The sequence below is a fragment of the Anolis carolinensis genome, chromosome 2, assembly GCF_035594765.1.
Source record: "Anolis carolinensis isolate JA03-04 chromosome 2, rAnoCar3.1.pri, whole genome shotgun sequence".
In the NCBI taxonomy this organism is placed as follows: Eukaryota; Metazoa; Chordata; class Lepidosauria; order Squamata; family Dactyloidae; genus Anolis; species Anolis carolinensis.
In genome coordinates this window covers 151,316,630-151,460,808 of record NC_085842.1, presented here as the reverse complement: position 1 = coordinate 151,460,808, position 144,179 = coordinate 151,316,630, and the positions used below count along the sequence as shown (strand labels likewise).

The window sequence follows — 144,179 nt, the reverse complement described above, 5'->3', positions numbered from 1 at the left end:
GGCAACAGGTGAACAGTGACTATTGCTGCAAGATTCAGTCTCCCACTCACAGGGCAATGAGAAAATTACCCAGAAAGATGAGTTTCAAAATGGTAAAATAATATTTTAATGGGCTAACTAAAATTGGTGAAATTGGATTCAAGCTCTTGAACCTCAAGCACTTTAGATCATTGTGAGTTGTTTACAATCGAATGACAAAACATTTGCTTGCTTTAAACATTGATTATTTAGAAGCAGAAGAGGGAGAAACCAGAAAAACTGACAAATATAGAATTATCAATGTGATATTTCAAAGAAACCACAGATGAGGTCACTATGAAAATTAGGACATTGAAATGACCTCATATGTGGGTTGTGATTATTCTGTTTTATCTTATATGTACCCTGGTTTTGAATGAGGCGATGATGAATTTAATTTATTTATTGTGGAATTAATATATAATTAAGGCACAGACAAAGGCTACAACAGTGTCACATTCCAGCCAATAATGCTTTTTTAATGGAAACACAGAGCAAATTATGGTTTGTGTGATTGATATTGTTTTTATGTGGTGATGTTGTATTTTTGCCAATTGTGGCAATAATAGATTGTATATTCCATGATTGTTTTTTATACCACCTGTTATATTGAAGAAGAAAAAAGATAGCTATAGAGCGCCACACATAATAGTGCAATTTTACAAGGTGTTTTCCTCCCTTTCTGGCAAATATTAGTAGAAATAGAAGCTTTTTTTTTTTGCAAGTGTAGATGTTTCCCAAGACTCTTCTGGAAATGACACCCTCCTTCTGCCACTTAAGACAAACCTTGGAGGAACTCTCGTAACAAGTTACACATAATTAATGTTTTCTCCCCATTAAGGGCACATCTACACTGACCACTTTAGTCAGTTTCAAACCAATATTAAAGAAAGGGTTTCACTGTGAAAATGTACACAGGAAATACTGGAACCAGTTTGAGGCCAAATGATGGTCACACAAACCACAAAGTATTGATGCACATTAAGGACTTCCTTTCAGGGTTTTTTTTGTGGGCATTTATTGTCTAGCCACCATAGCTTGAAACTAGCTGCAAACCACATTAAATGGTCGGTGTAGATGGGGCCTTAGTCATGACTACATGACCAGATCTATACTGACTGCTTAATGCAGAACTAATCCAAAGCATTATGCTGTAGACTAGTCCTAGATCAAACATGATGGTGGCCAGAAACACTGGGCAAAACCCTCTGCAGTGCCACCAGTCCTGCCAGGCCAAGACCAAACTGGACTTTTCCCTTGTACTCCATGACACCACTGCTGATTCTCACTGGTCACAGAGCTCCCTCTTAATGCTTAGTTATTGTAGTCATAGCTGGTCAGAATGGGGTTTCCTTGTGATCAGAAAGAAGGATGGGGTTGCGCTACCTCTCTCCTTACTGTTTGCATGAATCTCCCATTATGACCTCAACAGACTCGACAGCAGCAGCCAAGAGCTTCTAAGGAAATACTGGTGGTGTTGGTGGTGTCCATGTGGATCAGGCCAAAATGGATTAAAGCAGCTGTCAAGATGGCCATGAAGCCCAAGGGTACGGCAAAGTTTCTTACAAACTCTGGAGCATCCATCAGCTTTGGTCACTGCATCGAAAAAGTCATGTTAAGGGCTCAAAACTTGAGACAGTTATCAGAAGTCACTATGTGTTGTGAAGAGTACAACTGCCAAATTTGGGGTTATTATTTTTTATAAGTACAGGCAGTCCTCGAGTTCCAAACATCCGACTTACAAACAATTCATAGTTGAGCATCAAGAGTGAGAGAAATCTACCTCTAGGAAGAGAAATTCACTCCTGAAAGAATTATTATGGGTAAAAGGTGTATCAACTGAAGCTTCATTGCCGATCCTTGTTTGCACAACGAACCATTTTTTTTCAAAATCCAATTGTCATAGGGACAGAAAGTGAGGTGAAATCTTCTGAACAGGGATACAGACAGAAAAACAAACACCACCGGGATATGAACCCTATGCTATCCAAAGCATGTCCACACATACGCGCACACACATACACACATATGCCTAGAGTTACACTTAAAAACGGTACCTGTTCTGACTTACATACAAATTCAGCTTAAGAACAAACCTACAGAACATGTTTTGTTCATAACTTGGGGACTGCCTGTATGAATAAGATTTATGTTATACCTTAGGGAAAGACAATTTCATGAGGGGCTAGAATATAACTGCAACTTGTAAAGTTACTTTTATGGTTATTGAGAGTGTAGTTTTAACTCACCTTAACACATTGGAAATGGGATTTACCATGTATCATGGTGAATCCATGGAGGTCCTGTGAGGGGCATTGCTCAGCTTCCCCCTTATCTCATCCCACCAGGGGAAACTATGTGCAAATTACTTAATATTACTTTATATTTTATATTTTCTTGTGCAAATTATTTTATACCTTCTAAATTTTTAGACTATTTCAGGATGTTCCCAATTAGCAATATATAAATATTTGAAATCAGCAGCTTAAAATTGCAGTATAGAAAAGTTTGAAAATAAATAACATAAACATTTTCATGAGCATTCCTTAAAAATGTAAAGTTACCTGTAGTATCTGTGGCCCCTGCAATCACACAGATATGTTCTAGAATTTTTATTGGCAGCATGACCAAAGAGTGACATCTGTATCCATTGGTAGTCTTCCATCCAAGTACTAACTCAAGTCAAACCGTGCCTAGTTCCCAAGATCAGATAGGATCTGATGCCTTTATGGTATTAAGAGCCTTCCTAAATAGTTTCTGTTTTAGCATAGCATTTCGATGATACAGGGGCAGTTGGAAGCAGACATATAACAACAACAACAACAACAACAACAACAACAACTTTATTTTTGTATCCCATTCCCATTTTCCCAAGGGGACTTGGGGCGGCTCAGATGGGGACCAAGCCCAACAAAATACAACAAAATACAAACAATATAAAATGCATTCTAATCATAACAATAAATTAATACATCAGGAAGTATAAAACGCCACATCACAAGATAAAAACATAGTCAATGGTGACATAACTGGCACTTCCTACTTCAGTCAGGTTATAGCTGTGCAATATATAAGGAATACTGTTAGCATGGGTCAGTGATAAAGTACAGAAAGCTAGGATAGATAAAGGTGGGGATTCAATGAACTGTTCATCTAGTCAAAGGTGGCTTGAAAAAAACAGGTTTTTCAATTTTTTCAGAATGAAGTTAATGTGGGGGCTAATCTGATTTCTCTCGGAAGAGAGTTCCAGAGCAGGGAACCACAGCTGTGAAGGCTCTCTCTCTCTCGTCCCCACCAATCACGTTTGAGACGAGGGTGGATGTCCTGTTTTGTCTTTCAAGAACAGCCTTACAACAATGTGATAAGTACATGAAAACTGCTTTACTTCAGCAAAACATCAAGAACAACACACTTAGTGGAATAATGCAAAAGGAAGCAAGGAAGTCTTAGGGCAAACACAGTTCTTAAGTCTCTGATCAATTCCCAAATCAAGTAGCAGTCTTACTTCATATAAGGCAATAAATCCTTAGGAGCAGTTTCCCAGCAGGCACAAGGGGAGCGAAGGCTTAGGCTTTAGAGTCAGTTTGTTACTAGCAAAAGCTGACTGCACCTACTTCTGCTTTATAGCCCTGAGTTCCCTCACAGCTGCTAGGGTGGTTCCCAATTACTCAACTGCATTTCTGCCAGCTATTCAAGCTAAATGACATCTCTGCTCTGTTTCCTTTTGCCTCTCCTGAAATGTGGGTACTTGCAAAATCTCCTCTTCAGATTCCAACTCCCTCTCTGATTCATGAACACTTTCCTGTCCCCTTCCTCTTCTGAAAAATGAGAGAAGGGCCTCCCCGGTAGATCGTAAGGTTCATGCAGGTTCATAGAAGGAGACGCAATCACAAAGATAGGCTGAACCTGAGCTGTTTAGGACTTTATAGGTGATAACCAGCACTTTGAATTGGGCTCGGACATTAATCGGCAGCCAGTGGAGCTGGCTCAATATGGGGGTAGTCCTCTCCCTATAATTTGCTCTGGTTAACAACCTGGCCACTAGTTGAAGTTTCTGAACTGTCATATATAGGCAGTCCCACATAGAGTGTGTTACAGTAATCCAATCTGGACGTAACTAAGGCGTGGACCACTGTAGCCAAGTCAGGCTTCTTGAGGTATGGTCGCGGTTGGCGCACAAGCTTTAACTGTGCAAAGGCCCTCCCAGCCATCACCAACACCTGAGCTTCAAGCATCAGCGCCAAGTCCAGGAGGACCCCCAAACTGCGGACCAGCAACATCAGGGGGAGTGTGACCCCATCCAGTACAGATTGCCACCCAATACCCCATCTGCCTGACCAGGAGGGCCTCTCTCTTGTCTGGATTTAGCTTCAGTTTGTTCACCCTCATCCAGTCCACCACTGCGGGCAAGCACTGGTCCAGTACACAAAGGGCTTCCTTAGAGTTTGGTGGAAAGGAGTAGTAAAGTGGCTGCCATCTGCGTAGAGATGGCATCCAACTCCAAAACCCTGGATGACCTCACCCATAAGTTTCATGTAGTTGTTAAAAAGCATGGGAGAAAGAATAGATCCTTTTAGGACCCCACAGGTCAATAGCCAGGGATCCGAGCAGGAGTCTCCCAGCTTCACCATCTGAGTGCGGCCCTCTAGGAAGGAGCGGAGCCACTGCAAAGCAGCACCCCCAATACTCATTCCAGAGAGCCAGAGGTTGATGGTACGAAAGCCACTGAGATGTCCAAGAGAACCAACAGGAACACCCCCTGTCTAGTTCCCTGCGGAGATCATCCACCAAAGCGACCAAAGCCATCTCAGTACTGTGGCCAGGCCTGAACCCCGACTGTGAAGAATCCAGATAATCCATCTCAACCAGGAACCCCTGGAGCTGCGAGGCAACCACCCACTCCAGAACCTTGCCCAAAAACGGAAGATTGGAAATCAGGCAGTAATTGTTCAGCACTGAAGGATCAAGGGACGCCTTTTTCAAGAAAGGTCTTACTATACTCTGTTTAAGGTTAGAGGGAAAATGCTCCTGGTCCAACAAAGCATTCACAATCATAATTAGCCACGATGCCAATCCCCCACTGGCAAGTTTTACCAGCCATGAGAGGCAAGGGTCCAGAGTGCAAGTAGTCACCCTCACAGCACCAAGGATCCCCTCAACTTCATCAGGGCAAACAGTCTAAAATGAATCCAGTAAGATCGGACAATCAGATGCCTTGGTTACCTCGTCTGGAACTGCTCTAAAGCTGGTGTCTAAGTCGGCATGTATCTGAGCAACTTTATCTCCAAAGTGATGGGCGAACTCGCTGCATTGGGCTGCCAGGTGGTCGGTAGCCTCCCCACCCTTATGAGGGCGGAGAAGCTCTCCGACCACCCAAAACAGCTCAGCTGATTTATTGGTTGTGGACGCAATGCGAACAGTCGAAAAGGCTTTTCTGGCTGCCCTCAAAGCTGCGGAGTAGGCCTTAAGTGAGGCTCTAGCCCGCGTTCAGTCGGACACCCTCTGAGTCTTCCACCAGAGGCACTCTAGTCTCTGTCTCACCCGCTTCATCTCCACCAACTCCTCAGTGTACCAAGGCCCTGGGTTGACTCTACATGATGAGAGGGGATGTTCAGGGGTAATCGTGTCTATGGCCCTGGCCACCTTGGTGTTATAGAGGTCACCCAGGGCCTCGACAGGATCATGTGATTGTATGCCAGTTTGATCCCCTAGAGACATCAGGAGTCTGTCTGGATCCATAAGTCTCCTGGGGCGGACCATCTTAATTTGTCCTTCCCCCCTACAGACCCTGGAAAATAACCCAGATTAAACCGGAGTATAATCCAGTTTAAAAACAAACTTTGTAAAACAACAAAGAAGGCACTCCAATTCCCAGCAGGACGTCAACAGGCAGGAATTGATGACCAGCAGGGGCCCGAAGACGTCTGTTGAAGTCACCCAAACACAATGTCGATGTTGTTGAGTCCAATCCGGGTCAGCAATACGAAATCCAATCCAGGTCATACACAGAGCCAAAGTGTAGAATGCAGCACGGCAACTAATGTATAAGATAAACACAAAGCAGTCCAGAGAAAACCCTCACAGTTCCAACCCCCACAGCCATGGATAATCCAGATTAAACTTACGTTCACAGAAGTCTTCCCAAGGCACGTCTTCCCAAACAGCTCACATGAACACACGAACACCCAACAACACTTTGCCAACTGCAAAGGTGATCCATTTCCCAAACCCACTCTTATTCACAACTCATCTTCAGAACTAGAATCAGCCAACACCCTGCTAGCAGCTGCAGCCTGTTGCCTCCATTCCTCCTCAGAGCTAGAATCAGACAACGCCCCACCAGACCTCCTTTCAGCTGAAGCCCCTTGCCGATCCCTCCACCCAGTCCATCTTTTATCCAAACCCATAATTCCCCAAGACCCAGCTGGATCCTCACTGTGCCAATCCTTGAACGTGTCGCTACTTGTGGGTTCTCTAAAGATGTCCTGGATCTCCCGCATCTTAGTCCAGTCCATTACCTCATCCTCTGAACTTGTCATCCCATCCTCCTGATTCTCAACCCCATCATCCCCCTCAAAGCCCTCAAATGTGTCATCATCAGTAGGCTCCATAAGTATTTCCCGGATCCACTTCCTTTGTTGCTCCTCATCGGAGTCTTGCTCACGAGTAGTCTTTCTTCCTCTTCTAGTGCACCTAGTAGTATCATTACTCAAAGACTCCATCAGAACATAGTGGTTAGTCTAAAACTGATCAGGTAATGATCGGACCATGAAAATGGAAGCATTTTTTAATCTTCCGCTCCAATATTTACCCCTTCCACAATAAAAACTAGGTCCAGAGTGTGTCCAGCATTATGGGTGTGTCCAGAGATCACTTGGGACAGACCCATGGCTGTCATGGCAACCATGAAGTCCAGAGGTGCTCCTGTTAAGGAGGACTCCATGTCAATATTAAAGTCTCCCAGAACTACTAGTCACTGGGACTCCAATATCAGGCTGGAGACCATCTCAGCATCTCGTGCTTTGAATGCGATTTCCTGCTTCTTGGCAGGGGGTTGGACTGGATGGCCCATGAGGTCTCTTCCAACTCTACTATTCTATGATTCTATGATTCAGCAAGCTCTGGCAGAGAGACTGCTGTGTCGCAGGGTGGTTGGTAAACCAGCAGAATCCCCAATCTGTCCCAGTCACCCACCTTCAGAAGGACACCTTCAAACCGAGAGGACTGTGGAATAGGGCACCCTATCAGGAGGATGTTATCCCGATAGACCACCACCGCTCCACCTCCCCGCCCCCTAGGCCTGGCCTGCTGGTGCACTCCAAAACCTGGCGGACACAGCTGGGTAAGATTTACTCCACCCAGCTCATCCAGCCAGGTCTCGGTAATGCAAGCCAGATCTGCTTGCTCATCTCAGATCAAGTCCTGGATTTATGTGGTTTTACCCTTCATGGATCTGGCATTTAACAGCAGGACCTTAAGCCGGAGGGGACTGGCATGGTGGCTATCCTGCCTATCTTTCCTCAGGGTCGCAAGAACTCTGCTGCTCTTCTCCCTGGGTTGACGTGGTGGACCGCATCCTCTCCCAAGGGAAATAAGCCTTCCAATTAGCAAATTGCTTGTGCTTTTCTCTATAAGAATGGGACATGGATCATGTCTGTGCAATTCAGTTTCCTTTGTTTGGTTCTACCCTATAGTATATAATCCCAAGGATTCACCTCCAAAGTGCCTCACAAAGTGTGGGAATGGCAAGAGGCAACCCATTACCCAGCCACAGAAATGTTCAGTGTTCTCCTAGGATTCGTTTGGGTATAATTTGTTGTTTATTGGACTTATTCTACCTCCAGTTGTGAAATGATGCCAAAACTCATCAGCTAAAAGCCTGTGCTGTTTCCCTCTATTGCTGCATTGATTTATCATCAATAAAATATATCCTATAATAATGATGTATGTGAATTTTGGATATTAAAAACATTTTAATGTGGACCTGTAGCCAATTCTACTTAGAAGTGTTTTTGTTTTCAGTTATGAAGCATTGATTCTCCAAATTTAATGGGGATAAAGCAGGCATGGGCAAACATTTTGCCCTGGAGCCTCATTGTGGGCCTGGCTGGGAGGACCAGGCCAAAAGGGAGGGGAGTTCCCTACTGCTGGGTAGGGAGGGCCAAGAGAGGGTGGGGCCAGGAGGGGTCAAGGCAGGGCCCGGGACATCTTCAGGTTATCCTCCCAACATGTGGCCGCTTGCCCTAGGAGGAAGGCATGACATGCAGCGACTGCCCCGAATCTCCTCCCAATACTTAGGCTGTCCTCTTGGCATTATGCTGGGAGGAGGGTGAGACAGGAGGTGGTTGAGAGTGCTTTGGAGGGCTCTCAGCAGCCATGTGCCTTTCTTGAGCTGTCCATATGCCAGGAGGAGGGTGAGATACATGGTGGCTGAGAGCACTCCAGAGTGCTCGCAGTTGCTATGTGCCTTCCTCCCCCATCTTTTTGGCCCACCGTGTTCTTCTACCAAGAGGAGAGGGAAAATGAAGAGGGCCTGAGGTAAGTACCCAGAGGACCGCATCTGGCCCCTGGGCCTTAGTTTGCCCATGCCTGGGATAAAGTATGGAGGCTGAGGTGACTTCAACACACTTTTGGTTATCTGTAAATGACTGAGGCCCCATTTACACTCCATATAAAAAGTTTGAAACTGCATTATATAGTCAGTGTAGACTCATATAATGCAGTTAACTGCATTGACCTGTATTATATGAATCAACACTGACCATATAATGCAGTTTCAATTTTGGATTAATCCTTCTTTAGCCCATTAGTAACAAACAAAACACATGATTGGCATGTAGAAGATATGAAGTTGCAGCCAATCCAGCCAGAGCTGAGCATAGCCCCTGTTTCAAACCTGAAAAAGGGCCAGCCAAGGTAGAAAATACTAAGGGTGCATCTATACTGTAGAATTAATGGAGTTTGGCAACACTCAAAATGCCATAGCAGCAGCAGTTTTCAGCAGAGAAGGCTAAAGTTGTAAAATTACAACTCACAGCATTGAGACATGGCAGTAAAAGTGGTGTCAAACTGCTTTATTTCTGGCATCCTGAGAGATATAAGATTGTAGGTCATATTGTAATGTTTGTTTGGCATTTGGTGGTTTTACTCAAATAACTTAGCCTGGGTCTGCTGTTTGAGCACTGAAATCATGGAAAGCATCAAAGAACTCTATCTTAAAATTAAAAAAAAGACAAGAGGAGATGGAGAACATAAAGCTTCTGTATAGATTCAATTATTCACTCAAGTTAGAGGTAATTGTAGGACCAATAAGGAAGCCGTTTGGCTTTTGCCTGGGTTATGAAGTGATCCTTGGAGTACTTCACCATAAATTGAAATTGCAGGTGAGTGCATGGATTGAGCCAAGTGACTATGGTCTCTACGCCCACCTCACCCCTCACAACTCCCCCCTTTCTTTTCCCTTTCAGCTCCATATGCATTTGTTCATTATTTGACATCATCATTGCAGCAATAGTCAAGTACGGCATAAGGCAGAACTGCACGGAGGCAATCAACCCGATTTGTGATGCTCTAAAAAAGGGACCATGGGAATGAATGATCACTGGCAGCAGTAGCTCTCACTTACTACTGCTTTTCATTTTCCCTTTCTAAAACCTTATGGGCCTCACAATGCCATTAAACAGAAGTCATCTCAGGCCTTCCCCAGCCATTAGGTGATTAGGAGTGTGTGTGTGTGTGTGTGTGTGTGTGTGTGTGTGTGTGTGTGTGTGTGTGTGTGTGTGAATTTTTACCCAGAGCTTGTGGATGATTCATGTCCACTGTCAAAGTTAGTCAGAAGGGTCAAAGGAGAGCAGTGATAAAATGTTAACATCTTCCAACTTAAATTGCTTTGATCATGTTCAGTTGTTTAAAAAAGAAGGCTCTCCCTCCCTTTCCTCCTTTAACATTCAATACCTATATCCTGCATCTTCCTTACATTTTCTTTTTCCCATCCTAGAACTGGCTGTGAACATTGGTGTGAAATAAAAAGGCATCTGTGCTCACAGATGTAATCAATTGAATTGGCAAGTTGCCTGCGGACACCTATGAGCTGCATATCCAATTACAGTGTGGACGTTTGCAATGTGTGTTATTTTGGCCCTCTACTTTCTCCTCTGTCTTTATTTTCCTTTTTTTTTTTTTGCCTTTTTTTGTTCTTCCAGCTTGGTTTTAATCTGCTTGTTCTCTTCTGCTTTGCATTAAATAGCAATCAGCTTCCCGATGCGCACACACTTTGATCAAGCGCTGTTCATATCCAGGGTATATCAGAAAGGACTGCAAGGCTAATGTGCTTTGGATAACACAGTTAATTTTGGCATGGACAGTCAATTAACCCTTTGCATGATGGCAGCCAGAATGCAGAAGAGCATTGCAGTCATTCGCTGGGCACAAAGCCCTCCCCACATGTTGCTCTAGCTTGCCTGCATCACACTCTTCACAGGTCAATGCTAAGTTAAACTTCATTTAATGAACAAGTGATCTGCAGTTTTTTCTCTGTGCAAAGAATTGACCAGACAATCAGGCTGCAGTTTTTTTTGCAGTTTGAGCAGAAGTCCTTTGTGCAGGGGCAAATATTTTAGAGATGGCAAATGAAATCCAGTCGTATCACATATTGGGAGGGTGGATCACTGAAGATAAACCAAAAAAAAGCTGTCCCAAATGCATCTTTACATAGGACATTCTACCATTTTTTTTTTCAAAACAAAGGTGGGTAGCTTCTGGCATATATTTGCTTGGCACAAATGATATTTACTCCATTGTCTGTCTGTCTGTCTCTCAAGTTTATTTTTTAGGGGTGTTTGTGTTTGTGTGTGTTTTTTTATTCTGCATAACCATACATTATTTTGTGATTAATAATAATAATAAATAATAAAACTTTATTTATATACCGCCCTATCTCCCGGATGGGACTCAGGGCGGTTTATAGTCATAAAAGCAACACAAACATTACATAAAAACATAATAACACATTATTAAACAAAGTAAAATAATACAATTATAACAATAAATAACACTTACATGACCAGATCAAGGGGACGGGAACCATAAATCCAATATATTAAAATGCATCATTTTAGGCTAGGGAAATCTTGTGCAATATATTCAGGCCCAGAAATCGGCGGTAGTCTAATGTAATTACTCAAAAACCTGCTGACACCACCAGGTCTTCAGTTCCTTACTGAAATTGGATAATGTAGGGGATTGCCTGATCTCTTTTGGCAGTGCATTCCAGAGCCGGGGGGCCACTGCCGAGAAGGCTCGTTCCCTCGTCCCCACCAGCCGCACTTGAGATGTGTCACGACCCAGGCTGCAGAGCACCAATAACCATACACAGAGGCCAGAATCTATCTAATATCTTTATTAAGGAAATATATAAAGTTAATAAAAACAAGTATAGGAAATAGTCCAGAAGTAGACCTTTCAGGAAAGGTCAAAATTAGTCCAAAAAAGCAATGTCCAATATGAAATATTAAGGTCCAAAGTTGTAATCCAATAACCGAAACACTCACTTGCCAAGCAAGTGAGGGGAGATGACAAGGTCCTTTAGTCCATGAACTTGAGCAAGGCTAGGAAATAACTTGATTCTTGGCACACAAAGCTTGATTTCAAGGCAACAAGGAAACGAGGAGCAAGAACAAGATCCGTGGTAATTACTTGGCGAGGTCCGGAAAACAAGGCAAGATCCGGGGAGAAAACAAGGCTGAGAACGAAGGCTTGGAACAGGAACAAAGGCTTGAAAACAGGAGTAGCTGTCCACACACGCTGCTCCGGTAGCTGACGAATTGACTCCGCAAGATTCCTTCGGGAGCAAGGAACCTAAATAGGCCTCGTTTTCCCACCAGAGAACACTTCTCTGGGGAATCAGAAACGAAAGTCAATCTCTGTGTCCAGATGTATGACTCCCTAAAATTTCTCATGGCAGCAGGCTTAATCATCTGAATGCTTTGCTGCAATTCTCAAACTCCTGCGATTAGCTTGTTGCACTCCTTTTTGCTGGAGATAATAATTACGGTGCGAAAAAGGGGGAGAACTCGACTCAGGGCTTGTTTGGCAGATTTCTGGAAGACAAGCCTCCTGCAGGTGCAAAGGCTCAATTTCTGGCTGGGATAGTTCCTTTTCTGGCTGAAATGGTGGAAAACCCAAGTTTTCCTCTTCATCATTCACAACAGCACTAGGAACGGGACTACATGGCCCATGAGTCATCACACTATCCCCCTCCTCAAGCCCCCTCTCAAACTGGGACCCTCTCCCCGAGTCGCGAGGCCGCGGCTTGGCGGGATAGGTCAGATGGAAGCGGCGGGTTAAATCGGGGGCATGGACTGTGGAAGCGTCTTCCCAAGAACGTTCCTCGGGGCCAAAACCCACCCAGTCAATGAGATATTGTAGGCGGCGGCGGTGAAAGCGAGAATCCAAAATGTCCTGAACCTCGAATTCCTCCTCCCCATCCACCAAAACAGGAGTGGGGGCCGGCCGGTCTGCATCAGGGCGCACACCTTCCGCCGGAAGGAGCAGAGAGCGATGAAACACTGGATGAATGCGCATAGAGCGCGGAAGTTGGAGTTTGAAAGTCACGGGGTTAAGTTGCGCCACCACTGGGTAGGGCCCAATGAAACGGGCATCTAATTTCCGGCAAGGGCGATGGGAGGGCAAAAAGCGAGTGGACAGAAGAACCCGGTCTCCTACCTTGATTTCGGGGCCCGGCTGGCGATGTTTGTCAGCGTGGCGTTTATAGTCCTCCTTGGCTTGGTCCAGTTGCTGGAGCAAAAGTTGTTGCACCGCTGTGAGTTCCTGCAGCCAGTCCTCTGCTGCGGGAACTTCTGAGGTTTCAATGACAGGAGGAAAGAAACGTGGATGGAAGCCGTAGTTTGCAAAGAACGGGGTTTCTTTAGTTGAAGCCTGGACCCCATTGTTGTAGGCAAACTCTGACAGCGGTAACAGGGAAGCCCAATTGTCCTGCTGGTAGTTCACATAACAGCGAAGGTATTGTTCCAAAGTGGCATTGGTGCGCTCAGTTTGCCCATCCGTTTGGGGATGGTGAGCCGAAGATAAACGAGAGTCTATGCCCAATAGTTTTTGTAGTGCTTTCCAGAACCGAGAGGTGAATTGGGACCCACGGTCTGTGACCAAACTCTTGGGCAATCCATGTAATCTGAAAACATGTTGAAGGAATAGATCTGCAGTCTCTTTGGCCGTGGGAAGGCCATCACAGGGAATGAAATGGGCTAACTTGGTAAAAAGGTCCACCACCACTAGGATCGTGGTGAATCCGCAGGAAGGTGGTAGATCAGTGATAAAATCCGCAGAGATTATTTCCCATGGGTGGGATGGGGTAGGGAGGGGATGCAGAAGCCCTGAGGGTCTTTCCCTTCTTGTCTTGGAGCGCTGGCATACTGGGCAGGTGTTGACATATTTCTCCACATCCTTGCGGATCTTGGGCCACCAGAAGTCTCTTAGGATCAAATGCATGGTTTTGAATAGTCCGAAATGCCCTGCTGGCTTGCAGTCATGACACAGACGAAGTGCTTTTTCCCTGCCCGGTCCTGGGGGGATGTAAACATGATTTCTATAGCAAAGTAGCCCATCCTTGAGCGAAAAGGGAAAACGTAGCCCTTGGCGAAGTTGGTCTTGTGCCCAAGCATCTGCTTGCTGACTAGCCCTGATTTCCTGAGCACAAAGGGGGCCTGGAGTAGAGGGAGTTGATTCAATGGGAGTGGATTTGGTGTTTCCCACTGTGAGCGTGGCAAAGTTCTCGGGTTGTAGCAGCTGGGACTCAAAAGTCTCCTTGCGCCCTGCAGCGTATTCCGGTTTCCGTGACAGGGCATCTGCTTGCTTGGTCTGGGCTGGGGTTACATAATGAATTTGGAAGTTAAAACGTTCAAAGAATAAAGCCCAGCGTTGTTGCCTCTGATTTAGCTTGCGGGCAGTTCTTAGATGCTCTAGATTCCGATGATCAATATGGACTTCAATGGGATATTTGGCCCCTTCTAACCAATGTCTCCAAGTTTCAAAGGCTGCCTTTATGGCCAAAAGTTCTTTTTCCCAAATAGTGTAATTTCTCTCTGGTGCAGTCAATTGACGGGAATAAAAGGCACAAGGATGGAGATGATCTCCCACTGGTTGTAGGAGTACAGCCCCAATCGCCACATCGGAGGCGTCCGCCTGCACGACAAAAGGGGTTTCAGGATCTGGATGCTGAAGGATTGGCTGGGACGTGAATAATTTCTTTAGTTGCTGGAAACCTTTCTCTGCTTGATCTGTCCAGCGGAAAGGCTGTTTCCCACGGATGCAGCTGGTGATTGGGTCAGACCAGCGGGCAAAGTCTGGAATGAACTTGCGGTAGTAGTTCGCGAACCCCAAGAAGCGTTGCACCTCTTTCTTGTTGGTTGGCGCCCGCCATTCCAATACTGCTGTGACCTTTGCCGGGTCCATGGTGAGCCCTAGTGGCGAGACACGATATCCCAGGAAATCTACCTCTTGTAGATCAAAAGCGCATTTTTCCAACTTGGCATAAAGTCCGTGGTCCCGCAATCGTTGTAACACCATTCTGACGTGATTCTCATGTTCTGATTGTGATCTAGAAAACACCAAAAAATCGTCCAGGTAGATAATCAGGAACCGATCTAGATAATCCTGAAAGATATCGTTGACAAAATGCTGGAACGTTGCGGGAGCTCCACATAAACCGAAATTCATAACCAGGGTTTCGAATAAACCGAATTTTGTCTGGAAGGCAGTCTTCCACTCGTCCCCTTCCCTGATGCGAACTAGATTATAAGCTCCTCGAAGATCCAGTTTGGTGTAAACTTTAGCCCCTCGAAGCCGGTCTAAGAGGTCTGAGATCAAAGGCAGGGGATACCGGTTTCGTTTAGTGATATTGTTCAATGCTCTATAGTCCACCACCAAGCGTAGGTCCCCTGACTTCTTTTTCACAAACATCACTGGGGAAGCGGCTGGGGATTGAGAGGGTCTGATAAACCCCTTGCGGAGGTTTGTCTCTAAGAACTCCCTGAGAGCTTCTTGCTCTGGTTCAGTCAGGGAGTAGAGGTGTCCTCGCGGAATCGGGGCCCCCTCCACCAAGTCAATGGCACAGTCATAAGGTCTATGTGGGGGTAGTCTCTCGGCTTCTTTTTCATTGAATACATCCCAATATTCTGAGTACTTCTTGGGCAAGGTGATGATGGGTTCAGCGTCTGTGGCATGGCATACCTTGGCTACAAGGCAATGGTTTTGGCAATATTTTGAAGCAAACTGCAGTTCTCTGTTGGACCAGGAGATGCTTGGGTCGTGGAGTGTCAGCCATGGAATTCCCAAAATCACAGGGAAGTGGGGAACCTCGGTAACAAAGAAGGAAATCTCTTCCATGTGTTCCCTTATCCACATTCTGGTGGGTTCCGACCACTGGCTTACTGGACCTGTCTTGAGGGGGCGGCCATCGATGGCTTGCACCACACGGGCGTTCTTGAAGTCGTGATATTGTAATCCCAGAGAGTCGGCATACTCTCTGTCAATGAAGTTGTTTGTGGCTCCTGAGTCTATCATGGCATGGACCATGACGGGTCCTTTTTTTGCTGACCACAAGGTGACCACTAGCAGAAATAGGACCGGGTTTTTTGACCGGGTTGGCGAGCCTCTCTACGCCCGGTCGCTGGCTTCCCCCGCCGGCTGTGCGCCAGCCGCCTCAGACGTCTTCGTCTCCGTGGAGGACGCCGCCGCCAGATGAGCGGTGGGCTTCCCTTTGGCTGGACACTCTCTGGCAAAGTGGCCCCCGTTTCCGCAGTACCAACAGAGATTTAGGCATTGGCGGCGGGCCTTCTCGGCGGCATCTAATCTGGGACGCACATTGCCCAACTGCATCGGCACCTCCTCGCTTCCTCTGGGGTATGGGGCTGGTGGCGGGGGTCTCCACACTGGGCGCGGCTGGACGCCGGTGGGAGCGGGAGGTCTCGCTCCGGTCCTACCGCTCTGGCCTCGGATCCATTGTCTTCTGTTGGCAATCATGACTTCAGCTCGTAAACATTGATCAATGAGTGCTTCAAGAGAGTGTGGAGGGTCCACCTTGGAGATTTCCTCCAGCATCTCGATGTTGAGACCCTCCCGAAATTGTCCTCTGAGGGCTATATCGTTCCATCCGGTGTTATGGGCCAGCACTCGGAACTCGGCTATGTACTGGGACATGGGTCTGTCCCCTTGGGAGAGGCGCCGGAGTTTGTGGCCGGCTGCCTCCAAATTGTCATCAATCCCCCAAGTCGCCTTAATGTGATGCAAGAATTGTTGCGCTGATCTTAGATGTGGGGAGTCTTGGTCGAACAGTGCCGTCGCCCAGTTGGCCGCTGGCCCGTCTAGGAGACTGTAGATCCACGCCACCTTGATGTCTTCTTGGGGAAACTCGGCATTACGGGCCTCTAGATAAGCCTGGCATTGGCGACGGAAAACATGAACCTTAGAAGCTTCTCCAGTAAACTTGGTTGGCAGCGCCAGGGCCGGGAGACGGATTCCACGTTCCTTTAATCCCCTTATTTCTCCCTCCTGCGCATTGAGCTTATCACGGATGCGGTCCACTTCATCCTTGTCGATGGTGTAACTGAGTGGTTGGGCCCCCGGTCCGGCTCCGGTAGACATTCTGGCCTAGGTTAATTGGTGCTTAGGGTGGCGGAGTCAAACTGTCACGACCCAGGCTGCAGAGCACCAATAACCATACACAGAGGCCAGAATCTATCTAATATCTTTATTAAGGAAATATATAAAGTTAATAAAAACAAGTATAGGAAATAGTCCAGAAGTAGACCTTTCAGGAAAGGTCAAAATTAGTCCAAAAAAGCAATGTCCAATATGAAATATTAAGGTCCAAAGTTGTAATCCAATAACCGAAACACTCACTTGCCAAGCAAGTGAGGGGAGATGACAAGGTCCTTTAGTCCATGAACTTGAGCAAGGCTAGGAAATAACTTGATTCTTGGCACACAAAGCTTGATTTCAAGGCAACAAGGAAACGAGGAGCAAGAACAAGATCCGTGGTAATTACTTGGCGAGGTCCGGAAAACAAGGCAAGATCCGGGGAGAAAACAAGGCTGAGAACGAAGGCTTGGAACAGGAACAAAGGCTTGAAAACAGGAGTAGCTGTCCACACACGCTGCTCCGGTAGCTGACGAATTGACTCCGCAAGATTCCTTCGGGAGCAAGGAACCTAAATAGGCCTCGTTTTCCCACCAGAGAACACTTCTCTGGGGAATCAGAAACGAAAGTCAATCTCTGTGTCCAGATGTATGACTCCCTAAAATTTCTCATGGCAGCAGGCTTAATCATCTGAATGCTTTGCTGCAATTCTCAAACTCCTGCGATTAGCTTGTTGCACTCCTTTTTGCTGGAGATAATAATTACGGCGCGAAAAAGGGGGAGAACTCGACTCAGGGCTTGTTTGGCAGATTTCTGGAAGACAAGCCTCCTGCAGGTGCAAAGGCTCAATTTCTGGCTGGGATAGTTCCTTTTCTGGCTGAAATGGTGGAAAACCCAAGTTTTCCTCTTCATCATTCACAACAGCACTAGGAACGGGACTACATGGCCCATGAGTCATCACAAGATGGTTGTTGGATTGTTAACTACCATCAGATGTACTTTGACTTTAGGTTGTTAACTACCATCAGATGTACTTTGACTTATAGTGACCCTAAGAACAAGACTTATTGAATAGTAGGTGTTGTGGACAAATTGAGGAAGTCTGTCAATTTCCTGCAGGACTGGTCTCACTAGACTGGTCTCAATTTCCTGATCTTGGTCTCACTAGACATTATTTTTGTGTTCACAATGGAAGACTGTACGATGAAGTGGTTTCCTTTCTTTCTGATTTGTTTGATTGATGAATAATACAACTGTAAAGATAGCAATGCTGTTGTTACAAACCTCTTATTGGAATTCATAGACCAGCCTTCCAATAGGCAGAATGAGGAAACAAATCCAGGGAGCAATTGGTGGGGGAAATAGTAGCAACTCCCTGGGCCATTTACCCTTGTGACTCCATGTACATTAACCATTTAATGGACCAGATGGAAGCTGAGAGCTGATACATTATTGTCACTAACAATATCCAAACTTAAAATTTACTACAGACAAGACACTTGTTTTACTTACCCCTGTCCTTGTTCAAACCTTTCCTTAGGAAATTACTAATTTTAACCTTTTTACTCTGTATTTGTCTAGGAGCGGGTTATTAGGCCGCAGGTCGGGATGTTTTGTATCTTTACATAAATGCTTAAATAAATGTCATTGATTTTCAGGTAGCCACCACTAAGCATGAATTATTACAGTTTGCCTCTCAGCATTGAGTGAGGATGCTAACAAAATATTGTGGTTTTCTTTTGCCAGTGAGACTGAATACCAGATAAATTAAAAGAAGATCAGGGAAGAGATTCGGAAGGGCTGGGGAGAGAGAGATACCTTAGAAAAGGGAAAAGAAAAGGCAACAAGCCATAGTGAAATAAATGAAAAGCCAGCTTCACTGAGGAATTCACAGACTTTTCAAAAGACTATTTGACATGAACTCAAAGAGGATTTTCTGATTTACTGCCCAATCATCTGCTGTGGTCAAATCTGTGCCATCTAGCACAACAAACACCACTGCAAGTGATGAAGATCTATGGTTTCACACAGCCTAAAAGGAAGGGATGCAATAGCTTTGTGGCTGGTCATAGTTATAGGGTGAATACCATAGTTTCTGCATCACACCTGCAAAGGGGAATTTGTTTACCTTTTCAGATAAAAGAATTATGTTAGTATCTTATGGAAATTTTTTTTGAAAGAATTGCCTTATATATAGATCTGCCCAAAGCAACTGTCCTACTTCCACCTAGTGCCTTTCAATTGTTTTAGACTACAGCTCCTACTTTTCCTAGTCATTGTCCATGTTGGCTCATACTGATGGGGACGGAAGGTCTGAAATCCTGTATCCCAAGCTATTTGATGTGAGGGAACGTTATTCTATATTTATGCCCATTGGATACAACTGTTTCTTTCTTTCCTTGGTTCATGGGAAATGATGGCTTGAGGGTCAATATAATTCCATGGACCATTACACTAGAGTAGCACTAATGTGGAGGACACCAAGTAAGTAGACAGGTGAAATTAAAAAAAAATGATTAAGTGGACCATTGGGAATAGGGAGCACAATTTGGTGCTATAGTATGAAAGGTTTATAAAATTACTAGCTGTGCCCAGCCACGCGTTGCTGTGGCGAAGTATAGTGGTATGGGAAATAAAGTATTGAGGAATTGGTGGTAGTTAAGGTAAAGGGTAAACGTTTTCCCCTGACATTAAGTCCAGTTGTGTCTGACTCTGGGGGTTGGTGCTCATCTCCATTTCTAAGCCAAAGAGCTGGTGTTGTCCATAGACTCCTCCAAGGTCATGTGGGATGACTACATGGAGTGTCATTACCTTCCCACCGGAGCGGTACCTATTGATGCACTCACATTTGCATGTTTTCGAACTTCTGGGTTGGCAGAAGCTGGGGCTAACAGTGGGGGCTTTCTCTGCTTCCCAAATTCAAACCTGCGGCCTTTCGGTCCAGAAGTTCAGCAGCTCAGCGCTTTAACACGCTGCGCCATCAGGGGATATTATTTCCTAACGGTTGTGAATATACAATATTTCTGATTGGTTTTTTTTTCTGTTGGAGGCAAGTATGAATGCTGCAATTAGGGGAAATGATTAGCATGTAATGGCCTTGCAGCTTTAAAGCCTGGCTGTTTCCTCCCTGAGTGAATTTTTTGTTGGGAGGTATTAGCTGGCCCTGATTGTTTCCTGTCTGGAATTCCCTTGTTTTCAGAGTGGTGTTCTTTCCGATATTTTATGTGCTTCTACTGTCTGTGGCCCTGAGAAAACAGAGGATTTGCCAGACTTTGATGATGGGAATACTTTGTTGTTAGCTGGCCCTGATTGTTTCCTGTGTGGAATTCCCCTGTTTTCAGAGTGTTGTTCTTTATTTAGTGTTCTGATTTTAGAGATTGTATTGTTCTGTTTTATTATACCACATTAATTTTTATATATTCTGATTTTAGTGTTTTTGAATACTTGGAGCCAGATTGTATTCATTTTCATGGTTCACAGCAACACAATAATAATAATAATAAGAACAATAGTAATGATAGTAATAATAATGACTTTGGTAATACACAGTACTTCACTCCCTTCTCAGCTTCCTTTCTGGAAGAATCCTTTCTTGGGAGGTGTTAGCTGGCCCTGATTGTTTCCTTTCTGGAATTTCCGTTTTCCCTGCTTTCAGAGTGTTGCTCTTTATTTACTGTCCTGGTTTTAGAGATTATATTGTTCTGTATTATTCTATCACAGTCATTATTTCATATTAAAGTAGAATCTCATTATCCAACATTCGCTTATCCAATGTTCTAGATTATCCAACGCAGTCTGCCTTTTAGTAATCAATGTTTTTGTAGTCAGTGTTTTAAATTCATTGTAATATTTTGGTGGTAAATTTGTAAATACAGTAATTACTACATAGCATTGCTACGCATGGAACTAATTTTTCTGTCAAATTTGTTGTATAACATGATGTTTTGGTGCTTATTTTGTATAATGATTACCTAATTTGATGTTTAATCGGCTTTTCCTGAATCCCTTCTTATTATCCAACATATTCACTTATCCAACGTTCTGCTGGCCTGTTTATGTTGGATAAGTGAGACTCTACTGTATATTGATAATCTTATATTATCTGCTTAGAACTGGATTATATGAGGCCCCTTCTTCACAGCTGTATAAAATGCACACTGAAGTGGATTATATGGCAGTGTGGAGTCAAGATATTCCAGTGCAAAGCAAATAATATAAAATTATAAATGGGTTATATAGCTGTGTTGAAGGGCCTTGAGTCTACACTGCCATATAATCCAGTTCAAATCTGATAATCTGTATTTTATAGGCAATGTGGAAGAGGCCTATGTGAGGCCTAACTCCGCCTGTCCCCTGGGCTGAGTGGGTTGCTAGGAGACCAAGTGGGTGGAGCTTAGCCTTCTAACTGGCAGCAATTGGATAAAAACAATTATTCCTCTCCCTCTAATTAGGACTTTATTTTTATTTTCTTTTTGTTGTATCAACCTAGAGGCGTGGATGATGGGTTGTGTTTCAAATTTCGTGGTTGGGGGGCCTGTAGTATGTGTGTGTGTGTGTGTGTGTGTGTGTGTGTGTGTGTGTGTGTATGTATGTATGTGTATATATATATATATATATATATATATATATATATATATATAATAAAAAATAAAAAATAGATAGATAGATAGATAGATAGATAGAAGAAAGATATAGATAGATGTATGGTGTAGAAAAAGTGGATATAGACAGGGTTTTCTTCCTCTCTCTCATAATATTGAAACACAAGAGAATCATCCATTGAAAATGATTGGAGGAGAGTCAGGAAAGACAGCAGGAAATACTATTTTACACAGCATGTATAATTACAAAATTTGCTGCCAGATGATGAAGTGAATGGCCATTAGCTTAATGACTTTAAAAGAGAGTTTAGACAAACTCACAGAGGATCAGTGGCAACGATTTGTGCTAGCTATTTATCTTAGTGGTTGAGCACATGCTTTTCAGGTTTAATCCCTGGCGTGTCTGGGGAAAATGCTGTCTGAAATCAGTGTTGACAATATTGAATAAAATGAGCCAATGGTGTGATTTTGTATTCTACCCTTTCCTTGTTATTATGACTCTTTTAATGAATCCTTACTTTGACTAATATAGTGAGCCCTCCATATTTGTGGGGATTAGAGGCAGAGAAGCCCCATGAAAACGGGGGGAAAACTGAGAATAATTATGGAGACAGAGCAAGGCTTCCTTGTATAGTTAGCAGGTGTGTGTGGACAGGGCATGTTATTGTGCCTTTCCTAAAGCCACAGAGAACACAGTAGCAGCCATTTCAGTCACCAGCCCCCTCCACACACATACAAAATTGTATGAACAAACAGACTTTTGTGGGGGTGGCTGGTGTCTTAAATCACTGCTACTCCACTCCCTGTTGTTTCACGAAGCAGATTACAAACAATTTCAACCATCAATTGCCTCCTACAGAAGTCTGCTGGTTTGTAGACTTTGGCAGGGGAGGAAGGCAACTGAAATCACTGCAATTCCCTGCAACTTCAGGGAGTAGAGTAGTTACAATTTCAGTCACCATCCAGCCCCTAACAAACTCTATGAACCAGCAGATTTTGGTAGGGCCTGGTTGGCAACTAAAATTGTTGCTACTCTGCTCCCTGAAGATATGGCATCCAGTGGTGAAGGTTAACAGCAGACAAAACTATTACCCCGTCATCCTACTTCCACAGTCATTTGGTACCACTGTGAGAAACAGGATACTATACCAGCCATTGGTATTACATTTTAAAGTAGACCACCCATTGGCTATGCCAAGAGAAATGCTAACTTTTTTCTTCAAATAGCTGTCAAGAACTGAGGTCATTTTTATTTATTTGTTTGTTTGTTTGTTTATTTACAGTATTTATATTCTGCCCTTCTCACCCCGAAGGGGACTCAGGGCGGATCATATTATGTACATATTATGTACGCATTGGTGAACGAACCCAAAGGGTGCTCACCAATGCGTCGTCTTCATCATGGAAAGAAGTGACAAGTGGAGTGCCGCAGGGCTCCGTCCTGGGCCCGGTTCTGTTCAACATCTTTATTAACGACTTAGACGAAGGGTTAGAAGGCACGATCATCAAGTTTGCAGACAACACAAAACTGGGAGGGATAGCTAACACTCCAGAAGAAAGGAGCAGAATTCAAAACGAACTTGACAAACTAGAGAGATGGGCCGAAACTAACAAAATAAAGTTCAACAGGGACAAATGCAAGATACTTCACTTCAGCAGAAAAAATGGAAATCAAAGATACAGAATGGGGGACGCCTGGCTTGACAGCAGTGTGTGCGAAAAAGACCTTGGAGTCCTCGTGGACAACAAGTTAAACATGAGCCAACAATGTGATGCGGCAGCTAAAAAAGCCAACGGGATTCTGGCCTGCATCAATAGGGGTATAGCATCTAGATCCAGGGAAGTCATGCTCCCCCTCTATTCTGCCTTGGTCAGACCACACCTGGAATACTGTGTCCAATTTTGGGCACCACAGTTGAAGGGAGATGTTGACAAGCTGGAAAGCGTCCAGAGGAGGGCAACTAAAATGATTAAGGGTCTGGAGAACAAGCCCTATGAGGAGCGGCTTAAAGAGCTGGGTGTGTTTAGCCTGCAGAAGAGAAGGCTGAGAGGAGACATGATAGCCATGTACAAATACGTGAAGGGAAGTCATAGGGAGGAGGGAGCAAGCTTGTTTCCTGCTGCCCTGGAGACTAGGACACGGAACAGTGGCTTCAAACGACAGGAAAGGAGATTCCACCTGAACATCAGGAAGAACTTCCTCACAGTGAGGGCTGTTCGACAGTGGAACTCTCTCCCCGGGGCCGTGGTGGAGGCTCCTTCTTTGGAGGCTTTTAAGCAGAGGCTGGATGGCCATCTGTCGGGGGTGCTTTGAATGCGATTTCCTGCTTCTTAGCAGGGGGTTGGACTGGATGGCCCATGAGGTCTCTTCCAACTCTACTATTCTATGATTCTATGATTCTATATAGGGCAAACATTCAATGCCCATAAACACATCGAACCGAGACAGAGACAACAGACAGACAGACAGACGCAGAGGCAATTTAACCTTCTCCTGAGGGGATGTTCGATTCTGGCCACAGGGGGGAGCAGCTGCTTCATCATCCACTCTGATGGCACTTCCTCACTTCCTCATTCCAACGTTGTAAATTAGTTAAACTTGCCTCCCCACTTTTATAAGTGGTACCTTATTTCCTATTTGATAGATGTAACTATCTTTTGGGTTGCTAGGTCAGCAACGAGCAGGGGCTATATTTTATTTTTAATTGACGGGTGCTCACCCCACCACGGGCTGGCCTCAAACTCATGACCTCATGGTCAGAGTGATTGATTGCAGCAGCTGTTTAACAGCCTGCGCCACAGCCCGGCCCCAATTTTTGTATTGTCCTATGACACACAAGCCATGGAAAAAACAATCCACGTAATCAGCACTCAAGTTATCATGGCATATTATTTCCCTCACTTAAATATCTTTGATTTAGAGTATTTAGTGCTATGTTTGGTCATTAGAAAGTAAGCATGAATACATTCATAAATAAAGTCTGATTATTGAGGCACATTCTGCTAAGAAAATCCTACTTTGGGCAGGAAAACAGGTTAACTGTAAGGCATATCAATTTTCTTTAATTCCATTTCACCTCAAGTGCAACAATCTTTATGATTAAGATGTTAAAAGGCAATAATGTCCCAGCATTCTTCTAGAAAATGCTCTATGAATAGCTGTTCATTCATTTCTAGTAAAGAATTGATATTTCTGTCAAGTCTTCTTTCAATCATTCATTGTTTGCATTAATATAGACTTCATCAAGTTCTTTCTTATAAAATACAAACATAGATAAGAAGAAACAGTTGGTCCTGATAAGTGAGACCATGCCAGGTTTGCATTAGCCATCCACCTGGGCCCAAAACAATGACAGCTGTGTGTATAAACCACCTGCCACACACCATCAGGAAAATTGGAGTTTTTCACTGTTGTATCCCAAAGTTTCCAACGCAGCAGCATAACTGTCCACAGAACATTAGTTTCACATTACAAAGTTATGTACCATAAAACAATGTATTCCCTTGACAGAAGTATATTAGAAATGACATAGAAATGCCAAGGATGGTGGGGGTAGAAATGAGGGAGTAGTAGGGAGGAGAGGAGATATATTTATTCTGAATGTTGGGGAGGCACTCTGACAGGAAAGACAAAAGCTAAATCAGTCTCCCATGCTTTCAAAGGAACCTGAGTATCCAGACTGGGTAACACTATGGTCTCAGATCATTCTTTTGATATATGCCTCATTGTGAACAGCTGTATTGTATCTTCACTTCTTTTAGTCCTGTCCTGGGGTGCCAGGCTTGAAGAGGTAGAATGGCAATACCTTTGATGTTTTGCATGTGTCTCTGACATCCAACATGGCTATTAATGGAATCCCTTCAAACAGGCAGTAACTAAAATAGGCTCATGTGTCTTTGACTGGAAGAAGAATCCATCAGAAAATGATATAATCCAGGATGAGGTCAGGCTACGAGAGGGTCATTTGACTTGAAGAGTGGGAGGGTAAAATGTCTTCTGTAAATCTGGTAGGATGATATACAACTTCAATATATTCTACCTTGGATGGCTGAAAAAGCTGCTGGTATGGATCACAGAAATAGCTTGGTAGGTTGGAAAATGACAGGATGTTGAGGGGTGAACTAGAAGGTGAAATATCTTAGCCAGAGGAAGAGTTGTGGGCTAGATTAAGAGTGTTCAGTTATTTTGCCCTTCCTTTGGTCTTTCAGTATGATATGGATTGCTTTGTTAACCAGACTTTTGGTCTTAGAATGCAACATGTTAATAGTGCAAGCGCTCTCACTATGATCTGACTCTCAGGGCCCTTCCAGATAGGCCTCAAAATGTGGGACCTGTCGGACTTTTACTGGAAGCATCCAAACGATGCCTCATGTAAAAGTGAATCAATTCTGGGGTGAGTCCCCATTTGCCATCTCACTTCTTCTGGCTTCCAAAAGCCTGGAGGAGAGAGATGACCCCCCCCCTCCAAAAAGCCCCAAAAGCTGCCATTAAGGTACTGCTGGAGTCCTCCTGGTGTGTAAAAATAATCCACCAGGAGATTAGGGGGGAGCAATTTTGTTCCTCCCCCTCCCCCGGGTCTTCTGGCATGTCATTTCTATGCATCAGGAGGACTCCAGCAGTACCTTAATGGCGGCCCAGTAAGTTATTTCTTCCTTTAAGGGCTTTGGGGGTGGGTGGTAGGTGGCCTCATGCCATCACAATAGTTACTGGAATGGCATGGAGACACTTCCCCGGGAAAGCCTGGGTTTTGTGGGTGGGGGTGGGGACTCAAATGTGTGGTGCGGGGTGTACGGATTTAACTACAGTCTGGAAGCACCCTCAGACTGAGGAGAGTGAACAGGGTTCACATGGATCTGTCTCATTTTGATCCTGTGTGCACACAATGTAACACGCATATTTGTGTGACGCCCCTGGCTGCGAGAGCACTGGAAACCAATACACCGAAGCCAATAAACAATCTAATATCTTTATTAAGGAATTAAGAAATTAAAGCGAAAACAAGCAGAAGTTATAGTTCATCAATAGACCTTTCAGGAAAGGTCAAATATAGTCCAGTAATATATTGTCCAATGTATAATATTAGAGTTCAAAGTTTGTAATCCAAAACCGAAACACACTCAAACTTCCAAGCAGTTTGAATGGGGAAACGTCCAAGTCTTTTACTAGAGTTCAAAGCAAGTCCAAGGCAAGGAATTGAAGACAAGGCTGGATACACGGCACGACAAGGCAAGGCTGGAATCACGGCAAGACAAGACAAGGAACACGGCTAGACAAGGCACGGCAAGGCTGAAAGGTAGTGGACTTAAACGCAGTCCACACTTGGCTGGAAGCGAAGTTAATCCTCCAAACTGACACGTTGTCTCCGCGCTGGCTAGCCAGCGCACAGAACTTTTAAGAACTTCGAATCTTTCCTCAGAACAGGTTCTCAACTGCTCTTTTCCCAAGGGAAAAGAGCTAGAACAACATCTTGACCAGATGCAATCCTCCCTGAGAATTCTCAGGGGGAAATAGGTTAATCAGCAGATTCCCTTGCTGCTAATCACGCGCTTCTTCTCCTGCCAGCTTTCTCCTGTCTTTCAGTTTCCACAAACATCCTTCTATCAAAGGGAGGAGAACTGGGAAGAGAAGACTCCGTTTCAAGGCCCTTTTTAATGAGCACTGAACTAGAATTGTCAATAGGGAACATCTGGAGCAGGGCAGAGTCTTGCTGAATTGGCAAAAAAACCTGTTTCCTCATCACTGTTGTCCACAATGGAGTCAGGTTCACGGCTCAAGGGTCCATGGAACATCACAATTTGCTGGAGATACTATATCACTTGTAAGGCATCGCCATCATCAGGTGCTTAGACTATAAATTTTAACTATTTGGTCTTTGTCCAGAGAGACAAAGTAGAGATTTTGTTCGGCACACTGACAAACATGCTAAGCAGATGTCACTCCACTTTAACTGGCTTAGTTGGTTTCTGCTGTGTCTTTAAGGGCAACCTCAAGACAGTGAAAGTTTGTAGTCTCCTACATCCCTGAGTAATCATTCAGCAGATTGTAAGTGGTTGTGAATGAGCAATTAAAAACTGTCTTACTTATGAGGCAGTATATTGAAATGATAGAGGCCTTCTGTGACAAATCTGTAAAGAACGTTTAGGATAAAGTTACTCATAGTTACTTCAAACTTAAAGATTTAAAGACTTAAAATAACATTGTTCCCTGTCCAGGCTTAAAATCTACAGAGGAGATTCTTCTCAAAGTATTTTCTATTGGTTAAGTGACAAGCACTTTCTTTTGAGAGCAACATTACCATAAAAGGTATGGTTGGCTCCAGGTCAGAACTTCTTAATTTGGACATTGGTTAAGTCTGACTTTTTTTTTTTCACTGCTGTACTGTTATTTTACAATGATATATTGTCTTTATTACATTTAATTTAATTTTAGTTATGTTTTTGGACAGTCTTATAAACATGTTAGCATTTTTAATATATATAAATATAAATATTTATAAATTATAAATTATAAATAAAAAATAAATAAAAACCTTTTTTATATTCCGACCTATCTCCCTGAGGGGACTTATAAGCCCAGGGTCAGAAAAACTTCAAACTGAAGATGGTTGCTACTTAAAAGCAACTATTGTTCATGTGATGCCATTCAATTCAATTCAAACACCTTTTTGCTGTCATGGGGAAGATGCAGATGAGGCAAGGACATTCCTTTGTAGACTGGGACTGTGCGCTAGAGCCCTTCTTGTCTATGCTGTAGAGAAATTGCAGTGTTAGAAGGAGCTCAGTAGCTTGGACTGACACATTTAAAGCCATTTATTTAATTATTTTATACCCTACCCAAAGCAGTGTATACACCTGACAAATGCAATAAAAATTTAAAACTCATGATACAAATGTTGAAAAATAGTTAAACTCACTTCAATTGAAAACACAAGTTAAAAACGCAAGTTTACATAGCTTTTAACATGGTAATTTTCAACTGGGCTAGCTGTGTAAGTCATTCCAGAACTTCGTTTCACCCTTAAACTAAGATATTTAATGTCTGGCAACATTTCATGTACATATAGTTCACTTCATTAGATGCCGGAAGACCAATTTCGGTGCTTGTACTTCTGTTTGCAGATGGGATTTAGTCAGCAATGTGAAAATTAATTGAAATGCAAGAATTATTAGCACTACTACCCCAAGAGTGACTACATATACAGCCTATATAGCAGAATTAAATAATGTCCACCTTCAAGATCCCAAGTTCAATGAAACATGATGATGACGATGATGATGATGATGGCAACAGCAGCAGCAACTGCTAAAGCAATAGACCCATCTTATGTCATGATATATATATATGTGTTAGTATTTATTTATTTATTTATTTATTTATTTATTAGCGACATTTATATCCCACCCTTCTCACCCCGAAGGGGACTCAGGGCAACTTACAAGCTATATATACATACAATATATTATATTATTAGTATAGCACAATATAAGCACTATATAAGCATTATATATTATTATATAGTATTTCCACATCATGCTTCTGCAATGAGAAATCACATTGTCCAGCCCCAAACATCTGAGGGACAACCATCAAGGCATCAGTGCAAGTGTTATGGACCAATCCAAGGCCCAAAACTGAACTTGCCAATTGGTGAACCAACAGCAGAGACAAGATAAAATTGTCTGTGTCTCTTTCTCTTGCATGTGAAGTGTTGAAACTGTAAAATCCCTACAGAGCATTCAAGTCATTTCCATCCCCAATATGACAAAATTCATGAATGTTGATGAATTATTCAAAAATGAATATCTGAAATGAGATTCTCCCACATTCACACCAGTCAAATTCAAGAGGTACAGCAATTCCCAAAGTGGGGAGGGCCATGATGTACCTGCTGTATTAATGATGAGAAGCCCATCATAAAAAGAGGTAGTAACTTTAATTCACAGCTAATGTGGTTGTTCAAGATCCAAAACCAAACTTTTAAGAGTTAAATACTTGATGCCCTGGGCTTGGATTGATTAATAGCTCCATTTCCCCCATGTTCCAATGTTTAAAATCTTATATTCTATTCATCTCAAATATGAATGTATTTGCTTATTTCCAGAAATTCTTATGAAAAATGAATTTCAATAAAACTTTCAGTCCATCCGTAATTCACACAATCCATTCCTAGCTAAGGACCTCTTCACGCGGGGAAAAAATGCCCTGCTTTGCTGCTTTGTTTCACAGCTTGGATGGGGCCATCACACGGACGCATGGCAAGCCCCTCCCACTTTCCTCCCAAAATCTCAGTCAGAGCTACCCACACTTCCCTTCCCAAATCCCCGTGTGGTGGGGAAAAAGGGTGGTGAGGCAACGCATGTTGCTGCACGTTGCCACCCTTTCTGTCATCTGATGAGGAGAGGGAAAGGGTGCTAAAGCCCCATGTTTCCCTCCCAAAAGGGAGGGCGGCCAAAAGGGCCGTGTGAAGGGATCCTAAGGAAAGAACTGCACCTGATGTATTTTACTGATGCAAATGAGGAAGAATTTTATTTCAGATGTTTCTCTGGAAGAATTCTTTGCACTATCATCAACTATTTAATGGTATGAGAGTTGCTATGGACCTGTAACCAAATGGCCACCATGTTGCAAGAAGGGAACCAATTAACTATAAAATTATGAACATAGTGTGAAATGTATACTCCAATAGCAGTTCAGTTTATGTGAGGCATATCTGGAGTTTGCCTTCAACTTTGGGAATGAAGTTCATCAAGCTCTCTGTCCCAGTTGTGAACAGGCCCTCAGTCATCTGCATACTGTCTAGCAACCTTATGGCAACAGTTAAATCGCTAATGAACCCTTCATGCTCCCAGTGTGCAGGAATCAATACAAAGGATAAACAGAACAGCTGCTTTGCCTCTCTTTTACCCACCCCAGTGTGATTTATAGCCATTTACCCCTCAGAAGAGCATCATGGCGCATCTACTTACAAATGCCTCACAGCTGCTGCTACCATGACAGGAACCGAGAGGGAAGGTCTGTATGGGGAGGTGTATTTTTAGCTTTCTCATTAACCGAATGCTTTCAAATTAGCCTTCTATTAACCTCAACGTAGACTGGAAGCAGTTGAAAGTGAGTGTTTCTTCTTTTTAATTTTTTTCCCGTCTCTACTTCCAGGCTCAGATGCCTATAGAATAACAAAGTTCTTGTGATTAACATTATGTATCTGCCTTGGAGCTCTAATGAAGTGGAATGTTGTAATGTTTAACTCCAATGGCATAATTGGTTCAGATGAAAAGAGTAACCGTGAAAGTTGCCTCCAATCTGACATGTTTGCCTGATCAGTTCTCCTCCTACGTATGTAGCTCTCAGTCTACATTGATCTGTTTGCGTTTTTAAAAAGCTGTGTTAATCTGAGGTTCAAGGAACTCTTGTGCAGTTGGCACTGTCTGCCATGGAAATATCTTAGAATCACAAGTTACAGGTGATTGCCTTGTGCTGAAACCTATACTGAGCGAGATTTGCCTATTTTTAGTTTATCACTAAAAATGTACATGGGAACTAAAACTGAGAATGTGAACCATGGATGCTTGCCAGATTCACCTGTAGGCCTAGTGGAGCCTTCTCCTGTCAACATTTTCCAGAGGACTGTTGGCAAGATGTTTAAATGCAGGTTCATCACTGGTTCTCAATGTCCCAGTTTTCTTTTTCCCATCTGAAAATCTCAAGCTCCATCAAGGTTTTTTGGGTGGAGTGGGGGAGATGAAGCGGAGTGATTGCAGAATCATAGAGTTGGAAGAGACCATAAAGGCCATCCAATCCAATGTCATTCTGCCATGTGAGAATCAGTGCACTCCCAAAATTGGCCATCAGTCTCTGTTTAAGAACCTCAATTGAGAAGAGTCTGTTACAATCTGAGGTAGTCTATTCCACTGTTAAACAGCTCTTATCATCAGGACGTTCCTCCCAATGTTTAGTGGAAGGGAAGTTCTTCCTAATGTTTAGACTGACTACTCATCATTGGTATTTTGAAACTGGTACATGTAACTCAGCAATGAAATCATGTGCTTTTGTAGGTATTTCTTGTGTTTTACTTGATTGGCAATCTATTCATGCATTGATGCTATCACCATTTAGTGTTAGCATTTGACAATCTAAGGGCGTGTCTTCACTGACCATTTTAAGGCACAAGGTGTAAAATCAGCTGATTTGGCATAACACAGGCCAAGACAACTTAATGTGGGTTTGAATCACATTAATAGAAGCCGCTGGATACTCCAGAACTTTCTCCAAAACCCAGAGTAACTGTTGTAGCCCAGCCTGCACCTGAGCTGTCAGGGGAGCCTGAGGTTGGGTCTGTTCAGCCTGTGATTGTTCATGCTCCTGACTCTGTGATTGTTCCTGCACCTGACTTGTTAAAGGACTTAGGGTTTGGGCCTGAGGTTCCTATGCAGATAGAAATGGAGAAAACTGTTGTCCCGGGCCAGCCAGAGTTTGGTTTGGAGGATTCTGGGAACAGGAACAGAATGGTTTCAAACCGACAGCTTGAACCACGTTCCTTGAAGGAGTCAAGGCCAGGTCTTCCTTTGCCAGATGGGCATTATATTGAGGATTCTAGTTGCGATAAGGCTAATGAGCTTGACAAAAAGAAAGTGATTTATCAGCAAAGAAGAGAAACGGGGGGGGGGGGGGGTCTCAGGTGCTGTAAAAGATTGTTATTGAGAAAGAAAGAATAATGAATAGACTTCCCATGGGAAGAGGCCTTGAGCTTACCCTTAAGAAGAGCTGCTTCTGTGAAAGACTCAGAAGTGGTAACTTTGCTCATTGAGAGAGAGAGATCCCTGTTTCAAGAATCCTGTTCTATGTTCCTGTGGATTTTCATATCAGCCTATGCAGCCTTGTGCCTTGAGTCTTGTTCCAGTCTTGATTCCTGCTCTTGTGGATTTTTGGATTATCCAGTTATTGTTCCTGTGAGTTTGCGGTTTGGATTTCCTACTGCAGTTGTGTTCCAGCATTGCTCCTGTTCCTTGGACTAATCTTGGTGCTTTGATTCCAGTTTGATCCTGTTCCTTGGACTAATTTTGATACCTTGTTTGGACTAATTTTGACATCCTGTTAGGACTCTGATTTTTTGTGTGACTTTCATAGACTCTTGCTTCGAGATTCTCAAGTATTGTGGTACCTTGTGGACTTAAGCCTTATTTCACTGACTTCATATGCAAGCAATAGCAAATCAGAGTTCAATCTTCAATAAACGGTTTGCTTTGCTCATATTCTGGGACTCCAGTGTGGGTTTGAAGTGCCTCTGCAGCCTAGGGGTGCAACAGTACTAACAAGTTTTTGCATGTGTAATCAATTGTCCCACTTCCTATTTGGGCAGCGGTACAGTTGATGACACACCACCAGGCAGCCAAGAGTCAGGGGATGATACTTACCTTGCCCACACAATCTTCCCTTTTCAGTGTCCACCAAGTACAAAAATTATGATGGACATGGCTTGGCACCTAGATTGACGATATCTAGAGTGCCAAGGAAGTCCCACTGGAATCTTGGTGCTCTGGATGCTGTCACTCCAGGTGCTGAGCAGTGCCCATTTCCATTTTTGTTCTTGACAATGTAGCCTCCAGCCATGCTGAACTGGAATGCTTCATTCTAGATCCACATTGCATATCCATTTGTCAAAATCCTGTCAAGATATTTAACCTGTACAGATTTGTACTTGTAAAATAATGGCACAATTACATGTGCTCTCTTTTGCAGCACATATACTAAATAATACTACATTACATTTATTATGGGAGCCATTGTTAGTCACAGAAACCTGAAATCCACCCATAAGGTGGTAGCTTCACAACATGAGTGACAACATTGTTTCTTTCCTTATTGCTACTGCAAGCTTCTACAGTCAATACCTTACTGATGGGCTATGCCAGAGTCATAGAGAATATCTATACATGCAATGAATGCAAAGGAGCCTCTGGTGGCCTAGGGGACAAAAGCCTTGTGACTTGAAGTTTAGGTTGCTGACCTGAAGGCTGCCAGGTTCGAATCCCACCCGGGGAGAGCGCGGATGAGCTCCCTCTATCAGCTCCAGCTCCATGCGGGGACATGAGAGAAGCCTCCCACAAGGATGGTAAAACATCAAAACATCCGGGCGTCCCCTGGGCAACGTCCTTGAAGACGGCCAATTCTCTCACTCCAGAAGCAACTCCGGTTGCTCCTGACACACACACACACACACACACACACACAAAATGAATGCAAAAACGCTTTTTAAAAAGCTTGGATTTAGGTCATAGTAATCTCTGTTCAGCCATGAAAACCCATTAGATAACCTTGAGCTAGTCACACACTCTTAACCTCAGAATAAACAGTGATAGGTTTGCCTTGAAGTTTTTATAAGTCAGAAATGACTTGATGGCCCACAACAACAACAACAACGACAACAACAAAAGCAAAGTAAAAAGAAAAATGAAGGATCTGAAAAAATAATCTTGAACCGAGTCCCTCTCCTCCCACTTACCATCACACAAGTTCATTTTTAGTTACTTGATGTAGACGTCCTTATACCCTCACAGCACAATTCAGACCAAATCTATCCACATAAAGAAGCTTTGGTTATTATGCTACAGTTGCTCAAAGTCCCTCAAGTGTGATCTATGAATTTTCAAAATAATTTCCCCAAAGCAACACTGGGAAGACAGGAAATGGCATTGCATCTTCAATGATTGGTTTGGATGTGAAGATTCAACACTGTTCATGAACTTGTGCAGATTTACAGCATGCACTCAACACAAGGAAAAGAAGAAAAAAACCAGACAAACTCTGATGCACACCTTTAAACAGTGTGTTCTTTGAGAGCTCTCATGTGAGAATTTGAAATACTGCAAGTTGATGAAAAACCAGAGTACTGTTTCAGAACTGGAGTGCAAAAAGGCAAAAACAACAATTTAAACCAAGAGCAGTCATTTCCACTGGGTTCCAATAAGCCGTTGCTGAAAAACCCGACTATATATATATTGAGCAATTTTGATAAATTGTAAGGATTGTGTATTAATTTTTTATTGTTTGTTTTGTTTTTATTTGCTCTTGACTTGCTTTTATGTACAACAGGGTAGGCAACTGTTGGCCTCTGAGCAGACCTTGAAGATCCACACAATCCTGCTGCACACAATCCCCTCCCAATTCGACCAAACCTCCCAAAATGCCCTGTATGAGGCATGGGCATTTTCATCATGTTGGATGGGAAGCAGGCTGTTTTAAGTCTAGAAGACACATTTTCTTACACTAGGCACATGGAATTCACTTTAATTTTTGTTCCTCTTTTTAAGATGGGGCCTCTCCTGAACCTAAAATAGCTCAGGGGAGGAGGGCAGAGAGGTAGCAAATAAACAAACACACACCTACTATGGTTGAGCATGGATCTGTTTTTCAAAATGGGCTCCAGCTGTTTCGGCCCTTTTGGCCAGCCGTAACAGCACAGGCTCTGCCGCCATTATTTTTCCAGCCGCAACAGACCACGTGGCTGCTGAAAATGACTGCTTTCTGTCTCTTTCAGCTACACATGGAGCACAGAGAGACAGCCATGCACCTGCATGGGAATTCCCTATGAGCCCTGCCTGTTGAGCCACTTAAGAAACTGCCACTGATGGTGCCCTTCACACGAGGCAAGCTTCAAATGTGTGGTAGAGGATGTATCATTTCAAGAACCACCATAAAATGAAGTTATTTATATCTTTTTTAAAGAATGGCTAATGTTCCTTCAGGTGATGTGGCTCACACTGAAATAAGTGTTTAAAAAGGGTGTCTCCCTTAACTCAGCTTCATTGAAAGGGTGTTGAAGGCAAAAGATCCCAGAACGGGTGGTTTCTTAAGTATGATGCCTTTAACCCAGGTCTTATTGAAAGATATAAGGAGAAAAGATCCCAGAAAGGATGGGAGGCTTCCCATCTTTCCATAAGGAAAGATGTGTTATTTATTTATTTTGATTTATGTACTGCTCTGCTCTTTCAGGGGAGACCCAGAGCAGTCTTACACAATGGCAAAATTAGATGCCACATATAATACAAAATGTAGTAAAACCAAATAGTCGTAAAACACAATGAAAAGCTGATATCCAAATCCAATTAAAACAGTAAAAACCATGTGACTGTTACAGCAGGGGCAGTAGGCTTGAGCCAAAAGTTAGAGCCAGTCCGTGTTCAACTTTATATTAATCCAAAGAATCCAACAGGTCATACCAACTCATATCCTAGGATGGGGCAAAGGCTTGGTCCCACATCCAGGTCTTCAGCAGTTTCCTAGAAGACATGAGTGGTTTCTCTAATCTCCCTTGGCAAGGAGTTCCACAACCACGGAGCCACCACTGAGAAAGCCCTGTCTCTCATTGCCACCAACCGCACCAGGACCAAGAGCAGGGTGTCACTCGAAGATATCAATCTGCGGGACTGTTCATAGGGGGAGATATGTTCGAAGATGTAAGTTGGAACAGAGCCATTTAAGGTTTTGTAGGCTAAAGCCAGCACTTTAAATTGTGCCCGGAAGCTAACAGACAGCCAGTGGAGTTGCATGCTCCCTGAATGGTTCTCCGGTTAGTAACCTGACTGCAGAACATTGGACTAGTTCCATCTTCCAAACAGTCTTTGAAGGCAAACCCACGTAGAGTGCGTTGCAATAGTCAAACGAGATGTAACAAGAGTGTGGACCACCATGGCCAAGTCAGGCTTCCCAAGGTACTGTTGAGTCAGCTTAAAGAGGCTTCCACCCAGAGGCGGTCCAACCATAAGGCAAACTAGGCACTTGCCTGTGGCGCCATCGTCCCAGGGGCGCCATCGTCCTGGGAGGAGGGCACCACTCTCCATCACCTTCTCTTTTGGGCCCTCCGGCAGCCATGCTGGGCTTTCCGGCTGGCGTAGACCCACCTTCGCACCACGGGAGCCCACCTTTGAGGCCTTCAGAGATTGTGAGGTCTGTGGGAACTTGGAAGCTAGGTATGTGGGGTTTATATATCTGTAGAAGGTCCAGGGTGGGAGAAAGAACTCTTCTTTGAAGCAGGTGTGAATGTTGTAATTAATCACCTTGATTAGCATTTAATGGCTTTGTGGCTTCAAGGCTTGGCTTCTTCTTGCCTGGGAGAATCTTTTTTTGGGAGGTGTGAGCTGTCTCTGATTGTTTACTGTCTGGATTTCTTCTGTTTTCAGAGTGTTGTTCTTTATTTATTTTCCTGATTTTAGAGTTTTTTTTTAATACTGAGGGCTATCTGGGTTATCTAAGTCCACACTGCCCTATATTCCTGTTCAATGTTTAGTGCTAAATTCGCAAATATAGTAATTCCTACATAACATTACCATGTATTGAACTGCTTTTTCTATTGATTTGTTGTAAAACATGATGTTTTGGTGCTTAATTTGTAAAATCATAATGTAATTTGATCTTTAATAGGCTTTTCCTTTATCTTTCCTTATCATTTTCCCTTATCCAATGCTTTTATTTTTCAGTGATTGGTGGGGGGGGGGGGGGGGGGGCGCCAAAATTCTGTTCGCCTACACTTGAAAAATACCTAGGGCCGGCTCTGCTTCCACCCATGTGGTGAGGCAGAAGCCAAGATGGTGCAGGTCACCACTGGCAACATAAAATCCAGCCTTGAGGAAAGAAGGGAGAGTGGAGAGGGAAATAGCCCAAACTCCCTTAAAACCTAAACCCAGTCAGCTTGAGGTTTGAAGGGAGAAATAGCCAGGTCTCTCCTTTAATACCTGAACCCAGCTGGCTTGAGGCTTGAAAGAGCTCAAGGAAAGAAGGGTGAGTGAAGGAGAAATACCCAAGTCTCCTTTTTTAAAGCCTGAACCCCAGTGTGAAGAGGTCCAAGGAAAAAGAACCCCAGAAAGGATGGTTTCTTAAGTCTGATGCTTTTAATCCAGGTTTTATTGAAGGGTGTAAGGAGAAAATATTCCACAAAGGGTGGTTTCTCAAGACAGATACCCTAAAATGACAGAACGGGGAGCCTTGTAACTTCCCCATTGCTGCCAATAGGCCGGATCTTCCTGAATCTTTCAGTTGCCGGATTGAAAAAATGACCCAAATTGCAGACTCTGCAAGGAAACCGATGAAACCATTGATCATATCCTCAGCTGCTGTAAGAAAATCGCACAGACAGACTACAAACAGAGGCACAACTATGTGGCCCAAATGATTCATTGGAACTTATGCCTCAAGTATCACCTTCCCAGCAGCAAAGAACTGGTGGGATCACAAACCTTTTGGAAACAATAGACATTGACAAAATTACAATCTGTCAACTGCAAAAGGCCACCCTACTGGGATCTGCATGCATCATCTGAAAATACATCACACAGTCCTAGACACTTGGGAAGTGTTCGACTTGTGATTTTGTAATCTGAAATCCAGCATATCTATCTTGTTTGCTGTGTCATACAATAAAATAATAATAATACACTCCCATTGCCACACATCAGTTTAGTTCCCCAAAGTAATAATTATTATTATCCCATTGCCAAACACAAGAGTTGTAATGGGAAAACGGCCCTTTGTAAGTCCCTGTTTAGTCCCCCAAAGTAATTATTATTATTAAAGCCATTAGGGATGGTTTCTTGGGTCTCGCGCTCCACTTTTTGTATTTTTTCAACCTCAGCTCCCTTCCCTTCTTTTTTTAACATGAGCATTAACAAAATCCACAGATAATAACAAAGCCCAACCAAAAATTTTTTTTCTTGATGTCTTCATTTTTAGGCCTGTTCCTGGGGTTAATTGGTGTGCTGATTCAGAAAATTACATTGGACAGACCACATCAGTTCTAGATTATCAAATATGGTTTTCTGTGGGCAAGCAGATGGTGACTACTGGATGATGTATGTTCTATATCAGAAACTAGAGCTGATGTGGTCTATCCAATGCAGTTTTCTGAATCAGCACCCCAAATTATTAAACCAAATGTAAAGTTGACCAAATACAGTAGAGTCTCACTTATCCAACATAAACGGGCCGGCAGAATGTTGGATAAGCGAATATGTTGGATAATAAGGAGACATTAAGGAAAAGCCTATTAATCATCAAATTAGGTTATGATTTTACAAATTAAGCACCAAAACATCATTTTATACAACAAATTTGACAGAAAAAGTAGTTCAATAAGCAGTAATGTTATGTAGTAATTACTGTATTTACGAATTTAGCACCAAAATATCATGATGTATTGAAAACATTAACTACAAAAATGCGTTGGATAATCCAGAACGTTGGATAAGCGAGTGTTGGATAAGTGAGACTCTACTGTATTGATTCGTAACCCTTTGGGTATTAATGTTGGAAAGTAGTCCCTGGTCAAGTGGTCCCTGAACAAGTGATCCCTGGTCAAAAAAAGGCTGGGAACCACTGCTATAAATGCATCTGAGCTAATTAGATCACTCTAACACTAAACAAGGCTGTTTCCAATGCTTTAATGGATATCAGTTATAAACCTGACAAAAAGCTTGACAGCCCCCCCCCCCCCAAGAAAATGTAGTTTTTGCAAGCTAAAGCAACCACATTCTGTAAGTTCTCAATGTTTGTAAGTGAACAAAAATAAAAAGAACTAAAATCAAATCACACACTCTGTAAAAAACAGTTCAGACTTTGGAGGAGACAAAATAATAAACATGGTAAATCAGATTTGGGGCCTGCTGACCCACACTGTCTCTCTGACGATGGTCGGTGATATACCAAACTTCTAAAATTGCATTTGGGTTAAGCTAGATGAACGAGTTTCCCTGCCAGCTCAGTCTTTCTCCCTGGATGCTACCAGTGAAAAATGTCCCATCATAATCTGGTTGAGAGCATTTTTCACAAAAACGCTTGAGGAAATTGCTTGCTGCCAGTAAGGTGTTTATTTAATGAACGTGTTGCTAAACAGATAAAGATGATTTTCTGCCCCTGATGGACTATAGTGTTGCAGTAAATTATAGAGAGGCTGAGCTAGGGCTGCCATTTGCCAAGCATGCTATGCTACTGAGAAGCTCAGCTAGAGGATCTGTCAAATCCCAACTTGGCAAAGTATGGAAGTGGCACTCATGATAAACTGGTGGAGATCAACTATTCTGAACCATGATTTTCAAAACTGGTGTTGCTGGAGCTAACAATAGCAACAGGCTGTAGCCAGGTAGTGTTTGCCCTATTTCTCATGGATGTAGAAAAATAACTTAATATAAAGGCAAATTATGATCAGGACTCTGAAGTAGATCTGGCTAACAAACCATGTGAATACATAAAAGAGAAGCTGCAATAAAGTTTCTTTGAACTCAGATGGATTTACTTCCTACAGTATTGATGTGTAGGACTCCACTCTAAGGATGCACTGCTTCAGTTGTTGAGTACTGTTGATGTGGACAAGCTGCTGATACTACTAAGGAGGACAACCTGCTTTCTTGATCCTTGTTCATCTTCACTGGTCCTCTAGGGAGGAGATGCAATTTGATCTCAAACACAACAGATCATTAATGTGTCTCTCAGGAAGAGGGACATTCCATTCTGTTTAAAAGAAGCAGTAGTTAGACCGCTGCTGAAAAAGCCCTCCCTATATTGCCTAAACCATAATAATAATTACAAACCAGTGTCTAACATTCCTTTTTGGGCAAGGTGCCCTCCAACTCCAGACCGTCTTGAATGACACACACTTCCTTGACCCATTTCAAACCAGCTTCAGAGCAGGATAGGGAGTTGAGACTGCTATGGCCGCCTTAGTGGATGATCTCCGTCTCAGTACTGACAAGTGGTTTGTGTCCCTGTTGGTGCTTCCAGACCACTCAGCAGGCTTTTGAAACCATTGACCATGGTATCCTTCTAGAACACTCAGAGGGACTGGAAATCTGAGGCACTGTGCTGCAGCGGTTCCAGTCATACCTTTCAGGCAGGTTCCAAGTGGTGGCACTTGATGATAGCTGTTCCTCAAAAAGGGAGCTGTTATGTGACATCCCACAAGGTGCCAATCTATCCCCAGTGCTCTTCAATATTTACATGAAGCCACTGGGAGCGATCATCCATAGGCATGGGATGGGGTGTTATCAGTATGCTGATGACACCCAAATATATTTCTCCATGGCTTCAAAAACAGCCTCCACTAAGTATAGTGTGTCTCCTCTAAATGAATGCCTGAAGGAGATAATGGACGATGAGGAAAGACAAACTGAAACTGAATCCAGACAAAATAGAGGTGTTTACCATCAAGGGTCCTAATTTGAGGATGGAGGTTCTGGATGCGGTTACACTGCGCCAAAATACTGGTTACGCAACTTTGGAGTGCTCCTGGGTCTGTCTTTCCAAATGTCAGCCCTGGTAGATGCAATGGTCAGGAATGCTTACTATCAACTTCGGCTGTGCTTCTTCTGGGATTTGGAGGACCTAAAGGTGGTAGTACATGCATTGGTAATCTTAAGGTTGGAGTTTTGTAGTGCGTTTAGGTTGGACTTTTGTAGTGCGTTTTAAAATTGGCTACTTTTGTATCAAGCTTGGAAACTGCAGCTGATTCAAAATACAGCAGCAAGATTAGTTATGGGAACATCCAGGAGGAGCATATTACACCTATCCTAAAGTCACTCCACTGGCTGCCAATTACTTTCTGGGCAAAGTACAAGGCGTTTGTTTTGACCTTTAAAACCTTACAAGGTTTGTGTCCAGGTTACCTACATGATCGCCTTCTCCCATACAACCCATCTCAAATACTGAGGTCCTGGGGGGAGGGCTATTCCAGCCTACCAGAACCCGACTGGCAATCATCACCCAGAGAACTTCTTCATTGGCAGCCCCAAGACTGTGGAATGACCTGCCGGTAGAGCTCCAACAGCTAAGCTGTCAGAACTTAAAATCCATGTAAAGACCTATCTCTTCCAGCAGGCCTAACCAGCCAGTTTTAAGCATGAACTTTAAACTCGTATCCTGTATTTTAATCTCTCTCCTGTGTATTTAATATGTATTTTATAGAAATGTGTTTTAATATGTATTTTATATAACTACATTTTAATATGTGTATTTATATAATTTTTGCAATATTTGTGTGTTTTGACTGTGCTGCAACCCACCTTGCGCCAAGAAGAGAGGCAGGTAAGAAATAAAATTATTGTTATTATTAAATCACCCCATGTAACAAGAATGAAATTTACAAAGGTTTGCATTCCAGGTGTTGCGTGACTTCAGGTGCATCACACTGTAGAATCCTGGCTCAATGCTATATCTATATGTATATCTATATGGTGTGTGTGCATATATATCACACTGATATAATATATATATATATATATATATATATATATATATATATATATATATATATATATATATAGTTAAAGTGGTGCCAAACTGTGTTAATTCTACAATGTAGATGCACTGAAAGAGGAGTCTGTTTTCCTTTAACTTCATTTCCCTCAGGAAAGTCATTGTGCCACGTCCCTTCATTCAGCCTTTTGAGGTGCTGTTTTATTGGAGAGTTTATTATTTGGTTTTGTGGTAATCCCTTCACACACACACATACACACACAAATTATTTTAATAAAGAATTCATGGATGGCCACAACACAGCTTTAACGCAGAGGAGGAAAAGGCCAAGTCTATTTCTCTGTCTTCTTCAATTCCCCTGGAGAAGAGAAAGATATGATAAGGAGCCCGTCTGAGGAAGCCTTCAATTCATAAATATTTCGATGAGCTACAAATATTTTCACCTGTGCTGTCCCCTGGAAGTCACCCAGCTGAAGCCTTGTCTTTCATAACCAAAATTAAAACTTATAAAAACGTACTTAAGATCAACTTTGAGCCAAGAGCTCTTGAGTGGACTAGCAACCTTGGCCATTGAAAATGACTTGTTGGATGAAATGGAAACAGACTTACTAGTACACGAGTTTTCAAAATTGAAAGCCAGGAAAAATCTCTTTTTAATTTTAAAAATGTGTTAAGGCAAACTGGATGTTAAAATATCCACTCAAGTGAAGGGGCCAGAATCTGGCTATGTTGCCACACCCATTGCAATGGTCCAGGCTGGCGTGGCACTTCTGAAGGACAAGAGTTTGTTTCCTGAAAAAGGAAGTGTCTATTCTCCTGGGGCAGCATTCTCCAAAACAAAACTTATTAACAGACTCAACAAACATGTGATTGAGTTATCTGTTATTAGCAAGCCCAAAGTCTGAAAAATCCTCTGAAAAGACAGTATGACCAGGAAACCTTTGTATAGTACTTGTAGACAAAAAATAACAGCAAAAATGTAAAATTGTTGCCAAGTTTAATAAAATATTTACATTCAATGTAATGTAACTATATGAACATAATGATGTAAATAAAATTCTGGTTTGTAAGGTAACTCTTTTATCTATTCTATTCACCTCTACTTTCTACCTTTTATTTTTCAGTGATTGGTTTGGGAGGTGGCAAAATACTGTTTGCTTACACTAGGTAATTCCTAGGGCTAGCCCTGTTCACAGTTCAGGAATTATGTTCCAAAACCAAAGAAATATGTACAGGGATTTTTTTTAATAGAAAAGGGAATTCTCTATACAAAAAGGATTATTTTTCATGCATGAAGTTTTCTATACAAAAATCATATTTTCTGCATGGGATACTGCAATGTCCTCAAAGGTAGAATAATTGAAGAGTCTGCAAAACCTTCAGATTTGAAAAAAAATCTAATGTAAGGGGAAAAGCAAGACTAACAGAATCATTTCTACGTATATGTCACCTGTAAAAGTAATTCTAAACAGATAACAGATTTCTGGCATCTTTCAATAGCCTGGTCTTCCTTGAACAGAGTGGGCTAAACGCTTTAAACAGTAGTGACCACAGATGAATTTAAGTAGATGAATCCTTCTCTCACATACTTTCTCAGTTGACCTCTTTCATGCATTTGCTGAAGCCAGTAGCATAATGATTAGAGCCTTCAGATCTCTATTGCAGTTCTTCTGAAGTAAGTAGATGCCCATCAATATATATAAAAGGGTAATGGAATCATGGCACCGGACAAAACAACTAGGGGGCCGGGCCGGGCTGTGGCGCAGCTGGCTAGTAACCAGCTGCTATAAATCACTACTGACCGAGAGGTCATGAGTTCGAAGCCCGGGTCAGGTTAAGCCTCTGACCATAAAAAAAAATAGCCCCGGCTTGCTGTTGACCTAGCAGCCCCGAAAGACAGTTGCATCTGTCAAGTAGGGAAAATTTAGGGACGCTTTATGCGGGAGGCTAATTTAACTAATCTACAACACCATAAAACTGCTCACGAGGAAAAGAAGAGGAAGAGCAGCCATCAATGGACGGTGAAGCAACAGCTCCCCCTGTGGCCGGAAATCGTGAAGCTGGAAAGATGTTAAAAAATGCCTCTGTGACTGTCTAAAACTGAATGTTGTTTGTCTATTGGCATTGAATGTTTGCCATATATGTGTTCATTGTAATCCGCCCTGAGTCCCCTTCGGGGTGAGAAGGGCGGAATATAAATACTGTAAATAAATAAATAAAAATAAACTAAACTAAATGCCCCACAACCTTGAAAATTGACAGCACAACCTCTCATCCACGCCTCTATGTTCATACAACAAAAAGAAAAGAAAAAGTCCTAACCACAGCAACGCGTGGCCAGGCACAGCTAGTCCTATATAGAAAGGGTCAAGAATTTTTAGATTTTGTCTCCAAGGATACGCAGCCAGAATCAGGCCTGTAGCGCGGGGGGGGGGGGGGGGGGTAGGGGTTCAACCCCCCCCCCCCCCATTTTTCAGGTAATAAAAAAAATCTGGTTTACTCATGAATTTTAACTGGTTAACCAAATCCCCATGCTAAGTCTATGAGACGCAAAACATTAAGAGTCCCTCCACGCACTATCTCAAGCAGATATTGACAGGTTTGTAGTGGGGGGGGGGGTGCTAGGGGTTCAACCCCCCCCCCCCAAATTTCCAAAACCCCTCCCGAATTTTTTTCTGGCTATGGCCCAGAATAGACAATAATAGAGATAGTTTTAGTCCAAAACATCTAGAAAGTGTTTTGGACTAAAGGTTTTAATTATTGCCACTGAAAATTCAAAGCCTAAGGATGCGTATGAAGCTAAAAAGTCTCCTTGGGTTCTGTAAAGTCTAAAATGGGAGGCATGCTTTTAGTTTTTAAAATAAAAGGGAGAGGAAATAAAAATATTGACAGTTTCAGTTGTGATAGGGTAAGTGTTTGCTGCATAGTTTGGGAAATGTCCTATTTCTGTCTGTATTATACCAACTGCAGGTCAAATCCAGGTTAGAAAAGCTACTATGTCTGGAAGGATGAAATGTAGCTGCTCTGCAGAATATAGTAGTTCTCTGGGAGGAAACTGCATATTCATGATCTGATCCATCTGCCATAGGCAGGCATCGCAATGGAGTCCTGGCAAGCCATCTCAATCACTGGGCAAGCCCTTCAGGCAGTTATGGCTGTTGCTCAAAATGCAATCTGTTTTGTTACACCAACCCATCAGCTATATGAAGGCCTAGATGGGACTGGAGTTATACACATCTATACAATCTGCATCCATAGACAGCTTCCCCTTCACATCTCCATCTCCAGTCTATTTCTTTTATCAGTCTGTTTGTAACAGGATGGAATGTATCCGGTTCTTTCCTTTCTTTCTATTTGGGCACACATTTGAATATTGCACAATTCCTGAAGAGACACCCACACATTGACTAAATCATGTTTGAATGGTGCATTTTTCACAAGTGCACACATTTTTGTTCTATTTTATTCCATGATGCAAAATGCATCAGCTTCTTGGTGTCACACATATGGACCAAAATAACATAATGAAACCTTAATCTGAAATAGGATTCTTCATACAGACATACAGTGGGACTGAATTTAGCCAACCATCAGCAGGAAGCATACAGCAAGTTCCAAATAATGGGTAACTTACATTCCTTTATCCTCAGATTGTCCTGTTAGATCCAACTATAGTAGACCTACAGAATGACTCAGGCTTATCAATTCTTGATTTATCATTCACAAATTGATGAAATGGATTGAAATTTTGTTGAAATTATCTCCTTTTCTGGGAAAGATGGAGACTGGCTCAATTAAGACTCCAGGCCCATCCAGACAGGGCCCATAACATGGGAGCTCCCGTAGTTTTACCAGAGGCATCTCTGGTAAAAACAAATTAATCCCAAATTAATTTGATGCTCCATTAGACCCGGGTCTTCCTGAAAGACCCAGATCTAATGGAATATGGACCCTGTGGGGACTGATCCTTCAGTAGTCCTGGGACTGAGGGGTTAGTCCGCACAGCCCAATTGGCTTCTTTGGGCCCTATGAGCCCGGAGAAGCGAAAAGAGAACCCATTCCCCTCCCCAAATCCCTCCCAAAACCTTTAAAAGAAAAGAAAAACATAGTGGTCCACCTTTTGGCCTCTCTGCATGCTTCCTGGAACATGTCAATGTAGCGCTAGGAGATGGGGAGCAAATCACCCCCCCCCCCCATTTACTTGTACAACATTGGTACGTTAACAGGAAGCATACAGAGAGGCCTAATGGTGCTGGATCTCTTTAGTCTCCCTGCAACTAGTTTTAACAAAGTTACATAAAGAAGTAATATGCAAGTTTCATAGCTAAAAGCACAAATTGAAAATAGATTCAAATATATATGTATGTGGTGCATAACCCGTGTCTAACTATGGGAACATTTCAAGAAGATGAGCCGCTCAGCAGAGGCAGTGTTCACCCTCTTGAGGGAGGATGAGAGAAAGGTTTTTCCATGTGCTTGCAATACCTGTAGGTCCTCTGGTCACATGGTGTGATAGCACAGTGCATCCCTTCAATTGGTGACTGAGCAAATGGGGAAACTTATAGAGAAATCCTATATAGGGTAGAGACATGCAGTAGTGCTGCCTAAAGCCACATTGCTATGATAGTAAATGTGTGTTAAAGAGAATGTTTGGTTGGGAAGCATTTTCTAAAAGAATTAGCCAAAAGCATCCCCACCATAGTTTGGTTAGAATCAGACAGTGGAGGACTGTGGAAAGATTTCAGGAAAAGCAAAAAATGATCCAATAAAGCTCAGCCACTCTTTATTCCCCAAGCAGTGTCTGATGACCCATCTCTCAAGCAAGTAGAAAGTAAAAAGTGGTGTTCTTAACTTGAAACTGCTTGTGGTAATATGACATCTTCATTCGCTGAAGTGCAAATCTAATTTCCATTCTCAAACACTTCAGCTTGTACTTTCTGAAAACGTAGAAATTTAAAGGTTGTAAGATGGAACATAAGGGAGCTCCCGGTGGTGCAGTGGGTTAAACCACTGAGCTGCTGAACTTGTTGACTGAAAGGTCAGCAGTTTGAATCCAGGGAGCAGGGTGAGCTCCTGCTGTTAGCCCCAGCTTCTGCCAACCTAGCAGTTTGAAAGCATGCAAATGTGAGTAGATCAAATAGGTATCACTCCGGCGGGAAGGTAACAGCGTTCCACACAGTCATGCCAGCCAGATGACCTTAGAGGTGTCTACAGACAACACCTGCTCTTCAGCTTAGAAATGAGATGAGCACCAACACCCAGAGTCAGACACGACTAGACTTAAGTTCAGGGGAAAACCTTTAGCTTTACCTTAAGATGGAACATCTGGGTGAAGAATGGGGAAAGAAGGGTGGTTTTTTTTGTAACTGCACAATGACTGTCAACACTATAGAGTCTCAGTCAGCCCTGCAGCTAAAAAAACAACAACAAAAAACACCTTTTCACTGTACATTAAATATATTGACTCATTTGAGGTCTAGTACTTGGTTTCCTGGCATTTTACTGTAGCTTCCTCTTTCTCTGAACCGTATAGTGGTAAGAGAGAGAAACACTATCAACAAACTGTCAAGGACAAGGCTTAAGGGCAGAAGGAGCTACCCGTTTATAAAGCTTATGTTGGAGAAAGTCCAAAGTAATTAAGGTCCTGTGATTCAGCTTTCATTGATGCTTTTGTTTGGGAAGAGCAGTATTCTCTAAATGATGTAATTTGACAAGCTGAAATATACTGTATACAAAGAAATCTATAAATGATGGCTAGGGCTGTGTCTGTCTTACTGTAGAGAAACTGCTATCTGATCCCATAATAATGAAGGCATTTAATTTTTCTTTCACTTCTAAATGCCACAGCTGAATATTTCCTCAGTTGACATGTCACAATTCGGGTGAATGAAATGACAGACATGTATCTCAGATGAAAACATTCAGAGAAATGAATGATATGTTTGGCTTCTATGTGTACATTACCTATGCTGTTGCTAATATGTGTTTTACAGGAACAGGATTTAAACCACAGTACAGGCAGCCCCTGACTTACAAACATCCAACTTACAAATGACTCAGTGTTAAAATGGGGGTTGAGACAACAAGAAGTGAGAGAAATCTACCTTTAGGAAGGGAAATTCACTCCTGAAAGGGTTATTATGGGGAAAAGGTGTCTCCACTGAAACTTTCCCACCAATCCTTGTTTTCACAACAAGCATTTTCTTCAAAATCTAATCATCACAGGGACAGAAAGTGAGGTGAAATCTTCTGAACAGAGGCACAGGCATCCAAATAAACCCTTCTCTATGCTATCCAAATCTAATATATGCAGGGAGTCCCCAAGTTACAAACAAAATAGGATCTGTAGGTTTGTTCTTAAGTTGAATTTGTTTGTAAGTCAGAACAGGTTTGTTTAAGTGTAACTCCACCCCGATATATATATATTTGGCCTGTGCGGTAAATGAAAAAATGTTTCAATATTCATTACAAAATTAGGAGGTGGGGAAAAATAATTTCTAAAGTGTTTACAAAATTGGATGGGGTCCGTATTGTAACTACAATGAGTTAACTACTTTTTTGTTACTTTTCATTAAGTAATTGTGTCAGTGTGGAAACTTCAGGGGCTCCTATCACCTCATTGTTAGAGCTATTTGCATGAAGGTTGTCCTGTGGGGTCCCGCCGGGTTCAGTACTATTTCCCATGTTGTTTAATATCTACATGAAGCCGTTGGGAGAGATCATCAGGAGTTTTGGAGTTTGATGTCATCTGTATGCAGATCATGTTCAACTCTATCACTCCTTTCCACCTACTACTAAGGAGCCTACTCAGGTCCTGAACCGGTGCTTGGCCACTGTGGCGGTCTGGATGAAGGCGAAAAAATTGAAATTGAATCAATGGTCAGTCGCAAGGCCAAACAGGGCATAGGGTTACAGCCTGTGTTGAACGGGGTTACACTCCCCCTGAAGACACAGGTTCGCATCTTGGGAGTTCTCCTGGACTCATCGCTGAGCCTGGAACCCCAAGTTTTGGTGGTGGCCGGGAAAACTTTTGCACAATTAAAACTTGTGTGCTAGTTGTGCCCATACCTTGGGAAGTCTGACTTAGCCATGGTAGTCCACGCTTTGATTACATCCCAAATAGATTGCTGCAATGCATTCTACATGGGGTTGCCTTTGAGGACTGTTCGGAGGCTATAACTGGTCCAACGGGCAGCAGACAGATAGCTCACCAGAGCTGCATACAGGGAGATTACAACGGCCCTGTTGCACCAGCTCCACTGGCTGCCAGTTTGCTACCAAGCGCAATTCAAAGTGCTGGCTTTAGCCTATAAAGCCCTAAACAGTTCTGGCCCAGCTTACCTGTTCAAATGTATCTCCTCTTATGAGCCATCTCAGAGTCTATGATCGCCTGGGGAGGCCCTGCTCTCAGTCCTGCCCCCTTCGCAGGCACGATTGGCGGGGATGAGAGACAAGGCCTTCTTGGTGGTGGCCCCTCAGCTATGGAACTCCCTACCCAGGGAGATTAGATCAGCCCCCTCCCTCCTGATCTTCCACAAAAAAAATGAAGATGTCGCTCTTTGACCAAGCTTTCAGAAATCTGGTGCAATAATAGATATGTAAGTTGTATAACTGACTAATGGAATGGCCCGGACTAAGCCTATGGATCACGTGATTTACCCTGATGTATGGAGTTAAATGTTTTAATTGTATTTTAATCTTTTATTTTATTTAAATGGTTGTTTTATATTCTATTTTTGAAGGCATTGAATTGTTGCCATGTTGTGAAGCCGCCTTGAGTCCCTTCCGGGGTTGAGAAAGGTGGGGTAAAAGTATCATAAAAAAATTAAAAAATAATATCAGTGCAAAAAAATTCCCTGTATCAACTAAGGGCTATTACAGACAAGCCCAAAAATGTGGGGCCTGATGAGCCTTTACCAGAGGCATCCAAATGACACCTCTGGTAAAAGCAAATTGATTCAGAACAAAGCATGGGTTCCTTGCTTTATTGTGAATTAATTAGATACCTCATAAGACCTGAATCTTAATTAAGATCCAGACCTTACCAGGTCTGGTCCCTGTGTGGATTGGGCCCAGTGACCGCATCAGGCAATCTCCAGGCTACACAGCTATCTCAGTTTTCCGGGATCCAGAAGCCCAGAAAACTGAGAGGGCACTCTAACCCTAACCCTAACCCACCCCTCCCTCAAAACTCCAAAGTAAGTCCTTAAATTGAAAACAACTTACCTGCCTGCCATTAAGAATCTCTTGGCGTCCTCCTGGCATGTAGAAATGAATCACCAGGAGATGGGGAATGGGTGGAAAGGGGCAAGGTGTGATTTTCTTTCTCCTCCTCCTCCCGTCCCCTCCCCCAGTCTCCTGGTGTGTCATTTCTACATAACAGGAGGACCCCAAGAATTCCTGAATGGCAGCCAGGTAAGTTGTTTTGAATTTTAAGGACTTACTTTGAGGGGCTTCTAGGTGTCTAGATACCCTGCCAGGGAAAACCCAGGTTTGGGGGCCCTTGTGGGGACAAAAACCCATGCTAAAGTGGGTTTTTTTAAAACCTGCTTTGGCATGGGTTTTACCCATGTCTGGAAGTGTCCTAAGTGTGCTTTGAACTGCAACTCCCAGCAACCCTAACCAGTATAGCCCTCGAGTGTCACATGACCTACACAGATAAACTGAGAAAAAAGTTTCATGATGTGTTACTATTAGGGAAGGTGGAAACAATGTAAGCCATCCTTTTCCCCCTACGTGGATAGTTAAAAGCAGGAAAACAAAAAAACTCCCTACCCTCCGCCATGTCTTCCCATTTCTCAGTCCTAATCTATGGCCTCAATGGGAAATGCTAATGTCTTTACACAAATTATTAAGGTTCTGCATAAGTGAGGAATCTCATGTACTTTACAGAGAGGTTTCATTCCAAAGCCTTTGTTTTCACACAGACATTCATGCATTTCTTGAACACTGCTGTAAGGTTAGCAAGCTTGTTATTGAGCACATTGCAAGATGGGAAAAGGAGAGATACTTTTCTTACCACATTTCTGATAGCAAGCAATGAAAATATCATTTCTGATATTTCAATTAAGACGATGCAGAAATAATCAATTTGACATTTGAACTAGGATTTAACTGGTCAAACATTTTCAATTTCAGAATTTAAAGAGTCAAACATCAACATTTATCTCAATTTTCTGTAGCTGCCCTGCCTGCTTCCTGTTTTTGCTTTGATTTTGACAGTATCTTCCCTGTGGTGCATACCATAAAGACAATTTTGACTTATACAATCCTTATGAATCATTGATCTTCATTGTTTACTGCCCTTCTCAGGATTTGCACACTAAAAGCTGTGGCCTTTTTGACTGAATCCATCTATCTTTTGTGCACTCTCCCTCCTTTCCCATTGTCTTCAACTGGTATTATTGACTTTTACAGTGAGTTATGTTGTGTCATGATGCATCTAAAGTATGATACCCTTAAGTTAGTTATTTCAATGAAAACTCAGGCTTGATTTGCTTTAAAATCCATGTATTTGTCCCTTTTTTGGTGGACAAAAAAGCTGTTTAAGGACAAGTTTAAAATGTGTTCCAGATTTGCTGAAGAAACCATGAACTGAAGATACATTAGAGCAAGACTTAGCTGACCCTTTTTCTCCATCTTCTGATTTAATGCTTTTTGCATTGGTAGTCCATGAACTGGGTGCAATCCACAAGCCGTTAACTACCAGTCTTTGTTGAGTTTCTAAGAAAGAAAGAAGCAGTTGTATCAAATGGGCAAAAATATGGTGCTAGTCTCTGTCACATTGGTGTGATCAGTGCCTGTGAAGGCATTTAGTTCAACATGAAATATAACTCAATACAATGGAATTGTCGTAGCTGTAGTTTGCTGAAGCACCAGCACTCTTTTGCAGAGAAAGTAAAAAAAAAATTGCAAAACTGAAGCTACCATGATTCCCTAGCATTGATCCAGGTCAAAGTGTTGTTTTTGTGGTATGCATAAACATCTTGTTGTAAACCTCTATCATGTGGCATATATTATGGAAACTCAAGCAAGGTATGCACGCTTTGGCGGTGGGGTTGCATTCAGCCACAATCTAGCTGGTTGAACTCCAAGTAGCTATTTTTCATGTCGAACTTCAATCCCTTATGAGACACTATTTTAGTTAGGGTGCCATTTATTAAAAAAGTGTCTATCTCAAACTGTCTGATGGGGGTGACTGGCATTTTTCATCATAATGTCCTTAAAGAGATGTCATTACCTGAGTTGGTTTTTTACAAAGTTATCTAACTCATCATTCACGTGACAGTTAACAAAGCACACATATATCTTTTGATTTCCCAATACTGGGAGCTTTGGAATGTTTCTTCTCTCTTTATCTCTCTTTCAAATCACACACAAGTAAATGCAAATGACTAATTTGCACTTCAAAAAATATGTCCAATCATTCTTTAGCCAATAGGATGGTACACTGAAATGCAAAGACTAGGGAAAAGGTGTAAACAATGTGTCCATTTAAAATGTGTATCAAAATATACATACATTTCCAAGCAGAAAGGAAGAAAAAGGTTCACAGCCTGATATAAAACTCTTGGTATGAGTTTTATATTTTATATGAGTCTTGGTAGGATGCCGAGAAATGCAACAGGAATGTCACATGTGGGTTTTTTTTTCACACCCCTACTATAATGCTGAACATCCAAATGGAGCTAGTATTTTAAAGAAAATCTGCTGTGCAAATTTCACTTCATATTTGGAGCAGGGCATTGAAGTGGATATTGTAAAGCCCACTTTGAATCAACTGTTAAGATATCAAAACTGCACCCTATTTTAATGGATCCCCCCCCACACACACACACACACACACCACACAACCTGATATAGCTTAATTTAACAGGGAAACTATGCCATGTAGTTAGTTTGTAACATTACGTCCAATATGCCAGCATAGCAGTACATTCAACACCACTTGGTCTGACCAAATTTGAACTGGAACACCCAGGAAACCTGGTGAATAGTAGTGACTGTAGTAGGGAGGAAAGAGTTTCTGATATGCTGTTTGCCCCCAGGCAAGCCAGCACAGCTTCCACATCTGTGAAATGGGGTTACCAGGATTTACCTCCCTTCTTGGGGGTAATCATGAAGGATTAATTTGCGCCAGTGTTATGATTACACTAAGTACATGGCGCCTACTGCACAGATAACACGATTAGCAGCCATTCTGCACAGTCACAGCCCGCTTCCAGGGATATCGTATCACACTCTGTGCAGCTGGAAAGAAATGACCCGGAGTAACGGGCAATTGAAAGTAGATTTATTGTCTTGGCTCCAGGTTATAAACCCTTGGCATTGAATCAGCCTCTCTCACAGTGTAGCACAAGGCAGGGTGAGTGGGTGGCTGGTGACTAGGAGAAAAGGGTGTTTCTAACACCAGCAGAGTGTCCATGCTCAGAAAAGAAGTACATTTTAGAGATTTATAGGTTTTAAAGGTCAGAGGGGCCCACTGAGGCAGTCCAGCCTGAACTTCTTTATGGTGCAGGTCGTAGAACTGTGTCAACATACTCCTATAGGAAGCCTATAAAACTGCATATTGTCCCAGTGCCCTTTTCAAAAGGGTGATTGGTCTTGATTCATTGTAATAGAAAACTCATGCCTTTGCTTGGAAGGTCTGTTCTTATGTTCAGACATCACACTTCCTATAAAATGAACACACAGAAACTATGAATCTTCCAGTTTGTACTGACATTCATAGATAGTTCTTTGGTATGGGATTATTAGATTCATTAATTTTCTCCAGGACAATTCCCAGTTTAAGAATGAGAAAATCGCTCATGGGAAGGTACTTAAGAACATCATCCAGTCTGACTTCTAATCCTGTCACCTTTACAGGTTGATAGGTAGGAAATAGTCATGTTTCAGTCTGTGACCACCTCCTGTTCAAAGAATAACAGACAGCTGCAAGGAGAAAAACCTCTTCCTATATGAAACCCCGACAGTGAGAAATTGAGTAGAGAAGGACTCCCACTTCTAAAACCTTCCAAAAGGTCTGCTGTCTAAGTAGATTATTTATTTATTTACCATATTTATATCCCGCCTTTCTCTACCCCGAGGGGGACTCAAGGCAGGGATACTCAAGATTGCAATATGCTGCCCTAATAGAAGTTTAACATTACCCAAGAAATCAACAGCATTCTTAAATATAACAAGAAGACAGTTTCTACCATAGGGGCATATATATTTGTGAAACTTCAGAGATTCTACAAGGTTCAACATAAAGAGCTACTAAACCATGCTGACTCCAATCACTATTCTAATTATTCATGTGCCCTCTTTCGATGTCCATTTTTTCACCTCTTCCATGAAGGCTGCTGTAGTCAAATATCCATGCTAAAGTGGGGGCGCATCTGCACCATAGAATGAATGCAGTTTACACCACTTCAACTGCCATGGCTCAATGCTATGGAATCATGTGAGTTGAAGTTTTACAAGGTCTTTAGCATTCTCTTCCAAAGATTACTAGTGTCTCACCAAATTACAACTCCATGGATTCCATAGCATTGAGTCATTGCAGTTAAAGCAGTGTCAAACTGCATTCATTCTATGCTGTAGATGCACCTTATAGTGAATGTGAACACATAGCTCTCCACATATGTGGGTTTCACTTTTATGGATTTGATTATTTATGGATTTGGTTAATATGTTCTCAATGAATCTCTAGGTCATCCAGCATGACTCTATGGTCAATTTCTGCTATATAATTGTGTTGGAGAAACTAGAGATTTCTAGAGAGAACACTTCTCTAGGCATGTGTAGGCCCTCTTGCAGTGTTCTCTCATCTTAAAAAATGTCTTTTTATTTGGAGGTTTCCCAGTTTTGCAAGGATCTTGCGCCTCTAACCTCAGTAGATATGGAAGACTAACTGTATGTTCTCCTACATTCAGACCTGAAGACCTGGCTATTCAAACAAGCTTTTGAGAACATCTAGTCCCTAGTTGATCTATGAATTTGTTATATAGCCTTGCACTTTATCCCATGCTCTCATCCCATGGTTACAGATCTGTTCTTATTCTAATTCCCTGGCCCTATTGTTTGCAGCCTGGCCATGTTTACATTAGCGATCACCATTGATTGGTGATCGCTGTTCTATTCTGAGTTTTATGCTGTTGTTACATGCTTATGTGTCTTATTCAATTGTATTTTATATTGGGTTTTATTTCATGTCGTGCTTTAGGCGTCCTGTGCCTGTGAAAGCTGCCCCAAGTCCCTTCGGGGAGATGGTGGTGGGATACAAGAATAAAATTATTATTATTATTATTATTATTATTATTATTATTATTATTATTATTATTATAGCATTATCATTTAAAACAGAAAGAAGCAAGACACTCTTGCTGAGTATTGATGACTCATGGGTTACAATGTACATGTTAGATTGACCAAGGGCATATCCTTATGGCTTCTTGAAGGGGTACATATTACAGGCAGTTAATCAAAACAATTATGAAAATAAAGAGGATAACTTCTGCTACCACTGCTTTACCATCACATGGGCAGTAGTGTCTGGGAAAAACTGGATACAAACTGCATTAATTATGTAATTAAAATTATTGTTTTTATTAGAAATAATAAAAGAGAAATAAGCAAGAAAAAAGTTAAAAAGAAAAAAAACCCACCACCCACACATTTTGGCCAGTATGAAAAGTCCCATCCCAACTACTTAAGATTTCTAGACTTCTGTAACTGATTGTGAATTTTAAACTCCATGGGATTTATTCCCAACCAGTCCTGGTAGGTGAAATGTAAGTCAATATTCTGAAAAGAATATAAAAGGCATTACTTGCTGACAACCTTATACTGCATGTTATTTTTATTTTATTTTATTTTGCCTCCTGGTGGCACCTTTTTCAAAAATAACATGCTGACCAAAAAGCTTTCAGATAACGGAGAAATTGTTATCCTCGAGAGTGCATGGGGCCAGAGTTAAATGATGCCCATGGATTTGGAAGGAAAGGAAAGAGAATTAATTCTTTTTCATAGCACCACACAGATTCATTCTTTCTGCAGTAGCAAAGTGTTTTCTCTCCTTTTTTCATTTCACATTTTGGTGTGCCAACATTAAAGTTGTTTTTACCATTCCTGATGAATCCCTGCAAATGGGAGCAGCTATCCTGTGCCTTAGTGCTTCCAAATAATTAGAATTGTTATCTTAAGGGAGTGATAGGAGTAGGGGACAAAAGACTGCACATGTAAATGGCATATACTTTGCAGAGGGAAGCAGGGAAGGGACCCACAGAAATGAAGTGTGTGCCTGTCTACCATTCCATTTATGCCTAGCTGTGAGGATTCTATTGATAGTTTAATTTTTCTGAGAGGGGAAAAGTCTAACATATAAAGAACAAAAGTGTTAGATAATTGTAGCAGAATAGGATGATAAGTAATGTTTGGTATCCTTTCTATAACTGTTCCCTTGGGGCCCATTATGGTAATTTTTCTTCTATAACTGGCAAATTGTATAACGAGTTAGATGATAAACTAGGAAGCAAGACAGGAATTTGCATTTTAATACAACTGTCTAAATCATTTATCCAAATAAAGGCCGGATGGGGCACTTTGCAGATTTTGCTGCGGTTTTGGTTGCTGTAGGGTCAAACCGTTGGCACAGCTTGCTACATTGCCTTTGACCTCCCCATCAGTGGTTTCAAGCGGAAGACTAGAGGCCTCATCCACTACTTCTGAATATGGGATTTGTGACTGGCTGCATCTCTTCTACAGCTGTGAAGCTTTCCTTTACAGCTGTTGTAACCAACATCATTGCTGCCATTTCAGAAAGATGGACAGAAATTGTGTTATTTCTGAAGAGGAGCACTTCCTTAGGATAATTAATGGGTACAGAACCTATGTCCTGCCTTATATTTTATGACAACTCCAATCAGCTCTATTCAGTTTAGCCAGTTGTAAATGTGTGAATTATCTCCTTAAATATCTTAAAAGCTAATAATTCTTTACCCACCCCCGTGCTAACTGAAAATGTCATGGGTTCATAATTAGTCCAAATAATTAAAGGAATGGGCCAGTAATCATTCATTTACTTTACAAAGAAACAACAGCATGCAATCAGATCTTAAGTAACAAAGCCTTGACAAAGAAGCCCCTTTTAATATGTTTTTATTTCTTCCCAGACCCCCTGTCATTCTAGGCCTCCATCTGCATTAAAGTTTTTGCAGCATCAGTGAAGGAAGACCAGAGAAACATACATTTTCAGTTTAAGCACACAGCAGAATGCCTCTAGTAAAGAATATAATATATAAGCATGTTTGAGCTGAACAAAACAAGATTCTACTTTAGCTCAACCTACAGTAGTCATACATAGACAAAGTAAACAGTAGCCACTTCTAGAATCCCTTATGAAGCAGGTATGAACATTAAAGCAGAGAGAGAAGATGACGGCACATTAGCCGGCCCTAACCTACTCTCAATATAGTGTATTTTTAAGAACATCAATATTTGGTATAAGAAAGATGGAAATACAAGAAAGAAAAAAGCCATCACTGGGTTCATTTTGAGCCTTTGAGCTCCTCAAAAGTAAACAAGGAAGCTGTGGGGGGGGGGGGGGGATCTTGCATTGGAACTTCCTCCTGCGCCTCAGATAATATGGATGCTTGGATTAGCGGAGCTTGGTTAAACGGGGTTCTACTGTATAAATATGTGAGGGGAAGTCATAGGGGGGAGGGAGAAAGCTTGTTTTCTACTGCCCTGGAGTCTAGGATGTGGAACAACGGCTTGAAACTACAGGAAAAAGAGATTCAACCTGAACATTAAGAAGAACTTCCTAACTGTGAGAGCTGTTCAGCAGTGGAACTCTCTGCCCCGAGTGTAGCGGAAGCTCCTTCTTTCAAGGCTTTTAAACAGAGGCTGGATGACTATCTGTCGGGGGTGCTTTGAATGCGATTTCCTGCTTCTTGGCAGGTGGTTGGACTGGATGGCCCATGAGGTTTCTTCCAATTCTAGGATTCTGTGATTCTATGATTTCATCAGATGCTGCCATGAAGTGGGCCAAATTCTTCCTGCATATGCCACAAGGATGCACATACCCAAAAACAGTTTGGGTAATTTTCAGTTGGAAAATTCCCAACTCACTCCATTTATATGGGTGGCAGGAATCCACTTGTAAAAGAGAAATAAAACAAAACCATTATTTTTGTACCTACAATGGAGTGCTGAATGTTCCGTCACATTTGAAATGTTCAGGAAGACACAAAAATTGAATTTTGGGTGGTGGAATGACTCTCTTGAGTAGTTTTTGAACACGTCCCATAATACTCTAGAACAGCATTTCTCAAACTCTGCTCCTCAAGGTGTTTTGGACTTTAGCTCCCAGAGATCTCAGCTAGCTTGCCAGCTGTTAGGAATTGTGGGACATAAAGTCCAAAACAACAGGAGGAGCACAGTTTGAGAAATCTGCTCTAGAATGTAGCTTTTTCTGGCATCTGGACTAACCTTTCTGCACCTCTCTTTCCTGCTATCTTTATATCTGTTGACCCAAGTCAAAGGTGTGCAGTCACACTCTGATAATGGGATGCTGGCTATTGGAAGGTGTCCTGCGTAAGAACTTGTCAGTCTTTTTCCCTTCATGATTCAGTTTTGTTCCTTCCCTGCTCCTTGTTGACCTGCCATCAGTTCAAAGTCAGACAATTGAAATTCATTCAGTTGGAACTTGAGCACTGAAGCCACGTGGAAGAATGAGAAGCACATTTTGTGAAGAAAGCAATTTACTTTGCCTACACTTCTGTCACTGTTTTTTTCCCTCCCCGCTTTGTATTGTTATGTTGCTACTGCAAATCTAGGTAAAAAGGAGAATGTTTCTTCCCTCTTAAGCTTTAATTTTTTTCCTCTTGTTAAATTCTTCCTTTAAAACATAACCCAACCATTTTATTACAGCTATTCAGTGTGCCGTAGCACGAAATGCTCAGAAGTCATTATTCAAACCTCTAAAAATCATGAAATGAAATAAAACATCATGTAATTAGAGCATAAAAATAATGTATTTTGAAGTAATAATTTTACTTTTTAAAATACTGTACTATGAGGTGTTTTTTAATTGCTCTTATGGAGTTTTCAAGTATTTGCTTTAAACTCATGAGAATTAGAAACTTATATATTAAATTAAACTAGAATTTCTAAGATGCTTTTATGAGATTAGCTTTTTTTCCCCCAGGCTTCCAAAAATTGAAATTTAGACCTGCTATATTGTGAGAATTGACCATCTATTTTCTGTATTAGAAGATATGCTGCCGAGAGCCCACTCCTATGCAGGCCTATTTAGCATAATAGGATGTATCCATAAATTAGGCTACAATCTTGTAGCGGCTTACTCTGGAATAAGCCCCCATTATGCCAATGCTTGCTTTGCATGGAGGCTTTCAATATCTCCTTATGTAGTGTCTCTTTGCCCGTTGTGCATAAGGACAGCTGGGTCTTCCAAGCACAGCTCTTTCCCCAAGCCACAGGTTGCCTTAGGAGTGTGGCAGAGACTATCCAGCTGTCCTTCAACACCCAGGGAAAAAAGAGGCAAATTTCACCAGGAGGCGATTTATATATATTGTCTCCCAAGTGGGAAAGGACAAGTGGATGCATTCCAACATTTCACAGATGAAATCCAGGACACATGTAGCCAAGCAACTTCAGAATGTGGTCCAGGTGGAAAATGTTATTAATGAAGAAGAATACACAAGCTGGAGGGACAAGAGCAGGAGGTGGAACTGGGAGGAGCGTGAGGAGAGGTAAAGAAATGTTAGTGTGGAATGTGTGACCTTATAAATTGCTTTCATTGTCTTTGTTCTATTTGGCTTTCTGGTATTTACAGAACCCACCATGGGTTTGGCTTCTGCAGAAATAAGGCTTCTATGTTATAATCTCCTCGTCTCTGGTCTCAATTGGGAAACAAGGTCAGGAATATATTTAAAGGAAGGCCTGCTTTAACATCAGTGTCGCAGCATCCCTAATGACTGAACCTAGCTACTGAAAACCTATTTGCTCCCTGATTACAAAACTTTTACCAGCAACCAGTCTGTTTCCAGTCATACTGATTATCTCAAATTTCCAGATGACTTTCATTTCATTATGAGGCTAGTGAATCAGCCAACAGGACCTCCTCTGTAGCAGCCCCGTTCCCCATATAACTCCTTCTCAAGGGTGAGGCTGACTCCATCTCTACTGAGTTCCTGGTAGGCAGCTAAGACTATGCTGTTTTCCATGGCTCTCTAAACTAGGAGTGGCTGCTTTTACTATTTTCACTGTGTGTGACTTTAAGAAACCACTTTGACCTGTTTTTTAAAATGTTTTGAGTTGTGCATTTAATGTTTTAAATGCTTGTATGTATTGTACATTCCTTCAGGAGCTCTGACTGGGTGATACATAAAGTTAAAGACTTTAAATAAGACGTCCCGCCTTTTACTTCTAAACTGTATGGTTTAGGCCTATTTGAAAGACCATATTCTGTCATAAGATCCTGCTTGAGTTCTGCAATTCTAAGGCATTGCCTTCATTTCTGTCCCACCACAACCAGAGGGATGTTTGTAGGAAAACAAGAAGAAGGCCTTTTTGGTGGCTGTTCCCAGACTTTGGAACTTCTCATCAGGAGAAGTTTGAAAAAACACTATCTGTCTTGTCCTTATGCTGAGAACACAAATATATATTTTATTCAGACAGGCTTTGGGTACCTAAGCTTATTTGCTGCTAAGGCAGGTTTTTATCTAGTGGATGTTTTTCTTTCTTTCCCATTGATGTGTTTGTATTTTGTTGTGTGTTCCCTTTAGCATTATCATTAGTTGAAAACCTAATGTGTTTATAAATATGTGTGTATAGGAATCCAAAGATGCAACTGCTAAATAAGTAAGGATAGTGCTGCCTTGATACATTCCTTGGCATACCTAGTTAGAAATAACTTCTACTGAAATCAAAGGTACTTACTTTTAAGTAATCATAGAATCAGGCTGCAAGTATACGGAATACTTTGGGTATGTTTGTGGACTTTTCAGAGAGGATGTGCAACGGTCAAGCTTACATGTGGAGGAATGAAAGATCCAATGGTCTTGTTCACACCATCAGCAACTGGAACTGGTCCCAGGAAACTTGACCAGATTAAGCGCTGAAAAGTTCGAAAATTGGAGTCAAATTTGGTAGTGTAGTTTTCTTTTTACAGCAGTAAACAAAGGTTCCATTTCAAGCTTGCTGCCAATAGGCTTTTCATCACTCAGGATTATATCACACAAGGCTGGCAAATCAGAAATTCATCAGGAAAATAGCATCTTTGACCAGTACCTATTATATGATGCTGTGTCTGTCCTAGAGATGGGAAGGCCTGGAAAAAATTCAGAAAAATTGGATTTTTTCCCTGATTTTCTCCCAATTTTTCCAGCCTCCCCCCAATTTTTCCAATATTTGTTTTCTCCCCCAGATCTTCCCATCTCTAGTCTGTCTTGCTGCTGCTGCTTACATTCCAACTGTTAGTGTAGCACACCTTTTCATTGATGAGTAAAATCCGTCAATTGCTCTCAATGCTGCCATCTTCCCATTTCTGACCTCAAGTGCAGTAGATCCCTTCACTGCAGATCTGATACGCCACCAGTGACTTGGCATCGGGGGATTCTCCTCCTCTCCCTCTCCTCTCACTAATCCCAAGCAGGCTGATTTCCACTTCTTTTCTTATTTCTTTTTTTTCTTTTTAAAATCACATTTCTGTAATTGTGAAATAGTGGGCAGGCACACACACTGCCAAACTGCGCCATTGTGCTAATGCAGAGAAGTGTAAAATGAATGTTTTAAACAAATATGTTTTATTGCTTATGCTAACGTGGTTGCTGTGGGACAACTGGCTGGTGTGATAAAGTCCTCTTAATCATCATGCTTGGTGGCATGTAGAGGATTAAACAATGGAGGAATAAGTAGGTAGTCCTTGTTTTGTTTTCTCCAACTTCACTGCTGTATGGCATGTGCAATTTTTCCAACCCGCCAAACTATATTCAATCTGATTCCCCTTTGCAGATGTGAAGGAATTCTGTTTTAGGTTTATATATTTGGGAAGGAAAGAAATTGACTTTATAAAAACTATATTCTTGCTTCTCTCCATACACATACACTCTTGCCTTGCATTATGTGCGGAAGTGCAAACTTGAGAGGTTTTTGTCAGCAACCTTTCCCAGTATAGACAGCAAATCATATCCCAGTACAGAACAATTTGCCCTCTAGAATAGTGGTTAGACTCACCTGTGTCTTTGTCTCAGCCTGGAAAAGAGATGAGTGCTGTGTTTTTCTTTCAGGAGTGTTCCCTTATGGTGAGGAGGCTATCACTACTGTCGATAAAATTCACAGAAGCCACCGACAATTGCATCTAACAGCCAAGAATGAATGAGTGAGTGATTAATTATCCTCTAAGTGCATGTGAGTGACTTTTAAATGGCCAGAATATGGGTTAAAACCCACCATTTAACAGCAATTGATGGAGCTTTTCAGTCACTGGAGCCATTTGTTGTGTAAAAAAATCTAATGATTGAACACCTGCCCCTTACCTTGCTACCACTAATCTGCTGTAAAGCAGCCATTAAAAGAAATCATTAAGCATATGCACAGAATAGTCAAAATAGAAAAACGGTTCAGGTTTTGTTTTAGTTGTTCAAAACCTCATATCACAGTACATTGTGAAATGAACAACATTTCAATGACAGCTCATGTTTCCAGTTTTTTTTCAGGGCAAAAATGTTTGCAGAGAATGCATTTTTCTACATTCCACCGAGTTGGGATTCACATTGAAGGGAAGAAGTACAGCTCTGTGAAACCCTTTCCATGAAGAGGAATAAGTAGTACATTTGGAAGCCTTAGGTTGAGAAACTCCTTTTTAAAAAGAAAAATATAATAATCATTTGGAAAGAAGGATTGCATGACAGAAGCACAGTTATGGGATATAAAGAAGTTCAATAAAGCAGGGGTTTCCATCATTAAGCATTTACAAAGTCCCAAGTCTCAAGGAAGAAGGGTTTCTGCCAACCATACAGTCCCTTAGATCAACTGCTTTGCTGCCTTCCTATTACTGGGCAGAAGAGATTAGAACTTCTTTTAACTGCCCCTGTGGGATTTTGAGCACTGAAATCTGAAAACATACCATAATTTTTCAAAGCTTGGTCAAAGGATTGGAAAATCCATAACCTTCCATATATTGCTGAACTCCAGTTCCCATCTGCCTGGCCAAGGAGCATAGGAGTGTAGCTAACAGTGGAGGTGTGTGTTGTGTGTTTATGGGAGGGGGGCAAAATTAATCAATTACTTCCCCTCAAATAACAGTTCTGTCCTCCCCCATGATGAAATGTTCATTCAGTCTCCAAATGTCTAACTTTGTTCTGAATTTTAAAAGCCTCAGTTGAACAATTAGAATACAGTTTGGGTACACAAAGAAAAGTGGCAGCCATAGTTACCAGGGAAATATGAATACAGCAGATGTAAAAGTTGTAGGGGTGAATGATTTTCAATTTTCACTTTACAATGCTAGAAATTTGGGGACAGCAGGAAAAATATAATTCAGGGGGCAATGACCTTTGATATAACCGTTTGACTTTTGCTGGCTGAGAGAGTGCAGAAATAAATAATTGTTAATATTCTTTGTATTAATATTCCTAGTATGTATACACATGCACCTTTCTATTCCTTACATACACATACACATACACTTCTATTCCATAAACACTGTTGTAGTAGAGCCTGTGAGTACATATTTACAGCACCTACAGATGGGGAGTTGTTTGAGAGATTCTCTGGGGATGATAATGTTGCAGACAGTAGTATGGGTGTCAGAAGGGGAAAAGGGGTTACTCGGGAGCAGGAATCTGATGATGAGCAGCAGAGAAAGAGGATCCGGGACATACTTACAGCACCTACAGATGAAGAGTTGTTTGAGGGATTCTCTGGGGATGATGGGTCAATGAGTGAAGGAGAAGAAGGAGACGCCATGGATTGGACTAAGATAAGAGAAGTGCAAGCTATTTGTGAGGCATCAACAACTAGTGGTACCTTTATGGGGTTCTCTGGGAGTGAAGACTGGCAATCAGGGGATCCAACTGATTCTTGGGGGGATCTAAGTCTTGACAGGAGATGGAGGAATTGGAGGGAGAGTCAAAGGAATTCATGTGAAGAGCTGGGAGCAGCTGTGGGAGATGGTGATGGGGGCGGCGGTCAGTTCATCCTCTGATGATGGTTTGTAGATAAAAGTGGGTTCAGGGGTGAGGGGTCTGATGATATCGACATAACTAGCACTTTTGGCCCAGTTTCCTCTGGATCTAATCCAAGATTTTATCATTATGTTTTTGTATGTGATTTTTATGACTTGTTTTTATTGTTGTTTGATCTGTTTTATTGCTTTGTTTCTTGTAGTCTTGCTGCTGCCTGTTTCATGTTCAGTGTTGGACTCGGATCTGCAGTTTGGACCTGAACCGGTTTGGCTGGAGACGCTTCTTCTGCAGACACTGGAGCAACGCTGCTTTGAATTCCTCCTGCTTCAACCTTGGACTTCAGCTGACAACGCTTCTCTTCTTGCAACTCCCTCTGTTAACCATTTGTGTACTGTGCCTTTTGTTTTGCCTTAGAGCACTTTGTTTGACTTGTTGTTTTTTGCATCCAGTTGATCTGGATTACATTTCTGTTTACCTTTTGGACCAGGTTTGGTTTGGGTTTTTGAGTTTTGACCAGTGGAACTGCATTTAAGTATCCCTGCGTCCTTTTCCTTTTGTTTAAATAAACTCTGTTTTGAAGACACTTTTAAGTCTGGCCCTTTAAGGTGTCTGTGATTCCAACACACACACATACACCTTTCCAGACACTGTTTTCATCCTCTAATCTTTTCCTTCCCTTGTCACAAGGATTGGAAATGAAGGTCGAGCCAAGCTCTGAAATCTCATAGCCCTTAGATTTGTGGATGCCGGGGATACATGCATCTGGATCCAAGCTGCTGTGAGTAAATTTTGACACTCTGCATATTTTGGTCCTATGCAGTATGACCACTAATAAAGGATCATGGGAGTCCTCTTTGGATGCAACCTTTTCTCCAGAGAAAGGGAAAGGCATGGCTACCAGGGACATCGGATGTGAAGGGCTTGCAAATTGCAATGCTAGATATTTGGGGAGTGAGGGAGAAATTTTATTGGGAAGGAAGAATTGTTACTTGCTAGTCACACTCTTGCCAGAATAGAAAACTTAGGTATAACCGTTTGACTTTCGATGGCTAAGACAAGCAGATCCCTGGAGCTGTTTTAAATGGCATAAGTAAGAAGTAAGAATGAAACCCTCATTTGTAGAAGTGTGGCAAAAGAAAAACCTTATTTGAGGGAAATGAATAGCATAGCTCATGTAACTTTAAAATCAAATATAAAATTTATCAAATATCCTTGCCCAGGGAAGGGAAGAAGTTTCATTTTGGCAGGTCCTAAGAATTCATCTGTGGAACTTGTTGAGCCCTCAAGATTGTGGGGGAACCAAGCCTTTTTGGAGTTATGAAGGACTGTACCCTATATCATCTGAAAAACTGGCTATTTAAATGTGCGTTTAATTAAATTGGCATAAATCAACGACTGTCCCTTACCTTCACCTAGACCCAGTTACTGAACTTCTTCTGGAAGTTTGTACACAGACAACATTTGCCTTGCCCCCAGTGGAATATGTTCACTGTGCTTGACTATTAGCTATTGCTTATGTTTTAATGTATTATATGTTTTATAATTTTATGCTTATATGTTTTAAATGTATTTATGTGATTGTATTTTATTGTGTATTGCTGGGCTTGGTCCCCATGTGAGCCGCCCCAAGTCCCTTTGGGAAGATGGGGCAGGATATAAGAATAAAGTAGTAGTAGTAATAGTAGTAGTTGTTGTTGTTGTTGTTGTTGTATCATTGCTGGATGAATATGTTTTTGGATAAGATGTACAGGTTGAGTATCTCTTATCTAGAATTCTAAAATAGTCCAAAATAATCCATCTGAATGGCTAACATAGCGACAACTTTTCTTTCTGATGGTTCAATGTACACAAATTTTGCTTTCTGCACAAAATTGTTATAAATAATATTGAGAATAAAATTACCTTCAGGCAACATGTGTTATGTGTATATGAAAAAAAATGAATTTCATGTTGAGTCTTGACATTCAAGGTATCTCATTATGTACACTCATTATGTTCCAAAAATCCAAAACACTTTTGGTCACAAGCATTTTGGATACAGGATACCTGTAATTGTTTCTCAGATGGAAGGATAAAGATCTTCTTTTATCTCCTTCTATTTCACTTACTTCATAATGTTTCCATATCTACTGGATACTATCTGATTGTCATGAGTGTATTTGTGAGTTATACTGTACGAACAGTATAACTAAGTTGCACAAATTTTGTTGCATAGACTTTAGAAGAAATAGATACTTTTCAAATGCTGTTTGCATTTTTAAATAAACTAGCAATGTTGTTTGAAATTGTTGCATGTGTGAGCACTCTATTTTACAAAGCAAAAAAGCCTTTACTTTTGCACAGAGACATTTTGCTGAAATCTTTATGAGGGAAAAAAGCATGTCTCACTGTCACCCTTGACAGGATGCCTTGAGGAAACAGGCTGCCTCCTCAAAAACATGTAATTTAGCAAGAAATCCTCATATTTGTACTTAGCTGACATTTTTTGAATACAATAGGGTGATGTCTTTTTTAAAAACTTTATTTTAGGAATTATTTTCTTTCAGCCCCAAAAGGACAACTTTTGAAACTTTATTTTATCTAGATTGTAAGTAACGTCATTTAAAATATAAACAAATCAATTTTCCTGGCCTTTCATTACAACCTTCTTTTCTGTACCCTGCAAGCCAACTTCTCTCTCCTCAAAGCATTAACTGAATGAGGTTTCTGTTGGCGAAAAGAAAATACATATAAAAATATGCAAAACAGGACCATTAACAATATGTTATGATGCAGACAAAAAGTAAATTGGAATGAAACTCTCCTACCTATTTTTCCATCAATGCAATCCCATAGAGAACAGTTCTGTTCCACATACATGATTCTGTAAGAAATACTAGACAATGTGTTAATTTCATGATTGTATGTAATGTCCGGGGGAGAGATGGTACCTTTTCATTAACAGGTAAATCTCGTCAATGGATCTTGATATCACTGTCTTCCCATTACTGACTGACACTACTTTGTGGTAGGTCCCTTCCAATGCAGTTCCAACATGCCAGCAGCCAAGCAGACACAATTCTTGTCTCCGTCCCTTTTCCTCACTGTTCCCAAGGAGACTATTTTAGTCTCCCACCTATTTCTTTTTGAAACTTTCACTACCAAAATCAATATTTTCATTAAGATTGGATAACCTTACAGAGATTGGGAATGAAGATTAACTCAGGCAAGGGTAGCCTCCAATGCCCATGACTATTGAAGAGGCATCATGTGCATTGTCCAAAACATCTAAGGGGCAACCCCTGGACTAAAGGGTTAAGCCATCTTTTTCTACCTTTGTGATGGATTGTTGTTGTTTTGCTATCAAAGGTGCTTCAGCTTGTAAGATTCCTATGAACAAGAGGCTTCCACGAATCCAGCTCATCAACATGTGATGGATTACTTTTTTCATAATTCACAGTGGAAGCCATAGTCCACTTATTCTGAAAAAGACGCCAGAGTGATGAAAGCTGTCTCAAGTAAAAAACATATATGATTATATGTTTTCGGTTTGCACTATGGATCTCAGATAGTAAGTAAATGTTTGTTCCAGAATTAGATACCCTTATCACATTGCACTGTTATAATGCCATATTCTGCTTTATCTTCCACATCTACATCCTATGGAATCCTGGCATTTGCAGTTCAGGCAAGAGCATTTAGGACACTTCCAGATAACAGGCAGTTGCAGGCTAAACCAGGGTTAAATAACCCATTTTCACCTACATTTCTGTCTATACAGCCCACCCCAAACCCTGGATTTTCTTTCCCGGGTGACCAGCAATCACCCACCCCCAAACCCCAAATTTAGGCCATAAAACTTACCTAAATCTGCTGCCAGACATGAAGCCTGTTTTTTAGTTCTTCCGATGTGCCAAAATGATGTGTTAGGAGAAGGGAGGAAAGAAATCCTCCCCCCCCCCCCCCAAATTATGGTGTGCCACAAGAACTGAGAAGCAATCTCCGTGCCTGGTAGCAGCTTTGGGTAAGTTTTAGGACCTAAATTTGGGGTTTGTGGGGAAAGGAGGGGTGCCCTCTTGGTTTTTCAGGATCCTAGAGCCCAAAAAATTGAGATGGTTGTGTGGATTGGGCTCAGGAATCAAGTGATGTGGTTCCCGGGCCCAATCCGCACAGGGTCCACACCAACTAAGACCCAGAACTTACATAAGATCTGGATCTTACCAGCTGTTTTATTACTGCAGAACAAAGCAGGAAAACCCTGCTTTGTTCTGAAGTAATAAAACACCTGGTAAGAAGTTTTATTATTACAAAACCTGATTTGTTCTGAATTAATTCATTTTTACTGGGGGTGTCATTTGGAAGCTCCCGGTAAAAACCTAGACAGGTCCTGAGATATGGGCCTGTCTGGATGGGCCTTTAGATTTCTAAACTGCAAACTCCAGAATTCAACAAGATGTTGCCATGGCAGATAAAGTGGAATATAGCTCTGTAACAGAATTGTGCGATAAGAGCTCATCTTGCATTCAGTGCCAACAAAACTCAGAGGTGATATTCCTTAGGGAAAGGCCGTGATCAATATTAACCGTGATGCCTTGCATTTGAGCCCACAGTAATATTAATACAAATGCATGATCAGACTTGAGAACAGCAGAAAGCAACTCAGGCTTTTCCTCTCTCATTTCATTCTCTTGTATTACTAAACAGAGCATGGAAAGAGCTTTTACCAAAGCTGGAGGGAGCTATGAGTGAAGGGATTTAGCCTGGGTTGGTTGGGAAGCAGTGGATTCATGCTTTGCGACTTGCATGCAAGAGGATTTTCTGGCTTCTCAGTTCTGCTGCTCATATGGAATAAAAGTTTTAACATCTCAGCCCAGCTGGAAATCAAATCCTCAGAGAGCCAGTCTATGCACAGCTAGTCCCATTAGCTTTTCAAAGCAGAAACAAACAGGCCATGTATGAAGGGGAGTTATGTGAAGGTGGTTAATATTTCATTGAGTAGAAGTATTTGATGCTGTGCTGGTCATTCAGGCAGAAGCGGCCTGCTAGATGCCCAGCTCCCTCAGGGAGAAGAAGGGTCCGTCTTCTGGCAGGCGCGACACTTGACTCTCCCAGGATCATCCCCGGATTAAGTGAGGATTTGAAAATGAATTACATCTCAAATACAGGAAATTGTGGGCTGATGACCAAGGTCATAGTGTTGCGCAACTGGATTTGGGAAAGGGTTCCTGTAAATTTAATCATGCTCATTGCCTCCCAATGGAGATTGGACTGTATTTTGCAGAACAAACCCTAGCACTACTCCTATTGCTGGATTAAATCTGAATCCCCTCCCACACCTTCTCCAGGTGAAACAGGAGTCATGTTGAGAGGGAATAGCAGCTTCTAAAAGTTGGAAATTGGAAAGTGGGGAAGATGGCTAATTTTATTCCACTTGACAACACTTTACAGTGCTCCCTCTTCCTCCCAAGGATTAAAATTACAGGAATCTTATCCAGTCTAGTAACTCTGATCAAAGAGGAGTCAGTGTTAGCTTGAGATTGCAGTCAGTGACGGGTATGATGGCCGGAAAGAAAGCCTAATGGGGATGAGGGGAAACCAAAGATGAGATAAAATCTAGAATCATAGTGATGGAAGGGGCCTCATAAGCCTTCAAGTCTAATCTCAATCTCTTGATTATCTTCAAAAAGAGGCTGTAAAAATACCTGCTAGAGCATCTCTAGCAGGTAGTTTTACAGCCTCTTTTTGAAGATAATCAAAAGAAGATAGAGAATTGTGGAACTCTGAGAATTCAGGGTCTTGTGAGACTAGACTTAAATTTTCTTAGAGGTTTGGATCTGCAAAAGAAGGGTTAAGAAAAAAGCCTATTAAACATAAAATTACATTATGATTTTACAAATTAAGCACCAAAACATCATGCTTTACAAGAAATTGACAGAAAAAGCAGTTCAATACATAGTAATGTTATGTAGTAATTACCGTATTTACGAATTTAGCACCAAAACATTGCAACATTTACTACCACAACAATGACTACTAAAAGGCAGACTGCCTTGGATAATACAAAACCTTGGATAAGTGAAGCTTGGATAAGTGAGACTGTACTGTACTGACCTCACCAGGCAATCTGTCTGTCACAGCCTATTGTCTGTGAAAACAAAGATGCCATTAGGTGGAGATTATTGTTAAGAGTAGTTCAGTTCTCTCCAAGTATTTTCTTTTTTCCTTTTAAGGCTTTTTCTTTTTTACTACTAACTGCTTTGAGTGAGGTGCTTTAATAGTAGGGCTCTTAAGATGAATTACTGAAAATATTGTTCCAAGTATGGTGCTAATGTTATTGATATTGGCTATTGTTAACTGATATACAAGCGAGTCATATATTATTGTTTTTACCAACTATAGTGACCCTTAAGGTGATGATTCAAAACAAAATTAGGAAAGAACACATGCCTTGAGAAGTCAAGGCAAATTAGAACGCAAAGCTTCACATGCCAATATGTGATCATTTGGGTTTTTTATTTTAAAAGGACCAACAAGAGATTGGAAGGCCTGGAAAAAAACCCTAAAAATTGGGAAGAAACAGGTTTTTTCCATTTTTTCCAAAGTCATTTTTATGGAAAAATTGAAAAGTGTGCAGAATATGTCCTTTACCAATAATAAATAACATATTTATGGCATGGTATTCAAACTATATGACATGAAGGTCTTTTTTTCCATTTTTTCAGGAAAAATGGCTTTGCAAAAAATGAAAAAAAAATGAAAACAATTACTACACAGATGGTACCTAACCCCCCCCCCCCCCCCCCGCCAAAAAAAAGTTGGGGCTGATGTATAAAAACACTAATAACAAATGCTGGAGGTGTAAACAGGCTCCTATTTCCGCATGTGGTGGAATTGCAAAAAAATAGGAAAATATTGGAAAATGGTTCAAGAGGAGTGTATTAAAATCTTCAAAATTAATTTTGAATTGAAACCAGAGCTTCTCCTGTTAGGGCTATATGACTCTACCTATAAGATCGACCTGAATACTGATAAACTATTTACTTTTTGTATTACGGCAGCAAGAATGGTCCTAGCAAGACTATGGAAGTCTGAAAACATACCCACGAAGGAACTATGGATAGACAAAATTTTGGAAATAAGGGAAATGGACAAATTAACTTTTATGATTAAAAGAATCAATGGCAGAGCAATGAAAGAAACAGATTGGACTATTTTTGAGGACTATTTAATGAAAGACTACAAATGCTGAACTAAATAAGAAGAAGAAGAAGAAAGAAAAGAAGATGATGAGAATAGAAGTCAACCCTTACCTTCCCTATCCCCCCCTACCCCCCTTGGTTACCCCTCTTTCTTTCCCATGCCTTTCCCATCCCCCCCATGTCCTCCCCCCTCTTCCCAACAGACCTTGAGGGAGGAAGACTGTCTTTCCTACACACCACCACCTCCCTTCCCACCCACCATATTCCCCCCTTTGCTTTCTTCCACTTTTCTTTTTCCCCTGATCCCCATGCCTCAATATGTGTTTCTTTCTTTTTATTTGTATATTTCACACAATAATAAAAAATATTCAAAAAAAAAGGAAAAAAGGGAAAAAAAACCTGTTTGCCCCCAATTTTTCCAGTTTTTTTCCAGGCCTTACCATCTCTAGACCCAAAGCATTGCAGAAACAAATAAAGTTGGTCTTCAGGGGCACAGACATTTCTGGAATTGCGTAATATACTGCCCACAAAAAAATGGACCTTTAAGCAAGTTGTTGACTTTACCAATGCTAAGGCTGGCATAGATTCTCAGCTTGGAGAATTTGGATCCTAAAGATCTGGAACCTGTCTTATGTGCTCCCTTTTCCTGCCAGTCCCATGGGTCCCCCAATAGCAGGGCTTGTCATGTGCTAAAAGCTGTAGCATCATTTTTGCTTCCTATAGCTCTTCAGTGGGCCACTCTGGTATGTGTGATGATGATCAGAAATTATGGTTGGTTCCTTCACATTGAGGCCGAGGATTTTGGGTTTTGTTTATTTATTTTGCCCCTAATAGGAGAGGAGACTGAAACAACAAGAAGGCCTTCAAAGATTATGATATGAAATTTCTTAACATCTCAAAAGTAACCCCCCGCCTTTCATAGGAAAGTAAGGATCACAAAGAAATGGGCTTGCCTTTGAATAAATGTGCCAGAAATCTACTGCGTGACTTATTAGTGTAAATCTGAGCTTTACCCCATGAGTCTCCAAATGCTTATCAGTTCTTTCACTGCTTCCCATGGATTTCTCCCAGCACATCTCCCAGAAAAATGTATATGAGCCACTAGAAGAAAGCTTTTCTTACTTCCTTGCTCAAGCTGTCTTTTGGGGATGACAATGAGAAGTTAAATAAGAAAAAAAAATGCTTCTGTGCCAATGCTCTGCTCAGCCCTGGCTGCAAATTGTATTGTAGATTAATTGATTGCATTAGCCCAAGGCCATAGCACTTGAAAATCAAACAAATATGTCCATGTTACAGATTAATAACATAATTATAACAACATGTACGGTGTCAGAAGATATCAAGAAACCTTCATTTCCTTTTAATAATTGTGTGTCTGATTCAAGTGCAATAGAAGAAGCAATTGTTATAGAAATGTTTTGCATCCTCTTTGAGGAGGAAAAAAATTACCTTGAATAGAATGAACTGGAAGTCTACACTTGGATGGTAAAATCAGGTCTGCATTTATGATACACGGATCAGTTTAATTGGGGGTGGGTTTAACTGCTTGCGCACTTACCAGCATACGTTGGTTTCATTCATTGCAGGCTTTTCATAACAGCTGTCAAACACATTAGATGGAATTGATTGAGCTCTCAACATTACAGAAGCTTTCTGTTGCTGAAATGCACTAAGCTGATTATTTTCAGCATTTTACACAACAGCAATTAGTTGGGGTGAGAATTTGGCGGAAAATACAAACATCTGACTCCAAGACTGCCCTATTTGACATTAATTCCATTACTTTTTGTCTATGTGTTAAAAAATATGTTCTTTTCTGGAGTAACACCAGTCTTGGCTATCTCCCCATTGTGCCATCTCTGTACCCATTTCTCACTGCAAATTGCAACTGTCAGTTATTCATAGCCCTCTCTCTCCCTGGAGTCAGTGGCCCCAAATGCATCTTGCCTCATAGCTGATCTCTGCCCACTGTTTATCTGCCACTTTGGGAGGAAGTTAGAAATGCATTTGATATAATTTGATAGTGAAATGCAGGCCTCTCTTGACAGCTTATAAATAGCTTCTTGGAGTCCCATTCTGAAATTTGGATTTAAAAACAACCACCATATGATCCTCCCAGAAATCTATCAGACACCTCCCTGGAACACAATCAAAAGTGGCTTGCCTCTCCATTTTCCCACTGCCCTCCCCGATTCCATTATGTCCTGCAGCATGCTTACCATTCCTTAATATCCCGTGGGAAGAGAGTCCATTAAGACAAAGACGTATATCAATCTCTCCCTTCCAACTTAATTAAGTTTTTATAAACGCGCAGGTCCATATGGAAAAAAAAGCGCAACCCAGCACCAAATTACCAAGGCAAATAGAATCCAAATGAAGTTATTTTCCCTACCTTGTCTGGGTCCAGTTTTAATTAGGCAGCTGTTGGGACTAAGTGTTGCCTGAATGTAATTGTGTCATTGCCATTCATTAGAGGTTTGATGAGAGTTATTGTTTGCTTGCTTCCCAATGTTTTCATTTCTTCTGTTTTCCAACAATGACCTGGCCAACTTTGCCTTTCAGGTAATTACAATTTAGTAGCATACATTATTTATCTAATAGAGCTGTGCCTCAGCTGTCTCTGTCCTGGCTTCAGCCGGGAAATCTGTTTTGTCACCTTTGCTGATAATTGCAGATCCTAAATCATGGAGAGGAAGGACAAAAAGAAAAATGTTCTAACATAGTAATGTCCAACATGTTCAGTTTAAGAACTGGTTTTGAATGCAAAATATCACACAGTTGAACATGGACAAGGATTGTCTAGTAATTAATAAATCAAACATTCCTTTCTTTTATCATATGTAATAGAGTTGAGAGGGAGCATTTCAAGATGTTTGCATACTTCAGGGAACTTTGGCTGACTACATTCATTTACAGTGATGTAGAGCTCCATACAAAAAATGGGGCAATCAGAAAAATTGGGGCTTGTATTTTGCATTATTTTTATATTTTTCATGCAATGTTCACCTTAGTTTCCTTCACTTCATTTGGTTGCCAGTCTTGAGGTAGGAGCTCACTCAGCTTGTTGGTTAATTCAGTCATTTCGAAATGTTTTAACCCCAAATTCAGCTAATCAAAATCTATTTTGTCTTTCTTATAAAGTAAGTGGATTACAAAAATTTGACCCCACAATCCAGAGAAACACAGACATATACTTTGCACACGTGGCCATATTACCCCCTCCCCCCTTCCCTGAGCTACTTTGTCCAGGCATTCATTGATAAAACACATACAAAACCGCTCCTAAAACTCCACTAAAAATAGTGGACCACAATTTCTTATGAGCTTTAAAACTGAAGTGGTAGCACTGGTTCATATTGTTTCTGCTATGTTCTATCTGGAAGAGGTCTCTGGTAAGGATTGTTGTGTGCTTTTATGTTGTTTCTGATTTATGGAAGTCCAAGGCAAAAAGCTCAGAGGGTTTTCTTGGCAAGATTGGTTCAGAGGGAGTTTGTTTTTCCCTTCTTCTGAGGCTGAGAGAACATTTTTAAGGTAATTCAATGAGTTTCCATGGCAGAAGAGAAATTCAACCCCTGATCTCAGAAGTTGTGATCCAGCACTCATGCCACTACACCACACTGATGAGGATAGGAAACCTTCAATTGCTGTGTAGAATTGGAAATTATAGCAGGTCAACCAACCAACTAAAAAGCAACATTTGTTGACATTTCCACTTATAATCAACCATTAAAGTGATGAGGAGATCAAAGATTTGGGGGTCTCTCTGGAAAGGGAGACCCACGCCAGACCCCAAAAGAGGGTTGCACAACACCTGGAAAGCTTGCGAGAAGGGATAGCTAACACTCCAGAAGACAGGAGCAGAATTCAAAACGATCTTGACAGACTAGAGAGATGGGCTGAAACTAACAAAATGAAGTTCAACAGGGACAAATGCAAGATACTTCATTTTGGCAGAAAAAATGGAAATCAAAGATACAGAATGGGGGACGCCTGGCTTGACAGCAGTGTGTGCGAAAAAGACCTTGGAGTCCTCGTGGACAACAAGTTAAACATGAGCCAACAATGTGATGCAGCAGCTAAAAAAGCCAACGGGATTCTGGCCTACATCAATAGGGGTATAGCGTCTAGATCCAGGGAAGTCATGCTCCCCCTCTATTCTGCCTTGGTCAGACCACACCTGGAATACTGCGTCCAATTCTGGGCACCACAGTTGAAGGGAGATGTTGACAAGCTGGAAAGCGTCCAGAGGAGGGCGACTAAAATGATTAAGGGTCTGGAGAACAAGCCCTATGAGGAGCGGCTTAAAGAGCTTGGCATGTTTAGCCTGCAGAAGAGAAGGCTGAGAGGAGACATGATAGCCATGTACAAATACGTGAAGGGAAGTCATAGGGAGGAGGGAGCAAGCTTGTTTTCTGCTGCCCTGCAGACTAGGACACGGAACAATGGCTTCAAACTACAGGAAAGGAGATTCCACCTGAACATCAGGAAGAACTTCCTCACTGTGAGGGCTGTTCGACAGTGGAACTCTCTCCCCCAGACTGTGGTGGAGGCTCCTTCCTTGGAGGCTTTTAAGCAGAGGCTGGATGGCCATCTGTCAAGGGTGCTTTGAATGCGATTTCCTGCTTCTTGGCAGGGGGTTGGACTGGATGGCCCATGAGGTCTCTTCCAACTCTACTCTTCTATGATTCTATGATTCTATGAAGCAAAATAAAGATTTCCCTATTTCCAATAAAAGGCTCACCAAGTTTGAAGCAGAGGTCACCAAGTTTATTCTGGTCCAGCTGGAGCAGGATAACGGAAGGAATAAGTTGCAAGAAGAACTGGCATGCCATTACACAGAAAAATACACATTTTATACTTTTGCATTTTGAATTTCCCGCTCCCGCCTACCTGGCTGGCTTCTCACTGATTGGTTAGGGGAGTCACTGATGTCAGGAGGCAGGAGGGGTGGTCTGGGGGGCTCGCGCGCCTTAGCCAATGGGAGCACGAGCCCTGCCTGTGATGTCTCTCCCTCTCTGGCCAATGGAGGAGATGGAGGTGCAGCAACAGGAGAAACAAAGGATATCATATGCTGATGACAGGATTAATGAGTGGCCTTATGTTAGGTTCATTGTCAAGCGATCTGGCAAGAGCCCCAGGGCCCTGCAAGCCAGACCTGTCTATTGATACACTGATTGAAATAACAAGTCCCTTGGATGGGAGTCTGACACATGAATGTCAGTTCCATTGTCAAAAGAGCAGCAGTATTGAAAATCTTTTTTTTAAAAAAAATCAGTGTTTAAAGATTTTTATTAAAGCAAGAATTTTATAATCCAAATCAGAAATCTTGATGGGATTAAAAATGATTCAGAGTCTGAGGAAGGAAAAGCTGCAAGCCCTATATTGGAACCAGGAACATCTTATATAAAGAAGGTGGTGAAGATACTGCATCATATACGTATTGCATATTAAAGCAGTACCAACATTATAGAACAGAGCCTGCAATTAATCCAAGCATGCTGATTTACAGCTTGCTATAAATTAGAACAGCCAAGACCATTTCCTCACTGCAAAACAGTGCTTCGCATTGTGTTATTCCTCATTGAATCTCTATATTTGACCCTGGTCTGGCTTGGTTTCTCCTTTACTTCCTTTTCAGAATCTCTGCTATACCCTCTAGAGCACTTGCCACTCTGAAACAGGAGAATTCCATGGATTTTGATCCTTATACAGTTAAGAAAATAGAAATGGGCATGTAATTTCCATTTTCTGAGAACTGGAATCACTTCCCAGACTATCTGAGAGTAAAAACAATTATCTTTTTTCCATGTACAAAACGTAATGAAGTGGCAGTTGCATCTTCAGCATTGGTGACTGGATAATATCCTTCACTAAAACTGAAGGCAGTGGGGTCAGGACAATTTGTGTTGCACAGACCTCATGGCTTTGAAATCTAACTGCCTTCTTTCAGAATTTGCTATTTGAAGACAAAAGCCTTCTATTACTTAGCAGTAACATTGACCCTGATCACTGCTTGTATGCACATATTTTCCCTCTCTTGGCCCACTCTTTAATCCACAGGCTGCCAGAGCAACACTACACAGAAAACGAAGTCTGTATTACTGAAGGCTTTGTTTTTTCTGCCTCATTGTAAACAGCCTGTGCTTCATTGATTTCAGAGCCAAGAAGATGCCCTGTTTCTCAGATTAAAGATAGAAAAGCTAATTATCCTATAGTCTGTTGCCAATATCACAAAGGCCAGGCAAAGTATCCTGCTTCATCTGGCTTTGCTACCAAAGAGGGGCATAGGGGTGAATCCATCACCCCATGTGCTGCTCCCCTTGCAGTGATGCTTCCCCCATCACACGTGGGAGTTGTCACCAGAGCAGCGAGGATCTGTGTTGCCTCTATTAGAGCCAGCACAACACAGGCAGGCTCCCATGTTGGGAGGGAAGCATGGTACAATGCTTCCACTCCATTTGTGGAGGGGGTCTCTGCTGGAAGACCAGTGATGTGTTCAATGGGCAGAATGCCCATCCATCACTGGACTGGTGGGGAAGCATCCTAGGACACTTCCCAAACCCCATCTGATGAGGTGACAAGAATACAATACTGACTTTCATAGCCCTAGTATATGAAATGACAAACTATATACTACCCAATGGCTTTGCATTCACATATGTATTGTCACATATGTGCCTTAATGTAAGGGAATGGAAATTTTCAAGTACCACAGGTGCTTGGCAAGATTCATTCAAATTGCCTCTGCCTTCCTCTGAAGGGAGCCTGTCCAAGATCTCCCAGTCAATTTCCACAAGGGAGCAGAGAGTTGAACTCTGAGCTACCAATATCTTAGTCCAACACTCAAACCACTAAATTGCAAAGATTATCCTAGAGTACATTACAAGTATATAATCTTGAAAAGCAAGTACAGCAAAACCAGTTTTCTCATAGAGAGGGCCCTATTAGCCACAATAACAACAGCAACAACTTTCAAAGTTGAGTCTGGGAGCATTTCCAGAGAGCAAGCATACTTCTTCTCTCAGGGGAGCAAAACCCCAGGCAGAACAGTTTCCCTTTCCACACCTCTATTGAGTTAAGCTTTCCCTGTTAACATCAGCACTTTCATTTTCTCTGGTATGGAATAGTAATAACAAAAGTAATGGCAAATGTGATTAAGGCTGATATCCTAAACTCCTGATTATTGAGGAGTAAGCCCCATTGAGCACAGCTAGATTTCTCTTTTAACTGTGCATAGGATTACACTGGATTTCTATACTTAAAAGAACAAGAATCTACAAAAATTGTATAATATCCAGGGCCATCTTATCCAAACCTTTGCATTGATCCATTTTCCATTCCACATACTTTTAGTCAGTGTGCTGTGTTAGGTGGCTGTTGTCCTATTTTAAAGAGAACAGTACTCTGTTTGATGGCATATTCTATTTTATGAGTTGGGATGGTGCTGGTTCTCCTTATGGTGTTGGACGGTAACTCCCATCACCCCTCTACATTGGCTAGATTAGCTAGGGCTAGTGGAACTTGCAATCCAAACACCATCAAGACTCCAATTTAAAGACTCAGAACCATCAGAAAGCAAAGCAGAGTCTTTGAAATTGCCCATCACCAGTTTTCACATGCTGAGCAGAGTGAACATGTGCAAAGCTCTCCTGTTTAAAGTTCCCTGCTGTGATATGATGCAGTATGCTTTCATTTACATAACAATTATTATTTTGAAATTCTATCTTTGCATATGCATACCGGGTGCAATGTTTATCCTCCTAACCAGTTTCTTTCATTTGCGGTGCTGTATCTTTTTGACTACCCTACGATCCATTTTTTATTAGTCTGAGTTTCCATGCCTTTCACAGCAGCTTGCTCAGAAGATATTGCCATGTGATTTCACATACTTTTAATCCCATCTTTCTATATGAAATTTAAAATAGCTAAAAAACAAAATGGCCAGTCAATGAGATCATAAAAAACCACAAAAATAAATTTTAAATGAGATTCTAAATAACATAAGGTAAGAGCATCATAACTTGAAACAACAAATAAATATTGTCAACCTTATAGTACATAAACATCAGTAATGAGGCAGTGAATTGCTGTTAACATCAAAAGCCTTCCAGGGGCATTTAACATCTGCCAGGGAGCTAATAGGAAGGAGGAAAGAGACTACTTGGGAGAAAGAATTATACAGTAGAGAGATGGTAAACCTATGAGTCTTGGTGATGCTGGATTCTAATACAGGCAATTGGACCCAACCTGGCCAGCAGTGCTGGTTCATGGGCAGAGAAGTTCATTAACATCTAGACATCTACAGATTCACCAGCCAAATTCTAGAGCAAAAGTAGGCAACCATGGAAAACAGTGGACCATTACCCTTTGCACACACACCCTGTTTGGCCATGCTTTCATGTTCCTACATCCCTGGAATGGCATTGCATCACTTCTGGGTGCCATTTTGTCTAACTAGTGGTGTAGGAGAAGAGTTCTGGGGAAGTGAAACATCACATTTGTGGATGACTTGGGGGTGCATTTGGCTGGGTTTTGGATGAAAATTGCCCCTAAATTGACATTTCTTTTTTAAAAGTGTGTGTAAGAGGGGAGGTTTCCGGGGTCATACATTGGGGTCCCAAGTGCCTGATATGTCTGATATGGCCTTCATGGTTGTAGCCTCCTCTTCCTCAGAGGGCAGGGGAAATATGATGTGGGCCCTGTAATTATGATCTATATGCCGGACCATGTTTATATTGGAGTAGATGATTCTTAAGTTCAATTGGGTTGTTGACCATTTAAAGCCATAAAGGTCAATTGCAATCTGATTTTTATCCATCAATAAAAACAATGAAGACATGGAAATAATTGAAGCAGGATACTCCATAACAGTATCAAGAATTGTGTGACCCTACCAATGTTGTTGGATAAACACTTCCAAAACCCTTGTAAGTATGGGCTACTAGCAGATTGACATCAGAGGACTACACGATCCCTTCTATTCTCTAAGTGATACATTCCAGTAAGGGCCTGCAGTTCTTCAGTAATTGAAACCAAGTAAAGTCTGAAGCATCCTCTAAAGGCAGCCCCCACATGTTACATTAATATCGCCTGAAGGATATTTTCAAGGTATGGGTGAACTGTGGGTAGACCCAGAAAAGACACAGTCGGCTTAGCTGGAACAAACAAAAAAAGTCAACTGGCTGTTTTCATTGGAAAAGGCTACCATCTTGGCTACCATCATTGCCGAGGCATCCAGGAAAAAATATCTAGGTCTAGGAACAAAGTGATGCTGCCGGCATGATTCCTAAGACTGCATTGCAAACCCATCCAGAACAGCTCATCTTCCAGGTAGCCAACAGTACTTGTCTACATTTCAGTTAATTTACCTATGTGTCTAATCATAGACACTGATTTCAACCTATATTCTAGGGAGAGGGGAAATTATCTTGAAGCTAGGATGGGGAGATGTATCTTAGAACTTAGAATATCATCATAAACCTCAGATATTTCCACCCCAACTATGAAGTTTTCTAAATCTGATAATATAAAAAATGACCTATAGCAAAATGCTCCTTCATCTGCTCTGCACAGGTTCAGTGGAAACAGCTCTTCATAAAGAGAACCATGTTGTTATCTATCAGCCATAGAAGCATTAAAAGGAAATGCAACATCAATAGATTAGAAGAATCAACAGAAGTTCACACCCAGACTTCTATAAGTTTAGATATTAAAAACTTTGGACTTGGATCAAAGGTGGACAATCGTTCTGGGGGTGGGAGGAGTTTTTTCATCCTCGCAAGGTGCATGGCACATTCCCGCTCATCCCCTTTCACTTGTGCTTGTCTCTTTTTTTTGGTCTAGAAAACTGCTGAAAAGAAGCTTTTGAGGTAACTGGGAGCTCTGAAGGGGCAGAAAAGGCATGCTGTTTCATGATGATATATTTGCTGATGGTTTTCAGGCAAAGGATCATCTGAAAAATGTGCTTGATTTTTTTTAAAAGGGGGGTTAATAGAAATTTTGAGGAACTGCTAAGGGGCATTTGAAATGAAAGGTGGAATCCAGGACATCTTGCAATGCACAAACTATACCTACCTCAGCTCTGGGCTAAAAGGTTCCAATTTTACCCAGATTCAGGTTTTTTTTAAAATTCTCTGTTTCTTTTTATGCCAAACAAAGATTTTGGTAAAGTTTTAATGGGATTCCATGTCATCACCACAGAGTTTGTTTCCCTCCCAGAGAGCCCCCCCCCCCACCCCAATCTGGTTCTTTTCCCACAGAAATATTTATTCTCAGAAATATAATCTTTGACACAATGAATTCTTTTTTCTGCACCAAATTTTGCTCAGAATAAGTCCAGAATTGCAAAGGGTCTTCAGAAACTGTTCTGTTATGGAAGACTTCTTTGCAATGGGAAGAAAATAGCTAACAGTACCAGTTGCCTCTTTGGCAGATGAAATTAGTAAAGCATCACATCCCTACCATGAACATCCAAGTATGGGTCAGAAAGGTCAGACCTAATAAAATGTAAGTCATTCACCAGGTGAGCTATTAACGCAGGACAAGACTCTCCAACTGTTGGGATTTGACATAGTGATGGGAAATGTTATTCCATCCCTGACTAAATCTGACATTTAGAACCTAAACAAGAAGACAAAGCACCTCAAGACTTGCTTCTATTTCAGCACCAGTCCATGCTAGCTAATGCAACCTGGTCCACCAACCCATTGTACCTAACACACCTTGACAGATTTCCAGTTACAGTTGACAGGTTAAAAAAATATATGAAATGTCTGAAATCTTCAATTCATGGTGAAGTTTTGTGCTGGTAGTAATGTAAACTGATGAAAAATTGGATCACATCATCACACCATCTTAATATCATGATCAATCTTCATATACATTTTACAGCAATTTAGTGGCCTGCTTCAAAGTCTACCCACGCATTTTTTTTTTAAAAAAAAGAACAATTTTACTGTTGTTGAGTGGGACACAGAAGAGACTGAAACAAAGAAATGCTTTTTCCTCTAGTACATCAAATCCATACAGATGTAGGAATCATCATATTTTCTACACCGATGCTCACAGTACAAACACATTCTCAAATCTTCATCACAATATACTGAGAAAAATAGTACTTAAGGAGACTTGTGGCGAGGGATGAAATGAGAATATTGGACTGTGTCGCTACATACCATGAAGTTAGGATTAACGCTGTGACTAGCAGTGGAGACTGGAGAGAAGCTCAAGAAGTTGTGCAAAGAGATAGAAAAACAGGCATGAATTTATTTTTGCTAACTTGGCAAGGATGGGAAAAGTCCCTCCCCTCCCAACAAAGTTGCAACAAAAGCTTGGAAAACATCTTCCAGAAAGCATCTTCCAGGCTACTCAATGCTAATCAAGCTTGCTAATTGCAACATTCACACTTGTTCAAACATTACGTGATGCCGTGCCAACTCCGTGGGTGAAGGAGAGCAGAGCTGGCACATGCTGCCAGCAGGGCAACACGGGAGAGCTCCCATGTTGCTATACAATCTATGGGGGAGGGGGAGCCGTGTGCTCACGCTTTCCCCCATGTGATCACCCTTACTTGGATCTGGGCAATGCAGGACATAGGGCACCGGATTTCCCACACCCTTCTACAAACCGGAGCACTGGCAGCAGTGGCCGCTGGCCATCTGATGAGGTCGTTAGTAAGTTTACATTATTCTTCTTTGCTTTCAATTAAACATTGTTAAGAACTATTTAAACTGATTCATTTTGTATGCTGACCTGAGGTCCCATGGTACAAGATGGGATGTATACCAATCAACAAAGAAATATTGTGACTGTTCTGCAACAAACAGGTGTGGATTTGGACCTGCACTTGTGATTTTCGTCATTACATTTGTTTTCCTTTAATATGAGCTGCTGGGACATGACAATCTGCGTCCTAACATGCTTTTCTATTATAATTCCCTTGTCCTCAATGCTTTGCACCCACTTGCTTCCCCAATTTGGTTCCTGTTGTCACACAGGTCAGTGGGCTGAAGCATTCTTGGGCGGCTTTGTTTTTTTGTTTTTTTTAAGTAAACAGATGGTACAATTCTTGTTACACTTGAAAGACTGGTAAGCAGAGAATTGTTTTTAAAGAAAACATGCAACTAATATAGCAATGAACTACGTGGGGAGCCTTGAAGCTACAACTGTAAATAATTCAATTTCAAAAGTAATATTCCTGGTTTTGCCCAGAACTATGGTATGACTGAGAGGTCTGGAAGAAAACATGTGGTGGTTGAACATTGCTGCTAAAGAGCAGAAAGGGAGAGGGAAATGGAAACAATGCCACTGATGGGAGTGAATGCTCACACAATTTCATCACGCACTCTGCCACATATGAAAGTATATTTGTATCCCCCCTCTTTTACACACAAAAATGTCCAATCAAAATTGCTAATCTCTGTCTTAACCCTACTATGAATAGTTTTACCATAGTCTTTGCTCAATGGATACTGTTAATTCATATGAAAAGGGAAAATACATAATCTGTTTGGTTCAAGGTTTCTGCAACACTTGAATTTTATATAATGTGTATAGGCTCCTTTTAAAATCTGTCCTTTTAAAAATATGTTTCTTCAGGTGTTTCTCATCTTTTGAAAAAAAAATGTGGTTTTTATACTTGTGCAGCTAATCATTCATAATAACAAAAATGCTACTTCCATTAGTTGTGATTGATTTGTTCAACTGATTTCCATATAACTTTCTGCTTGTCACTAAAGCAGTGGTTCTCAACCTGTGGGTCCCCAGATGTTTTGGCCTTCAACTACCAGAAATCCTAACAGCTAGTAAACTGGCCGGGATTTCTGGGAGTTGTAGGCCAAAACACCTGGGAATCCATAGGTTGAGAACCACTGCACTACAGGATGCATTACCAATTGAGTATTGGTGATCTTGACTCCCACAAATGTAGCAAATAAAACCCATGTAGTGTGGCCATTAGCAGCACAAGAATTATTCATGAATGTCGCTTGCCTTAAGGCTGGGCAACTGTAGCCCCCCAGACGTTGCTGGACTGCAACTTGCTCACTCCTAGCTGGCATGACCAGTAATGAGAAATAATGAGAGTTGAATCCAACACCATCAGGAGGGATGGAAGGTTCTTATCTCACCTCAAGTAGGAGGCTACATAGGACTATAATTTTGTTGGCAGTTGCCAAGCTAACTTTGTTTTATATACTCTGTGCTTCACCCAGGGTTGGTGTTACCCAGTATGGTAATTCATGGTGTCATCCCAATGGATCCTTTTCCATTTGGGAGGCAGAATGCTTTGGGACTCATTGTACCACTGTGGGTACCTGCCTTCTGGGTGACCCTATAAACCTGCCTGGATCTGCACATGTAAAGGTATCTATTTAAATTGGAAAACTGCACAAACCTTGTACAGATAGGTAGTCATTTTGGTGTCACCCTGTTCTGATGGTGTCACTCAGTGAGGCCTTCTCCCTCTGCATCCCCACTTGCTTCAAGCAGCCAAATTTTGCTCATTTCAATGTCACCATTGTAACTTAACATATCTTGTCCTCACCTTTGATAATCTTACTTGGTCTTGTCCAGAGGTAAGTTTTCTGTGTGTTTGATTTCATCTTAACAAACCAATGCAAACCTTCTCATCTGGAACCTATGGAACCCTACAGCTCAACAGTTACTTGTGGCTTCTCACACATATCTAAATTATTGCTTGAGCGGATGGATACAATGGCAGCTTCTTACTTTCTGGGAGCTTTTGCATGGCAGCACTTAAGCTTTAGGCAGTACACTTCAGGTACATTGACATTGATATACTGGAACATGTCCAGAAAAGGGTGGTCAAAAGGATCAAAGGTTTGGAAGACAAGCCCTAGGGAGCTGGGTATGTTTAGCTTGGAGAAAATAAAGCTGAGAGAAAACATGATAGCCATGTTTACATCTTCAAAAGGTAGTCAAGATGAGGAGGGGGCAGGTTTGTTTTCTGCTGGTCTAGACACCAGTACACAAAGCAAATTGCAGGAAAAGAGATTCCACTGAAACATTAAGAAGAACTTCTCATGATAAGAGCTTTTCGGCAATAGAATATGCTTCCTTGTAATGGAACCTCCTTCTCTGGTGGGTTTTAAGTAGAAGTTGAATGGCCATCTGTCAGTGGGGCTTTGATTGTGTGTTCCTGCATGCCAGGGGATTGGGCTGGATGGGCCTTCTGGCTCTATGATTCTATTATATGATTCGAGGAGCAAAGTCATTCTTCAGAGGTATGCCAGGCTATTTTTCCCACCTGGCATCCTGTTCAGAATTACCCTGTGCAGAGAGATAAATGATAATGTGGATCTAAGACCTGCAGTCACCTAAAGCAGAGAGTTGTATTCAGCACCATGCAGAGAAATGTCCTAAAGACTATGAGTTGGCTGTAGCATATGACAAAGCTGAGTCCATCAGCAAGTTACGGCAGGTGAACCAGGCCTGGGTGTTTGCTTCTTTTTCTTGATACAAGGAATAAGGTGGATTGTTAATCATTTCCTTCTTTTGCAAAGATGACAAAATGGGAAAGTTTCTTTGCATGTTCCAGGGAATTCAACCATGCTTTTAGCAAACTTGTCTCTTTCATCCTTTGGGGAAACATTAGTTCTTGAGGCTTTGTTCAAAACCATCATTTCTCATTGTTGAGGATTTAGGCAATGAATGAAATTCTTGGTTGCTGCCTTTCCGCCTTCTTTGTTACTGCATTTGGGGGAAAATTTTGCTGTCAAAGTGTGCTGTGAACACAGCCCCAGGGAATGAAGATGTCGGTCTACCTAAGCCCAGCAGTTTCTCCCCCTCCCCTCCTCATCACTTTTGCTCTTTTTCTCCCTCCCTCCCTTGCTTTCTCATTCTCCCTTTCTTGCAAAAGGGAATAAATAAAGGGACAGATCACTGTCACTGTTTTCAATTTATTTTCACTGATGACCCAGACGCTCCCTTCTTCTCTGGTCTCTTAGATTTCTCAGATTGTAATTGTAGAATCTCTTCTTCTACATCCCATTTCTGATTTCTCCCAAGATCTAAAACAGCATTTTCTGTTTATTTTATTTATAAGGAAGGAACACAATTTTGTGATGTTAAAAAGGCCCAAATCAATCCCAATATCCATAGCTAGTGGATGACAGTGGGTTGCTTTAAAATGGAATACCTTCCATCATTTCACACAGGAAAACTGGAACACATGTTGCAAACAACATCACAGTTCAGACAGCAAACATTATTAATGAGGAAGATCACACAAATTTGGAAAGGATGCAGCAAATTTGAAATTATTTGTGCATACTAGGAAGGACTATATCTTTTCTCTGCCCCTACAGAGTTCATGCAGGTTACTTTTGCACTTTGGACCTCATCAGACAATCATGAGGAAAGTGGGGGAAAGCAGAGGAAGCCATCCTCTTTCATTCCCTACCATCTTTACACATCTTCTGAGATGGGCTCCCATCTCATGTCCTTTCCCATCCTTTCCCTGCTTCCTCCACATATTCTCCAATTAGTCTCCCCTCCATTTTCAGGTGCTGGCAAAACAGATTCCCATGGGCAACCATTGGAACTGGCTGTGCATCTATGGGATGGCCTCCGTTGGGGTCCATTTTGCCAGATCCTAAAACGGAGAGAAAACTGCATCTGTCCTTTGACATCAGTTTGCAGCAATTAAAGTACATAGAGGACAAAAGGGAGCAGAAGTGTGAGGGGAAGAAAGAAACTTGGACATTTTAAAAGCAGCTGAAAAGATGAGATGAAAAGGGATTGATTAGGACAGTGGTTCTCAACCTGTGGGTCCTCAGGTGTTTTGGCCTACAACTCCCAGAAATCCCAGCCAGTTTACCAGCTGTTAGGATTTCTGGGAGCTGAAGAACAAAACATCTGGGGACCCACAGGTTGAGAACCACTGGATTGGGACTATCCCTGCCAAATTTGGCCAGTTGGAAGGTATGGGATGAGGCTTTTATAATATTTTCCGCTTCCTTATTCGCAGTGTTTTATATAGAGTCATTTCCCCCATATCCCTTCTGTCCTTTTTATCTTCACACATTAAAGTCAGCTGGGAATAGGGGAGAAAGCCCGGTTGTCTTTTGATTTCCAGGGGAAGGAGTCGTCCATCTGGAAGCATATCACATTTTGGAGAGAGGCTTTGGCAAGATGATGTTAGTGAGCCCACCTCAATTCCTCTGTCCTCACTGCCCCATCCACCTGATCCTTTCCTCTAGGTCAGAGAAATGATCAGGAAATGCCAGGCTACATCATCTTCTCCAAACTATGATGGACAAGAATTTGTTCCTAGCGAGACATTATTTTTACACACCTGTTCTATATACCACAGCAAAGTCAGAGAGTGAGGCAGCAAGCATAGGGTACTCCTGAAAATGGCAGTGGGCTGTCCTTGGGAGGTGCCCTGTGAAGCTGATCCTAGATACTGACCCTAGCATAGATTTGAACATTACAAATAGTGGATCTGAACCAGTCCTGATGCCAAACATAAATAATGTATATGGAGGGACTTACATTAAAGATGGAGTGTAGCCCAGCCCCTTAATTTTCTGTTCCCAAAAGTAAAACAAATAACAGCTTTAGTGAGCCTTTCTTCTGAACAGTTGGCTGTTTTGTATCTATCTAATGAGAAGGAGAAGGAACAAGAGGAAGAACATTCTAGTCTCAGTATATCTAAGTCTTTGGGATGGTAGGTAGTAACAGATGAGTAGTGAATTCATATATTATCAATCATCCCATGAGGTTGAACGAGAGCTGTGTAGGTCCTGGTCCTGTAGGACTCCCATTTGACTTGAAGCAGCTACAGAAGGAGCATCATGACATCCCAGGGTAGCTTTGCCATCCCAGTGGCACTGGATGCACTGGACACTCAGCTGACAGCTGGGCATTAAACTGGCATTGAGAGGGAAATAACAGGACTTCCCACTAGTGGGGCTTTAAATGGTTCAGCTATGGCTTTTTCTTGATCATGATGTATGGAGCTTAATCTGTTTAGTTACTCAACAATTACGTCCTCCGCCTCCCCATTTTTAGTGCCACCATGATTCATCTGATGTCTTTTAGGGACAAAAGGGAATGAAATCTCAAGTAAACAAACTATTCATCATCGTCTATGAGAGTTGCCAATTTCTAGGAGAGGCCGAAAGGTCTTTTGCCTCCTTTGGGTTACAAGAAAACAATGTGAAGGGAGCATCTGAATGAGCTGCCATCACTTCCCTGAATTAACTTAAGTGACAGTCGCTTTGTACACACATGTTTACAATCAAGAGCAGATGGTGCAACTATTGGATCGATTTCAACATCACTCCAATGCATTTAGCCAAGCCAGGGATTGGAACAAGACTTGACGACAGATAAACACCCTCTATTCTGTTGCTGATCTTCTGAGATATATGTTCGCTCTTAGCAAACAGGTAGATGGGTCCCGTGCCAGCTGTCAGCATTTTTACCTGGCTTCCTGGGTTTTTAAAAGAACAGCTCAAGGGATTTGATTATTTGGCAGGCAAGGTGGGTAGAAATCTAGAGATAATCATAGAGGACATTATTTATATAGCCAAATTAATTTATAAAGAGCAGAAGGGGGGAGGATAAAAAAATCACACATTTTTCACTCTGCCCTCCCCAACCTAAGTTCTGATCAAAGCAATCTGTACTTACCCAAACATGACATAATACACGAGGATAACTGACAGTGAGAAAGCCAAGTGGTAATTACAAAACATCAACAAAAATGCATAATAATTGGACCGGGTTGGCATATTTGGTTGGGCGGCAGGGGCTGTGGAAGAATCTCAATATGTTAAATGTGCTAGGAAGAACTGAGACCAGGTGGGAAAAGCAGAGCTGTGGGATGGGAAATTGAGACAGCTTGGACTAGACAAAAGGGGACCCTGTCAAAACAAGGCTGCACTTTTTCACTAGTCTCAAAAGGCAAAAACAGATTTTGTACATTGAGTGCGTTTAAGAAGGCGGTGAAGCTGCTTTGGGGATACATCCAAAAACATTAAATGAATCCTTCCAGCTGGCAGCTTCTTTCCCTATAAGGAGCCTTTCTGCAGCCGAGAAAATTGAGTGTAGCCCAGCCAAGCAGTTATAACAAGGATCAAGGGTGTGTGTATGTGGGTGTGTGTGCACCCTCTAAGTAAATAAATAATAAAGAGTAAGCAAGCAAGCTGGACCAAGGCAAACCCCTGTGACCAGAAACCTGTCAAAACCAGGCAAATTAAAAAAGCATCTTGCTCATTATACATAATTTATTTTTGCCACTCCTGCAAAGGTGGGAAGCCCAAGAGACCAGGAAGGGCACTGGAGTCCCACTACCACCCAAGATTTCATTTTTTGCACAGTTTATAATAATTTCAAGTTTATTTCTGTTGTTCTAAAGAAAAGAAATTAAGGTGGGAGCAAGGGAGAGAGGGAATACTCTCAGGGCATTGGATTCTGTGGCTGAAATCTAGCTTCTATGGGGCACCCTATAAACACACAACGAAAGCTTTCTCCATGAAGGTGGCTGGTAGAACAATGGCCATTGCTTGGCTCAAGCAATGGGGTCAGGCCCAGCTCTACCTTTAAGCAGAGTGAGGCAGTGGCCTCAGGCAGCTGATCCTGGGGGCCATAACAACAGACCTCTAGCTGTTCCTTATTCATTTTCTGAGAGTTCCACTCCACTGAAAGAGAAAGGGCAATGCATTATTGTCCCCCCAATCCAAACTTAAAGTGAGATGCCTCACTAAGACATCTAATCATCAGCACTGTTTGGTAAGTTTCTTATGTGAGCTATGGAAGGGAAATTATCTTGCACTTTTGTTCAAGCAGCAAAATGTCTTGGGCCAATTCTGTGTGAAGCTCATACTTAATAGACCAGATTTAGTGAGAACTAGCAGATGCCTGAGGAGTTACACTTCATGTGGCATCGTGTATGGTAGGTGGAAAGTTTGAATCATATCAACCTGGGATTCAAGTCTTCAGTTATTTTATTCTTGGATATGTGAATGATAAACCACCAAAGTTATCTCCTTCCTAGGCATGATTAGAATCGTCTGTGCAGTTTGTAAAAAACAAAAAACAAACCTATGCATTTAAGGCCATTTTCGTCAAAATTCCATTTACTGAAAAACACCTATTATTTTTTGCATCTGCATTACATTTTAAGCAAAAATACTGCATTTTTTACAAAATGAAAAGTTTTTGGTGTAAATAAATTTGCAGAGTTCTCAAAACACAAAAGGGGGGGAAATGTTATACTCCAGGTTTTTCATTCATGCTTTCCTCCCATTGGTAGAGTTTTTACGCAATTTTAAAGGGCCCTTTAAAATTGTGTAAAAACTCTACCAATGGGGGGAAAGCATGAATGAAAAACCTGGAGTATAATATTTGTTATGATTGGAAAGAAAGCTTTTTGAAAATGATGCTAAACTGGCAAGAATGTAGAAAGAGACGAATAATAATTTTTGGAAAAGTAAAAAAAATCCTGACACTTCCATCTCATATTCCAATTTTTTATAATGATTAGATTTCATATATCAAAAATATACATTAAAAGGTGAATTAGAATAAAACCTGGGATGTTTTTTACTTTGGATTCTGAAAGTTCTATATTAAAAAGGGAATATGCAAGGCTGATGTGGCATTATGTGGAGAGCAGTAGAATAGTTTATGCTAAATATTGGGAAAGTGTTGGCAGTCCTTACAGTGAAGATACATTTTTTAAAGTACTGGAAGTAGCAAAAGTGGATATATATTAACATGTTTATTATGGGATAGATATGAGAAAACCTTTTTTGAGAGATTGAAATCTAGTAGCAGAATATCTGAAAAGAATGAAAGGGGATTTAATGATAACTAAGTTAGAAGAAAATTGAGTCACTTAATTAGATGTTTAAGTACATGTATAGTCATTATCTTTTGTTTTGTAAATTGGTATAAGTTTGATTTTTTAATACTTAGTTGGTATATGGTATGGTTATAGAGTATAGAAATAACCTGGTGGTAAATATGCTTAAATTATTTTTATTTAAGTTAGAAGAAGTAATAACTTACATAGTGTTGGAAGTCATTTTAATGTTTTCTTGAAGGCTTTCATGGTCATAATCACTGGGTTGCTGTGAGTTTTCTGGGCGGTATAGCCATGTTCCAGAAGCATTCTCTGCTGATGTTTCACCCACATCTATGGCAGGCATCCTCAGAGGTTGTGAGGTTGTTTAATGTTTTGTTTGTCTAGTACATGCTTTATTATTGTATGTGATTTTGGTTTGGTTTGGTTCTGTTTGCTACTTTCATTTCTTTGAATTCAATAACGTTTATTCAAAAAAGAAGAAATTGTGCAAAAACACTGATAACATGTCAAGATGTGTCTAGACATTCATTCTCATCATGTACAAGAGAATATGCTGATGTGTTTTACATTCCTTGGGTTGAGAGATATAATGATGGTGAAGATTTCCCAGAAGAAGAAGCAGAAACAGAGCATTGCTCAGGGAAGGCACGATCAAGTGAGTGTCCAAGGGAAAACTAGTCAAAAGGTGGAGATCAAAGGAGAAGGTTAGGAAGCGCAAGCAAGAGGCTGCTGGATCAGAGAGATTATCAACATGAAAGTTAGAATGATCAAGGCGCAGAAGTGGGAGTGTTATCAGAGGAGCAGAAGGCAAGGTCTAAGGTGACGGCTGAGGCCAATATAGGACAGCAGGATAGATCTGCAAAGGGAAATTGAGTCATAGAGAACGAAGTACAAAGGCTGAGGAGAGATGTGATCGGCATATGGCAGGCAGGGGATATATATGGCACAATTCTAAAAGGAAAAGAAACAGTGTCCCCCACTATTGCCATTCAGAGTGAAGGGATTGGGAGAAGGAGATACGCCTCCCATGAGAGAAAGTAGCATGACCTATAATGTCAAGGGGGTGGAGAGTGATTTTTCTTGGGGAGGGCAAATAGCTGAAATAGCTAAGATGAAAAAAAATCATAGAGCAGCAAACAGCAGTTTAAGAGGGAAAGGAGGAGAAAGTCAGTAGATGTATATAAGCAGGTCTGATCTTCCCAGGCTGAAATGTCCACTGCAAAAATCGGAGACTTAGGGACAGCCACTCACACACCTGCTGGGATAGTCCGCCCACACTCCAGATAGTCTCATCAACTAAAGTGGTCAGCTCTCCAGGGTAAGCCAGCACTGCCATCTGGCCCTGAGGGAACTTCAAAAGAATGGAGTGTCAGTGTGGATGTGACATAAGAGATCACCAGAACTAGGAAACCATCGGAGCCAATCAGATCTATGGAGAACAGTGCCACCCATTTCATAATTACAGCTTCATCTTCTATGAGGAAGAGAAGGATGGCAACCAATGGAGAAACATGGGGCAAGGCAGCAGTGGCATTTAACCTCCTACTTTAGATCACGTGAAATATCTAGCTGAGTGTGGGAATAGGTGGTGCCATCCTAGAGATTACCCATGACCTGAAAGAATATTTTTCTCCAAAGAGAGAGTGCAGAGGCAACATGATGCAGTGACTGGAAACAACAAGGGAAGAAGTCAGGAGTTATTCTCTATCCACCTCAAGTACCAGAACATCTTCCCCTGATATGGGGAGACATCTGAAGATGTTGTCATACTAAAGGTAACCACTGGTAAAATTGGCTAAATAGAAGTCCCATGAAATAAGATGGGGCTTTGGGAACAGGAAGGATACTGGCCTTGAGAAAGGAGCCCTTTCTATCACTATGGATGGAAAGCCAACTCATTCATGTCTTGCTGCTATCAGATGTGTTTGTTGCTGATTGTTGTTTTTGGGTTTTTTTAAACCCTCTCACTCATCCTTCCTCTTTATTGCAATAAGGATAAACTCTGAGTGTTTTTACTGCACACACTTTATTCTACAAGCTTGTGGGTTAAGTGTTATGTAGTTGGTCCTAGCTTTAAGGAACATGGTTTAGAGTTGTAAATACATTTATTTTCTCATTTCGAAGTGACAGTGAGCCAGGCCACTTCAATGCAGGGAGGTGAAGGCGGAGGATATTACTGCTGCCTGTCACCCTCCTAGAGAATGATAGTCCTTGTCAATCATCTCCTATAATCAAGGGAAGGGCTGGGAGAGAGGCAAAACTCATCACAAATTCTCTCTGATACTACTTCTTGAGTAAAATGATTTTTTTTCCTTGGGCCAAAGAGTCTGTTTGTTATTTTACTCTTAGTGAAAAAGCTGGTATCTGATTCTGAAGGATGAGGTATAGATAAAGACACCCACAAAGTTCAAGTTAATTGATCTACATACATGCATGCCTTTTAATATGAAATTCAAGAGGGATGGGCCAAGGAAGCACACATTTCAACAAGTTGAGTATCTCTTTTCTGAAATGCTTGGGACCATAAGTGTTTTGGATTTTAGAATTTTTTAGCAGATGTTGGAATATCTGTGTTTACATATACATATATACCTTGGATATGGTTTAGATGCCAAATCTAGTAACTACATAATCCATTTATATATCATATGCATCTTACAGACATAAATGAAGGTGATTTTATATACAATATTTGTAATAATGTTGTGCCTGTAACAAAGTTTGGGTACACCGAATCTTCTGAAAGCAAAGGTGTCACTATGGCCCTTTCTACACTGCCATATAATCCAGTTCAAAGCAGATAATCTGGATTTTATATGGCAGAGTAGAAGGGGCCTTAGTCTAAGGTCATCATTCAACCACTGAAACACAAAGGATGTATTTTGCACGCAGGAGGCCCCTAGTTCAACCCTTGATATCTGCCATTTGGTAGTAGAAAATAAAAAAGAAATCCTTCATCAAAAGAGTAGTTGCATAGATGATTGTGCTCTCAGAGGGACTATCCACCCTATCCAGAAAGCAGGTATACACCTTCTACCACAATTCACCTGCACATATGCGTATGCAAAACATTGATACATCTGATGAGCCCCTAAAGGAGAATGTGATGGCACACCCAAGCCTTTGGGGAAACTATGGTGTTTGGCTTTAGATGGGGGCTTTCTGTATACCTTCTATTAAGATCAAGACCCTTAACATACAGAGGCATTTCAGGCAAGATGAAAGTTAACCAAAACAAGTTTACTGAAAATGGGAAGATCAAACGAACTCTACCCAGGACCATTGTAAGATAACTTAAAACATACATATGAAAGGAGATTTTGCTGGTTGCAGTCATCTCTCTGAGATCCTTAAAAGCCTTTTGCCTCTGAGGTAAAGCGATGGATTATAAACTGGTTCTTATAAGATGTCTTGGTCTTCTACTTTGTGAAACTTGGGCTGGCCACAAACTTCTGTTGGCACTGGGACTGGTGGTATATGAATTCTTCTAAATGCAGTGTTTATTAGTGCTAAGGATGCCTGTTTTGGATTGCTGGACCTAAGATCGCCAGACAATCACCAGGCCATTAATCACTGTAGCTTTGCTGCAGAAAGAAAAGAGAGCCTAGGAAGGAAGCTCTGAACAGGCAAATGGAACAGACCAAAGAAGACTGGTCTCTAGGGAGATATTATGCTCCACCCTAAAACTAATACAAATGTAGGTATCTACACTATTAGGGAAACCTAAACAGAGGGAACTGAAACAAAGGAGAGGAAAAGGCAGAGCCAAGACTTCACAGAGTATGAGTAAATGCAATGATTATGTACAACCTGTAGCATTGTCTAATTCTAGTCTTGCTGGGAAAGTGAAGGAAATGAATATATGACATCCCCCCCCCCCATTACACACTCTTGCTTCCCAGTCCTTTAGCCAAAATAATGGTACCCATAGCCTCCTTTCTATAAACGAAAGGGACCTTAGCTAGCTTCACTTTAATCATCTCAAAAGCACATGATATTTGGGGCCCATCTACACTGCCATATAAAATCCAGATTATCATCTTTGAACTGGATTATGTGGCAGTATAGACTCATATAATTCAGTTCAAAATTTATAATGTAGTTTGTCTGATTTGATAATCTCGATTATATGACAGAGTAGAAGGGGCCTCACTGGCTCATGACCACTGCATACTCCCAAAGTGGCAAATGAAGAGAAAGCTGCTACAAAACCAAGACTCTAACGATACTCATTTACTTCTTCTAGTTTTCGACATAAGGATGTTTCCACAAGTTTCAAGATACACCAGCTGCAGCTTTCCTCCACCCAGGGAGTCAATTGCTCTTGGGGAATTTGGTTTCATAATTGAATTCCCTTTCTCCCTTGCCATTTAGAACATCAGCTAGTGTTATTCTGAGCAGCCCTTATTTGTGACATCTCCCAGATTCATTTGTTTTCCTTGTATATATTGAAGTCCCTGCTAATTTGATTTCCTTGCTTCATCTTGCGCTTTGGTTTGTCTTTCCTGTCTTTATTAAGTGGCAGCAGGGGAAGCAAATGCTGACTGAGGGGCGTATGTATTTGTGTGTGTGCTCACAGCAATCATCTCCCCTGTATGAAATTGGATTCCTTCTGCATTCATGCTTATTAAATTATGCCTGGTGGAAGAAAACACATTAGTCTGCAAAAATAGATAATCCTTGGAGGTTACTTTAACACCTACTTCTCGCAATGCTTTTAGAAGACTTCTGTGATGGCCACATTAAACTGACTCAAAACACACACACACACACACACACACCCAAAAGTGTTCAGTGAATTACTTACACCTTGCTCTTGACAGTGTTACTCCATTCATTTCATAGAGGCATTTTTTCCTGGTCAGGTGAAGTACAATGTTATACCTACATTGCCTACATAAAATCCAGCTCTCATGAATACATTGCTTGCTGTATCAAAAAGAATATATTCAGGAGCAACAGAAAAGTGGGAAAATGCAGAATCATTTACTCTGGTTTCTGGTTTGCCTTTTTATTAGGTTATTTCCAGACACAGAAAAAAAAGTTTTCAAGGCTACAACTCCCAGAATATTCCATCCAACAGTAGATGAGGATTCTGGAAGCTATAGTCCAGTGGTTCTCAACCTGTGGGTCCCCAGTGTTTTGGCCTACAATTCCCAGAAATCCGACCAGTTTACCAGCTATAAGGGTTTCTGGGAGTTGAAGGCCAAAACATCTGGGGACTCACAGGTTGAGAACTACTGCAATAGTCTAAAGAAATAACTTTTCCAAACACTAACAATTTCACACATTTTGCATAAGGCTGTGTATAAGATAAACTGCAAAAGCTATGCATTTCACACTTGGAAAATAGATTTATTCAAAACAAAATGTATTTATTGTAGATCTTGGATTTTTTCTTATTGCCTGTTATGCCTGCTTTTGCTTTTAATATACATAAATAAGAAAAAACTATACATGCCAGATATGAAGAATACACACTTTTTTATTTTGCCATGGTTACATAGGCTGGAAAGATATTATGTGCCATGGTTTCATAACACATGCTGTCACGACAAAATAAAACATTCATTCCTTCACAACATGATGGTACAGATGTCTTTCCAATGCTGAGATTATACCCTTGTAATAATGAAGCCTTGTGCTCAGACCACCCCTTCATTCCTTTTTACTTGGTAAGATGATAGTTTGGAAGAAAAAAATGGTGTAGGAATCCTATCACAGCACCCTGAGCATCAAACAGATTGAAAGCACAGTTGTGCAACAAAATAGGGAATAAAATAGGTATGGGGACCTCTGATAGTCTTGACCTAGAGCTGAGCTCACTGGCAGTTTTCCAGCACGGTGTATGAGCACTATGGGACAATATCTGTGATTTACAAACCCAGTTGTGACTGAGACTGAAAACTGCATTATGTGAGCCTACACTTTCCATATAATGCAGTTTCAAACTGAATTATATGGCAGTGTATATAGGGCCTAAGTGAGCAACAGCAGCAAGAATTCTGTATAACCCAAATGGCACAACCTGTGAGGGCCCAACACTATGCATGCTTGCTAGCCCATTATTTTTTGGATCTGGGTCATCTAGGTTTTGCAAAAAAGGAATAGCAGTGGGAATACTAGGAAAACTTCCTCAAAATAAATCCTCACTATCTGAGTCCAGAGAGGCTCCATTCCTAGCTAATATATGTACACTTTAGATCAGCTGGAAGAATCAAAAGAAATGAATTTAATAAAATGGGAATGAGGAACTATTTAATCAATTTTTCAAACTAGTATTGAAGAAAGCTGTGCAGATGATTACACTGGAAATCTTGGAACCAGATTGCGCTCTTGGGAGCAATTACACAAACAACAAAGCCTACAGACCTTTTTGGCACACTTTTGTGGGAGTTTGTTGCCTGGTTGCTGAAATGCATTAAATGGTCAGTGTAGATAGGGCCTGTCATGGTTTCTAATGGAGATGAGCTCCATTAGCAGGATGATATACTCAACAGTTCTTCAGTCTCCCAATACTTTATATCGCCTTAAGGATATGTGTTCCAGAGTTCATTGTTCAGCTTTCTAGCTCCAGAAAGACTAAGGAAATTGTGGCTACCATGTATTTCCGGACTCCATTTCTTATCGCCCTCAGGCAGCCTGGCCAATGTGTGCTGGGAATTGTTGTTTGACATCTGGAGTGCTGTATATTTTGGGTATTTAGGACTAGAACCTATGGATCTGAGAGAAAATTGTGTTCTCTGCTCTGCAGAGTCAAGATGTCCTGTCTCCTGACCTGATTTTTTCCTTCAGTATTCAAGGAGAAGGTCAAGAGTTAACAGCAGTTGCAGCTCTCTTGTGGCACACCCTTTAAATGTTTGCTTGCTCCTCAGCTTGATAGTTCCTTGGCAGTGGCTTTTCACAGCAAGTTGCAAATGGGCCTCCTTGCACCATTCTGCCAAAATCAATCATTTTACAACATAGTCCACTAGGACTGCCAACAACACATTGACATGCCATGGGGGATAAAATGCCCCCTCTATGCTATCTGAAACTATAATGGTGATCCTTCTGTTGTCCCCAAAGCCACCAGGAGAAGATGACATCCTCCAATCTGCCCTTCTGGATGCCCTTTTGAGACATCTGAAACTTTGTTTCCACTAGGGGTCAGCATTGTGCTAAGAGTTATGGCACGATCTTAAGATTTTTTTAAAAAAAATGAGCACTCTCAGCACAATTTGTCATTATCTGAGGACTGTTTTGTCATTGGGGGGAACCTTCTGAATTAATCAAAGACCTCTTAAGACTTCTCCAACCAATTGGCAGTGTTATTTGAATGGAGAGCTTTGTGACAGATCCATCATCCACACAAAACTGAGGCTAGGTGCTCGCACTGGCAACTGTTTAACTATTACTTGTGTGAATGTTCCTTTGCAAATGCTCTGAATATATATGAAAACCTTCCCTTTCTGCATATTGTTAAAATCCTTACTAATTTACAGGATTGTAGATGTGTCTCTGCTTCCCCAGAGTTGCTATGCCATCAAGATTTTTCAGCATCTTTCAGTGGTCAAAAGACACATGTGCATGCTGCCTGTCTAATATGGTTTAAACAATAAAATGATTTGTTTATTTAGAAAATTTACCATTTGCTTTTCAAATTGTCAAGGCAGAATCATGTTAAAAGCCAAGCAACAAAATAAAGCAATAATACCAAAACAGGAACATAATAATCATTGCGGAAAATAGTTCCTCGCCCATGAAAAAGTAAGAAATATAATAGCAATACAGAAACAGAGTATACTTGAAAGGCATCCTCTTTGCAAATGCCGTTAGTCTTCTATGGAAAATTATGGGACTATGATAGGATCTAGGAAGTTCCCAGTTTTTCCTCTCTCTTCACTATCCTGTACCAGGGAAGCAAATGGGAGCAATGAGAGGTCATCCTGAACTCACTGGTAAGCATTTGAATAGGAATGCTAATCTTTCTGACCATGCCTAGTTAAATGTTAGTGACAATTTGGGTTACCAGAGCCTGTGCAAGTGTCGTTTTCCCTACAACTAGGAAACAATAAGCACCTGCTGAAATCCTCTCCAATGTTCAGTTTGCTAACATTAGAGTGCGGCATGCTCAGTGGAAACTAAGGGAGGGGATGTCCTGGACATGGCTGTGTACATATAGGGGAGGCAAAAAGGAAAGTCATATTTAATGCCTAATACTATCACTCACAGAGTTGATCTTTCCATGAGTTCTAAGCAGGGTTTAGTGACATTAAAACTCAATGCAAGTCTTCCTCAAATTTTGTTCAAACCATCATCCCTGCTGGATTGTTGCTCTTAAATCACAACATGAAGAGGCTGAACTCAAGAGCTAAAAGAGAATGCATCTATGAGCTGTCATGAGTTAATATATCCAATCAGTGTCCTGTTCCATATATCAACAAGACTTGCACAGAGTGTCCAGCAATAACAGTTAAATGGTTTCTCAAGGGGGTGTGAAAATCTTTTAGGTTCATAATTGGTAGAGAATCCTCACACGTTGAAGCACAAGCCCAGTTTTATGCAGATTCACCCATGACAAAGAAAATAAACTTGGAACTCTCATCAATCTGAGTGTCACTAATGACTGAAGATGAATGGCATATTCAGTGGCAATAAGTCAATGGCTACCATATCCTTAAAAAGAATGTGTTAGGTCAGTGGTTTTCAACCTGTGGGTCCCCAGGTGTTTTGGCCTACAACACCCAGAAATCACAGCCAGTTTACCAGCTGATAGGATTTCTGGAAGTTGAAGGCCAAAAACATCTGGGAACCCCAGGTTGAGAACCACTGTGTTAGGTAGACCTCCATCTGAAAAGGTTCACCAATACCTTGGGGACATTTGTCTGCTTAACCAAACTACACTCATCTCATTAGCAGGAAACCATTTAAATGTCAGGTTTGTCAGTATACCAGCAGGATCCTTCTGTTCCCTGAAGCCAGATACACATATATGCTGTACCTGTATCTTGAATATGAACCCTGTTAAAGATATTGGGATGGTTATGAATGTGTTTTCTCTCCCCGCCCAATTCCAAGTAGCTATCTAGCAACAGTAGGTCTCAGGTGTACACCACATCGCTTTAATATATACCAGGTCAGCCTCCTTATTCAGAATTAGAACATGTTTAACAATCATTTCTTAAGGATTCCTCTGGCATTCACAAGGAAAGATGAAGGTTTAGTGGGCAGCTGTAATGGCTCCCCAAGAGATGTGGTTTAGAACAGGAAAGAGCTCTCATTGTCTAAAATCCTCCCAGCTTGTTAATATTCTTATCTCTCCCTCCTGTTAATAGCAACTGAAAAACCAAATTGAAAAACCAAGTTTCCATGATCTAGACCAGGGGTCCCCAAACTAAGGCCCGGGGGCCGGATGCGGCCCTCCGAGGTCATTTACCTGGCCCTCGCCCTCAGTTTTATAATATAATATATTGTATATACATATAATATTGATAATAATATTATAATGTAATACAATATAACACTAATAATACCATATAATAATATTAATTATATATTCTATATTACATATAATATTACTAATAATATTACAGTATAGTGGTATAGTTCAATATAGTAATATATAATGCTGATATTGTGCTATGCTAATAATATAATATATTGTATGTACATATACTTTGTAAGCCACTCTGAGTCCCCTTTGGGGTGAGAAGGGTGTGATACAAATGTAGTAAATAAATACAGTAAATAATAAATAAATAAATAAATAAATTTTAGACTTAGGCTCACCCAAAGTCTGAAATGACTTGAAGGCACACAACAACAACAACAACAACAACAACAACCCTAATTAACTTGACTATCTCATTGGCCAGAAGCAGGACCACACTTCCCATTGAAATCCTGATAAATGTATGTTGGTTAAAATTGTTTTTATTTTTAAATATTGTATTGTTCTTTCATTGTTGTTGTTGTTGTTGTTGTTGTTGTTGTTTTTGCACTACAAATAAGACATATGCAGTGTGCATCGGAATTTATTTGTATTTTTTTCAAATGATAATCCGGCCCCTCAACAGTCTGAAGGATTGTGGACCGGCCCTCGGCTTAAAAAGTTTGGGGACCCCTGCTCTACAAGATATTCTGTCACTGAGAAACTAGAGCAAAATGTGCTATAGCAGAATGTCCCTCCTTCATGGACAAAGTTTTTGCAGTTTAATAAACCAATTAGGAAATTACATTTATAACCGAAGAACAAAAATCATAATCCAGGAGAGGAAGTGTTTCTTTTCACAAAGAAAACAGGGGCAGGACAATGGGCAGGAACAACTCTCTACAATGTGATGGCAAATCAATTGAGAATTCCTGAATAAAACAGATAGTTTGCTAGTGTGTGATGGAGGTAGGAAAACCATCCATTCAATTTCAAAACAAAGTATGCCTAAGCTGTATGGTAATCTACTCTTCCATACACTTGACATGTTTAGTGGGATGAAGTCTAACATGCTTGTGGGACATGAATGCCAAGGTAAACCCCTCTGGGACTTACCATGGACTTTACCCATCTCCCATTCATACATACACTGAATGCTAGTTCATAAAGGGACACTTCCATTTGAGAAACCCTGCTAAGTTTTGACATTTTACTAAATGTAAAAAATGGCAGCACCATGCTTCCCAAACCTAGTTAACTACCCAACAATCTGCCCCATCCTCCAATCACCACCATCCCAATTCCACTCCGATTCCCTACTCTGAATGCTAGGCACATGTGTAAAGAAAAAGGTTTTTTTTCCCTTTTCATAAAAGTGTTGTGTGTGTGTGTGTGTGTGTATGCCACAACCAAACTGGGATTGGGATAAGGACAAATTATTTTGCAGGTGTTTATTCATCCTACGTCTGGTGGAAAATTCACAAATAACATTTGTAGGACAAAGGAGTCCTTTATTCTGCACGAACAACATAAAACACAAACCTTTTCAAAGTAATGCTCTCAAATGAAAGGAAAGAAGGACCTAAAACTTCAAATTTCCACAAAACTAATGACACAACTTGCAAAAATACTGCTGCTCTATTTGTTGCCAGGAGGAAGAATAGCAGAAATAGCAAATACAGTCGAGTCTCACTTATCCAACATAAACGGACTGGCAGAACATTGGATAAGCGAATATGTTGGATAATAAGGAGAGATTAAGGAGAAGCCTATTAAACATCAAATTAGGTTATGATTTTACAAATTAAGCACCAAAACATCATGTTATACAACAAATTTGACAGAAAAAGTAGTTTAATATGTCGTAATGCTACGTAGTAATTATTTGTATTTACGAATATTTACGAAATATCACAATGTGTTGAAAACACTGACTACAAAAATGCGTTGGATAATCCAGAACGTTGGATAAGTGAATGTTGGATAAGTGAAACTCTACTGTAATAGAAATGTGTTTTCCTTGACAATATCTGCTAGCAAACTCTTGAAGGAGAATCTAATCTACTTCTCTGAAAAGCATGGAATAACCTTTAATAAATGTATTTATTAAATGGATTTTAGTAGCTGACATACTCAAGAGAACATAGTTGTCCTCTGGTATTTGTTCCATTTACTACAGGAGACACACAGAGAAAGCTCACCTGTTCCTCCTCACTGCCAATCACTACTAAGTCTGCACCCAGGTCATGGCAGGTGCCCCTGGCATTTGTCCAAGTGTCTTGGTTTTGGTCATAATAGTAGCATTTCTCCTGAAACATGATCCATTCATGGGGGCATGATGGAAAACCTGCAAAACATCAAGCCTTGAAATAATCCAGCCTAGAACAAATGATATATCTTAAATGCTGCAACTTTTACAGAAACTTTGGTCAGATACTACCACAGATGTCTGCTCAGCAAATGAACATACATGATCTTCTGGCATATCCACATGGCACTGTGAAATGAACTTTTCAAAGTAAAAATATCAGAGGCTGTGCTGGTTGGTGGATTCTGAGAACTGCAGTGCAAAAACATCTACAGGTCATCACTGAGGGCCAGGTTTCTCTTTCCCCAAGGATCTTACATCTCATATGGTCCTGCCAAAATACTCTAAAGCAGGGGTCCCCAAACTAAGGCCCGGGGGCCGGATGCGGCCCATTGAAGCCATTTATTCGGCCCCCACAGCACAAGGGTAGAAGGGGGTTGGGCTAAATGACCCAAGGGGTCTCTTCCAACCCTCTTTATTATTATTATTATTATTATTTAATTTATTATTATTATTATTATTATTATTATTATTATTATTATTATTATTATTATTATTAACATTGAGGCTGGGTGGCCATCTTTCAGGGGTGCTTTGCTTGTGCCTTTTGGTGCAGAAAGGCAGAAGAGGGTTGGACTAAAAGGCCCAAGGGGTCTCTTCTAACCCTCTTTTTCATTATTATTATTATTATTATTATTATTATTATTATTAATTATTGCTTGGTAGCCAACTATAGTCCGGCCCTCCAACAGTCTGAAGGATCGTGAACTGGCCCCCTGTTTAAAAAGTTTGGGGATCCCTGATCTAGACCAAATCCAGACTCCCATTATATAGCAAACCTGGAAGACTTTTATTTGATTGTCATGAGCAATGGCAAAAAGATAAAATTAGACTTGCCAAGGAATTAAAGGTGAGAAATGTCTAAACCGTATGGCTGCTTGTACCTGTTGCATTATGCCCACCAGGCCTTCTCTGAAGAAAGCTGCACACTTGCTCCCAAAGTTGCAGGTTTGAATGAATATGTGAGCTTTCAAATTTGTTCATCTGCCATGTGTAGGGATCTCTGAACACTGAGCACTAAGCGAGTAAAGGCACAATTGAAAATTAAAGACACTTAACCAAGAATTCTGTTATGGGGCAGAATTCCAGCATATATTTAGAGAATTAAATTATGGTTTATATTCAAAATATTAACTGGCAACAGTTATTTACAGTTTGAAATTCTTTTATATGGACTAATTTATTAAAAGGAAGAGATGGAGGTCTGGCTGGCAGGCAGATGGGGGCAGAGATCAATCCATTCTGGCACCCATGATGAAAAAGGAGAAAAGAAACCTAAAATTGAGGGAACCAATAAGAAGTAGAAGGGGTGTTAAGAAAATGTGAAGTGTGCAGTGATTGAGAATCATGATAGAAAAAGTGTTCTTTCTTCAAGTTAAGTCCAACCTATAGTGACTTTCTCCAAGGGCTTTTTCTGCAAGATTTATTCAGAGAAAGTTTGCCACTGGCCTAGGGCTGGAAAATGTAGCTTGCTCAGAGTCACAAAATGGCCTCCTATGGCTGAGCTGGAATGACTGTCCTGGTCTCCCGGAGTCCCAGTCCAACACTGAAGCCATTGGTTTTCATGGAGAGAGATAGGGGATTGTTTAAAATGGAGAAACATATTTCTGGGATAATGAGAATGACTTTGAAGGAAGGGGAAGCAGGAAGATGTGGAATGCTCAGGGAACAAACATTACATGGAGTTGGGACTATAGCTCTGTGGTAGCCTGACAGCTTCAATTCTTGGCATCTCTGATTTAAAAATATCAGGTAGGACATAGTAGGAATTAGCCTCTGTCTCTCTCAAACTCTAACAGAGATGGTCAACTGCCAGGGTGGTTAGGTCATGTTGACCAACCCACAAGATCCCAGGGGTGGGGATGATGGACAAATATCCCATCAAAATTTTCTTCAACAGATGGTGGGGTGGGGGGACGACTAATTTTTGCTCCAGAATGGATGATAGTATTTAATCTCTGTGCTTATCGAAAAAGAGGTGAAGGAATACAGAATAAGTTGTTTTGTACTGCCCTACACCAATGAGCCTCAACCTGTGGGTCCCCAGATGTTTTGGCCTTCAACTCCCAGAAATCCTAACAGCTAGTAAACTGGCTGAGATTTCTGGGAGGTGTAGGCCAAAACACATGGGGACCCACAGGTTGAGAACCACCACCTTACACTGTTTTTCCTCTACAGTAATTGCCAACAATTCTGTAAGGTTGCAATGGACTCAAGAAGTGTACACACCCCGAGGACAATCCCTCAAGCTTCTCCACCACCCACTCCAATTGTCGATGGGTGTAAAAGGGTTCTTTTAAATATGTTTATGGAATGGAGTGGGATATGACATCCCAGTCTACAATATCAAACATTTGGGGATCACAAATTCCTGCTGATCTACCTTAGCTCAAAATAAATTGAGATATGTCTTTTGTCTTACCTTGTAGCTGATAACACAGTTCTCTTTTAATATTATCTTCAAACTTAAAAAAATCCAACTTAGCTACTGAAACAGAGATGATGAGAATAATACAATTAAATTTAACCTCACCAGCTTGAACGTCAAGGTTTGGGTGGCTACAACATTCTATATTCTAAATGAGAATTATGTGTTTCTTTTTGTTATGTGGGCTGGTAGAAGATTCTGAAGGCCCATAGCTATTCATTTCCTTGCTTTTCAAGTGCTTGGATAAACATTATGAGGAGGAACTGTAGTGTGGTCACCTAGCAACCTTGCTTGGTTTTCAAAACAGGTGATCTAAGGGTTCTGGAAATGTCATACAATTGATGAGGGGTGGGGAAGAAACGGTAGTAGGTGAAATAGCAAAACAGCAGTCTACTCAACACAATCTGGTTTCAGTTTAAGGTGATTTTTTAAAATCCAGCTTCTTCTAATACCATTATTTCTACTTTTCTGAAAGAAAGGTGGAAATCTTTCTTCCATTGTAGCAAGATCAGCCTATGGCCTGATTCTGATCTGTAATAAAACTTCGTCATCAAAGGGAAGTGGCCAGAGGACAGATACTGGTGTCTCCCTATTTTTTTTTAATGGGGCATCCCCTTTTTAAAAGACAACTTGTTTTGAAGAGGTTTCCAGTCCACAATATATTGAAAAATAAAGAATGTCAAGGAATAAGAAGTGGGATAGGGAGAGGCCTGCATACTGGGGTTTCTGCCAGAGTCTTTGAAGTTCAAAAAACTGCTATCGGGACCTCAAGATTGAACTTCAAAGACTCTGGCAGAAACCAGTGCAGGTGGTCCCGGTGGTGATGGGCACACTGGGTGCCGTCCCAAAAGATCTCAGCCGGCATTTGGAAACAATAGACATTGACAAAATTACGATCTGCCAACTGCAAAAGGCCACCCTACTGGGATCTGCACGCATCATCTGAAAATACATCACATAGTCCTAGACACTTGGGAAGTGTTCGACTTGTGATTTTGTGAAACGAAATCCAGCATATCTATCTTGTTTGCTGTGTCATATTAAAATAATAATAATAATAATAATAATAATAATAATAATAATAATAATAATAATAATAATAGCTTTATTTTTGTATCCCACCTCCATTTCCCCAAAGGGATTCAGGGCGGCTAACACGGGGCCAAGCCCAAATAATTACAATAAAACATCATTAAATACAAACAAGGCACACGTCAGCAACCAATAGAGTGTCCATACAATAACAAAATAAAACAAAACATGGCAACAATGACATAATAAAACGAAGTGTAAAAACAGTACAAACTTTAAAATGAAGGCAAGCTGGGCCAAAGTGCAAGGCACAAAAATTGTAAAACCCATGGGTGAGGTAGATAGAAAAGGTGCTGCATGTAGTACCTGAACAGCACTGGCCCGCTGGGCCACAATCTTCTCCACTTGGATCAAAGGTGTATTGTTGACCCGCTTGAATTATAAAATTCAGCAACTGTACATATTAATTTAGGGAGCCAATGTTGTGCAGTGGTTTCACTATGAATCTGGAGGTCAGGGTTCAATTCAGACATGGGAATCCACTTGATAGTCTTGGGCAAGTCCAACTCTCTCAACCTCAGAGGCAGGCAAAAGCAAAGGCCCTCTAAAAAATCCTGCCTAGAATATCCTATGATAGGTTTGCTGTATGCCAGATATGACTTGAAGGGCACACAGCAATAAATATAAATTGGCATATGGAGTTTTATGCAAAGCACAAAATTTGGATCAAGGGAGTTAAATCCGAGCTGACACGCTAGAAGGCAGGAATACTTCATAGCTGAAAGACTCACAGCCCTGTTTGGATGTATTGTGACCATAACTTTCAGTGCCTCAGTGAAGGGAGGGATTGTGAGAACTACCCCAGGGAGGTAGCCATTAGCTGACAACATGAGCTTTGTCCTTTCTCTGCCCTCTCCATAAGTCAGAGGTAGAAATGAATGTATGATCAGGGCCCTCATTACAGTACAGGAATTGCAATAGCCCTCAAGTTACAATATGCTAGCTCTGGGATTCTAAGAATTGTGGTTCAAATAAAAACTTTTTCTGTCTGTACAGCTGATATAAAAAAACCACTTTTATATATGGGGTCTCAGGCAGGATCTACACTGCTATATAATGCAGTTTGAACTGCATTATATAGTCAGCGTAGACTCATATAATGCATATTGAACTGCACTGAATTGGATTTATGAGTCTACATTGTGTTACAATCCAGTTTAATTTGTATTATAATAGCAATGTAGTTGAGGCCTCAGATAATATACAATGTGCCTGGACAGTGAACATCTGTTACAACCTGCTTTGTCATTTTGCAACCAGTCCTTGATGCATAATTATGTAGATGCAATCTTGATACAAGGGTGGCAAGAGCTGTATTTTTCTGATATCATGCTTGTATCTGTAAAAAACCGATAGTCAAAGATTTGGAATCCAGTTGAAGTATCCATTATATGACAGAAACTATGAAAGCCTCTCTCAAACTCTCACAGACTTTTTAATGCCTAGAAATTCTCATGCCATATAGCTCATCCCTGGAAGCTTTGACATGAGCTTGATCTAAAGATGGTTGACACTCATGAGCTCTAAAATGGAACTTCTATATTCATGGGCAATACAGAATAAGTGACCAGATAAGAAAAACAAAACAGCATAGAAAAGTGAATTCTACTATGTCTGGGTTGTGAACTTCCCAGAAAAATCTCTCTGGCTATAACTAGATATAGACCTTTGATTTCATCATAGGGATACAGGAGGTTGTTATTTAGTGTACTAATCTATAGGCTTGTGCATTTCGGCTGAACCTTGATCTGTTTCTGCTGGCCAGATAGCGGTAGACCCCCAAATCTGTTTTTGCGTGCCTCCTGAAAACAGCAGGTAGCCAGATGGCTGTTTTTTGGTCCAATAAATACAGCCAGATCCGGCACATTGGTGGCAATGAGGGGCTCCCTGGGCTCCCCTTCCCATCATTTGAGGGAATGGCATCATTTGTCCTTATAGCCTTCATTAAGACCTGGATTAAAAAGCATCAGAGTTAGGATATCACTATTTCTGCAATCCTTTCCCAAGATACCTGGGTTTAAAGAAAGGGCTTAAGATACCACTCTTTCTATTATCCTTTCCCTTTGATCCTTAGAGGAGACCTGGGTTTAATGTTTAGTTAAAGCTGTTTCTACTCTAGAGGAGACAGGCACTAGGTGCTGCGGGCCATGCTCTCTTCCTGCACACAGCTTTCCAAGGCATTTTAAGGAGGCTTCCCATTTCCCAGGGAAAGAAGAGCGGAGCTATCCTACCCTGGGCTTCCTTTTAAAACCCCTCTCTTTTCTCTTGATTTGCACTGCAAGCTCTGCCTGAAGTGGTACCTGCCTTTTTTCCCCTCACACCTTTCTGCTTTGGGTTTAATGCTTCCTAAAGCTGTTTCTACTTTGTACTTTAGAAGAGAGGTAACTAGGTGTTAGTAGTTTTCTGAGAATTAGGCTTTTCTTTTTGCTTTCTGGGATTACTAGTATTAATAATTATTATTATCTTTTAGAAGTATTTTCTGTAAGAGTGCAGGAGAGGAGAAAAAAGCTAAAAGGGTGACACACACATGTGCACACCCCACCCACCCATCCCCCACGTTCCCAACTCCCAGCCAGTCCAATTAAATAAAAAGAATCAAGAAAATAAAGGAAACTCAAAAAGATTCAAGAGAGAGGCCAAGACAGAAGCCAAGCCAAAAAATACACTGAAGCCAGGATGCACCTGTGATGCCGAATGGGGAGGAGGAGGAGCCATGATTGGCTGCCACATGGTCCCGTTATGGACAGGAAAACGTGATGGCTGGTCCCTTGCCATTACAGCCATCCGGCCAAGCCAAACAAGCCAGATTGGCTGAAGGGAACCGACCACTCCAAATCCTTACACAAGCCTATTAATCTATGTAGATCAGCATTGACAACACTAAAGTAACGTCTTTTATTGAAAGTGGGATTATTTCTTAGCTCTAAATGGAGATGCTAAATTGACTTTGGGACATGAATGTATGCAAGATAGGTGTTCCTACAAATAAGCTATGGACCCTGCCCCTTTCCAGGAAGACTGTTGTTTTAATGTTGAAGGCTCAGCGCTGCTCTGAATGACATCGATTAGTATTGGGTGGAGTGAGATACCTTCTCAAGTTCATCAAGTGCATGTCTGGAACAGAAAAAATATTGTTGTGTATGTATTTCTTCTTACCTCTTAGGTATTATGCCAGAAAGAAAGAGAGAGACTATGCACAGTGGGTAGAAAGATTGTGCTTCCTGGCATTTCTTAATTAACATAATTCTATTAGAATCCTGCCTGGTGCTCTATTCCTTTATTTCCCTTGTTGTTTTTACTTTTGATCATTCCCTGTGCCACTTTGAAATGGAGATAAACCAAGATGGCCCCAGGGTCCCCTTTGAAACGCGAAAGCGACGCCACTTGCAATAAACCACGCTCCTGACACACCGAGACTGTTAAATCAAACTGGTTTGAGGCTTTAAGACAACTTCGTTTCATGGTGTGTTTATTTAAAAATAATTTTTGAAAGTCTATTGTTGGTAACATTACAAAACAAACATACTTAAAATGACGGATTCCCCCCTCCTTCCCGCTGGGTCTAAATTCACTCTTTTATTTCTTGTGTACTGTTATTTGTCTTGACTAAGAGAAAAGAATAAAGCTCAGGCTGTATGAGCATAAGAGCAGAGGAAATGAACGAAGGATTTGTTCTCTGTACAAGAAGCACTGACCAATTTGGATGATTCTGTGGGTGAAGGTAAAAGGCTAGTTCGTTGAGAGACAGAAACATATCTTTTTGTGGTTTAACTCTCCTGCCAAAGAACTTGTATTGTATTTCTTTCTGAGAAAATGTAATGGAACCATATTTCAGATATGCAAAAAATAGGCAATACTGTAAAGAGGAAAAAAAATCAAAATTGAAATGAGTTTTACATAGGAAGTTCACAATTTTTTCTTTCCAGAACATATTCTTGATCTCTCTCAATCCCTCTCACACACATACTCACACACACAGGTACACACAAACGCATACACAATCATCTATCAATCATCTATTAATCTATTTATCTTTCACACTTGCAATTAAGACCTCCTAATTCCGCTGAGATTTACTTCCAACTGTGACTGCTTACAGAAATATTTTCAGGGGTTACCTGCCAGTACCTGCTACATCAAAAACAGAGAAAATCTCAGACTGTTGACAGGCTGTTCACTCCAGTCATTGATAACACTGAAGTGGAATGTTGACATACTCATCAAACTAATTGACAATGTTTAAGCAGAAATATAAAAACATCAGAAAATAAATTTAGAAACAATTCTTATGCCATTCAAATTTACATCCAATTTGCACTATAAACAATCAGAACCAACACAGTATTCAGTATGCCACTAAATATGACAGCAAGAGAAAGTTATTGGTTTTAAGATCTTCCTTCTGGATTTCTAGATGTATCTAGTAGGCCAGGGTTCTGAACCAGATGAAAGTTTGAGCAGAGCCAACAAAAATCTCATTATACTTTTACGTCATGTTATTCACTAAATAACTCAGAAATCCATGATTTTATAAAATTGGGTAGTCACCCACCAACACATCATAACTGCTTCATTCCATCCCTTGTGTTAACAGTTGCTTGTTAGGTTTGTCACCTGGTAGCCAACCTTCTGGAGCTGAGCCTCTTTGTACATATGCAGACTGGTTCATCAACAACAGGCATGAATGGTACCAAGAACATCTCTGGGATGGTGGTGTAGTACTTTGTAAAAATCATATGTAATTCAGGTTAAGTATCCCTTATCAAGAATTCCAAAAATACTAAATACTAAAAAAATCCAAAATTGTCTACATGGGTGGCAAAAATAGAATTATCATTGCTTTTTGGTGGTTCAAAGTATACAAACTTTGTCTCATGTAAAAAATGTTTTAAAATATTGTTTCTACAATTACCTTAAGAGAATGTGTACAAGATATATATGAAACATAAATTAACTGTGTGTTTGGATTTGGATCCTGTCTCCAAGATATCTCATTATTTATATGCAATACTTCAGAATCTGAAAATATCAAAAATATGGAGCACTGTAGGCTTTGGATAAGCAATACATATGCTGTGATATGCACTGATGTCCGATCTCCTTGTGAGAGCCATTTTATAGAAGACAAGAGGGATTTCCTGGAAAAAATGAAATGGAACAAAAGCTGGAATCCTGTGCCAGTCCCTCCACCAATGGCATACTGTATGTGTGAGGTCACTCACTAATTGTTGCAATTATTGTATTATATTATGTAAATTGCTTTAGTAGAGGGACATGACTAAAAAGGCTTAGAAAAGTCAAGGGCAGCTGAAAACATTTAACAGCTGAAGTATCTAAAAAGCAAAACAATTTCTGAAGTTGGTTTCAGAAGAAGTTGGAATCCAAAATGGGGTCAGTGATACTGAGTGAACAGAACTTTAAAACTGTATGTATCTGTAATGCAATCACTAAATGTGGAAGCAAAACAGTTGAATGGGATTCTATCCCTGGCACATCTGAAATATTTCCAAAATGTTTAATTATGGATAAACAAAAGGTATTAATGTAGTAATGTCAACTCCCCAAAGCTTGAGGATAAATTTGCTTGAAAGAGAAAGAGTAGGCCAAATTTCAGTACAACATTCCTTAGAAAATTACTCAGTTGATAAAGAAGCCTAACTGTGGATTATTTTTTGAAATAAAATGGGAAACCTGAGATCAAAAAATGGATAGGCCAAAAAAGAGGAAAGCTGCACATATGAATACTTATTTATATACTGGTATTGTGGTGCAGTAGTTACTGTTGCATTGAGACTCAAAATATCCATGTTCAAGTCCCCATTGATCCAAACAGCTCAGCAGGCCACTCATGGTCATCTTCTTCACCAGGTTATTGTGAGAATAAAGTGGTGAGAAGGAAAGGCACATACAAAGTAACCTCCTCTAACACACCTGAAAGCAACAGATCAGTATGGAGGCCCAGAAAAAGTGGCTAGGAAGGTTTCCACTACTGCTCCAGCAACTGCCACCTGAGACAAATGCTTCAGTCTGCTTGGTAGTGGTGCAGTTCATATACTGTATGCTTGAACATGTGCTGCAACAACTTCACATAGAGATGAAAAATATGATTTCTGTGATTCTCTCCTTCTCCAAAAGTGGGGAGGGGATATTGCAAGTATCAGATAAACGTCTGCTTCCATGTGCTTCCTGCACACTTTACATGGTGAAGGGAGTGGGGTATCAAGGAACTGTCCTTTGCCACCAGTTAAAAGAGAATCATCAGCATAGGAGGAGGATGACCTAGACCTCAATTTTCAAATGGTTGATAATTAGATGATCTGTTTAACAGAGCCTGTTGGAATCATCGCTGCTATATTAACAGATTAGCATCACATGTGTCGTCTGCATATATCAGAGGCAAGACTTCAAAAAAGATTCAAAATAGAAATGGCACTTGGGAGGGAATTGCCACAATTTAGCAATTGTGTTATTTACTAATAAATTACAGCAGAAAAGACAGACCCAGTAGAATTGATCACTGAGCCTCTTACTTTACCAGCTTTCTTTTTTTTTCTGTAAAAATATACAAACACAAAGAGAGTGACGTTTGTAGTCACTATTACCATTCTAGAATTCATAATATAGTCTCTCTTTACAGATCAATGGGCAATGGAAGATTGCTTTATTCTACATAAAAATATGATTTCCCCAGGTACTCTGATTATTTAATATCCAACTGTGATTAGCTGATAGTATGTTCCATAATAAATCTCCCATCAAGAAAATGCAACAGAGATTATTCCCTTCCCTGAAAGTCACGTTCCTCCTTCTACTCACCCACAGCACCAAGGGCCCCACCCTCTACAGAAAGTCTCCCTTGTGTCTCTTAAAATATTACAACCTATACACAGAGTCTGTCATGACTGGGGGCACTATAATGGCTTGAGGCTTAAGGAAAGGGTGTCCACAAAACATACACCAACTGAGGGCAGCTCTACATAGGCACTATAATGGCTTGAGGCTTAAGGACAGGGTGTCCACAAAACATACACCTCTAATGCTTGCTGCAGCTCACATTCAGCTAGAAATTCACCAGAAGGTTCAGAACAAGCCCCAAAAAATGTTGCAGCTGATCAGACTATATCCCATATAGGGCTCGAATCTGATATCAGAAAATGTGGAGTGCTTGTCAGGACACCTCTAGTGTGCTTGTTAATGTTCTGTTATCCCACTATGTTTTGGTGAGCTTGTATCTGTTGGGTTAAATCTAATTGTTTGTGTGAGCTAAGTGGAAGCTTGCTTACGTGCTTGTTAATGCTCTATTATTCTTTTGTGTATAGGTACATGTCCCCAGTGGCACAGAAGGTTAAACCGCTGAGCTGTTGAACATGTGGATTGAAAGGGTGGCAGTTCGAATCCGGGGAGGGGGTGAGCGCCCACTGTCAGCCTGAGCTTCTGCAAACCTAGCAGTTTGAAAGCATGCACATATGAGTAGTTCAATAGGTACCGTTCCGGCGGGAAGGTAACGGCCGTCCATGCAGTCATGCTGGCCACATGACCTTGGAGACAATGCTAGCTCTTCGGCTTAGAAATGGAGATGAGCACTAACCCTCCAGAGTCAGACACGACTAGATTTAATGTCAGGGCAAACCTTTACCTTTACCTGCATGTCTTCTGCCCGAGCACGAGGTCTCATAGGGGCAGAGCATCTGCTGAAAGGACATGAGTCAGAGGCCTGGATGGGAGAGAACTAGGAATCACTAGCTCTCTAGCAGCCCCAGTCCATGGATCTTAACAATACTCTCTTGGCGAACAGTCAAGGTCAACATGCATTTTTTGTGAGTTGTATCTTGTTGATGAGAATCTTCCCACCAGCATGGAAACAGATGGCAAGCTATTTAACCCCAGCAAACTGAAAGCCAAAACCAAAGTCACAACCACATCTGTTATAGAACTTCAATATGCTGATGGCAATATAGTTCAGAAGAAGACCTACAAACACCTTTTTAGAAACATACAAAAAGCTTGGCCTCTTGAAGAACATCGAGAAAACTGAAGTGCTTATCAGCGGGCATCAACCAATCCTTCTGCAGTTCCAAAAATAAAGCTTAATGGTGTAACATTATAAAATGTTGAACATTTTTGCTAACTTGGCCAGTTCCCTCTCCATAAAAGTCAACATCCACACCGAAATACAACACCATCTGAGCTCTACAAGTGCAGGGGGTTTTTTTTGAATGAAGTAGAGATTGTTTGAGGATTGGGACATTTGTATGGATACTAAGATGCTTGTTTATAAAGCTATTGTCCTTCTAAACCTGCTACACTCTTGCAAAACGTGTGCCATCTACAAACATCACTCTCAACTCCTGAAATGATTCTATCAGCGTTGCCCCTGAGAAATCCTGCAAATCTCTTTAAAAGACAGGTGGGCAAATGTCAGTGTTCTGGAAGAAGCAAAGAGCACCAGCACTGAAGTGATGATCCTCTGCCATCAATTTCGCTGGACAGGACATGTTGTATTGTCCAAAGACTGGATCACCATCTCCCAAAGCAGTTACTATGCTCTCAATTCAATAACAGAAAATGGAATGTTGGTGGAGAGGAAAAGAGATTTAAATATGGACTCAAAGCTAACCTTAAAAACTGTGGCATAGACACAGAGAACTGGGAAGGCCTGGGCTCAAGTGTTGAACTAGCAGTCAGCTATTACCACCAGTGCTGTGGATCTCGTAGAGGAACGAATGGGGGTGAAAGGGAGGGTGGTGAAATGGATCTGTGGATCTCAAAGAGGAACGAATGGGGGTGAAAGAAAGTGTCAAGAGGAAGGTGGGTCAAGCCAACCCTTGTCAGAACCACCTTCCATCTGGAAACCAATGTCCTCACTGTGAAAGAACATATGGATCAAGAAAAGGTTTCTATGTACCCATCGCTAAGACCCTATACTTGGAAGGCAATCATACTCAGCCGTGAGTGATAGCCTATGATGATGAATTTTGAAAGGGCGAACCAGAGTTCCTAATTAAGACTACTGAACCTGGAAGAGCAATCACCTGCAACAGCTATTATACATCCATGTTCTTGTTGAGAATGTGGTTAGCTACACCTGTAACACATGCAAGATGATTGCCCTGTTAGAAAAAAAGGTCTAGCAGCTTGAGGCCTGCTTCAGCATATTAGGGAACATGGGATTTTCTTGTATGTAGTGAAGAAGAGAAGCATGAGAAACCTTCCAGACAGGGCCCAAAATGTGGTTTCCAAACAACGCCTCAGGTAAAAGGATTATTTGGGACACAGCAGGAAAACCCTGATTGTCCTGAATTAATTAGATACCCCATTAAACTCAGGCCTTCCTAAAAGGCCCAGGTCTCATGGGGTATGGACCCTGTGGGGACTCACTACCGGGTCCTCCTGGGGGTCAGTCCCCACATGCATCTTGTTTCTTCAGACTTCCAAAAGCCTGGAGAAACAAGGAGGGCACCCATCCCCTTCCCAACTGCCCCCCAAGCCCTTAAAATAACTAAAAACTTACTAACCGAGGGGGGCGGCAAATTGCTCCTCTCCCCACTTCCCCCGGCCTCCTGGCACATCATTTTTACACATCAGAAGGTGGCCGGGTAAGTTTTCTTTATTTTTAAGGCTTTTGGCCTGATACTATCCCAAAAGTTTTCGGGATGGCATGGGGACACTCACCTGGGAAAGCTCGAGTTTTGGGGGAAGGTGTGGGTACAGGAATGCTGGCAACAATGGGTTATTTTAACCCATTTCCACCCATATTAAATGCCTGTCTGGAAGTGCCCTGAGAAAGAGGTAGACATTGGGAGGAATTTGACACTTAGAAATAGAATGATCATTCCATGAACTTGGAGCTACAATGCCTATTCAAAACTACAGTAGAGCCCCGGTTAACTGAGTTCCAGTTAACCGAGATCCGCTTTATCTGAGGCATCACTGGGGGCGCCCCTTCCTCTCCCTCTCCTTTTCTTGAGTGAAGGAAGCTCGAGAAAAGGAGAAGGAGAGGGAGGAGGAAGCACCCTGGAAGTGCCCCGCCTCTCGCTCCCCTTCTCTCAAGTGAAGGGAGCTCGAGAGAAGGAGAGGGAGAGGGAGGAGGAAGTGCCCTGAAGCGCCTGCAATTGCTGCTGCAGTAGCGCTCATGGGCTGCCTCCCTGGGCCGAGCCCTCACCCCTTGGGAAGCAGCCCACGAGCGCTGTTAGGCAGCAGCACTCATGGGTTGCCTCCCAAGGGGCAAGGGCTCACCGAGGGACGTCTCCCTGGATCTCCCTCAGCCAGGCCCTTGCCGGAGGAAAAAGTTTCCTCCAGCAATGGCCTGGAAGAGGAAAACCTGTGGCACGCTCCTCACCCCTCGGAGGGACAGGCATCCCTCCGAGGGGTGAGGAGTGTGCCACAGGTTTTCCTTGGCCAGGCCATTGCTGGAGGAAACCCCCTCCTCCAGCAAGGGCCTGGCCAAGGGAGATCCAGGGAGACATCTCTCAGCAAGCCCTCGCCCTATCCAAGCCATTCAGTTATCCAAGATGGGACTCTCCCCTTTATCTCAGATAACTCAGATAACTCTTCTGTATCTCCTTTAACAATTGGTTTCTTAAACTATGGTCTTTGGTTTCACAAAGATGGCTGTTTTGCCAAGAGTCTTATAATACTGATCAGGTAGGTTTTAAACTAGGTTATGTGGAGAAGGGAAAGCATTCTTGAGGGCAGGAGTACACATGCTGGAAATAATAGCCCAACTCCTATAGAGAAAACAGAGTGAATGAACCCAACTGTAACAAAAAAAACCCTTAAATAATCAGCTAGAGGGGATGACCTATGGTCTTTGGTGTCTCTACATGAATGCATAAAGCATGTGAAATAAACAAAGTAAAAATGAACTTTTAACAGAGATTCCACCTGAATATTAGGAAGAACTTCAACAGTGGAATATGCTGCCTCAGAGTGTGTTGGAGTCTCCTTTCCTGAGAGTTTTTAAACAGAACTTTGATGGCCACCCTTTGAGAGTGTTTTGATTGTGCATTCCTGCATTCCTTGTAATATCTTCCAAATTATTATTCAAGGGCAATTTAAGACTTGTATATATGAAAATGCACTCAAGAAAGCAAGATTTGTAAGTGAAAAGACCCTTGCTTTGCAAAAAAATACTGGCCTTTCTGTCTTATTTCCCAGTGATGTGTTCAGCCTGCTGTCTTCATGTGATTGATGTAATTGCCAAAATGGACAGGTATGATTGCATGGTGGTGCAAGAAAGATAGACTTGCTGTTTTTTAAAGCCTCTGTGTTCCCTGACATTAATTTCAGTTGCTTTGTGTAGGATGTAACATAGGATCCAGCCTCAACTCATCTGGCAGCTTAGGGACTTCAAAGCTTTCCTGCCTGTCAGAGGAAAACCCTTAAAAATCCATCCTTTTGAAACCAGACTTCAGGAACCTCCATTTCAAACTATAACTCTTCATCATTTGAACTGTAATATTTTTTTCAGTCCAAAAATAACACTGACTTGGGAACCTTGGAATAGCATTTCAGACTGATCTTTTCCTTGCTTTAGATATTCTCTGCCCTTCATTTCCATTCTCAGAAGAATGAATTGTCACCTTTAGCAAAAAATCATCTTCCTTCCCTTTGGCTTCTCTCTATACCAACCTATCAGAATATGGATAAAATTACTGAGGAGGGCGGAATATGAAAAGAGGGCAACAGGCCTGTGTCATGGAGTTTGAATCTCTTTAGACCTCAAGATTGATCAAGACATTAACTCCACAGAAGAGCAGGGACACTGTAGTGCTCACAGATCAGCAACAATCATGCAGAAGGTTACACATTATTCACATAGCTTTGGGAATTTGCATATTTGTGGCCACCACTTTTGATTGCTTAGGGTATTCATTTAAAATATTTTTATTTTGCCCTTCCGACAAAAGGACTCACAGAGTGGTTTACAATCTCCATGCCCTGATATGATGAAGCCACAGCTAGGGGGATGGTGCAGCTGAGCAAAAATCAAGACAGATGAGTAGATTCAGGTAGTCTTCACAGAAGTATTGTTGATATCATTCCCAGTGACAATGACTACTATGGACCATCTCTCCCGGTGTCTAGTACAGTAGTTGCTGCCAGGCCTGTAGCGAGGGGGCGGTTTTAGGGGTTCAACCCCCCCCCCCGAAATGTTTCAGGTTATAAAAAAACCTGGTTTACTCATGAATTTTAACTGGTTAACCAAATCCCCATGCTAAGTCTATGAGACGCAAAACATTAAGAGTCCCTCCAGGCACTATTTCAAGCAGATATTGACAGGTTTGTAGTGGGGAGAGATGTGTGCTAGGGGTTCAACCCCCCCCCCCCCCCGAAATTTTCAAAAACCCTCCCGAAATTTGTTTCTGGCTACGGCCCTGGTTGCTGCTTACTTTCTATGGGAGCCAAGGGATGGCTAATTTGAATTTCTCAGAATGCAATATGGTTAAGCAACTTATATTGAATGCTTTGTAATATTGCATTATGGAAAACTAAAAATTAATTACTTTGATTTGAGCTGAACTGAAAGTCCCATAGGAAGTATTATGGCATTGCAAGGGTGGTCTAACAGCTCATCAGACAGGATGATCAACAAAAGAGCCTCATCACACTTGAGCATTTTCTCACTTCAATCCATTTTAAATGCTTTGACTTCCCCTTGCAGAATTCTGGGGCTTGTAGTTTAGGGAGACCCAGGGCTTCTCAGGATGAGCAAACTTCAGAATTCTGCAGGAGGCAGTCACAGCATTTAAAGTGGATTAAAATGAGAAAATGATCAAGTATAATGAGATCCTAAGCATCCTAGGATGCTTTTGTGCCATCTGGGGGGACAGAGGCCAACTCTGGACATTCCTCATCAGTGAATGTTATTCAGTAATGGAACAGATAGCCTCAAAACATGGAAATATTCAAGCATCTATCGTAGCTGATGTAGCAGGATCTTGAAGTACAAATAGGGAACAAGCCTAGATCAAAGAAAGTGATGCATTAGTCTCTTTCCTAGCTCTAAGATTACATAATTCTAATGTACCCCCAAAGTCAGATCACTCATAATATGAGGAGCTCCACACTCTCCAGGTCCTGCTCAACAGAACAAGGAAGAACCAACTTCAGGACTCAAACAAAAGTGATTAATTGATGGAACTGAAAATGAGATGACATAATACTCACTACAAGGCTCAGGGTACCTCTTTACAGAGCCTCACTTCTCAACAAGAGGGTGAAATACAGGAGACACCAAGCAGACCATCAGAGATGTAAGGGTCCAGCCAGGACCTTGTCTGGGGACTTGATAAATCAGTGGTGTTCTCTGGGATCTTGATTTTCTTCTATCACCTTTTGACTGCCTACATAGGTCCTGCACCATACATCACCCTTTCCCTCTGTACCCTTCCACACAGCCATATAACCCAGAATATCAAGGCAGATAAATCCACAATATGTGCTTTGAACTGGATTATCTGAGTCCACACTGCCATATAATCCAGTTCAATGTGGATTTTATACAGCTGTGTGGAAGGAGCCTCAGTGGGATTTAACTGTGACTTTCCTACTTCATTTCTTGAATATTGCTTTCAGGACCTCCCCCTTTCTGTCTAACAACCGTGTGTCTCCAGAATTTGGGAAATGGAATTTTGAAAACTTGGTGCTATAATGGTGAAATTTATGGGAGCCATGGAGAAAAGCCTTCACACAAAGCTGGTCAGTCTCAAATGGTGTTTCCACATGAATAATACTGGTCTGTGAGATCAGCAGTGGTTTCATGCCAGATTTATGCATAACTAGATAAACTACGTATTAGGGAACTCACATTATGAAGAACCTGTTAAAGAAAAATACTTGGTAGGAATGGTAAGAGTATGGGTATTCTTAAACATGATATTGGAATTTGACATGTCTCAACCTGGGTACCCCCATCTAAGCAGATATTCCACATTATCTGCTTTGAACTGGATTATATGATTCTGCTCTGCCATATAATCCAGTTCAAAGCATATAATCTGGATTTTATATGGCAGTGTAAAAGGGCCTCAGTTGTTGCTCCCATCTCTGGGCTCTTCTATTTTCTGTGTGGTTTTGCCAAAGAGGAATATCATCCCAAGTGCTTAAACACCTTTAGATAAACATTCAGTGGAATTTAAAATGGATGAAGAAGCAATACCTTTAGAGAGATGGGGTGTAAATAATGAAAGAGGAATCTATAAGTAATTACTTTATTATTAATTGGGAATGATAAATATAGAGCACTTAACGACTGCATGAGAGTTGTGCGAGTCCTAATGTCCTTGTACTTACCATGTTAAAATTTATTTGTCACAGGCTACTGGAAAAAATATATGGCCTCTTAGGGAAAAATCAACTGTAGTGTAAGTATGTTGTTTTGTAAAGATTTTTTTTTTTCTGCAGGAAAAACAAAAGTGAAGACCTGCCAATGTTTTTCTGAACTTGGCACCTTCTATTGAACTACAACTTGGAAATGATGGGGTTTCTCTTTCAACACAACTTTATGTTGAGGCATCATCATCATCATCATCTTTATTTATATCCCGCCCCCTCTCCAAAAGGACCCGAGCTGGTTTACAAAAAATAAATATAAGACCAAAGCAAGAATAAAAACATAATACATAACAACAAAATAAAAAAGGAAGGCTGCCTTATCATGGTTCACCAGTGAATAGAGGAGGAAGCAATGCATATGTGTGTTCTAGTGGTAGAACCGATGGAGCTCCAGTTAATTACAAATGTCTAACCATCCTCTAAATTGCACACCGTTCACTGAAACATGAAAGTTCTATTAAACTGACTAATCCAGAGCCCTGGTGAAAAACATGATCCAACCCTAAGGCATCCTTCTTTAAGACTGTGGGAAGAAATAACTTTGGAATATAGTTCCACAAATCTGAAAGTCATCAGTAATCTTGGCTAAAGGGTTCTGGGAACAGTGGTTCAAAATGGTTACTGCTTATTTAAATACTGTCTGTCCACTTCTCATGATGTACTGTATCTTTCCACGCTAATGTAGCCCTCTACTGAACTAAGGATGCATCTACAGTGTGGAATCAATGCACAACTCTATGCCATTGTGGGAGTAGTTTATTTATTTTATTTATTTACAGTATTTATATTCTGCCCATCTCACCCCGAAGGGGACTCAGGGCGGATCACATTACACATATAAGGCAAACATTCAATGCCTTAACATAGAACAAAGACAAGACAAACACGGGGCTCTGAGCTGGCCTCGAACTCATGACCTCTTGGTCAGAGTGATTTGTTGCAGCTGGTTGCTCAACAGCCTGAGCCACAGCCTGTTGTTTTGCAAGGCATTTAGCCTTCTCTGCTGAAGAGTGCTGGTGCCCCAAAAAAGTACAAATCTCAGGATTCCATAGCATTGGACAAAAGCAGTTAAAATGGTGTCAAATCACATTCATTCAATTATGTAGATGCATCCTAACAAATGAGCAAGGGTGCCCTTAACGTGTTCTTTCAGTCCTCAAAGTCTTTCTGTTGCTCCTGTTGTTCTCTGTGGGTGCTTCCAGACAGTGCCAAAATGCAGGATTTGAAACTGGGGCAAATAATCCCGGGGCCTGACAACAGGTCCACATAAAGACGTGTCAGTCCCAGGAAATGCCCCCCTGCCATCCTCACATCTTCCTTTGAAGCAAATCAAGATAGAGGGTGGACATCTGGCAAAAGTTTTTTTATAAAGATCTTCTAGATGCGCTGGACCTCATATGCACTAATGCAGAGATCCAAATGTAAACACAAGCAGATTTCCTATCTCTCTCTTCACCCAACTGTTAATTCAAGCTTTGTTCTAACTTTGAGGACTACTTAAGAAAAAAATTAAAAAAGAAATAAGGACTGAATTAATGGATTTAAAAGAACATAATCGGAAGTCAAACCACCACCTTCCCTATCCCCCTGCCCTAACCCCTACCCTACCTCCCATGTCCCACAGCCCCCTCCCCACCCCATCTCTCCCTTACCCTAACCCATGTATTTTCCACCACCTTAACCCTATCCCTAAAAGTTACTACTTGTTTGTTTGTGTACCATTTGTTGAGAAAAATCACAATAAAAATCACATGTCAAAAAAAAATATTGTAAATATCTAAATAAAGGAATGCTTGCAGCGTTCTAATTGCTTTCCAATTTGCTTCCCTTTATCCACTTGTGTGTCCATGGCTCCATTTTTTGACAGCCCAATCAGCTGTTTCTGGCTTTTAAAACGTGCATGTGCGTTGGAGCAGTCAGCACAGGGAGAATGGACAGAAATCACATGTTTTGCATGGCTGCAGGGTTATACAGTTATGCAAAGGTGTGCATTTTGGGAGTGGAATCAGGTTTTCAGTACACCTTTTTATCACGTGCTTTTCAGCTGTTAACCCAATTCTGCCCGAACTTTCGATAAACATCGTTTAGCCATCCCCTCTTTTATCTCAGTTACTGCTGGATTTTTAGGCATGTGGCCCCTTCTACACTGTGATATAAAATCCAGATTATCTGCTTTGAACTGGATTACATGGCAGTGCAGATTCATATAATCCAGTTCAAAGCAGATGTGAATTATCTGCTTTGATAATCTGGATTATATGGCAATGTAGAAGGGGCCTAAGTGTATATGCTACATTCCTAGAAAAGAATAAAAAGTGAACAAGCCATTTCAGGTATCAAAGTAAATATAGATGCAGTTAAGACATGACACTCTTACAACCTCATTTCACTCACCACTCAGAATATCTGTGATCATAACAACTTGGAAATGAATGGCATCTTACAGCAATTAATATGGATGTTTCTGAGGGGAAATGCGCTATCCCTTTTCAACAAAACACTACTTTGAGTATGAAAGATAATTTCAATACAACACAGGACTAAACAATAAACATTAATTGCTCTCACAAATGGCTGTCTCAAAAGGATGCAGATGTTCATCTCTCAACTGTAACATTACCTGGTCAGATATTGTCACAATAAACATTGTTTTTGAAGAGGTAAAAATCGGATACTATAACTCACAATTCAATAGTTCAGGGTGTATTGCTTTTGCTTTGAAGTTACAGCTACATTCAAAGAAAACTCCTTAATGATCTGACCTGTGTTGCTTTTTAGAATTAAAAATGTCCTTTGGACTCCATCTCTTTTAATGTCTCCAGCAGGGGGTGATAGCTGAGATTTGGAGAGGGAGCAATTATTCCAGGGAGAATGGGAATATTCACAGCAGGTTTTAAAGGCATGATAGCTATTGGATACATTCAAGATCCTTTGTCCAAAAAATGAGTATTTGATCTGGCCATTCTCTTTCTTTCAACTTATATGCCAGAGGCATCGATATGTCAGCAGTGTAAATCTATTAAATTACTTAGAATAATGATGACTGCTTACTCTTACAAACCCATGTTCACTGGCCTAAGGATGTAAAATGAATGTGGTCTGGCACTACTTTAACTGGTATGGCTCAATGTTATGGATGCATGGGAATTTATGTGATGGTCTTCTGTGCCATTTGCACTTGAAATGATGAAGATACAGATAGGAAAATAAGTTTGATTATCACAATCCGGTGGTTTGTCGCAATCGTATTTTATAAAAGTGACAAAATCTACATATTTTTAGCTATTTCTGAGAAACATGAAAACGAGAGTCCATTTCTTTAAAAGCTAAAGCAGTAATGGTGACTAGCTAAGCCTTGGTACTACAAGTATAATTGGGGTTTTTTAAAAAGTAACTTCCCAAGCTCTTCCAGGTATCATGCAGTTATCATTTACTGTGGGTGCATGTGCCTTCAAGTTACCTGTTGCCTTACAATGACACCATTAATCTCATAGAGTTTTCTTAGACAAGAAATTCTCAGAGATGATTTTGTGTGTTTCTCCTTCTGAAATATATCCTGATAATTTGTGTAGGTTGATCCTGCATAACTTCAAAGATCAGACAGGTGCCTTTGAGGTAAGTATGTATAGGAAAAGGTAAAGGTTTTCCCCTGACATTATGTCTAGTCAAGTCCAACTCTGGGATTTGGTGCTCATCTCCATTTCTAAGCCGAAGAGCTGGCGTTGTTCGTAGACTCCTCCAAGGTCTTGTGGCTGTCATGACTGCATGGAGTGCCATTATCTTCCCGCCGGAGCGGTACCTATTGATCTACTCACATTTGCATGAGTTTAAAGTGCTAAGTTGGCAGAAGCTGGGGCTGACAGTGGGAGGTCACCCCACTCCCAGGATTCAAGTTCAGCAGCTCAGGGGTTTAACCCACTGCGCATAGATGTACATATAGTTCCATCACGGTACATGGTGCTTTATAAGTAAAATACTAACAAAAAATCTAGTTCCTTGCCCTCAGGTTTATAATCTTTACAACACACAAGAAAAGGGGGATGACAGTGTGGAAGGGTGTTAAGTCCAACAGACACGTCCTCTTTTTTTTCTCCATCTGAGGCCAGGACATTGACCTTTAACCTGCTTCTGAGCCTAGGCACAATAGAGCCATACCTGTTCCTCCTTCTCTCCTCCCAGGGTCAGGGCAGTGGCAGCTGGAGCGAAGGGAGGACCTTCCCTATGTATCTGAGCTTAGACAGGATGGAGCAATGTCTGCCTTTCTTTTCATTCTCCAAGACCAAGATGATGGTAGTTGGGATGAAGGCAGGGCATTTAGGATATTTAAGCCTTGGCTGTCACTCATTATCACCCACTCACTCTATATGTCTGGCCGAGGGTGGAAAGATCTGAACCTAGGACTTTCTATACACAACACTTGTACTTACTAGACTTGATCGATCCATGAAAAATTTGATTCTAAACTCGTTTCAAAACTAGAGGGGGCAGTTTTTCGTTTTTGTTGCTATTTACGAATTTGGCCCCCAAAATTTTTTGAAATTAATGAAAATTCGTTATTTTCTAAATTAATTCGTTAATGGCGGACGCGCATGCGCAATTCCCAAAAACAGCACAGAGGGAGAGGACTTTACAGGACTCTCCCACCCTCATTTTTTGAGTGATCTTCTTCCAACTTGGTACAGTGGTAGAACACATTTAAAACTGATAGCTCACCAAAATTTGGAACGTTTCCCTTATCCTCTGATTTTTGGCGAATTTTCATAGCTTTTATAATAAACCATTTTTTAATAATTGAGCCTGTTCCTGGTTTGAAAGTCTTATTTCCTGTTAAATTGGGTTGTCTTTACTGTGAAAGTCATTGTTCTACTTCAGAAACTTTGTTTTTGTGGCTGAAACTTTGTTAAATTGGTGTGTGTGTGATATATACTGTCTGTGTATATATATAATATATAGTCCCTGCATAATGTGTGTGTGTGTATAGGTAAAGGTAAAGGTATCCCTTGACGTTAAGTTCAGTCATGTCTGACTCTGGGGGTTGGTGCTCATCTCCATTTCTAAGCCCAAGAGCCAGTGTTGTCCATAGACACCTCCAAGGTCATGTGGCCGGCATGACTACATGGAGTGCCATTACCTTCCCAGAAACACCCAGAAAATGGGAATTCCAGACAGGAAACAATCAGGGCCAGCTAATACCTCCCAACAAAGGATTCCCCCAGGTAGGAAGCAGCCAGGCTTTGAAGCTGCAAGGCTATTCAATGCTAATCAAGGTGACCAATTGCAACATTCACACTTGCCTCCCACAGACAAGAGTTCTTTCTCCCACCCTGGACCTTCCACAGATATATAAACCCCACTTGCCTAGCTTCGCACAGACGTCAAAACCTCTGAGTATCAGGCCTGGCAGGCAGGGAAGGGCGAGCGAGCGAAGGGAGGACAGCCGCCGGAGGAGGACGAAGCAGAGGGGAAGGGGTCTCGATCCGCCGCCTCCGCCCACCTGGATGCGCCTTGCGAGGAGGAGGCGGAGGAAGCGGAGGAGGGGGCGGCAGAGGGAGAAGCAGAGGCAGGCAGTGAGGGAGGCATGAGCAGCGCCGCCCGCGCCCCTCGCCCGCCTTCGCCTTCCGCCTCCTAAGCGACCCTCCCTCCCTCCCTCCCAGCCCCATCCTCCCCGCAAGGCTTCCGAGGAGGAGAGGACGCCGCCCGAAGGAAAGGAAAGGTCGGTGGGCTCTTCGGGGGAGACCTTGGGGAAGGTCGCGGGAAGGGCGGGAGGGGAAGGGGAAAAGCGCCCCATTTTCAAGAGCCACTTCGGGAGGGAAAGAGGGCAACCAAGGGGGGACCTCCCTCTCCCCCTCCTTCCCTCCTGGAAGAAGAAAGGAAAGACACGTGGACGCGCCTCCTTTCCGACGTGCGGGCCTCGCCTTCCTGGGCGCTGACACGCGAGAGCCTCCCTCCCGAAGACAGAAACCTGGCCCAGTCCTTCCTCGGTAGGCTATTGGGAAATCACCCTTGGGAGGTAATAATAATAAATTATTATCAGCTGCTGAGGCGAGGCGGCGGCGGCCATTTCCCCCCTCCGTCTTCCTCCTCCTCCTCGGCCTCCTTCCCCCTCGCCCCCTCCCATTGGCTGAGCCCGTGACGCCCCTTTTGCTGAGGGGCAAAAGGGAAGGGCCTGAATGGTGGGAGTTTGGGTGCTTTGCAAAAGCTTTTTTTTCCTAACGAAAAAAACGACGACATAACGAAAAACGGCCTCTCGCGATTCGAAACCGCGATATCCAGACGTGTGACAACCAATGCTTCAAAATTGCTTCAAAACAAACGAAAATAACGAATTAATAACGGTTAACGGGGAAAACGAATTATTTGAGCAAGCCTAGTACTTACCACTGAGCAACCTTTCCTGCTACCTCCAGCTGCTTTTCCCCACCCTACTTTTGAGAAAGAAGTATGATAGTGATAAGAGGGGAAAGCAGGAGGCATAGGAAATGTTCATTATCACTCCCTCCATCATTCTTGCTTCTTATCTCTTAGGCACACAGTGGTTTATAACTGTTGTGCATTGGCCCAACTTAGGTCCCCAAATAGGAGTCTCATCAGTGTCAGTCTATGCAGTAATGCTGAAAACCAGCATGGTTAAAAGCATGCAATTAGAAACCATGGCCCCAGTCCTTAACCAGCTGTTAAACTTACAGGTGACCAGCTGCTACAATATAACCTTCCTCCAGGGGTGGTTGATGACATTTTGCTGCTTGAGCCAGCACAGCAAATGGTGTCCCTTCGACCTACATACAAGGTGTGTAAAGACATCCAAATCTAGTACATGAAGCTAAAAATGCCGCAAGCGCATGCTTACAAAATACAACAAAACAAAGGAAAATAAGAAAAAAGATTGCTCTTTTGTGATACCAATTTCTATTTCCATCTCATGATAAAACTTTTATTGCCTACTTCACAAGACCGTGTGTGTGTGTGTGTGTGTGTGTGTGCGCACACACAGTCTTTACAATGAATTCAGTGAAACATGCCTGCTCTTTCAACAAAGGGTGGGATGTAAATGTAATGACAGGAACCAATGAGTTGCTTCAAGATATAAAGGCATCTGTGGGAAAAAAATCACATTTGGTCTGAAAAACGGAGAAAAGGGTAACTACTTGCCCTCCTTTTCTAAGCGGCACCTTTGGCCTTCCATAAATGTGACATATGGAGCTAAGGTGTGAGGAAAGGGTGGACATTTTTTGAAAGGGACAGTGTACTGCCCGACCCTTTTTGAGTCAGACTAGAAGCAGTCAGTAGTTGCAGCCTCTCTGACATTCTCATAGTAATGAATCTCAAATTGAACATCTTGCTGGGTTTTCATTGCCATAAATAGGATTCTATATCAAAGGCCTTCTGCTGGTCTCTGTCACAGTTAATTGGGATTCTGCCTTATTAGCACTTTTTTGTTCAGCCTGGTGCAATGCCAAAAAACAGACAAAAAGAAACTTTGTTCTCGCTGCATGCCCAAATTAAACAAAATTAAGATCTTGAAAATATTCTTAAATTTTGGACTATAACTCTCAGAGTCCCCCAGATGGAATGGACATCTGGGAGTTGCCATCAAAGGAGAAGTTTTTCATGGTCTGGCAAAATGTCAGCAGGTCATTTGCTCACTTACCTGCTAGTTACTGTGGTCTAAATCCAATAGCTAGTTCCAGCTAGAGCAAGGGCAGTGAATATTGGACTTACTAACAACTTTATCACATTGGCCACTGGAATCGCCAAAGATCATGGAAAATCCGATGGTACTTGGTAGAGAGTGTGGGGAACCCATCGCCCCACACCCTGCATTGCCCAACTTACACTTAACTCCATCCCATGCAGGGCGGGGGAGCATTAGCTTCCCGGCTTCCCCCCACTGTTGGTAATGCAACACAGGAAGTCTCCCATGTTGCCGCTACAATGGCATATGCAGATTCTGCTTTCATTTAGGCATGGAGCCCCACCAAAAGTAGCTGTACATTGTGGGATGGGAGCCAGCAGATTCTGTAACTAAACCGGAGAGGAGCCATCATATGCCGCTTAAGAGTCTTACTTATCCAACATAAATGGGCAAAAAGTTGTATAAGTGAAAATGTTGGATAATAAGGAGGAATTAAGGAAAAGCCTATTAAACATGATTTTACAAATTAAGCACCAAAACATCATGTTTTACATGACAGAAAACATCATGACAAACATTACATACAAACATCATGACAGAAAAAGCAGTGCAATACACGGTAACGTTACGTAGTAATTACTGTATTTATTAATTTGCTTACAAAAACATTGACTACTAAAAATTGACTACAAATAAAGATAGAATTGCATAAAATGAACTTACAGTAACAACATTGTCGGAAGTGAAATCTATAAAAAGTTCAGTCCTTGCTGCCTAGAGAAATAGCTGTGGATCCAGGCGGGAGGCACACTGCGTTGGCTAATCCAGAACATTGGATAAGTGAAGGTTGGATAAGCGAGACTCTACTGTAGTTTTTTTTAAAAAAAAGATCAGAGTTGAAATATAGTACTTACACTGTCCCATGGATAAATCAAGCCTGGTTTTTGAAGCTGATTGATTGACTAAAATGTCTAGACTTAGACATGAATATGTACAGTAATTCAATAGATCTCATCTAGCTGGGACTATCAACTGGACATTCAGGGCATGGTTTGAGTTCCCACTTCCTGAAGTTAGCAGGCCATTTTGTTCATCTCTCATATCAGGCATCCCTATCTCACTTTGTTCCTACCCTTTTGCTACCCACTCCGTGATCTATGGTTGTCCTCTCTTATCATATAGCATGCTCTCAAATGTCATTTTCTATACGGTGTTATGGGATCACCTTCCTCTTCTTCTTTATCATATTTCACCTCTCTTTCCACCATGGTTGTATCAGCTGAGAACTCAGGTCTAAACAACAGCATTTGCATATATCATATATATATAATCATATATCCCTAGTGTGAAATCAACACATCTGATCTGATTTGATTACAGGATATGGGAAGTCTTCCTTTACAAGAATATAAATCCTTCCATCTTTATTCTGCTTTGCACTCCATCACCCCCAAAGCATTACAGAACAATTTAGAGATACTCCATTTGTGAATCAATGATGCTTACATATCTTCCTTTGTGAAGAGGGACTTTTGTGATATTACCTTGGAGACTAATTAAGCTGAATATGAGTGCCAGAACACCTTGACACCAAGAAGGTTAATGGTCCAAGCCTATCTCCCCCTCATAGATGAGAAGCCTGCCTGGAAGTCAACTTGGCGACATTAATTGTCGTATTGAGTGAGTGGAGTGAATGCTTCTGAAGTCATTCCTTGCTATTACATTAATGGTACAACTGTGTCTATGTTCTTTAAGTAATTGGCCGTCTTTTTCTCACAAGTCCTGCCCCACATTTGCTTTCACAGAAGATTAGACAGTATTGTGTACACTATCTTCTCAATGCACAAGATACATGTATAGAAACCAGAATACAATATGCTGGCAGGACAAAAAGAAGACAGGAGCAGGAGGAAAGGAATGAGGGGAAAAGGATGGGGGGGAAATTGAAAATAGATTTGTCTCTTCAACTCTTGCATGTAGTGTTTCTGTTACAAAACAAATCTTTAAGCATGACAACTTCCATTATCCTTGGGGTCAGATCTGCATTTTATTTTTTATTAAACAAATTAAAGGAAGTGTCTCGATTGTGGCTGTCTTTGTTTGTTAAAAGCAAGATCTGACTACTTTTGGTATCCAAGTTCAAGGAAGGTCAGAGCTCTGTAGCTTTGTGTGGTTTATTCAAAGAACACTTTGCAGCAACGCATTAGTATTCCAATTGAGCACACAAAGGCTGATAACTCTGGATACAACTACCACATTTGAAAAGGAATGATAATTATTTATCAGAGCCTTGACTAGTGCTCTCCTTTTCTTTGTCTGGCCTCACCCATAGCAATTTCCTGCTTTGGCAAACATTAGAAGATGTGTATTTCTGCATTGATCAAAACACAGAAAAGTGACAAAGTTCAGGATATGCACAGTACTGTAAAGTGAGTCTCTCAGTTCTCAGTTCTCCACATGTCCTCTGAGATAGCTTCCAGTCTCAGTCTCTTGGGTTGAGTTATCCAGCATTGTTTTCATATGAGTAGCATTCAATATTCATTCACATTTTACAAATAGTTAATGGGTTAAAAAGATGAATCAACTGAAGGTGAAGGTAAATAAACTTTGTCTTCCCAGTAGTAAAACCCAGTTCTAGAAGAGAATCACCGCTGCTCATAGCAGTTTTGCTTCCAGTAAACAGATTTTGCAAATTTTCACACTCTTAACATGCCAGACCTGTTGGGGAAAAAAGATAGTCATAATTTGCATCAGGTACAGAGAATAATAAATCTATCAGTTTTTCTTAGAATAATAATAATAATAATAATAATAATAATAATAATAACTTTATTCTTGTATCTCACCACCATCTCCCTGAAGGGACGTAGGGCAGCTGACACACAGCACAAAAGTGCCTAAAACAGAGCATAAAATAAAATACAATATAAAAATGCAATTAAATAAAACAAATAAGCATATAAAACAACAATTTAAAACTCTATTTACAACTCAATTAGAATCATAAAGCTGAAAGAGAGCTCAAAGACCATCCAGTCCAAATTCCTACCATGCAGGAATACACAAAGCACTCCTGAAAGATGACCATCTGGTCTCTGCTTAAAAACCTCCAGAGGCAGATATTCCACCGTACTCTGGGACAGCACATGCCACTGTCAAACAGCTCTTACTCACAGCATTTTTTTCCTAACGATTAAGTGGAATCTCTTTTCCTTTAGTTTTAATCCATTTCTCTATCGCTTACTAGTTTCTGGAATAGCAGAAAACAAGCTTGCTCCCTCCACAATGTGAAATCCTTTCAAATATTTAAACATAGCTATTATGCCCCTTCTTCATCTTATTGTCTCCAGGGTAAACATACCCATTTCTCAGGGCCCTTCCTGTTGTGACTGCGCCTTCGGGGATTATGGTTGATGGTGATGGGATTTGAAGAGGAAGAAAAAACCCTCGTGATGAGGGTTCGCTGGAGGAGTTTCACAGGAAGCGACTTAGAGAGCTATATGGGGGATCTTCTGAGGAAGATTCAGATGGGGAGTTTGGGGAAATGGATGCTGAGGAACAGGTGGTGGCTGGGGAAGTGGGCACTGAATGAGCACAGCCACCGGAGATGTCTGGGGATTTGGGGCCTACGGATACTACTGAACCTGGGGTTTCTGCAGGAGCTGATCCCACTTGGGATGCTTGGAGAAGGGAGGATGGTTCTTTAAGTGTTCATGGGGCTAAGTGTGGACAGGATGATTGGGACTCCGACGAATTGCTAGGTACTCCGGATCCACAAGCTCTAGCTGTGTGGAGTTCGGACTCTGAGTAGATTTGGGACACCTGGTGTTTGGGTGTGAGTGTTTGGTCACCCAGGAGGAAGGGGAATAAAATGGGAATGTTTGGCCACTGCACTTTGCGTGTGGCAAGGTGTTGCTGAGGCGCTATTGGGATCTCTGTGTTTCCGTGAAGACTGGACTTGGACTGTGATTCGGATGTAAGTTATCTGGGACTGCTTTGCAGCAGAGGGATGGAACTGTGTGGGTTTCCCTGGACTGCATTCTGATTACTATTTCTAGCTGCTGATACCATCTGGCTTGGCTCTCGCTGTGTCTTATCGTGGACCTGGTTTGGATGACTGCACCCTCTTTGGACTTTGGATTGAATTTGACCTGGCTTCTGTCTACGCCCTCTGACTGACGACTACTCCCGGCTTCTGACTACTGGTTTGCCTTTCGGAATTTGCTGCTGCCTCCTGACCTGACCTTGGATTCTCCTGATGACGGCTATTTATCATCCCTTTGAAGCTTCGGCTTTATCTGCACCGTGGAAGCAGTTTATTGCTCTTCTAGTTTGTTTGTTTTCAAGCCAGTTTGCTGTTTTTCTTTTGGGAACTGTCCCTTTAAATCCGCAGAGCCGGCTGTCTGTTTTCAGAAACGGTTTGAAGCCAAAAGAGGCTTTTGCATTTTCAGTTATACTCTGCAGCTTTTGTAAGGTTTCAAGCCTTCGTTTATTTTGTATATTATCTTGCAGTCAACTCTATTTGTTCTCCAAAGCTGAATTGAAGCGTCTTTTTAGTTTTTATTGAATGCCAGCATGGGAAAATAGCATGGCTTGTTTTTGAGTTATTTTTGTCCAAACTACTCTTGAAACACTGATAAGTGAAGTGTTTCAAGGATACTTTCTGTGTTTATGTTATTTTTTGGCTTATCTTCGGAATAAACTCTGTTTTGTTTGTTAACTGGCGTCTGACTCTTGACACTTCCAGACAGGCTCTATATCCCAGGATCTGATCCCAGGTTTTCTGTTTGTCCCAGATTATCTGGCAGTGAGGACTCATATAATCCTGTTTAATGCAAGAAAACCTAGGATCCGATCCTGGGAGACAGGGCCTGTCTGGAAGGGTCCTCATTGGGCTTGACTTCTAGTCCTTTTACCGTTTTAGTTACCCTTTCTGGCCACATTCCAGCTTGTCTTCTTGAATTGTGGTACCCGCAACTGGACACAGTATTCCAGGTGTTATCTGACAAAGCAGTACTATTACTTCCCTTGATCTAGACACTGTGCACCTATTGATGCAGCTGAGGCCCCTTCTACACTGCCAAATAAAATCCAGATTATCTGCTCCATGTTGCAATGAGACTAATGATTTCCCTACCTTCATCACACTGTTAAATCTATCAGTTGTGCTCAGTATTCTTTCAATTGATTTGCCATCACACTGTAGACATTTGGCCCCACCCACCATCTCTCCACCTGTTCTTTGTTGGAAAAAATCCCTCCTCAGCTGTTATCTATCTTCAATCTCCTAAGCTTTCAGTCTAGCCTCTTTCTCCGCTGCCCCATTGTGGAAGGAAACAAGGAAGGAAGGAGGGAGGGAAAGCAGTGATGCACTCTCTTTCTCTATGGGCTGCCCCACAGCGAAGGGTATGGACCTTGGGAAACTATGACTCCCAGGACTGCATAGTATGGAGCTATGGTATTTAAAGTAAGGTCCAGCTGCATTCATTTCACAGTGTAGATGCACCCAGAGAAAGTTCATGGAACTTGGGAAACTGTAATTCCCAAGACCATCTCATGGAGACATGGCATTTAAAATGAAGTCCAATTTCATTCATTCCACAGTGTAGATGCACCCAGAGAAGGATATGGACCTTGGGAAACTATAAATCCCAGGAGGACTCCATGGCATGAAGCCATGGCATTTAAAGTGGGGTGCAAGGGCATTCATTCGATATTGTAAATGAACCAAGAGAAGGGTATGGATCTTGGAAAAACTATGATTCCCAGGACTGCACAGCATGGTGACATGGCATATTAATAATAATAATAATAATAATAATAATAATAATAATAATAATAATAAATGACAACCTCATAATAATAATAACAAATTCATAATAATAATGAATCCAGACTGACAAAGTTCTGGAACACAACACACGAGACATCACAGTTGTGGAAAAGAAAAAGGTTTGGATCATTGATGTTGCCATCCCAGGTGACAGTCATATTGACGAAAAACAACAGGAAAAACTCAGCCGCTATCAGGACCTCAAGATTGAACTTCAAAGACTCTGGCAGAAACCAGTGCAGGTGGTCCCGGTGGTGATGGGCACACTGGGTGCCGTGCCAAAAGATCTCAGCCGGCATTTGGAAACAGTAGACATTGACAAAATTACGATCTGTCAACTGCAAAAGGCCACCTTACTGGGATCTGTATGCATCATCTGAAAACACATCACACAGTCCTAGACACTTGGGAAGTGTTCGACTTGAGATTTTGTGAAATGAAATCCAGCATATCTATCTTGTTTGCTGTGTCATACAATAAAATAATGACATTTAAAATGGCTCCCTATTGCATTTATTCTCCAGTGCAAATGCACCCAGAGAAGAGTATGGACCTTGGAAAACTATGACTCCCAGGAAAGCATAGTATGGAGCTATTGTATTTAAAGTGGGTTCCAAGAACATTCTTTCCATAGTGTAAATGCACCCAGAGAAGAGTATGGACCTTTGGAAACTATAACTCCCAGGGCTTCACAGCATGGAGACATGGCATAATAAACTTTCCCTAACAAAGGTATCGTGGCTCCTCCCACAATTTCCTGTCTCACAAATTGGGGAAACATCTCATTTTAATCCTGAGAGCAACAAATGCCATCATATTACTGAATTGGCCATTCATTTTGAGATCATTCCCCAAAAAATCCACTGAAATGTTTGAAAAAAAATGCTGGCCCCCACGCTTAAAATATGAAAAGAATGCTCTACATTACACTTGAACTGAATCTAATGTGATTAACACAGTGGGTTACTGGATTTTAAGTGTAGGACTCGGTGGAATTTAATAAATGTGATTTTTTTTTCGTGTCAGGAGCAACCGGAGTTGCTTCTGGAGTGAGAGATTTGGCCGTCTGCAAGGACATTGCCTGGGGACACCCGGATGTTCTGATGTTTTACCATCCTTGTGGGAGGCTTCTTTCATTTCCCCACATGGAGCTGGAGCTGATAGAGGGAGCTCATCCGCGCTCTCCCCGGGTGGGATTCGAACCTGGCAGCTTTCAGGTCAGCAACCCAACCTTCAAATCAAAAGGCTTTTATCCCCTAGGCCACCAGAGGCAAGACTCAGCCCTTGGAAGACAATCATACTCAGCTATGAGTAATCACCCATAGTAGTAGTAGACAGGTGGATCTTATTTATTTAGACTGGAATCTAGTTAAAGCTTGCAAAAGTTTGAGTACAGCCATAGATTAAGTGATGTTCTTATTGACTTAACAAATCCAGTAATGTTCATATAGAAAGAACAAAGGGAGGAAAGGAAAGAACCTATGTTGATCAGTAATAGATATTGTGGTGTATATCGATCTGAGGTCACCAGCTTTTTGCAGGTGTTAAATGCAACTTGGAGAAAACAACAACTTGTAAGCATGAAAGCACATTTTTAATTCTTCCCTGATCAGCAGTTTGCCTCTTAGCTTGTCGACTTGGTTTTGCCGGATAGCAAAATGATGGGCTCTTAGCACACTCCCAGCCCTTGTTTAAAATGGAAATAAAAGAGCACAAAAAGGGTGAACGGTCTGGCATCTGTTGCAAAAAGAAAGAGATGAATCAATTGGATTTGGCAGCTGCAATATCTAAAACCAGAAGGAGTATATCTGTCTGTGATGTGAAATGCAGAATTAAGTGGAAGGCTTTGGGAACAGTTCACTTTTGGCAGTTAGCCCTTTGTAGACATAAGAGCCTGGCTTGGTGGCTGTTTCTGAGCTACACAGTGCTGTGTTTTGTTGCAATTGATTGATTTCCACATACAATTGAAATGTGTGGCCAATCCCAACTCCTAGTGCTGCAATACTAATCACTTAACGATAGGACAAGTCACTTCAGATTAAACCATTCTTTGTGCATCTGTACATGACAGAGTAGCCATCTGAACATCATTTTACACTCCATTTTCATTGGGTACATTCACATTTTCAGTGCTTGAAAAATGTCTGTTAATTGAGCATCAGTCTGTTACTTAAATGAGGAAAGCAGTGACTTTGAAGCTTTTATTGTGCCGCAGGCCTGCACAACTTGCAGTCCCCAAATTCACATTACACAATTAAAGCACTTTGATCCTTCTTTAACTGCCAGGGTTGCATCCAGGAAAATCCTGAATGTTCTAATTTGTTGAGGGCATTGAGGCTTTTTGATGGAGAATTCTAAAATACTTCACAAAACTACAAATCCCAGGAATGCACAGATGGAGCCATTGCAGCTAAAGTAGGATTAAAGTGCTATCTATCTATATAAAAATGTTATGTTCGTTGTATTTTGGAATAAACAACAAAGCCACTGAACCAAATCACACCAAATTTGGCCACAAAAGACATAGTCATCCAAAATATGTCTTTAAATTAAAAAAAAAAACAAGAATAATAAAGTCCTAATTAGAGGAAGGGAAAGAACTGTTTTTTCCCATTACTGCCAGTTAGAAGGCTAAGCTCTGCCCACTTTGTCTCCTAGCAACCCACTCGGCCATTTAATGGCGCCCAGAGCCTCTTTCAGCCCTCTTCCACACTGCCTATAAAATACAGATTATCTGATTTGAACTGGATTATATGGCAGTTTAGACTCAAGTCCCTACCACACACCTATATAACCCTGAATGCCAAGTCAGGATAATCTGCTTTGAACTGGATTATCCTGAGTCCACACTGCCATATAATCCCATTCAGTGTGAATTTTATACAGTTGTGTAGAAGGGGCCTCATATAATCCTGTTCTAAGCAGATAATATAAGATTACAAATATAATATGTAATAATTACTGTGGTATAATAATACAGAACAATATAATCTCTAAAATCAGGACAGTAAATAAAGAGCAACACTCTGAAAACAGGGGAATTCCAGACAGGAAACAATCAGGGCCAGTTAACACCTCCCAACAGGCAGGAAGCAGCCAGGCTTTGAAGCTGCAAGGCCATTAAATGCTAATCAAGGTGACTAATTGCAGCATTCATATTTGCTGCACTGAGACTATTCATTGCTATTCGACCTGGCCAAACAAGAATTCCATAAGGTAGAAAGCGCCCAGGCTTGCACGCAGCAAGGCTATTCAGTGCTGTTCAACCTGGCCAACCAAGATTTTCCCTAGATAGAAAACCCTCAGGTTTTGAAGCCACAAGGCTACTCCGTCCCAGTCAACCTGCCCAAGGAAGGATGCCCCTGTATAGAAAGCGGCCAGGCTTTGAAGCAGTGAGGCTATTCAGTGCAATTCCAATTGGTCACAGCAACGCATGGCAGGGCACAGCTAGTAATTATATAATCTGAAAAGGGTAGTAGTTTCAGCTCCTTGTGTGTCTGTTGTGACTAGTTTTGCAAATGTGTTGTTTCATGCCAATGCTCATCAGTGCTTTCTGCCAGATAAAATAAAAACAAAAATATTCCTGGGTCCACATAAATCTGCAACCTCCAACTGGTTCCTGTTATGTAGGTGTTCTGCAGTGTAGATGCTCTGCGGTGAACCAGTTCTCTTTCATTCCTTTCCTAATTCAACATGGCTGTGTAGAACCACCCTACATTTCCCTTCAGACTGAGGGACAAGAGATTTACAGTAGCAAATTTGGCAGGGAAGATATTTTAGTAGTAGTAGTATCATAGTCTAAGCTTTGGACTACAACTCTGGAGACTAGGGTGCAATTCTCCCTGGGCCATGGAAACTCACTGAGTAATTTGGGGTGAATGATACCCTTCAAGCCTCAGAAACTTTGTGATAAGGTCACCATAGTGTAGAAGGGGCCTGAGTTGGTTCTAATTTTTAATGAGAAATGTGGATCATTTTTTAATTAATTCAAGAAGAATCTACTCATTTCTTTCCAAAGCGTGCTGGTGATATAAGGTACCATATGTCCTTGCTGGCATAAGCCACATTTTAGACGCAGCAACCGATAAATATATAATCATGCACACATGGACAACACATTGATTTCTGCATGGAAATACTTGCATGAAAAAGATACAGCACTACTTGAAAGTGTTAAATGGTTACTGCATTACTTCATTAGACTTACTATCTAGATAGAATCTCCTCTTTGGGATAATTCTCAAGTTTCTGTTTCCAGAAGAGAAAAATGACCATTTGCCATTGATAGGCTTGAGCAATCTTCTTTTTATCCATTTCAATATGGCTGTGGTGACCTATATCTCATGACTCATGTATGACGAATCACTTTGGAGACTGGGAACACCTACTTGGAGATCTTGAACTGAGCAGAAAGTACCTCTCCTTGTTTCAAGCTGATGTGCCCCTCCTGTCCCTCAATCCATAAACCATTACTGCAAGATAGTTTGCAGTTCTTTCTGGCTGTACGTATTACATACATAGATGCACAGAGAAACGGGGGCAGGTTCTTCTAGAGCCTGGGCTTGAAGCTGCTTGCCAGCATCTTGTAGTAGAATATAGCCTGAACATGGAAGATAATGCTGAAACATAGCCATCTGCTTCCTGGAAATGGGGGTGGAAAGCAGAAGCTGTTGGGCCTAGCTACCTGTCCCTCAGTGCTAGCTGTCTATTATCACAAATAAATATAGTTCATATTTGGGGATGTAAAGAATGTTCACAAATGTTATCTTCAAAAATAAAGGCTCTTTCATCAGACACAAGCCCTGTCTCCACTGCCATATAATGGAGTTTAACTGCATTGAATCTACACAAACCATATAATGCAGTTTCAAACTGTGTTATATGGCAATGGAGATAGAGCCTGAGGTGCACACATATATAGATGTAGAGATTACACACAGATGCACTGGACTCTTCATATTCTTTAGAGTTTGGTTTGTGTACCCCTATAGATGCCAAAATCAATGGATGCTTAAGTCTCATTATAGAAAATATTTAACAAAATTATGTCACTTATATAAAATGGCAAAATAATAATAAATCTTTATTTATACTCCACTTTTCTCTCTCATGGGACCAAAAGTGGCCTACAATATCATAAAATCAGACAAACAATAGACCAAATACATCAATGATAAATATAAACACAATAAAATAAGCAAACTACAATATACAGTCACATTCGTGTAGCATCGTGTCAAGTTATATTGCACTCTGCTCCAGTGGTAACATTATAGTGATTTTATCATTCAAGGTTATTTTCCCTCATTGAAAGTCTGTCTAAACAGGAATGTTTTGTACTGGTTCTTGAAAGAAGAAAGGGAGGGAGCTGTTTTAATTTATTTTGGGAGGGTGTTCAACAAGTTTGGGGTGGCCACCGAGAATGCCCTCTCCCTCGTCGCTGTCATCCGCATTTGTGACGGTGGTGGGAATAAGAGTGGGCCTTCCCTGAAGACCTTGAAGAGTGGGACATTTGGTATGAGGAAATGCAGTCAGATAAATATGTTGGACCTGAATCATTTAGGGCTTTAGGGGTCAAAACCAGCAACTTAAATCAGGCTCAGAAACAAATTGGTAACCAGTGTACCGGTAGATGCTGTAGCAGAGGAGTTGTATGCTCCCTGGGTCCAGCTCTTTGGATGAATTGAAGTTTCCCAGCATTCTTCAAGGGCAGCCCCATGTAGAACCCTTACAGTAGTCCAGATGGGATGTAATCAAGGAATGGACCACCATGACCAAGTCTGGCTTCTCAAGGTACGGACACAGGTGGTACACAACTCTTAATTGTGCAAAGGCCCTCCTGGCCACCTCTCACACCTGGGCCTTCAGGGTCAGCAATGAGTCCAGAAGGACCCCCAAACTGCAGGCCTGATTCTTCAGGGGAAGTGTAACCTCATCTAACACAGGTTGCCACCCTATACCCTGATCTGCCTTATTTATTTTTTTGTGTGTTCAGGAGCAACCGGAGTTTCTTCTGGAGTGAGAGAATTGGCTGTCTGCAAGGATGTTGCCCAGGGGATGCCCGGATGTTTTGATGTTTTACCATCCTTGTGAGAGGCTTCTCTCATGTCCCCGCATGGAGCTGGAGCTGAAAGAGGGAGCTCATCCACAATCTCCCCGGGTGGGATTCGAACCTGGCAGCTTTCAGGTCAGCACCCCAACCTTCAAGTCACAAGGCTTTTATCCCCTAGGCCACCGAGGCTCCATCTGCCTGTCATATAATGGTTTCAATTTCAATTTACTTGTCCTCATCCTGTCCATTAAAGCTGCCAGGCACCGGTTAGGGTCTGAGCTTAAATCAAGGTTTGCCTTTTGGAGATACTTACTTAGGTGATCCCTCGTAGGCTGAGGATGATTGTCCTCCAGTTATAGGGTCTTGGAGGTGTGTCCGTAGGTGAAGAGACCTATTCTTGATCTGCATGTTCTCCCGCAGTGATGACATTGGTTTCCAGGTGGAAGGTGGTCCCAGTCAGGGTTGGCTTGACGCTCCTTCCCCTTGGCACATTTCTCCCTTAAGCCCTCCGTTCGTGCCTCTTCGAACTCCGCAGCACTGCTGGTCACAGCTAACCTCCAATTAGAGCGCTCAAGGGCCAGGACTTCCCCGTTCTCAGTGTCTATGCCACAGTTTTTAAGGTTGGCTTTAAGCCCATCTTTGAATCTCTTTTCCTGCCCACCAACATTACGTTTCCTGTTCTTGAGTTCGGAGTAGAGCAACTGCTTTGGGAAAAGGTGATCGGGCATTTGGACAACGTGGCCAGTCCAGCGGAGTTGATGGCATAGGAGCATCGCTTCAATGCTGGTGGTCTTTACTTCTTCCAGCATGCTGACATTTGTCTGCCTGTCTTCCCAAGAGATTTGCAGGATTTTTCTGAGGCAACGCTGATGGAAACGCTCCAGGAGTTGGGTATGATGTCTGTAGACCATCCACATTTCACAGGTGTAGAGCAGGGTTGGGAGGACAATGGCTTTGGAGATATATATATATATATATATATATATATATATATATATATATATATTCAAGCCAAAGATGGTGGCTTGAATATATATAAGGGTGACTATACCCCTTTTCAAAAAAAAGAAAAGGAAGGAAGGAAGGAAGGAAGGAAGGAAGGAAGGAAGGAAGGAAGGAAGGAAGGAAGGAAAGAAAGAAAGAAAGAAAGAGAGAGAAGAAGGACAAAGAAAAGAAAGGAGGGAATGTAATGTATATAGATATACAAATATATATGCATACATACATACATTCATTCATTTTAGGACTTCTTTGTGATTTTTTTACCAAAAGAACATAAAATATTTCTGCACAAAAACAATGTATTAGGCACAACAGTATTTTTGTACACAGCAGCTGCAATCTAACATTTCCTAAAGCAAGGATACATTTCACCAGCACTCCACAAATCTCATGCAAAATAATGGCATGTTTTGATGATTTAGTGCCGTTGTGCAGTGCAAATTGTGCAACTGAATGTACAGTATTGCTGTATGTGCAACTTCACTTCTGCCACTATCAGCAATTCACCCTGCATCCAGACAGGACTTGTGCTTGCATTTGGCACTAACAGGATGCCAGCCACGGTGTGCTTTTTGTCTGTTTATTTATTCATATATTTACCAAGTAAAAGGTAATGGTTTTCCCCTGATGTTAAGTCTAGTCATGTCCAACTATGAGGTTGGTGCTCATCTCCATTTCTAAGCAGAAGAGCCAGCATTGTCTTTAGACACCTCCGAGGACATGTGACCGGCATGACTGTATGGTGTTCCATTACCTTCCCATTGGAGCGGTATCTATTGGTCTACTCACGTTTGCATGTTTTTGAACTGCTAGGTTGGCAGAAGCTGGGGCTAACAGCAGGAGCTCACCCTACTCCCTGAATTTGAACCACTGACCTTTTGGTCAGCAAGTTTAGCAACTCAGCAGTTTAATCTGCTGCATCACTAGGGTCTCCTGTATTTACCAAAGTGTCCCCAAATTGGAATATCGTTGAAAGTGTACAAAATCTTACTCTTTGGGGGGGGGGGGGAGGCTTCTATCCCCATTCTTTTTCTTTTTCTTTGATGGTGTTTGCTGTGTCGTTGTTTTGTTTTCATTGGTTGATTGGGTTTTTTTTCCATATGCCAAAGAAAATCACTAGTACACTAAAACAGAAATAGGATCATCCAACTGATTAAATATTTAAAACATCTAGTGCTGTCCTATCATGCAGTAGTTAGAGTAAAATAGGCTTTCTGACAGAGACAGAGGCAGACTGTTTGCCAGCACTCCCCCTATTAAGTGATCACATTGTGGGGAAATGCCATAGTGAGGAATGACAGATGCCAGTCAAGGCAGCTGTGAAAATAGCATTTCCCCCAGTAAAATTATAGGTAAATTTATCTGGCTTTGCACAAAGAAGCCAGACTGTTCCAATACACACAGCATACAAAAACACAGAGATGTTTAAATGCCCTAAAATGGTTTCTTCACCAACAGTGCAAATGGTAGTTGAAAAAGGATTGTTTCCTAGTCATTATGAGGAAATGCCAGGCTTGCTGTCATCTTATCCAGATTCCCCCCAGGGACTAAAATAAAGCAAATTACTATCCCTGGGGTGTAATTGTGGACCAGATATGTTTCTCAGTGGTCATCCCCTGCCAGTTAGTTTCTTTAAATTCACGTACACTTTTAAGGTTTGGCTTCTAAAGTGTCCCTCAATTTCCTTCTCAGCTCCTGGCTGCATTAATATGATAATGATGAGTCATTTAACACTAAATTCCAAGGGTGAAGCCAATTACCTGTGTGCATATTGGTTAATGGTGAAGATGCTAATGAGACCTTTTGCCGCTCGCATGAACTGAAATTGACCTATCAGAAGGTGTGATTCTAGCTTCACCTTAACTTCCACTTGACTGAAATTATCAGAGAGATATTAATATCCCAGCAGTCAGGAACAAAAGAACAAATGTGGCAGCATTGATTTCCCAGCACTTGGGATTCCTTCTGATATTATCTTTATAGCATGGGAACCCCTGCAGCCTGTCATCCTCTTGGGCTGCTCTAGTGGGAATATGATGCTCTGCCATAGCTCTTCACCCCACCAGCACAGCTACCATTTGTGAATTGGATAATACTGAGTAAGGGTTCATGTAGTCCAGATCTTCTGAAGACTGTGTAGTGTGGAAGAGTATATGCTACAGCAACATCCATGCCCTAAAACAGGAACAGTTGACCCTCTAGATCTTCTTGGACTGAAGATTCATTGTTCCTTCTCACTAGCTACACTTTCTAGGACTGATGAAACTTGCTTCTGAAGGACCACACATTTCAAACTCTTTCCTTCAAAGTGCATGGGAGACATAGGATTCCATTTCAGAAGATCTGAAGTGCTTGGAATATGTTATAATAGAATATAATAGAATACTTTACATAGCCATAGCTTTCTCCCATGGGGAGAAAGGCGGGGTAAAAAAGTTAATAAATATACATTTTCTTCCCTGCACTCAATACAAGGTAGATGTTGGGTATAGCAGCAAGTATACCCTTTACACCTCTTCAGTTATTGCAACATCAATAGTCCCTGTTGGGCTCAAATATATTGCTACTTTAGACAGAGCAAGTCATTTCCCATGACCATCATCAATGTGCAAAGTATCCAACTGCAGTCAAGTTCTATTGACACACAAGATGGAAACTCCCACACATCTTCCCATCCCTAGAAGTAATAGCAAAGCAAATAACCAACAACATACTGCCCTTTCATACTACTCAAAACCTGCTAGCAGAGCTAACCACCTCTACCAGTGGGGCTGCTCCCTCTGTGTCTTTTCCATGTGATACAAACATATGCAGCCATAGTTGCTATTGGTATGGTTCATTTCATATTGTATTTGGCTCTTATAGGGGGAAAATGCACTGAGCCATCTTGTAGGATGGCCGAGTATCCATTTGTTGGATTTTGCAAGCACGAGAAAGACTGTGCCCATCATCAAATAGATAACCTTTTCTGGGGGGTTTTTTAAGACCCAGCTGTATAGTTAAAGCATGTTGATTTCACTTTGACTCTCTTGATTCCATCCTTGCCGCTGCTGCTCAATCATATAGTTGCTTCCGACTCTTTGTGACCTCATGGACCAGTCCATGCCAGAGCTCCCTGTCGGCTGTCACCATGCAAAGAATTGTTACCTTGTCATGGTGTTGGGGCTTGAGCTATACCGTGCAGGGCCACCCAAGTTGGGAAGGTCATGGCAGAGACCAAGCACGATCCCTGGGGAAGGTAATGGCAACCCACCCCAGTATTCTTGCCATGAAAACTACATGGATCAGTACAACCAGAGAAAT

At 41.4% G+C, this 144,179-nt stretch overlaps 3 long non-coding RNA genes across 4 annotated transcripts; 2 read left to right on the top strand and 1 right to left on the bottom strand.

Moving 5' to 3' along the window:
• Positions 1-58,704: 58,704 nt before the first annotated feature.
• On the bottom strand, positions 58,705-74,490 carry LOC134296293 (uncharacterized). The gene is made up of 3 exons (XR_010002984.1): positions 73,275-74,490; positions 61,753-61,876; positions 58,705-60,634 (listed from the first exon to the last, which is right to left on the bottom strand). It is a non-coding gene; the product is annotated as an uncharacterized LOC134296293 (long non-coding RNA).
• Positions 63,301-124,777, top strand: LOC103277783 (uncharacterized). Of its 2 annotated transcripts, none has more exons than XR_010002983.1 (3): positions 63,301-64,482; positions 119,598-119,720; positions 120,426-124,777. It is a non-coding gene; the product is annotated as an uncharacterized LOC103277783 (long non-coding RNA). The 2 variants fall into 2 exon arrangements; XR_505665.3 differs by having other exon boundaries at positions 120,339-124,777.
• A 6,054-nt stretch (positions 124,778-130,831) lies between these two features.
• Positions 130,832-132,709, top strand: LOC134296292 (uncharacterized). Its single transcript, XR_010002982.1, has 2 exons — positions 130,832-131,965; positions 132,048-132,709. It is a non-coding gene; the product is annotated as an uncharacterized LOC134296292 (long non-coding RNA).
• The last annotated feature ends 11,470 nt before the right edge of the window (positions 132,710-144,179 follow it).